Source organism: Lagenorhynchus albirostris, chromosome 2 (genome assembly GCF_949774975.1).
Source record: "Lagenorhynchus albirostris chromosome 2, mLagAlb1.1, whole genome shotgun sequence".
NCBI lineage: Eukaryota > Metazoa > Chordata > Mammalia > Artiodactyla > Delphinidae > Lagenorhynchus > Lagenorhynchus albirostris.
This window is the reverse complement of record NC_083096.1, coordinates 84287694-84431872: the sequence shown is the minus strand read 5'-3', so window position 1 is coordinate 84431872 and position 144179 is coordinate 84287694. Positions and strand designations below refer to the sequence as shown.

The following is a 144179-nucleotide window of genomic DNA, read 5'->3' as shown; positions in this document are numbered from 1 at the left end:
CATTTTGAGTTTATTTTTGTTATGGTGTTAGGGAGTGTTCTAATTTCATTCTTTTACATGTAGCTGTCCAGTTTTCCCAGCACCACTTATTGAAGAGACTGTCTTTTCTCTGTTGTATATACTTGCCTTCTTTGTTATAGATTGGTTGACCATAGGTGTGTGGGTTTATCTCTGGGCTTTCTATCCTATTCCATTGATCTATATTTCTGTTGTTGTGCCAGTACCATATTGTCTTGATTACTGTAGCTCTGTAGTATAGTCTGAAGTCAGGGAGTCTGATTCCTCCAGCTCCATTTTTTTCCCTCAAGACTGCTTTGGCTATTTGGGGTCTTTTGTGTCTCCATACAAATTTTAGATTTTTTGTTCTAGTTCCGTAAAAAATGCCACTGGTAATTTGATAGGGATTGCATTGAATCTGTAGATTGCTTTGGGTAGTATAGTCATTTTCACAATATTGATTCTTTCAAACCAAAAACATGGTATATCTCTCCATCTGTTGGTATCATTTTTAATTTCTTTCATCAGTGTCTTATAGTCTTCTGCATACAGAACTTTTGTCTCCCTAGGTAGGTTTATTCCTAGGTATTTTATTCTTTCTTGTTGCAATGGTAAATGGGAGTGTTTCCTTAATTTCTCTTTCAGATTTTTCATCATTAGTGTATAGGAATGCCAGAGATTTCTGTGCATTAATTTTGTATCCTGCAACTTTACCAAATTCAATGATTAGCTCTAGTAGTTTTCTGGTGGCATGTTTAGGATTCTCTAGGTATAGTATCATGTCATCTGCAAACAGTGACAGTTTTATTTCTTCTTTTCCAATTTGTATGCCTTTTATTTCTTTTTCTTCTCTGATTGCTGTGGCTAGGACTTCCAAAACTATGTTGAATAATAGTGGTGAGAATGGACATCCTTGTCTTTTTCCTGATCTTAGAGGAAATGCTTTCAGTTTTTCACCATTGAGAATGATATTTGCTGTGGGTTTGTCATATATGACCTTTATTATGTTGAAGTAGGTTCCCTCTATGCCTGCTTTCTGGAGAGTTTTTTTGTTTGTTTGTTTGTTTTGCGGTACGTGGGCCTCTCACTGTTGTGGCCTCTTCCATTGCGGAACACAGGCTCCGGACGCGCAGGCTCAGCGGCCATGGCTCATGGGCCCAGCTGCTCCGCGGCATGTGGGATCTTCCCAGACCGGGGCACGAACCCATGTCCCCTGCACTGGCAGGTGGACTCTCAACCACAGCGCCACCAGGGAAGCCCTCTGCAGAGTTTTTATCATAAATGGGTGTTGAATTGTGTCAAAAGCTTTTTCTGCATCTATTGAGATGATCATATGGTTTTTATCCTTCAGTTTGTTAATATGGTGTATCACATTGATTGATTTGTGTATATGAAAGAATCCTTGCATCTCTGGGATAAATTCCATTTGATCATGGTGTATGCTCCTTTTAATGTGTTGTTGGATTCTGTTTGCTAGTATTTTGTTGAGGATTTTTACATCTATATTCATCAGTGATATTGGTGTGTAATTTTCTGTTTTTGTAGTATCTTTGTCTGGTTTTGGTATCAGAGTGATGGTGGCCTCATAGAATGAATTTGAGAGTTTTCCTTCCTCTGCAGTTTTTTTTCCTCTGGTCTGTTGTGTCATTTAAAGCTTGTGTTTCCTTATTAATTTTCTGTTTGGATGATCTGTCCTTTGGTGTAAGTGAGGTGTTAAAGTCCCCCACTATTATTGTGTTACTGTCAATTCTTTCTTTTATAGTTGTTAGCAGTTGCCTTATGTATTGAGGTGCTCCTGTGTTGGGTGCGTATACATTTATAATTGTTATATCTTCTTCTTGGACTGATCCCTTGATCATTATGTAGTGTCCTTCCTTGTCTCTTGTAACATTCTTTATTTTAAAGTCTATTTTATCTGATATGAGTATTGCTACTCCAACTTTCTTTTGATTCCCATTTGCATGGAATATCTTTTTCTATCCCCTCACTTTCAGTCTGTATGTGTCCCTACATCTGAGGTGGGTCTCTTGTAGACAGCATATATATGAGTCTTGTTTTTGTATCCTTTCAGTGAGCCTGTGTCTTTTGGTTGGAGCATTTAATCCATTCACATTTAAGGTAATTATCGAAATGTATGTTCCTATTACCATTTTCTTAATTGCTTTGGGTTTGTTTTTGTAGATCCTTTTCTTCTCTTGTGGTTCCCACTTAGAGAAGTTCCTTCAGCATTTGTTGTAGAGCTGGTTTAGTGGTGCTGAATTCTCTTAGCTTTTGCTTGTCTGTAAAGCTTTTGATTTCTCCATGTAATCTGAATGAGATCCTTGCCAGGTAGAGTAGTCTTGGTTGTAGGTTCTTCCCTTTCATCACTTTAAGTATACCATGCCACTCCCTTCTGGCTTGTATAGTTTCTGCTGAGAAATCAGCTGTTAACCTTATGGGAGTTCCGTTGTATGTTTTTTGTCATTTTTCCCTTGCTGCTTTCAATAATTTTTCTTTGTCTTTAATTTTTGCCAATTTGATTACTATGTGTCTCAGCGTGTTTCTCCTTGGATTTATCCTGTATGGGACTCTCTATGCTTCCTGGACTTGGATGGCTATTTCCTTTCCCATGTTAGGGAAGTTTTTGACTATAATCTCTTCAAATATTTTCTCAGGTGCTTTCTCTCTCTCTTCTCCTTCTGGGACCCCAATAATGTGAATGTTGTTGAGTTTAATGTTGTCCCAGTGGTCTCTTAGGCTGTCTTCATTTCTTTTCATTCTTTTTTCTTTATTCTGTTCCTCAGCAGTGAATTCTACCATTCTGTCTTCCAGGTCACTTATCCGTTCTTCTGCCTCAGTTATTCTGATATTGATTCCTTCTAGTGTATTTTTCATTTCAGTTATTGTATTGTTCATCTCTGTCTGTTTGTTTTTTAGTTCTTCTAGATCTGTGTTAAACATTTCTTGCATCTTCTCCATCTTTGCCTCCATTCTTTTTCCGAGGTCCTGGATCATCTTCACTATCATTATTCTGAATTCTTTTTCTGGAAGGTTGCCTATATCCACTTCATTTACTTGTTTTTCTGGGGTTTTATCTTGTTCCTTCATCTGGTACATAGCCCTCTGCCTTTTCATCTTGTCTGTCTTTCTGTGAATGTGGTTTTTGTTCCACAGGCTGCAGGATTGTAGCTCTTCTTGCTTCTGCTGTCTGCCCTCTGGTGGGTGAGGCTATCTAAGAGGTTTGTGCCAGTTTCTTCAAGAATGATTTATGTTTATACTCTCTAGAGAGAAAATATTACAAGACCTCTGTCATATGAAGAGGTAATCCAAGAGCATGGAGCTCCCACAAATTAAGTAAAAATCTACAGGGTTATCAGACAGGTAGGTAACAAAAATATTGTGGATATTTTTGGATTTTGTGATGCTTGTGACGTTTAAATATTTTTTTTTAATTTTTAAAATTTATTTATTTATTTATTTGGCTGCACCAGGTGTTAGTTGCAGCACTTGGGATGTTTTAGTTGCGGCATGCAGGATCTTTAGTTGTGGCATGCGAACTCTTAGTTGCTGCATGTGGGATCAAGTTCCCTGACCAGGGATTGAACCTGGGCCCCCTACATTGGGAGCGTGGAGTCTTAGTCACTGGACCACAAGGGAAGTCCCTTTACATACTTTTAAATTGTGTAATTTATGGTGATTCCTCTTATCATTTTAAATAAGTACTCAGTCTTGAGCTTAATTTTGTGTTAGTAATCTTTTTCTTTTAAAAGCCCTGTTAAATGATAGAAGCTTCAGATCCCCAAACCAATAATGATGTTGAGAGGAAGAGATCCTGGATCCATCTATGCTTCTGTTCATTTCAACTCTGAATTGATTAAGCCATTACTCAGATTTTAAACACACACAAAACACACACAAATAAAAGAAAAATTTATAAAATGGGTGAAATGATCTAACATGAATGTTTCCATATCATCAGTCTTTCCTTAATAGCACAGCCATCCTGACCATCCTGGTGGTAGGATGGTATCTGTGTGTTGGTGATACAAGGAAATTAATAGGGTTCTGGAATTCAGGAGCCCTCTTAGGGTTTATAAAGTGAAGAAGAAAAAAGAAAGAGGATCACTGCCCTAGACAATTGTATCTAGAGAACACAGAAAAGAAAATTTACTTTGGACTTGAAGTGTCTTGGGTTTAAATCCCAGTCCCGCTGCTTAAATGGTTGTGTGACTGTGAGACTTGATTTCTACATTTGTAAAAATAGGCAGAATATTAAGTGCCTTTTAGAGCTTTTGTGAAAATTAAATGCTACTACTGAAATTAAATGAAGCTATAAGGATTAAGTGAATAGGGCTGTTCTAAAGAGTAAATGTGCTCAGTAATAGGTGTTCTGTAAATGTTAGCTTCCTTCTGAAATACATAGAGCAGGACGTCAGCTTATGCAAAGAATGTAAATTTGTTCTGGTCATAAATGTCAATGCATTTTCTGACAATGCCAGTAAATTTGTACAGACTATATGGATTATATTTCACCTTTTTGCTTTATCCTGAGGCTAATACCAAATAGGGCAACGACGTGTGGGCAATTTTTGAAAGAAGAAATAAGAATGTCTGGTGACACAGAAAGAATTGTCTAACATACCTGTTCATCAAACACGATGTAAACAATTAGATACCATTTCTTCTCTCAGACTGGCAAAGATAAAGAAGGATGAGATGCCCTCCTGCCATTGGTAAGGGTGTGAGGGAGGGGACAGGCTCCTAACATTGGATGGTGGGAGTTCAAATTGGAACACCTGTTTGGAAGCCAATTTAAAAGTGGACAAAAAAAAAACTTTTAAAAATGTTTACCCTGCATTTAAATATATGCCTCTCTATGGCCTAGTAATTCCACTTCTAGTTTACATTTTAAAAATGCGTAGTTACGTCCTCCAAAAAAATGTACAAGAATGTTCACAGCAGCCTTATTCATATAGTCTAAACGTCTGATAACAGTAAATGAATCGATAAATTGTATATTCAAAAAATAGAATACCACACAGTAATATAAAGAATGAATGACTGCAATACACTACAGCATGGATGAATCTCACAGATATTATGTTGAGTGGAAGGAGCCAGAAACAAAAAATTCCACACCCTGTGACTCCATGTATATGATGTTCAAGCACATGGGGTAGGTATTGACTGGGAAGGGGCATGAAGGAGCATTCTGGGGTGCTGTGAGTGTTTAACACGTGTTGTGGGTAGTGGTTACATAGTTGTACATATGTAGGTAAAATTCAGCTAGCTGTACACTTGATGTATATATGTTATACATGAACTAAAAAGTTTTAAGAAAGCATGTCCTTTGATTTAGCAGTTATGTTTTCATTCTAAAGGAAAAATCAGAGGAGGTTTACATACAAGAACCATCACCACAGGGTTATTTATTGTAGCAAAAATCTAGAAATAAATTAGTTCAATAATAAGGAAGGAGTTAAATTATAATACCTTCAAACAATAGAATGCTATATAGTCTTTAAATAAGATTAACTAGAATAGTTAAAAACATGGAAAGTTGTTCATAATGTATTGTTGAGAAAAGGCAAGTTAACCAAAGGGTTAATACTATATTTGGTAGGAATATGTGTGTGTAGATAGATAGATAAACAAATATATTTTAACCAAATATAGTATTATACATACTATATTTATATAGTATACATACTATATTTATGTGTGCATTCTAGGTGTGCTCTCCAAACGCAGTTTCTGGCTGTAAAATGGGGATAATAATAGCACCTATCTTATAGCAATGTTATCTGGATTAAATTAAATAATCTGTATAAATCTGTGTTTAACAGTGTCTGGCACAAAGCACTTTATAAATATTAGCTGTTACCTTACTCTGGGATGCTGGCTAAGACTCTTGTTACCAGCACTAACTTAACTGTTCTTCTTTTCACCTTGGGTATCCGCTAACCTGGTTATGACTTGTTCCTTTAAGGGGTAACTAGAACTTTGCTGGAGACAGGGTGGCAAGATTATCAGGTACTGACGCATCCCGTCATCTGAAGACCATGGGACAACCCCATCTGATCAGGGACATTCCTTCTGAAAGCCGGGTCTCAGGGTTCTTCTGCAGACACGTCCAGTTCCAAGTGATATGAGAGCCACAAGGACAGCCTTGTGAATACCCCTCAGAGAACCTTGGGGCGCAGGTTCTAGAGCATTCTGAGACCTACAAACCCAAGGAGAAAGTTAGGAAAGAGCTGGTTTGCTTTCTTTGTGCTTTTCCTCCTCCCACTCACTACAGAAGTGTTTTGCGCAGCTGGTTTTAGTTTCATTTTTGCATTGTCTCCTCTTTCCCGATTCCTGCCTGCCTTGTTTTCCGTTTCTATTTCCATGCTTTTCCAAAATGTTCGTTTTCAGAGCTGCTTCCGTGCTTTCTTCTCCCGGCACCAATCTGCCTGCCCCAGTGTCTCCTTTCTCCCCTCCTTCCTTCCTTTTCTCTCCCTTCCTTTGCATCTCTCTTGAGACAGGTCTAGTGGCCTGGTTGCCATCTGCTGCCTTTTTTTTTTTTTTTTTATGAGGTTGAGATCAGATGGCATCTAATCGATCGTCATGGTCTCCATGGTTACCAGGGTGACAGAGCACTTGGGAGAGACACATTCTCCAGCCTGGGGCTGTCAGACCACTCCTGAGAGGGAGAAAGAAAATAAAACCTCTTCCCTCATATTTACACATTTACATCTCTCTCAAATGCAGTAGAACATAGACCCTGTTTATGTTTTACATAGCCACCTAGTGGCTTGGGGCCAGGGAATGAAGAGTGACTTTTTTTCTATGAAAAAAAAAATGCACAAGAAGAAAAGTAAAGATTTTTTGTTTTGAACCTCCGAATACCCTCATCCTCACCCCATACACACAGACTATCACCTTTTAAAATTTTCTTTCCCCTTTTAATGTTTGGGCATTAATTTAGTAATTCTAATGAAGTGTTATCCTTCCAATAAATCACAGAGTAGTTCTAAAACTGACAATTGACAATTCTTCAGAAAAACAAAGAGCCACTCATAAAATTACCAACACTTTAACCTTTGATTAGGATCAGCGGTAACTTTAGTTGTAACTTGTTCTTTGGCCAAGAATTATTTGTAGTACAGGGAGCCATTCTTCCCACGAAGAGCAGTCACATATGATGAAATGTAAGTGAAATAACCCCTCTTAATGCAAAAAGGTGTCGGGGCATGACTGGTCTGTAACACTTTAATGCACAGGGGCTGGCCAATCCCGGTCTTATTATAATAGAATATGGTGACGTTGATGGCCCAGGTCTGGTTGAAAGAGACATGAGAAAGGTCTTGGTAATAAGGATGTGTAACTAATGGGACAAAGGCTAGAGTTTTGGAGAAACTCAGAAGAAAACAACCAATCTTCATATCATTAAATAATGTTAAAACTGCAAATGTAATGCTGTCTTTGATTTATTCACACACCTTTAATCCTAGGCACAGATGACTTGGGGCTATAGGCTGTTTTACTTCCTCTCCTGGTAATATTTTATGCTTTGTAACACTTATTAGAAATTCTGCTCTTTTTTACCTTTGTCAGAGAAAACTAAATTTAAAATTATGACACAGGTCCAAGGCCCGTAAGTAATTATTTTTCATTGAAAGTAAAAAATCACCTCGAACAATGGGCAGTGCCTCCTTTCTTCTTTCCTTTGTCTCTGATGTCACTTCAGACCTCCTCCATCCCCTCTGTACAGTATCTTAGTAAGATTCAGATATATTCATCTGCGGTGCCTTTGGCTGTTAAGCAAATATCACACTGATATTTGAAATAGAAATGATGCCATCAGTTGGAGGAGAGACTTTAATATAAAGGGAAAGTAATTTCTTGTGAACACAACCCCTCTTACTCACTTTGCACCTCTGCGTCCTTGCTAATACCTACCCCTCTTCCCTCTCCACAGTTCTTCCCACCCTCCACCTCTTTCTTGGTGACCTCTATAGGATGGCCAAGGGACCTGCTTGTACTTTAATTCCCACATCCTCAGAAAAGCCCTCCTGACATCCTATGGTCCAGAGACCTGAACTCCTCATTTCTTATGGTCTACACTTCTCATTCGGGACTTAGCCTGTGGTGACTTATATCAGTGGTCCCCAACATTTTTGGCACCAGGGCCCAGTTTTGTGGAAGACAATTTTTCCACAGTTGGGGGGCGGGGAGCAGGGAATGGTTCAGGTGGTAATGCGAGCCATGGGGAGCAGCAGATGAAGCTTCGCTCGCTCACGTCCTGCTGTGCAGCCCAATTCCTTTCAGGCCGCAGACCGGTACCAGTCCAATGCCTGGGGACTGGGGACCCCTGCCTTAGATTCTCCTTGATGTATTTGTTTTGTATGTTTCTGGTCTCTCAATTGTAAACTCCAGAGGGGAGAGACTATGTCCCCTGCTTCTGGGCTCTTCCCTTGCTTTCTACCTAGTTAGCCCTCACTAAGTTTTGATGAAGATGATCACAGCCTGTTGTGTCTACTACCATAGCTGGCTTTCCATTTTAAGGCCTTGGATCTTAGCATTCTTGATCTGCAGTGATTTGATTTTGTGTCAGCCAGGAAGCTATCCTTGCTTCCTTCCCTCCCATACTCTGGTGCACAAGCGTGCTGCTCAGAGAAGGTGGGTTCCACCTCAGAATGAAATGAGTCATTTGTTCCCATCAGGATGACTGCCACAGCATGGTGTCAACTCACTCCTGCCTTTGGTAAATTGAGTTTGTCAGTGCTCAGCCACACAGCTGAGTGAAATGTTGTGTGATGTGGGCTGTCTCCAGGGAGAGAGAAACTGGCATAAACCACATCCTAATGGGATCCAGAAACAAAGAAGCATGAATGAAGTGTTAATTGCATTCATAAAGACATTAACAAAGGAATTAAAAAGGCAGTGGCTTCCATCCCCCACTCAGGATCCACAGGAAAACATGTGACCCCAAAGAATGTTTTAACAATAATCATCAAAGTTTATTGCTCGCAGACTGCAGAGATGACTGTCAATAAATATTAGCTTTTCAAAGAACGAACAAACTTTTTTTTTTTTTTTTGCAGTACATGGGCCTCTCACTGTTGTGGCCTCTCCCGTTGTGGAGCACAGGCTCCGGACACGCAGGCTCAGCAGCCATGGCTCACGGGCCCAGCCGCTCCCCGGCATGTGGGATCCTCCCGGACCGGGGCACGAACCCGTGTCCCCTGCATCAGCAGGCGGACTCTCAATCACTGTGCCACCAGGGAAGCCCACGAACACACATTTTTTGTTCATTATCTTGAGTACATTAACCAGCAGACAGTGTAGTCTACCCCACCTCCAGTTCTCTTCTTGCTCCTTGCAGCCTTTGTATGATTTAAGTTCCCGAAGAATCAAGAGGCATTTTCAATGCTGCTTCATTAACCATAAGGATGTCTGCTAACAGTTTGAACCTAATCAATCCTACAGTTCTTATTAGAGCAAAATGCTTATTATCTGGGAGATTTTTTTGCTTTTTGAAGTAAAATGACAAGACTGGGGGTTTGTTTTACGGTCCTTCTTGAATATTCCTGAGATCATCTGCAGTGTGGGCAACCTGAGGCTCCCTCCCCCTGCCCTTTGGCAGGGCCCCCAGCTGCTGACAGCAGGGCTAAGCTGGCAAAAGGGCAGAAGGCTGCATTTGGCTGGAGATGGATCACACTGATGAATACTGTGCCTGGTTAATGAAGTCAGGGCCACAGATCTGGGGCCTTTTATGGTTCTTTTCACTCAATTTCACCCTCACAGACCACACCACTAATCCCAGCCGGTCATTCTGTGTATGTATGCAACTGGTGACTCAGGGACTAGATAAAAGTGAATGAATCTCATCTAGAAGATCAGAAATCTCTACAAAGGAAGCAGAACTAAAAAATGTGTTTACATAGAGCCGCAGGCAGCACATGCAGCAACTCTGGAAGATACCTACAGTAGGTATTCCCACCTTCATCATGCAGATAAGAAAACAAAAGCCCAGAGAAATTAAGTCAAGTCCTGGCATTAGAATTCAGGTATTTTTGATCATCTGACTGCTCTTTCTACCGCAGGATTCCAACTCTCTTGGGAGCTCATTTGATTCTCACAAGAATCCTGTGAAGTAAAGCAGGCGGTATAAACAAGGGAGTCGATTTGCCAGGAGCCATACTAATGCAACCAGAGGAGCAGGTGCTCTTAAGCCCATGCCTAGAATTTGAATGAACAACTGTATTTTTCAGTCTAGCCTAAATTGACCTCATTCATGGATGGTGGCAGATTTAAAAGTGACAATATTCTAGTCTGTTGTATGTGTCCAGGCTGATCAACATGGGTCAGTCAGAGGAAGCAGCCTCAGAAGTGCAGACAGCATCTTAGGAGAGCTCACCTTCCAGTCGTCAGAATCAGACCCACTGAGTCTCTTGTTCCTTCTAATTCTGCTGAAGATATTAGGGGCATTTCCTTTTGTATATGACCTGTACATTAAATAGGGATATCACAAAATTCCTAAACTAAAAAATTTTGGGTTATATGTTGTTTTGTATTAGTGGTTCTTAGTTTCATATCTATATTACCAAACACTCAAAAGATGACTGTCTTTATTTCTCATTAGAACACATCATTTATCATACTCGAGGCCATAATCTTCAAGCAAATTTAGCTCCATGTAGACATGCCATCAAGTTGTGCAGGAGTCTGATCAAACAGCACTTTGAATTAATTATCTAGAAGTTATTAATATTATTATTTGCACTTACTTGTATTTTTGTCTTGATTAGAGGGTCCTATTATACCTTTATGTTGCTCCTAAGATAAAAGACTAGCCAATTGTAATCTTATTTATCTGAGGCTAGGAGTAGGATGCAAAGATTTATACTAAATGGGGAAAAAAATCAAGGTGAGCAGTTGGTCAGTCATGTATTCAATTGAGGTTACAGCCTTAGTTTTTTACCAATAGCAGAAGGGCTGAATATTTTTCCTTGGAATTTCTTGTATCAGAATACATCACTTTCACTTGCCTAAAAATGTTGACTGAGGATATGAAGGAGTTTGACACTGTAATTATCTACTGATATTCAAAACACCCAGGGAATCATCTGGTAAAACATCTAGTTTTTATAAATTATTTTCTTTTCATCTTGTCCTTTGGATAGTGAGGAGACACACCCTGAGATGCCACCTAAATCCTGGAGGGGAGGGGGAGTTTCAGGCTTTCATTCATTCTATTTATGTCAAAATTAAGAGAATTAATTCATGCTCCTAAGCCAGAATTGTGTCATTATTGTAGAGTGATCATTCTGATCATTCATTCTTTCCCATTCACGGAAATCCAAATGGTTGAAGTCGTTTTACAGGGCTGTACTGTACATTATGGGTAGCTACTAGCCAAATGTGGCTATTTAAATTAAAATTAATTAAAATTAAAAATTAAGTTCCATGTTCTAAGTGCTCAATAGCCACATGTAGTTAGTGACAGTGCAGGATTATAGAACATTTTTGTCACCATAGAAAGTTCTATTAGACAAAGTTGTTCTAGAGCAAAAGATTGAAATCCACACAGGCTGCAGAAATACACCCTATATCCAATCATCTATTTGTAGAACCATATAGTTTCACTGAGAGTGACTTGTGGGACCCAGCTGCTGGGGCCTGGACATCAAGGAGGAGGTGGCCTGCAGCTTTCTTTCTCAGAGTGAGAACTGGCCCTGAGTGTCATGGGAGAGGATGAGTCAAATCTCTGCAGAAAGGGCGGGTGCGGACGAGCCATTTCCATTTTCCACTCCTGCAACTCCCAGAACCTTGAGTCCTGACCTGCCACCAAGTCGTGCTTGCACAGAAGCCCAAACCAAAGAGCATTTTGGATCAGTTTTCTGGCCGTTACTTCTTTGCAAAATCTATCTTGTGCCTTTGATTAAGGACTTTCTTTCTTTGTGCCATGAATTTAAATGAATCTGAACCTAGCAGGGTTTTCCACCAGCCATGACATTTAGCATGGGCATTGACCAAAAGAAAGAAGTCTTCAGACAAGCCAGGATTATGACAGAGACTGAACAGTATGGGCCGGTATTCCTGGACTGGACATCTTTAAGTGAATGCCATTCATTGGCTCCTCATCATTAAACCTATCCATAGACTGAAGTTCTTCCTCTAAGATGGAAAAGGTGGGAACAATTTCCAGTGCTTGCTGCATTAGCCACTTAAACTTGTAAAAACTTAAAAGTAATACATCACCAATCATATCCTTTTCTCCGATGTATCTCACTAGGACTATCTCTACTATATCAAGAAAGAGATTGAGGCGGGATGTTTTCGTCAGATAGTTCAGTCATTTGCAAAAAGCACGTGAGGTAGACAATTCTCATTACTTTTATCACATACTTCCAAGTGGGCTTATTGGGAACATGTTTTATATTCTTAGTAGACTGTAGGTTCTTTAAAACTGCTAATAATACATGTTTGCATCCCACAAGTATCTGATACAGCAGGAGGTGCTCAGCACCTTGGTTCAACTCCATCAGCAAATATTAATTGAACAAACTAATGAATGAATAAAGAGATTATGGATGACAAATTTGTCTAGCCTGGTCATTTTTAGCTGATAGCTATAGGAAGTTGGAGGACAGGGGGAAGAGGTTCAAATTTTGAGAAGAAACAGATTGTGAGCTAATTGAAAGTGTATCCCTTCAAAGCTTCCTTTGAATTTCCAGAGGTTTATAATGGGAGAGAAGACCTTTTTGAAGGGCAACTGTGTGTTTCAATTGATGGAATTGGTGATTGATTCGGTGATGTGCATCCAGCCTATTCTCTCCTTTACAGAATTTCCCTTCTGACATTCTTCCTGGAAGTAGGGAACCTAAAGTAATGTATGAATTTGTTTTGTATTGTTTTGTGTTGATGGCTGAATGGCAGAATAATGGAGTTAGCTGACAATGAAAATGATTTACACGGCTGAGCCCAAGCCCATACACTTTTTTACAAACTGAATGAAAACAAATCTAAAAATTAAAGCGACCACAGGAATACCTTGAAATTCATCCCCATACTTCCAATCATCCCTGATAAATCAAGGTCCAACCCCATCTTCAGTATTTGCAAGAAAAGAGAACCGTAGGTGTATGCTAAAGGCCATAGAAGGGACTTTAAAAAACGCAATAACCTCTTTCGGGTTTTAACAATGCCGGTCACCTACGTAAACACGTTCTGTGATGTAGCTTTCTAGGTCATGTATCTTTAAATAAGCGTGACTTATATTATTCTCTTGTTCCAACTGTTTTTCTAGTATCTCTCTTGCTGAAATGGTGTCAATTAGAGCCTGGAAAGGGTTGATACAGAACTCTTTCTCAGTGCTTGCCAACATGGGATTTGGTTTTAAACATGGCTGATTTTCATCCAAAAAAAAAAACCCCCCCTTCCTGCCCTGGAGTTAGAAGAGATTATTCTCAGACAGGCATTTAGCTGATTTTTAATGTCAAAGAAACTTAATTTGCAAACTCGTTAGAAACTCTTTAGTAAAAGCCGCCTAGTAAAACGAATGATTAATATTGGTAAACTTCTCATTTGCATATTAATTAGTCTCCATACTCAACTAATTAAAACTGCACTGCCTGTTTGAGGACATCTAGACTGCTAGTCTTGTTTCTGTGTACAAGCATGTACTTTAATGAAAATAAGGGTTAGTGATTATGTCTGTATTTTCCTAATGTACTAGTTTTTCCATCTGTGACACTTAGGACTTCTTGAGAGGTCATAGAACCATCTCTAAGAAGCCATTTCATTGGCCCAAAGATCACTTTTGTCCTAGGATTTGTGTGCTCCTTCAGGTTTTGATGGGAAGAAAATGGTTGGATTATTCATGACTGGTAGTAGTTGAAAATAAGTAAGAAAGGCATCAAATTGTATCTCAGTATTTGTTTTCCTCAAGTCTTGGTCTTGTATCCTGAAGTCTTGGTAAATGTATTTCTCCAGTACAGTATTTTTTGATATTTACGTAACTACTCTAATAATTTATTCTACTTTTTAACTTTGAATAAAGCATTATTGGGTGTGAAAGTAGGCTAATCTGTTTTAGAAAATTATGCTTTCAGAAAGCCTAGTTATTTGGACACAAGACCCTTGCTCTCATTGGTGAAAATGTATTTCCACTGTAGGCAAAACAAAACCAACTAGACAAACAAAAATACCTATGAAAATAAACAGCCTTTGAGTACAGTGCCCTCAAATGAGATTCATGAGAAGTTATATTAGTCCCAATAATCAAGTGACATTGGCCAAATTGCTGAACTTTTCTCTCATCTGCAAGAACTAAAACTAAATATGCAATGAGTGTTTGCTTCAGGCATTTTCTTATGACACCCAGTCCCCAAATTGAGTTAGGTGCCACTGCTAGGTTCTTCCATAGCACTCAGTGTTTACCCTTCTAAAAGACCACATCTTTTAGTACAGTAATCGTATCTTTATTTATTTATACTCTTTACTGGATGATTCTCCATAGCAAGGCCTCTGTCTTTTTCATTATTATATTCCCCCCTACTTATCACAGTGCCTGTGATAATAGTACAAGCTGATTAAATAACTGCCAAATAAATGGATAAACCAATGATAGACGGATACAACAATAAATACACTGTGTGTTTCGGTTATCTATTACTGCATAACTAATAGCCCCCAAACTTAGAAACAAAAACAATAATCATTTCTCATGATTCTGTGAGTTGGCTGGACAATTCTTCTGCTCTTTCACCTGGGCTTGCTCATGGTCCTGCATTAAGTTGGGGGTCTTCAGGAGTTGGACTCAGCTGGGACAGCTGAGGATCTGGAATTCTCTCTCTCTATGTCTTTCACCCTCAAGTTGGCTACTTGGACCTCCTATTATGGTAGTAGTAGTGTTTTAATGCATCCAGTGTATTATGCCTCCTTTACAGAATTTCCTTTCTGACATTCTTCCTGGAAGTAGGAAACCTAAAGGTATCATATGAATTTGCATTATATTTGTTGCAACCTCCTTCTAATATGACTTCCTATTCTGCAGAAGCTTAAAAAGATAAAAACTATTTATTAGACTCCCTTGCAGCTAAGGTTCATGATGACTTACCTTCAACAAATCAGATGAACACTGTGAGAACTGACTTTGAAACTAAATCAAATGGGAAAATAGGCAGTAGCTGGAAGGGCATCAGAGGATATCAACTTTTGTTGGTGTGGTTAATAGCAGCTATAGCATAGCTCCAGGGACAATAGTCCTGGTTGGAGTCATGTCCTGGATGCATGGCTTTGATGGTACGATCTCAGAGTCTGCAGTAGGTGTGTCATCTTCTGGACTCTTAGCATGTAATCTGTAGCAGAGGGAGCAGTGCCCTTGGCAGTGTCCTTTGAAGGTGAAGTTTGGGAGCCATTTTTCCTGAAGCTCTTATCTAATGCTTACCTATCTAGCCCTTTCAGTACTTTTGTAGGCACCAAATTCCTTTTCTTTTCCAGCATAGTTGCTGTTTTTTGCACTGAACCCTGATGGGTAGATTTCCTTCCTGGATTATTATGGAGTTTCTGTGAGACATTTTATGTAAAAGTGACTGGCACTTAATGAGTGCTTAGAAAGAAGTAATTTTCCTTCTCTTATAATTTGTATATACAAAGTCACAGATGAAACATCCAGGTGTTCTGAAAGATTCTGATAACTGACTGTCTCTCCCTCTGTCTCTTTCCCTTAGTTTTCAGTTGACCTGACCTGTAAACACAATCTTTAATCAAAAACTTAGAGTTACACCAATACACAAACATAGAAATATAGAGATGCAAAATACATCCTTCTCTTCTTCATTCTTTTAACAAAGGCTTATTGACTATGCATTAAGATTCAGCACCTGATCCTGAACTTGGCCAAATCATTTAATCTCCCTGAGCCTCGGTTTTCTCATTTAAAAAATGAAAGAGTTGGCCTACATCATTTCTAAGTTGTCTTTCTTACTTGCGTCAAAATTGTGTGTTCTTTATATCACTAAACAATTAACTCCCAATTTTGATCTATGAATATGCAGTCTCAGTTTGCCTCAGGGTTCCAGGCTTCTCTAGTGGTTTGGAATTGTGTGAGAAGAGTTGACCATGTGTTTTCATGTACTTGTTATTACTCAAATCAGCTAGGAGAACCACCCTTTTATCAATAATAATATATTTTCTTGACCCAATGAATCATATATCTAACACTCCTAAACATAATTCTTCCCTCCCTTTCACATTTAAGAAAGCACTGTCACCACCATTGCTAACATTTATTGAACAATTACTATTTATTGTATACTTTGTATTTTCTTATGCACATGACTTAGTGCCCATTTAACATCTACAATGCTCTATGTACTTTTTTTTTTTTTTTTTTTGCGGTACGCGGGCCTCTCACTGTTGTGGCCTCTCCCGTTGCAGAGCACAGGCTCCGGACGCACAGGCTCAATGGCCATGGCTCACGGGCCCAGCCACTCCGCGGCATGTGGGATCTTCCCGGACCGGGGCACGAACCCGTGTCCCCTGCATCGGCAGGCGGACTCTCAACCACTGCGCCACCAGGGAAGCCCTCTATGTACTTTTTTGATACGATGAAACCGAGGCTGAGAGAAGTACAGCAAGTTGCCTAAGATCACAGAACTAGTAAGGGGCGGAGCTAGATCTGGACTAGATTTATTTGAACCGAAATCCTCTTTCTTAACCACTACAGTAGACGGCCTCCCAATAATAATAATGATGATGATGATGATAATAATAATTAGTAGTAGTAGTTTTGAAAATACTGTTATTTTAGCTAACCATTATTGAGTACTTACCCTAAATGCCAAATACTCTGTTCTTTTATTCATATTCTGAATTCATTCTTATAATTTACAACCTAAATCCTATTATAACCTCCATTTTATAGATGAAGAAATGGAAGCTTATTGGTTTTAAGCATCTTGACCAAAGTTGTTCAGTTAATCACTGGTGGAGCTGGGCTGTGAGCTTAGGCACTATGGAACCAGAGTGGTCCTGCATGTCATGTGTTACGGTCTCCTGTTTCCTGTAGAGATGGGGTTGACTCTGCCTTAATTTATGGAAGAAGTAAATTGTTTGCATAATTAAAAGTCATGTAAGTAACAAGTACATATGGTGCTTCCCACAACTGATTCTGCCCATCAGTGTGCCCTGACCAGGACTGGGAACCACTAACAGAGCAAAGAGGGAATGGATCAAGTGGTCTGTGTGTGCAAGAAGAGTTGTGCTGTGAACACATGTTCCTTCTTCTCAAATGGGTGTGTGAGGACCTTAACAACCCTTTTTATTATCCTCCCAGAGCTACAGAGTTTCTGACCCTGTTTCTATCAAGGTGATGGTGATTATGGGAAACCACTTTATATTTCTGTATTAAACATCATTTTTAATGTTATGTAGACATGTGTTTAAAATGTATGTTTTTGGGGGGAGAAAGTATGGCCATTTAAAAATCTGAATCAGTCTTACAAGTGACCTAGATGCTGGCTAGAATTAATAAAGAGAAAAAATTGTAAGTCCAAGCAATTAATTATTAAACACCTAACAGCCAAGTATAGTACCTGTGGGCAGAAGGCCCTTTCCTTTGAGGAGGCAAAAACTAATTGCAAACACAGAGCTGCTGAGAAGTCACGCTGGGAAGCATGGGGTGTGCATAGCAGTTGTCATTTTCTGTTGGCTGAGCAACATTAAAAGAAAGGTGGAGATCTAAGAAAAAAAGTATTTAAAACCCCTTGGGAAATTTATTCAATAACTACTCATGAAAAAGAATAGGTGATAATGAGAGCCAGGGAGAAAGGTAGTCAGGGGATGTTTACTCTGGGTTGCAGGGAGCTCTGTGAGTCCCGAAGCTTCCGATCCCTGAAAGAGCACAGATCTAGCCATAGTAGGTGCTCAAAAATTATTAGAATAACTAGAGGAAACTTTATAAATACTATTGAAAAGAGTACCTATGATGGATTGAATGTTTATGCCCCCTCACCATTCATATGTTGAAGTCCTACCCCTCAACGTGTTGGTATTGAGAGATGTGGCCTTTGGGAGGTAATTAGGGTTAGATGACATCATAGGTGTGGAGCCCTGGTCCGATAGGATTAGTGCCCTTATAAGAAGAGACACTGGAGAGCTGGTCTGTCTCTCCCCAGCAAGATAAAGAAGACGTCATGTGAGGACACAGATAGAAGGGGGTCGTCTGCAAGCCAGGAAAAGAGTCCTTCCCAGGAACCAAAAAGGCTGGCACCTTGATTTGGGACTTCTCAGCCTCCAGGTCTGTTAGAAATAAATGTCTGTGGTATTTTGTTATGGCAACCTGAACAGACTAAGACAATACCTATACCCAAGCCCTTACATATCTTTAAATCTTGTCCTACTTGGGAACATGTATAATTATACAATAGTATATATGTTATACCTTATATATACATTTATGTGTATACATTGGTCATTTTAATGTTGTGTTTTTTAATAAGTAGTTAACTTTGAATGTGAAATAACTTCCCAATTGAATGAAAATCATACTATTTTCTATGACTCAGAGGTCCATGTCCAAGGAGAAATTGGTATTCAAATCTTAGGGCTATGACCAGGGCCCTACAGTCAATACAGTGGCACGACACCAACACATGGGCAGATACCAAAGAAGAAATTCTGGTTTCTACACTATGGGTAAGGCATAAACTCACAATTTGCAGTCACTTTCTCTTCTTTTCCCTCTCTTTCTTTCTTCCTTGTATCGGGCCTTTGGGACACATAATAGATAGAAAAGCAAACACAGGCCATGTGGCCTCTAGATGGGGTGTGCAGGATACACTATGGGACTGCCATAATAAGAGCTTTCAGAGGAGGTTCAAATCCCTCAGGGCCTACTTCCTGAGGTTGAGTTTCTGGGGCAGCAGACTGTCAGCAGACGTATTTCTCTGCCTCACAGTCCTCCTCACAGTGAATACAAACCATTCCTGAACATCAGATAGAGAAAGTACTAGCAAATCCCAGTTCCGAGAGCTCTTGCTTCACCTGTGAGAGCAGTCCCTTCCTTGGGTATACGTAGCCAAGAGCTGATAGCTTTTTATACAATTTGACATAAAGGTGAGTGTCTCCTTGGGAGAAAGGTATATTAAAAGAGTAGCTGAATTCTGGAGACTAGGGTTAGATCTGATCTCTATTTCTTATTAACTGTGATCCTTAGTACCTTGCTTACTCCTTCTGAGACCTTCCCCTTCTGTGTAAAATGGGGCTAATAGCTTCTTCCCTACTTGTTTCAGTGAGTTGATCTCAGAAACAAATGAGGCAAATTTGAACATACAAAATCCTTTTGTAAAATATGATATTCTACACCAGTGGTGGGGAAACTTTGGTCCACAGGCCAGATCTACCCCTCTGCTTGTTTTGTACTGCCCGCAAGCTAAGAATGGTTTTAACATTTTTAAATGGTTGAGAAGAAGGTTTCATGACATGAAAATGATATGAGATTCACATTTCAGTGTCCATATGAATGAGTGTAAATGATCATTTGTTTATGCATTATCGATGGCTACTGTAACACTTACCATGTCAAATTTGAGTATGACCCACAAAGCCCCAAATATTTACTATCTAGCCCTTTACAGGAAAAGTTTGCCAACACCTGCTCTACACAATTCAAGGGATTATTCTCTTTTTATTAAAGGGATGCACCTTATTTCCATGGTTTTGGCAAACAGCTGGGCCTGCCATTGAGGTTGAGAAGGCTGAGAGCTGCCCCTCCCCTAGCCATAGTGCTGGGAATGCCCAGCAGCTCTGTATCATCAGGGAGAAGTGGTGTAATACATAGGGCAGGCTGAACAGGCCCTAAAGATATAGAAGTCATATGAGCAGACCCTTCTCCATGGCTGATCTTCTTCAATCCATTCCTGTGATCTTGGATACAGAGGGGGAAAAAAAGCAAGGCTTGCTTAGAGATGGCTCTGCGTGATTCGGTGATACCAGTGGAAGTGGATGGCACCGCATTACAGCCCTGTTCAGGGTGGCCCTGAAGGACAGTCAGGAAAGAAAATGCCTCCAGAAGGCAGAACTTTAAGAGGAACACCAGTGTACTTTTCTCAGGAGAGATGGCCTGAGGTCAGAATCTATTCTGCTTCATAAACAGTAGCCAGTAATTTGGTTGGATGGGTAGGGACCAGAAAGGCACAGATTGGAGAACTGATGGCAAGGTTTGGAGAAGTAGGTGGTGGATCCCTGAGAATGGTCCAGAAATGTGAGACTATCAGTGTCTCAGGTAAATATTTACCCAGAAGTCCCCTCCAAAGAGAAAGATTTTAATCAGGTAAAGGAGATTACCTGCTCTGTGAGCTGTCACCCTCCTCCCAGGGCTTGCTCAACAGGCTCGTGAACAGCAATCACTGGCTGTAATGGTAGAGTTAGAACTTTTGCTAGGCTTAACATTATGGACTTCCCATCTGTCCTGCTGTTGGCTTTTGCCATTTCTGAGTGCCTGACTTGCTCTCAGTGTTAACCAACACAGGTTTCTAACGTGGTACCACCGTCCCCAGGGACCCAGCCAAACCCTGCTGACGCTGGACTCTTGCCTTCAAGTGGGAAGGCAGAAATTTGTCCTCCCTGGAGTAGATCCCTGCCCACCATGCTTCTACCCTCCTTGTTTTCTGTAGAAGGAATGGTGCCCGATACACTGCCATGGCATCCCACATGGCGTTGGTTCCGACCAAGGAACTCACTGTGCTCTGAAAGAAGGAAAGCAATGGGATTCACAGGACTTACTCCTTATCACACAGAAGCAGCTGGCTTTATAGAATAGTAATGACAACTGACATTTACATGCCAGACACTATTCTAAGAACCTCACATATGCCAGCTCATTTAACCCTTATAACAACCCTCTGATATAAGTATCATTATTATACCAATTTCTAACAAGAGGACACTGCAGCAAGAATGGTAAATAAACTGCCTCTGGTCACTTGGTTAGGAAGGGGGGACTGAGATTTGAATCCAGACAGTCCAGCTGCAGAGGCTATACTTGTAATCACCGATGTGCACTGCCTACGACAGAGGAGTAGAACAGTCCATCAAAGGCTCAGCATGGAGCCTCACTAGAAACAAAAGCAGGTGAGGTTGCAGCATGGTTCTAGGAAGTGAAGTTTATTTTCTGAACCAGAGGCCAACATATGGTGCCATTTCTGCCATAGCAAGAATCTACCTCAGGGAACTATGTTCAGTAGCTTGTGATAACCTATAATGGAAAAGAATCTGAAAAAGAAGATATATATATATATATATATATATATATATATATATATAACTGAATCACTTTGCTGTACACCTGAAACATTGTAAATCAATTATACTTCAATTTTTAAATTTTTTTTAAATTAAGAAAAGAAAGAATCTACCTATTTGGGAATCAAGAAGGTAGAAGTGGGTGGTATGCCTCACTCCCACTTGGAAAACTGCTTTTGTCCCCCATAACTCAGGGCGCTGCTGACATAGAGGATTTATAATCTAAAGGAGGAACCGTCCAGGGGGAGAAAGCAGTAGTCCAACTGAATTAAAAGCTGAGACTGTCACCTGGCCATTTTAAACTCCTAATGCCAAGGGAATAGGCAAAAGGGGGTGGGGAGGGGCTCTGATGTAGGTCAGGGCTTTTGAGCCCAACTGTTGAAGGGAATATATCAGTTAGGGTGCACTGCCTTTAAATATCTACTATAGCAATACATTTAAAAGTGACCTAAATCATGGGAAGTCTGGAGGAAGTCTGTCTAAGGGTGGATTCAGTGGCTCAACAACATCATGCAAGAACCGGGCTCTTCCAGCCTCTCATCCCTCCATACTCAGCTGCTTGGTAATGTCTCCCCTCATGGTGCCAAGCTGGCTGCCACAGAGCCTGGAGTGAGGGACTAAGTGAGGCAAAGAACCAGGGCTGAGTGGGCAGAGCACAGAGGATTCTTAGGGCAGTAAAAATACTCTGCATGATACTATAATGGGGTCATTTTACATTTGTCCAAACCCATAGAATGTACAGCGCAAGAATGACCCCTAAGGTGTAGGCAGTTCCATTGGTGTGATCTTGGTGTGGCTCTCTCATTCTCACCTCCGTTTGTTCCTGGTCATTTTCTGACCCTGATTTTCCAGTGAGTTGATAAGCTTCAGAATATCTCTTCAGTATATCTTTTTTCCACTTATATCTGCAAGAATTGATTTTTGTGGTTTGTAGCTAAGAAGCCTGGCTGATAACTTGGCTGTTGCGTTGGTTCTTTGAAAATGAGGTTTTCTGTCTTCCTGTTGTTGTTCTTTTTGGTGTTCTCAGAGGGTTTCAAAAGATGGCCAGTGAGTAAATATACCATCACTAGAATGTAGCTCATATTTATCAAGTCTCTATGTTATTTTAATACCCCTCCCCCCCACCTCAGTACAATTCAGGCCATACAAGTCCTGAAAGGTGTCCTGGGAAAGGGGATACAGCTGCTCACAAATACCATTTATCGAGAGCTTAACAGGTGCCAGGTGCTACAAAAGTACTTTAGTATGAGTTCAATTCTCACATCTTCCTATGAGGAAGATACTACTGGGTTGTCTATGTTTTGCAGATAAGGAAGCTGGTTTGAAGATTGGTCACACATGGTACAGGTGACAAATGACCCAAGTCTGCTTGACTGGATCTTCCCAGTGTACCAGGTCATTATTTTCATTTACTTATGCTATCAGAAATTAAAGTGACAGATCTGACCCAACCGAATCTCCATAATACAACTCAGCCGTTGTTGAAGTTAATATCAAAAACATCTATCTTGGGCTTTCCTGGTGGCGCAGTGGTTGAGAGTCCGCCTGCTGATGCAGGGGACACGGGTTCGTGCCCCGGTCCGGAAAGATCCCACATGCCGCGGAGCGGCTGGGCCCGTGAGCCATGGCAGCTGGGCCTGCGCGTCCAGAGCCTGTGCTCCGCAACGGGAGAGGCCACAGCAGTGAGAGGCCCGAGTACCACACACACACAAAAAAACATCTATCTTGGAGTCCACCCCAAGGATTTTGTTCTGAAGGACCATAAAGACGTTGATCACTTTTTAATGTAGAGTAAGGTCAGTGGCACAAAGGCTGAGATGACCTTTAAATTATGTCTCCAGGCAATGTACTCATTTTAACTGACCTTCACCTGCCTTGCACTGGACTCGTTTATGAAGCTTGTCCACCCACATGCCCTCGAAGAGAAAGTCCCACCTCCATCCAGTCCCTGAAGCAGATACTTATTATACTAATTGCCACTGCTGATGACCCATGGACAACTTGCCCAAGGCCACCATTTAGAACTAGCCTGTGGCTTCCACAGCCTGTCTTGAAAAGATGGCTCATTCAGATAGCTCTCACGGGAACCAGGAACTGGGAAACTGAGAGACTGAGCAAGTTAGCAATGGAGCTGAAGGGAGAGGGATGCTCTGATGTCAAACTGATTTTAAAAATCACACTAAAGCTAATGTTATGACGAGGTAAAGCCTATCCTCTGTAAAACAAAGGACAAGGAAGTTGGTTGGTGGGAAGAAGTGGACAGAGTATATGGATGGAGAGACACAGGTACTCAGAGAGAGAGGAAAATAAAGGGGAGGGGCTGAGGGGAGAGCCCCACGCCTTCCAGGGTTTTCTGAATTTCCCAGGAAACTTTGCTGGATCTCTGTTCCTTACAGTTACCTGATCCTGTTTGAAACTCTCCTTCTCATCAACCTTTAAAAAGGAAACTTGTGAACCAATTGGTCCTTCACCTTTTTAGTTTTATCCCATTCTTCCTCTTGTGACCTAACTAATCCAAATGCTGGAACTAAGAGAAAAGTGAAATGGAAAGCAAGAAGTCAGGATATTCCACAAACATAAGAACCAGACTCTGAATGGTAGAACTTGACTACATTGTGCTGAGACCTGGGCTTTTATCACCTCTCTGCTCCCCTCTCTGGATAAAGGCAGAATTGAGAGTATATTTCATCCTATAAACTGTAAAAACCAGAGGCAAAATGAAATTCTTTCTTTCCTCCTTCCATTTCATGACTATGAACCAAACACATCAATCCACTTCCTTACAAAAGATATATTTTTTCTGATTCAACAACCTGCTCTACTTAAGTCTAAGGTGTTCTAAACACCTGGATCCTTCCTGTAAAATGCCAGGCAGGTGGTTTGAGTGAGAAAAGCCAGAGGGGGCAGTCATTTTGCTATAGGTTACCTAAAAGACTACCACGTTTCTCCTTCACACTAATTTGCTTCAGGCCAGAGCAGTGTCAGTTAACAAAGACTGAGGGCCCCTTCTCCCTTTCTGAGCCCACGGTCATGAGCCCCTGGAACAGCACAGCTGATGGAGGCACTGAGGATAGTTTCACCTTAGGCTGTTTGGCTTTCAAAGCTCCTTCAACCGTCCACAGAGACGGGTCCCCAGGGCTCCTCCCTGAGTTCTCTTGCCTTCTATATGCTGTTGTTCTACTCTGCTTGGCAAAGCACGGAACGTGAATTAGCAAAGAAGGACCGTGGTGCAGAGCTTACGCCCCTGGACTCTAGACACAAACTTCTATGGTTCAAGTCTTGCCTGTGCCACTTACAAATAGATAGAACTCTCTGAACCTCAGTCTCCTCATCTGTAAGATGTGGATGGTATTATTAGTTTCAACTGTAGGACTGAGTTAATATCTACGAAAGGTCCAGGATAGTGCCTAGTACATAATGCACCACGTGTTTGCTAAATCAATAAACAAACGTGCTCCAAGCAAAGGGGACTCCTCCTCCTGACAGAACAGCCAGGCTGGTGGAAACAGAGCTTTGCTTGCAAAGAACTGAATTGCGTTTCAGGTTATAAAGTGGTATTTTTCCTTGCAGGAAATTTCCATTTGCTAATTCATCTCTACTAGACCACTGAATATTTTAAAGTAAGGGAGTGTTTCAAATTACAGGCAACTTATTTTTAGGAAAAAAAAAGGAAATTGAATACAGAAATGTACCATTTATGTAGAGGTTAATTAACTGGCAATTTAGAGCATGGAAATCAGCAACAACAACGAAAAAATAGAGGTAGTCGTGCCAAAAGACCTGGGCTGAATCCCAGCTCTGCAAGCTTTTAATTGTTTGACCCTTGGCAGGGCCCTTCCTCTCCCTGAACTTCAGTGTCTGCATGATGGGGATGTTTTTCCCCAGCTCACAGGGTGGTCATGAGGATGAAGTAAGAAACATAGCACAATGCGGGATATAGTGTGTGGCACTTAATGACTCAACAAATGTTTGAACTTGAACCTGAAAATAATTTCCGCAGAGCTCAGACACACAGCCCTTCAGTGTTTGGCTCAGGACCTAACGACCTCTTCTTTAGGCAAAATTCAAGCCGGGTCACCTGATCACCTACAAAGGGGGAAACTCACTGACAAGGGATAAAAGAGACAGGGCTAAAAGAGATGCTAAATACGTAAAGAAAAATAGAACATTTAATAAAAATAAGACAAAATTCCAAAGTTTGGTAGCCTAGGGTCCTTTTGTGTAGATAAAAACAGCTCTCGGACCTGAGTTGCCTCTGAGGGATTCCCTACCTCACAGCCGTGTGATGATTAACACTGACATGTCTAAAGCCTCTTGGCAATACAAAGATACACAAATAGTATCTCTGAAAGACACTGTTAGGACTGCATGGGCCTGCACCCCAGGGGAAAGGGACTTGGAGGAGGGAATCACCATATTGTCTCAGGTTATTTGAAAATGAACCACAAGACTAGGAAAGAGGCTGCCTGAGTTCCCAGCTCCTCGTGAAAGGGCTTAAAAGATTCGAAAGGCCTGGGAGGATACATTTTCACTAACCGTACAGGGGAAGAAGCATTCGGAGCTTAGTTATATACTGGACAGGAAACAGTCTCCCCTTAAAGAGGGACAGAGGGCCCGTGACAGAAAGGGCTGGTTGGGAAGGTGCGTCCCACCACAGGGCAGGTCTCCAGTAGAGACACCCAGGACAGAAGGCAGGCAGCCCTTGGTCACAGGTGGCTCAGTGCTTGGCTGCTAGGGCCAGATGTCTGGGTTCCAACCCAGGTCTTCCTCTTATTGTTTGCATGACCTCCTGCTTAATCTGACTTAATCTCTTCGGTGTGAAATAAATACCTGACAGCATTGTTATGAGGGCAATTATGTTAATACACATGGAGCACTTAAAAGACTGCCTGGCACACTGCAATAATTTGACCAATGTTAGCTACTGTATTGTCAAATGCATCTTTCGTATACATTTTACTTTCCTGTACTTCTAATAATGGATGATCGGGTTACCTCAACTCCACTTACCAAAGACAATGTTGTGATGAACACTTTCAGACTTTCACTCTATACATTTATTGAGTGCCGAATACATGCCGGGCAACGTTTTCCTTTAGTCTTGTGCAAGAGCTAGTTTCCCAGAGACATACAACCACGATGGGGTTACTTACCTAAATTCACTGAATGCTGGTCACCTGCTCACACGTTTACACGTCTGCTGGCAGCACACGAGGGCTCCTGTTTCCCCACACCTTTGCCAACACCCAGTGTCATCAGATTTTTAAAATTTTTGCCAATCTGATTGGCAAAAATAGTATTTAAATTTTCATTTCTGTGGAGAGTGAGAATGAGCATATACTTGTTAGCTGTTCCTATGTCTTTTCTGAGAATTATCTATATATATTTTTTAACTGTTTTTCTATTGGGCATCCTGTCTTTTTGTTGTTGGTGGTTTGAAGTTGTTTCTTATATATTTTAGATATGTAGCACTTGCTAATTTTGGGTATTGGAAATATCTTCTGTCAAGTCATCACTTTTTTATTACCTATGTTTAGATTTTCTTTTTAAAAATTTTATTTATTTTATTTATTTACTTTTGGCTGTGTTGGGTCTTCGTTGCTGCCCGTGGGCTTTCTCTAGTTGCGGCGAGCAGGGGCCCCTCTTTGTTGTGGAGCAGGGGCTGTAGGCACGTGGGCTTCAGTAGTTGCAGCACGTGTGCTCAGTAGTTGTGGCTCACGGGCTCTAGAGCACAGGCTCAGTAGTTGTGGTGCTCAGGCTTAGTTGCTCCGTGGCATGTGGGATCTTCCCGGACCAGGGCTCGAACCCATGTCCCCTGCATTGGCAGGCAGATTCTGAACCACTGCGCCACCAGGGAAGCCCCTAGATTTTCTTTATTGGACAGAAACCCTGTGGTACACTCAGCTCAACTCCTGACTGGACTGACTTAACCCTCTACATCTATGGCCTGTCACAAAAAGTTGTTTACCTATTTCTGGACATAAACACTATTTATCTCAGTCTCAACTTTCTTCCACACACAATGTCCAGCATTCAGTAAAATATTATAGGACATACATCAAACAGAGAAAGACAAATACTGTATGATATCACTGATATGTAAAATCTAACAAATACAACAAACTAGTGAATATTACATAAAAGAAGCAGACTCACAGATATAGAGAACAAACTAGTGGTTACCAGTAGGGAGGGAGGGGCAATATAGGGGTGGGGGAGTGAGACGTACAAACTGTTGGGTGTAAGATAGGCTCAAGGATGTATTGTACAACATGGAGAATATAGCCAATATTTTGTAATAACTGTAAATGGAAAGTAACTTTAAAAAACTGTCTTAAAATTTCTTTTTAATTTAAAAAAAGTCGTAGAACTAAAAAGAAAAAAACTTATAGGACATACAGAAATCAAGGGTAAGGAAAACAGTGCCAAGACATAAAGCAATCAAAGAATCAGATCCAGATATTCAAATTATCAGACAGGGACTTTAAATAACTATGATGCATATGCTGAAGGATCTAATGGAAAAGGAGGACAAGAAGCATGAGGGAATTTCAGCAGAGATGGAGAACATAATGAGTCCAAAAGTTACACATTCTATTTTTATTCTTCCAGTTATTTCCCTAAATTCTTAAGACGTTTGCTTATGATGATTTTTTTCTCTCAGTTATTTTGTTTTGTTTCTCTCTTGATTTTATTGTTTGTTTGTACAGTTTGGCCAGTTCATTAAGCTCTCTTTCACTTCTTTGGCATACCTAGAGCTGAGATTGAGGGACAAAACAAAGTTTGCCATCTTGTCAGGAAAAGGAAACTTCCTCCCATGCCTCACCTGTCATCATCAAGCAGTGACTGCTTTAAAGGAAGTGGCCTTCAGTAAAAATATCAAGAAAGCACTACAGGGCTTAGTTAAATTCAGGATCTATATGGGTTTAAGAAAAGGGTTAATTAAGCAAAAGGGTTAATTTGCTTTTTGTTCAAGTAGAGTACCTCATTCTCTGATAATGCCACAAAATAAAATGTTGCCTACACTTAAACAATAATATTTCTAACAGGCAGTCAGATTAGAAAAACAAAACAAGTTCATTGTCTAATAATTATATTATTTGTTCTAAAATTAGGTATTTTTTTCACTCAGTAATATCAAAGTCAGACATTATTTATTATGTCAATGGTCACATACCTTGAAATACTCAGGTTCAGATCAGATTTTTTTTTTTTTTTGCGGTACGCGGGCCTGTCACTGTTGTGGCCTCTCCCGTTGCAGAGCACAGGCTCCGGACGCGCAGGCTCAGCGGCCATGGCTCACGGGCCCAGCCGCTCCGCAGCATGTGGGATCTTCCCGGACCAGGGCACGAACCTGCGTCCCCTGCATCAGTAGGCGTACTCCCAACCACTGCGCCACCAGGGAAGCCCAGACTAACTCTTTTTTATATTTTAACTGCAAGATAGGAATTATTCGGGGTTAAAAAAAGAGTTGCTGAAGGAAATGGACAGTTTTGCACATTGGCCAGTTCTGCTCCATCACTTTCCATCACTGGAAATAAAGAAATTGGACCCGTGGAGACATGACACTGAGATACCTTCCCCTGGGCTATTTATCCATCAGGTACTGAGGCATGGTACCTTCAGACTCTGAGTCCCCCCCCCCCCCCCCCGGTACGCGGGCTTCTCACGGTTGTGGCCTCTTCCGTTGTGGAGCACCGTCTCCAGACGTGCAGGCTCAGTGACCATGGCTCATGGGCCCAGCCGCTCCGTGTCATGTGGGATCTTCCCGGACCAGGGCACAAACCCGTGTCCCCTGCATTGGCAGGCGGACTCTTAACCACTGCGCCACCAGGGAAGCCCCCGAGACTCTGAGTTTTTAAAGGACTTTCAGAAATGTTTGAGATCTGAAAAAAAATTGTCTCTCAAATACCAAAAGAAAATTAACATGTTTGATATGCTATGGAGTAGGGTAATGGGGTTCCAAGGGAAAAGTATTTAGAACATATGCAAGCTCTAAGCCAGCCTTGAACCTCCTGGGAATGATCTTCCACCTACTTTGTTCTTAGTCTATAGCTTGTTTATTGAGAGCACTGGCTGATAGAGTACAATGGAGAATAACAGAGAATTAGAACATTTAATGCTGAAAGCTACAGTGGAGACCATCTATTCAGGTTTTCAAACTGTGCCTCAGATACAGAAGGAAGGTTGAGGCACTGGGGCCCTGGTCTACCCTGCTCCTGTTTGTACCCCCATCTCCTACAACTCCCTGCCCTGACTGCTATTAGAACAGCTCCACTTGGCTCTGTTTAATGTATTGGGATTTGTAAAGTTTTGTTTGGAAAACGAGTTCACTGCTTAGTATTAGAAAACCGCTGATCTATTCTGACTTCATCATTTTACTAATGAGTGCCCTGAGGCACAGAGAATTTAAATAAGTTATCCAAGGTCTCCCAAGTAGCTAAGAAAGACAGGTGTTCTGAGTCTCAGTTCAAGACTCTTTCCTTAGGCAGAGACTGAGGAATCCCAGATACAAGAAAACAAGTTTATTCCAAAATCTGTCCCTGACCTTGTGCTGAGAAGGTGTTATTTCTGTCCTGGGAGGCATGTGGGCTTTGCTAGGGCAGCTGTGAATGGTTCCATCACCATCTCCCCATGTGCACCTTTCCAGCCATGGACTTGGAGGAGATCTTTTTGAAGGGCTCAGAGAGCATCTGTGAAGCTAACCAGGGGAATAAAAATCATTTTATCTCATTTTTAGTACATGGGTTATCCTCCAATTCTCATCCTTTAAGAGAAAGTTCTTGTTTCCCATTGAAGAAAAACAAAGATTTTAAAAATTCCTATAAAAACAAAGATTCACAGCTTACAAGAAAACTAATAAGCAAAAATACAACAAAACCAGAAAGTATATAAAGAAGTAAAAGTGTGCATCTGTGGTGGCGAAGAACCACCATTGACTAAGTTTTGTTAGTCATCCAAACAGGCTATGTAACCCACACAGTAGCTGCTAGCCACATTGGCTTCTGAGCACTCGAAATGGGGCTGGTCCAAACTGAGATGCGCCGGAGATGCAAAATATACACCAGAATCAAGATTTAATGAGCAAAAAAATTTAAAGGAATGTAAAATCTCTCAATAATTATTTATTTTATTGATTCGTGTTGAAATAATATTTTGGATATATTGGGCTAAGTAAAGAGTATCATTAACATTAATTTCACTTATTCTTTCTGCTGTTTTTAATGTGCCTACTAGAAAAATGTTAATTATGTATTTAAATATAATGCTTGTGTTATATTTCTATTTGGACAGCACTGGGCTGGAAGTAACTAATTCATGTCCATGGCAACTGAGCTGAGAAGGCTGGGGTTCTTTCCAGGAATAGCTTCCTCCCTGCATGGTCCTGGCCCGAAACTAAGGTCTCCATCAAAGAGCAGCTCCAGGCTCTTCACTCAGGCTCTCAAATTATGTGCCTTCAGGGAGTGGTCATTAAAATCATTTGCATCAGAAACCTGACTTAACCTGACGATATGTCATTTAGCAGGTTTTCAGGGTTATGAGATAACAGTCTAAAGGGCAAATTCCATTTAAGTTGATTTTCAAGTACTGCTTCTGTGGTGTCAAAGCAAAAACCTCCCTACAGTGAATTTCTACTTTCTAAGTAGGTGGTATTAGATCTGTTAAAAGCAGAAACATACTAAAACCTATGTTGCTCAGGACTTTGCCTAACAGAAATCTCTGGAAGTTTTATTTTTTGTCATCTCTAAAACAAACCTTTAATCAGATAAATATTTTAGTCTCACGGGAGATGCCTTTCAAAAGAAATGCCTGACATAAAACAAAACTGAAGTGTTTTGTTGGTTTAGGATATACTTTCTCTTTTTTATAAAAGCGAAGTTTTGGTCTGTGAGAAATGAGAGGCACTACATTTAGAGCTGAAGTTTGGTTAACACTGAAAATTGCTAGAGCTCTGAAGAAAAGAACAATTATGAAGAGCGTGTTAGAGTTCTAAAAATAAACCAAACCCAAAACAAACAAATAAAGCACTTGCTTTTTTTTTTTTTTTTTTTTTTGCGGTATGCGGGCCTCTCACTGTTGTGGCCTCTCCCGTTGCGGAACACAGGCTCCGGACGCGCAGGCTCAGCGGCCATGGCTTACGGGCCCAGCCGCTCCATGGCATGTGGGATCTTCCTGGACCGGGGCACGAACCCGTGTCCCCTGCACCGGCAGGTGGACTCTCAACCACTGTGCCTCCAGGGAAGCCCAGCACTTGCTTTTTTAAAAAGACAATATGATAGACATTCAAATTTGAAATGGACCCGTGATAGGCTGAGTAATGGCCCTCAAAGATACAAACATCCTAATCCTGGAGGCTGGAAATGTGACCTTATATTGCCAAAGGGACTTTGCAGGTGTGATTAAGGAAGGATCCTGACAGAGGGAGATTATCCTGGATTATCCAGGGAGGCCCTAAATGTAGTCACAAGTGTCCTTACAAGAGAGAAGTAGAGGGAGACTTGACTACAGAAGAGAAGGCACGAAGACTACAGACCACGAAGCAGAGACCTGAGTGATGTAACACAAGCCAGGGAATGTCAGCAGCCGCCAGAAGTTGGAAGGGGCAGGGAATAGATTCTCCCCTGGAGCCTCAAGAAGGAACAAGCCCTGCTGACACCTTGATTTTAGAACCATTAGACTCATTGCAGACTATGGCCTCCAGAACTGTAAGAGAGTAAACTTCTATTGTATTCAGTCACTACCTTTGTGGCAATGGGTAATGGCAGCAATAGGACCCTAATGCAGGACCCCAGTGACTTCACAAAATTAACCTAGAGGCTGAATTTTTTTCCCTTCAATCACATTAGTTTTTATAGGCTTAAAGCATGGAAAATAGAAATCTCTAAGATAAAGGTCTTGGGAGAACACAGATCAAAGGGTAAAGTGCTCTAAATGGCATTTGCCCTCTCATCTATCCTTAGCTTTTATCCCACTCTCTAGCCTTGGATTCTCCATCCCCTTGTCCTTTCTTGCCCTCCCTCTCCCAATATCCTCCACCCCAAGATTAGCAACCCATCCAGATGCAACTTCAGATGTACTTTTGTGTCTGACTTGCCAAACCTCTATAATGTTAACAGAAACATTCCAATTTTCCTTGTGAAATCATCTATGGTATAATAATAAATGTAACTATCAGCTCATGGTTTATAATAAATATTAATTCATTTATTCAGCAAATTCTTATTGAGTACCAACTATGCCCTAGGCACTATGTTAGATCCTGGCAGAACAGCAGGGAACAAGGTAGATGTGGTCCCTGCCTTCATTTACAGATTAGTAAAGGAGATGGACTACAGCAAGTAAACATATAAATACATAAAAGGACCAAGTGTGGTTAAATGCTGTGACAGAGACAAAGAGAGTACAGTGCCAGGGAATAACAGAGCTGGCCTGTCTTAGGAAATGGCATTTGTCTTGTAAAGAGCAGGGTTGGGGGAAGAGAGCATCCCACGTGGAGAGACAGCACCCAAGGACCCAGGTGGGGCATGAGCTTAGTGTGTGTCAGAGATGCAAACAAACCCATTTGGGCAGAGCACAGCAGGAAGGGAGGACAAGAGCACAAATGAAGTTAGGTAGGCAGGGGACAGATGACCTAGAGATTCAAGGGTAATGGCAGACATCGCTGGTCCCTTTTCTCCTGGTGAACAGCCTGGAAGTATCAGGAGCTGGAAAGCCTCTAGCTAAGAAATATGCCAGTAATTGAAGCCTTACCAGTAGAGATGCATTCCTTTAAGTTTGGAAATTTTATCTGAATATCTTCCACCCTCCAGGAAGCATTTTAAACCATTATCAGTTAACACTTTGGTGGGAATTAGTTTCCTGGACTCCTTTCTTTGATTCAACATTTACCGCATGTCCTCTTGTGCCAGACAGCCCCGTTTGGGGTACTACACGGATATGAAGGATAGGAGAGAGCCTGGCCCTGCTCTCACGGAGCACAGTGGTAGTAAAGTGCTATGAGGGAAAATCGTAGGGAGCAAATGAGAGTGGCTCACAGCAGGCCCCAGACTGATCTGGGCAAAGGAAGAGGGCTTCAGGGAGGAAGTGGCACTTAAACAGGAAACTGAAGGATGAATAGGAGTTGGCCAGGTCAGTGTGTGTGTAGCGAGGAACTGAAGAGGAGTACACCTGGTCTGTCTGGAGTCCTATGGAATTAGCACACTAGAAGAGCTGAGAGAAGTCCAGTGTGTAGAGATTGAAAGTGAGGATGGAAGAGAGAGGACTGCATGGGTAACCTTGGAGGCCCTGGTAAATGAATTTGGACTCTACTCTAAAAACAAAGAGAAGCTGTTAATGGGTGATAAGCAGAAGAGTTATAGGCTCAAGTTTGCATTTCAAAAAGATCACCCATGTTTTGGTGTAGAGAATGGGATTGGAGGTAAATAAGAGTGAAAGTGAAAGAACATTCAGAAGGCGATTGCTGGCTTTCAGGCAGGAAATGATGGTGGCTTGGATGAGGATGAAGATTTCCTAATTGCAGAGCCTACTTAATCTTTGCATTTACATTTATTTACAATTTAGATTAAATATCAAGTCTTTATCAATTATGTTGGTCAGATATTGAGTATGAGTTTTATGCCTTTGCAAAGAAGTAGAGTATTATTTTTTATATAAGTGAAATTAATTTCAGTCTCAAGCCACATTCTTCTGGAATTTGTAAATTTGACTTCGGTCAATTTGCGGGGCGGGGGGCGGGTGGTTTCTCCACTTCTTCCTTGGTATGTATCTGAATTTGGGGAAGAAGCTATGCTGAGATCTTGTACAAAGTGGGTGTTGGGGGAACCAATCTTGTCTCCTTGATTGTGTTCTACTCTGAAATCCACTGACACATCCTTGGTCACATATCTCTCTTCTGCTCTAGAATCATGCTTGGTATGTAGGACCAATAGTTTCTTGTTGGATCTCGGGGACAGGTTCAAGAATATTTAGAAGGAAAAAAAATGATTGTATTTAATGATTCATATACACTGAGAGCGAAGCTTCAAGAATGACTTGTAGATTTTTTTTGCATTAGAAACTGGATGGTGCCTTTCAACAAGACAGGAAACTTGGGAGAGGAGCAGGTGCAGGGCAGTGGGCTGGAATCACATGGTCACTTTAGAACATGATGTGTTTGAAATATTCAAGATGAGATATTGAAGAAGTGATTGGTAATGGGGGAGTCTGAGCTTGGAAGACATCTGGGGTTGAGAAAATACACACACACACACACACACACACACACACACACACACACGGTGTTTTCAGTGTAAAACAGAAGGTAGTGGAAGCTTTGGGACACCATGAGATCCCCTGGAGAAAGAGAAAGAGTGTGGAGTAAAATAAGAAGAGGGCTTTGGAAAAAGTCTGAGGAATATTCAAAGATTGGGCAGAAGGAGAACTGGCAAAATATCCATGGAGGTAAGAGGAAAACAAGAATGGCATGAAACAAAAGTCTCAAGAAGGAAGTCTTTAAAGGTGGGAGTGGTGAACAATATTAAATGCTACTGTTGTTCAGTCAAGTAAGATGAAAACTGAAAAGTATCCTCTGGACTAAAAAGTCCTTGGTGATCCCAGAAAGAGCGATTCTAGGGTATGGAAAAAGCAAAAGCCAATTGGTGTGAAGAGTCTACCATGAACATGTGGGGCAGTCACTAGACACTTCAGAAGAGTCATGCCCTTGCAGGAGGCCTAAATTAGCCCTGCAGTAGGGGCTGCTCCAAACCCACTCCAACAAAGCTTAAGAAAAAGCTTCAAAAGGTCAAGCTAATGCACAAATAAATAAACTGCCTGCTAGGACAAAGGCTAACAAGCTTTAACTAAGACAGCAACATCCAGTGGTCAATAACAAAACTTCACAATTTATAGAATCCAATAAAAAATCATTTACACGCACCCCAATGTTCACAGCAGCACTGTTTACAATTGCCAAGACGTGGAAGCAACTTAAGTGTCCATCAACAGATGACTGGATAAAGAAGAAGTGGTATATATATATATAATGGAATATATATATATATATAAATAAAATAGAATATATATATATAGTGGAATACTACTCAGCCATAAAAATGAATGAAATAATGCCATTTGCAGCAACATGCATGGACCTAGACATTATCATACTAAGTGAAGTAAATCAGACAAAGACAAATACCATATGATATCACTTATATGTGAAATCTAAAAAAAATGATACAAATGAACTTATTTACAAAACAGAAAGAGACTCACAGACATAGAAAACAAACTCATCATTACCAAAAGGGAAAGGGGTGGGGAGAGATAAACTGGGAATTTGGGATTAACAGATACACACTGCTACATATAAAATAGATAAACAACAAGGACCTACTGTATAGCACAGGGAACTATAGCCAGTATCTTATAATAACCTATAGTTGAAAATAATATGAAAAAGAGTATATATATATATATATATATATATATATATAACATATATACATATAACTGAATCACTTTGCTGTACACCTGAAACATTGTAAATCAACTATACTTCCATTTTTAAAACCTCCTCCCAAATTAAAAATCACTATATATAAGAAGCAAGGAATTGGGACTTATAACCAGGAGAAAAATCAATCAATAGAAACAAACCCAGAAAGGAAGAGATAAGAGAATGAGCAGATTAGCAGACAAAGACTTCAAAATAGTTATTAGAAATATGGCCATGTATTGGGGAAAATATGACTACAATGAGAAGTGAAGATATAAAAAAGAAAATATAAGCATATTTCTTTTTCAGTAAGCACCACCGCCCCACCAAAAAAACTATAACCTGCCCTGCAGCCTCTTTTTTGCAAAAGATTTTATTTTTCTATAACTTTGTACTTTTGTTTCCTTGTATGGAAGTATTTTAAAATTGCCTTGGGGACTATATCATATGTAATTTTAAAAGGAAGTTTAAAGTGACCTTGATAGGTGCTGGGGAAGGAGGGAGGGAGGTGTGATAGTGATAGAATTCCAGATGCACTTTTGCCCTGAATTGACATTGTTTGTAGAAAGTATAAGACTTCCTGGTCTCTGAGCACAGAGCAGATGAGCACAGAACAGACTAGAGCTGCAGGGATGACCAGGTTGTGTGTTCTCCTGAACAGGCTGGTTCTCGGGTCCACCTGCCTATTGGTCCCTCTGACCTAAGGTCTAACAGTCCTGAGCCTTATTGTGGCAGAACTCTCATAAATGCTGGCCACATTCTCTTTTAACCATCCTTTGGGAGCTTTAAGAGTACTTTTAAAGGTATACTTAAAGTTAAAAGAAATATTACTTAAAAGGAAAACATTAAAGTTCAGGAGCTCATCTGGTGTATTTGTGAGCATCTTTATCAGAGCTATGTTGAGTCTTGGGCACATCAGCAATTTAAGGTAACAGGAGAAAGACCAGATCTTCTCACCTAGCTCTGCATCCCCATTAAGGAGGTATAGGTTTCCCCTAAGGATATTCATCCCATAAACATTGATCTCAAAGCTGAATTTTCAAATTTGAAATCTCCCATATTATCAGCTTTTCCAAGATTGTTCATACGGTCAAGAACTCATGGGAGCTCACATTACTTTAGTTCATAGATCACTTTAGTTCTAAAGCACTACTAGAAACCTTAAACTTTAAAATTATAAATGATAGGACATATTTTTATTTACACTCATTTAACTGAAAACTTATTTATTTCTGCACAGCCCCATGCCAGTAAGGGAATTAGAAGTCGTGTTTTTAGCTATTCCCTGGATGAAGGAAAATAGAAATGTGGGTCTCAGTTGACTGCACCAAGCTGTCATGCTTATATTTGGTGCCGCTGGTCACATGTTGGCAGGGCCAGAAGAGAGCCCCAGGACTAAATCCATCCTTACCTTCTATATCCAGCTTCAAATAAAACATCTCCATCAGCACATCTTCTCCCTGTGCAAACCACTTCACTGAATAGAAAACTTCTCTGCTTAAGTGATTTCTCGTTATCAGCTTGTATTTTGACATCCAACAAACTAAAACTAAATTTTTAGTCTGAAGCAATAACTTTCCATTATATGTTATTTCAAGAAGCACCCATCTCCTTGCAACAGAGCATGTATTTATCTCATAAACACATACACAGCTGAAAAGAGCAATGACAAAAATAAAAACATAAACACAAAATGACTCAGGTATCTTTGATCGAATATCTTTATTATCAGTTATATTAATTTATTTTATGCCATAGACATTTTGCTCCTAAAATCTCATCTTCTTTCACTTACTTTAGTTCTTCATTTTATCCTCAATGGACCTGTCTCATGTCTTGACCATGGGAAGAAGATGCTGAGGAAAAGGCAAGCTGGTCACCAGGATGCTGTAAATGGCAATGACACATCATTAGGAACACCGTCATATAACAGACCAGGCCGAGAATACATCATTAAGAACCCAGACAGAAGATCATCATCTTCCACCATCATCTGAAATTAAAAAGCACCTCCAAAGGAACTGTTTACTGCTTTGTCTGCAAAAAGTGCTCTGAACGCTAAACCGAAGAGACAAAACATCCTTTAGCGGATTGTTGGAGCACTTAAGGAGGTGTAAATTGTAATTAGCCATATGTTAGACTTTCACAGCCCAATAAGAAAGAAGCCTGATGGTGCAAGATCTCTGTGGCCCAGTTTTTCAGGTCAAAAGCAGAATGGCTGTTGAGTAAGGAATAATCCACAAAGGAAAGCTACAATGCTATTCCATTCTCTGGCTTCAAACACAACAGATGAGAAAGCCTTCAGCACGTGTTTGCGATTGCAGTCATGTCGCTGAGTTATTAGGGAGGGAGGGCCCCTATTGAGCTAAAGTCCCAACCTTAAAATCGTGGATCTGGGGACATTTACTCTGTTTACAAAGGAATCAGAGTGTAAATGTGTTACAAAGATAATATTGTTCTATATTAATATTTCCAGATAAGAAAAAATGGTTCAGAGATGGGGCCTGTACCAGAGAGTGGAATCTGTTAGTAAAAACAAACAAACAAAACAAAACAAAAACAAAAAACAACTCACAAACTTTTGAGAACTTGGTTTTAGTTACTGCTGTGCTAACTAATTATGTGGCTTGCAGTATGTCCCTGAATCATCTTAAACCTATTATCTAACCTCCCATAGCCTAAATTTAACATTTTTATAATGTGGGGGGGTGGGCTCAGTGATTTCTAAAAAATGGCATTCAAAATGTGTGTGTGTGTATGAGTGCACCCTCTCCAGTACCCTCACTGTCCTGAGGAAAAACCATTAACTTCGGGCTTCCTGGTGGCGCAGTGGTTAAGAATCCGCCTGCCAATGCAGGGGACACAGGTTCGAGCCCTGGTCAGGGAAGATCCCACACGATGTGGAGCAACTAAGCCTGTGCTCCACAACTACTGAGCCTGTGCTCTAGAGCCCATGAGCCACAACTACTGAGCCTGCATGCCTAGAGCCCGTGCTCCGCAACAAGAGAAGCCACTGCAATGAGAAGCTTGCGCACTGCAATTAAGAGTAGCCCCCGCTTGCCGCAACTAGAGAAAGCCCACACGCAGCAATGAAGACCCACTGCAACCAAAAATAAATAAATGATTTTTTTAAAAAAACACATTAACTTCATTGGGTTTGCACAAGGTCCTGTGACAAAAAAAGGTGAAGGAAAATGAATGAAATACTGCCATTTGCAGCAACATGGATGGACCTATCATACTAAGAGAAGTCAGGCAGAGAAAGACAAATACCATATGATATTGCTTATATGTGGAATCTAAAATACGACACAAATGAACTTATTTACAAAACAGAATAAGACTCACAGACATAGAAAACAAATATATGGTTACCAAAGTAGAAAAGGAGTTGGGGAGGGATACATTGGGAGTTTGGGATTAGCTGATACAAACTACTAAATATAAAATAGATAAACAACAATGACCTACTGTATAGCCCAGGGAACTATATTCAATATCTTGTAATAACCTATAGTAGAAAATAATCTGAAAAAGTATACATATATATATACATATATATGTAAAGCTAAATCATTTTGCTGTATACCTGAAACTAACATAAGATTGTAAATCAACTATAATTCAATTAAAAATGTCTTTATTAGACAAAGGTGAAAGAAGAATCTCAGGCCTGGTAGGAGGGGCAAATAAAACTGAGACGATTCAAAATCTTGCACTGAAACAGATAATTGACAGGAGGATTTGATTTGCTGTTTGGCTGAGAATAAGATACTCTTCTCATTCATATGAAAACCGATGAAGATGAGTTTATATCATTTAAGATGCAATATGATCTTCAGGCTCAAATAGCTGGATGCCAGTAAATTAAGGATTAACTTGGTTCTGAAAATTCATGTGAATTTGTGCACTCATGTAACTTTCTACTAAGTGACTCTCACTACTATAGGGAGATAACAAGATCTGGCTAATTCTTCTTAAGGCAGATAAACATAGGGACAAGAGCCTTCAGACTGAAGAAGACATAATGGATACCATTCTTCTTTCTAATCTATTTAGCCACATTGTTATGTTTTAATTTGGAGCCTATTTCATGATCAGATAGTAGAGCAAGTGTGCAATTTCCAGAGTTGACAACTCCTCCTCCTCTTCCTCGCTCTCACCCCTACCACCCCATCCAGTACTGCAGCCAAGAAGAAAGTCTTCACTGGAAGGCAAGCGCCACTAGCGAGAGGAGAGGCTTTGCTGGTTTAACCCTGTATTCCTCACACCTAGAATAATATGCCCAGCACGCATTTGTTGAAAGAATTCTCATACATAATGATTTTCAGAATGGTTTCGGGATTGGTGACTTCTCCTTTCTGAGACTGAGTAGATCCAGTGGATCAAACTTGATTCTCTGAAATCTATTTTGGGTTCCTACTTTCTGAAGGCAATGTAAATTGCTGGTTTTAATTTAGAAAGCCCAGTTGGGGTTAAGACTCTTGATATGCAGGTTATCATCATGTTTGCGCAATACTTAACCAACTCAAGTGGTTCAGGCAATTCCAATAGCACCCAGATTTTAATCCTGGGGAACTTCGGGGCATTTGGCAAATTTTTATCCATTCTACTGAATTATATAGCCTCAAATGATAGACGTCCATGAGTATGGCAAATTCGTCATTTCAGTCTGTATTCCCTAGTTGTAAAACTTCCCTGCATAAGAAATAGCAGCAGCATAGCGGCAGTAACAGCAACAACCCTGACGTTTTCATTAAAGTTGGGCACTCAGGAATGAATCTGTTGAATTAAATGAATGTCCCATTCTCTAAGCTCAGTGCCTCTTGGGACAGCATGTAAAACTGGACTCTTAGCAAGCAAAACACTCTATGATCTAAATTCAAACATAAGTAATGGCTAATTTCCCTCATATTTCATCTCTTTCTGCTGTAACCTAAAAATAGAACTTTAGACCTAACTCTATTCATACTCTTTTATTGCTAAGGTTTGAGACATGGAAATGGCCAACTCCTCCATATCAGATTTAGATCTAATTTAGTATATGCTTTCACCCACTTACAGACGGTTTTTGAATGACAGTTGTTGGTTTGGAGGGCCAGAACACGGAGACACGTCCATCTCACCGCTAATTCCATTATCGTTTTGCTTTTCCTCCCTTTGTCTTCTTGCTCCTTCCTCCCAGACATCTGTCCTCAAAATCTGGCTTCCTTGTGATCTGGTCACTCCCATCACATTTGCTGTGTTTATATCAACTTAATGTTGACAGAGGTATTTGGACTTTGGCTGTCTTTATTAAGGCATGTTGCTGTAACATACTAACAGAGAGTTATCTCAGCATAAAGGTTTATGCAGAAGGAAAAATGTTCTTTAGATTTTTTAAAAAGACTTAACTCTGGGTACATTTAGGCTGGTATACAACACTGATTTCCAAGGATTTGAAACAACACTTAACACACATGAATTCTGTTACCTTGCATACCAAATTTCAGTAGCCTTCCGGGACACCAAATTACCAGTGAAGCAAAAGGCATGACACTGTGGTTAGGTGTGGAGGTTTTACAACAAAAGAAAGAAGATGACAAGAATTGAGTATATTTGCTTCAAGGCTTTATGTAATTTACCAGATAAAGTTAACCTTTCTTCCTCATATCCCAACAAGTGTATATTTGATAGACACACTATTTTAAACATTATTTTAATTGTTTATTATTTTAAAAAAAACCCAGATGTTCATTACTTCTGAGTTATTAAAAGAAATACAGGTACTATAAAATTATAGTAGGAAAGGACTTAAGAAAAAGAAAAATGAGTAAAGAATGGTCAGATGGGGAAAATATGCTCTCAAAATGGAACTCTTTGCTAAGAGCCACAGATGCAATACCTTGAGCCTCAGGAGAGCTTTAATTAGTCCTGCTCTTCCTTCAGCGCATGCTCAGAAGCTCTGGCACGGACTGTAAATGAGGGCAAGGAAATCCAGCAGGGGCCTGGGTGGGTTAAGGGGGGGGAAGGGCAGGATCTTAAAGGGGCAACGACCATTTAAAAGAGCAATGCCTCTAGGCCCCACCATTCCTATCTCAGGTCCTTCAACCTACCACCACCAACCTACTCTACCTTCCGTGTTCCCTACCTCAGTTAACAGTACTACCTCTGGGCTTCCCTGGTGGTGCAGTGGTTAGGAATCCGCCTGCCAATGCAGGGGACACGGGTTCGAGCCCTGGTCCGGGAAGATCCCACAAGCCACAAAGCAACTCAGGCCATGCGCCACAACTACTGAGCCTGTGCTCTAGAGCCCAAGAGCCACAACTACAAAGCCCGTGTGACACAACTACTGAAGCCCATGTGCCTAGAGCCCATGGTCTGCAACAAGAGAAGCCATCGCAATGAGAAGCCCGCACACCTCAACGAAGAGCAGCCCCCGCTCGCCGCAACTAGAGAAAGCCCGTGCACAGGCAACGAAGACCCAATGCAGCCAAAAATAAATAAAATAAATAAATTTATATATATAAAAAAATAGTACTACCTCCATTTTCCCAGTTGTTGAAGCCAGAAGCATAGGAATCATTGCTGATTTCTCTCTCATATGCTTCTGCAAAATGAATCACTGTCAATTTTTGCATATTTTACCTTAAATTTGACTTCACTTCTCAATCCCTATTACCACTGTCCTGGTTTAAGCTCTCAGACCCTCACTGGGTCCTGCCTGGGCCCTTACAACAGTGTCTCAACTGGTGTTATGTGCATTTTCCACTGCTGCCAAAGCATCTTTTAAAAATCACAACGCTCAACCTGAAAAAACACTTCAGTGGTCCCCATCACCTGCAGGAAAAAGTTGAAGCTCCTTAGCACTGCATACCTGGACTCTATCAATCCACAGACCTCATTTCTGACACTCCCAGGGTTGTATTTTCTGTTCTCACGATAACCAACTGCTTTTAGGATATATGTTCCAACACAATGTGAATTAACACAGAATATGTAGAAAAGTTTCTGACCCACTTAAAATACATAAACTTTTAGCGAGTAAGATGAAATAACCCAACTTCTACTTAACACTTCATTTATTTAGCTATATATCATAAAATATGGATGTATAATTTTTTCACTCTCATGCATCATAATATCAAAGGAAAATTTCAAAAGTTCAAAATATGACTCTCTTACCTATACAGAATGAACCCATGTCAATGATTTTATTTTAATTGATGAAGGAAGCAGTAGGATGGTAAAGCTGGTTCTAAGAGCATTTGAAGAACTGGTTATTTCTAGGAAAAAAAAAAGATTGCTCGCTTATATATAAAATGAATTAATGTTCTGCGGGGCAATGAAATAATAGATTATCATCTTTCCTATTAAACATAATCATTTACATCTCTACCAAAAAGAAAATCTACAAATTTACATGTAACTGCATAGTATCTAGACTCTAATTCATAGCAAATAGCCAGGTCAAACACTGGTAAATTTTCCTACTGAATTAAATAATCCTGGGGGTGGGCTTGTTGAATAATGCTTCATGATTACATTGAAAGGACATACAGTCCTCTTCTTGCTTTCTGATTATTTCCAAGTGCAGGACAATTATCCTTAACAGTGAAAGTTTTTTGTTAAAACACTTCACATTAGTCTTGTTCATCAGTGTTTTGGCACCACAATAGTCACTTCTTGAGTCACCTAACAAAGCTTTTCAGAACATAACATTTTATGTCCTCCTATGTTTTCTCTGATAAAGCATTCTGGAATCTCGTGTAGTTTGAAAAGAGAATAAATATATTAAGTAACTATCAACATTGTAGAACAGTGTACAGTTATGTGGATGTTAAAATGTTGAGTAACTACTAAAATAATAATAATGACAACAATAATAACAATAATAGTGCAATGTGTGGCTCCCAAAAATAGAAGAAAGAAAGAAGGACCATATAAAAATGGCTTTAAGACTTCAATAGATGGCCAGGAAGTAAAAAGAAAGAAGATGGTAAACATAAAACACAAAATAGTAGAAATGATTCTAAATATATCATTCACAATGAGTATAAGTGGGTTTAACTCACCTGTTAAAAGACAGAGACTACAAAATTGGATAGACAAATAAACCCTCCTTCCATAAACATGTCTAGAAGGTAACAAAGCTGAAAGGATGAAAACAAAGGGATTACAAGGAAAATAACAACAACAAAAAATTGACACAGCAATGTTAACATTAGACAAAATGAAAATTAAGACAAAAAGCATTAAGAGAAAAAAAGGTATTTTATCGCGATAAAAGGAGTGATACAATTGGTACTTTCATAAATTTTCACAAATAAAAAGAGAACTTGATAAAAACTCGAAAATGATAATCATTTTGTAAGATTTTGACACGTTTACTAAAAACTGATACATCCAGCAAAGTAAAATTTAGTAGTAATACAGACTACTTTGATAAAATTAACAAGGTTGATCTAATAGATAAAGAACCTTGCACCCAAACAAATGGAGAGTATTTTCAATACATTCAGTACACTTTTCTAAAATGACCACATACTAGGTCACAAGAAAATTCAATTTCCAAGATTGAATATCATCTATGTTCACAAAGCATTTAAATTAGTAATCAACAATAAAAAGATGGTTAAAAAATAGCAACAACCTTTAATTGAAAACTTAAAAAAAAAAGAACAAATAGCTCCTTGGGTAGAGAGGACATTACAATGTCATGGAATAGTTAAAACTAAAGACAATGTAAGTACCACATGACAAAACTTGTGGAATAGAGCAAAGTAGTACCTAGAGAGAAATGCATAGTCTTATGTATAATTATTCTTATAAAAGGAAGATTGAAAGCAAAAAGCTAAACTTTCAAGTCATGTAGGCAGTAAAAGAATTACATACTAGCAAAAATAAGTAAAGAAAGAAAATAGTTCATATATTCCATAAAATAGAAAACAAAGACATAAAGAAAAATCACAAAATAAAAACTGGTTTCTTCAAAAAATAATAAAGTAGACAAGCTTCTGGCAAGACTGATAAGAATGGGACAATAAAAATGAATAATATTCAGAATAAAAAAAGGGGCCTAAATACAGCTAGAGCATGATTTAAAAAACCCCAAGAGAACAAGATGAACAAGTTTATTCCGAAAACAACAGAAAAACTAAATAAAATAGTAACACTTCTAGGAAAAAAACTAAAAGTAATTCAAGAACAAAAAGCCGTAAAGGGCTTCCCTGGTGGTGCAGTGGTTGAGAGTCCGCCTGCCGATGCAGGGGATACGGGTTCGTGCCCCAGTCCGGGAAGATCCCACGTGCCGCGGAGCGGCTAGGCCTGTGAGCCATGGAAACTGAGCCTGTGCGTCCGGAGCCTGTTGCTCTGCAGCGGGAGAGGCCACAACAGTAAGAGGCCTGCGTACCAAAAAAAAAAAAAAAAAAAAAAGCCATAAAAATAAGTGACATAAATCTCTCTATGTCTCTATCTCTGTAATAAAGAGGCTTCCCCTGCAAAACAAACCAAGTCCAGATGGTTTAAAGAAGAGTTTTTACTAAATACGTCCAACTCATTTTACTAAGCTACTATAATCTCACAGCCAAATCCAGACAAGAACAGTAACAAGAAAATTATAGACCTATCTCACTCTCTTAGACGTAAAAGCTAGATAAAGCATTAACTGGTTACCTCTTCTGTTCAATATTGTATTGGGTGCCGTGGCCTCGACAATGGAATACTATGCAGCTGTTAAAATCAATCTAAGGAAGTGGAGAAATGAGGCTTAAGGCAAGTGACTAGCGTCCCTAGGTCCTGCTGCATATTTCTCCATTTCCAGCCCTTCAAACTGCTGTTTATCCTTCAAACACTTTGGCAGCCATCACGTCCTGTCCCACAAATTAATCTTTCATCTTTTGTATTTCCTTCGTACCTCATGGATATTTCTATAACCAAATGTATCTCACGGTTTTGCAGGAATTTGGTTGCCTGACCACGTCGCTAGCACAGAGCAGGATGGAAAGAAATGTTGAACAGCACTCTTCTCTGAAGGATCTAGAACCCATTCCCACTTACCGTATTTAACTGATTAGTACAAAAGTACAGATTATGCTAGCGGTCACCGGGTCTCCCAACAGTCATCACGTCCCCCGTCCCCGAAGCAGCGGCTGTGGCTTAGACGCCGCTGCCCTTCCCGTATTTCTCCATCAGAGAGGATGCCGACGCCCGAGCCCACTTCCTCTTTCCTCCTCTCGCTTTAAGCGGCGCAGAAACCCATCCCTCTTAGAAAAAAATCTTTAACAGGAAGCCCAGAGGCCCTGGTACCTGGCATCCTGCCCCGGACCCGCAAGCCCGCGCGGGCCCCCGGCCCCCGACCCCCGACCCCGCCCGCGTAGACGCAACTCCCGCCGCCCCGCCCACGCTCCCACGCCGCGCCCGGCTCCTCGCTGGCAGGGCCGAGCCGGTGCCGGGCGCCGTGGAGCTCGCGCGCCGGGCCGGCCGCGGAGGGCCGCGCCGGAGCGGGGGCGGCGGGAGGGCGGGTCGGGGCCGGGCTCCCGCTGGCGGCTAGGCCGGGGCCGAGCGCGCGGCCGGCCATGGAGGTGGAGGAGGCGTTCCAGGCGGTGGGCGAGATGGGCATCTACCAGATGTACCTGTGCTTCCTGCTGGCGGTGTTGCTGCAGGTGAGTCCCCCGCCGCTCGTGTGGCTCCCACGTCCCCGCTTCCTGGCTGTCCGGGGAGAGGCGTACCTCCCTCCCCACCCCCCAGCGCCCGGCCCGGATGCCGAGCCTCTGCAAACCCCGAGGTGTGGCGAGCCTCTCCCGCCTCCACCTTCACCCCGCGCGAGGGCGGCGCTGGGGTAGGCGCCGCGCGTTGGCCTGGGCCCCGGAAAGCCAAGGTCGCCGGCCGGCCTGTCAACCCAAGCCTCGGATCCTCATCCCTTAGGCGCCATGCTTCTCTCACCTCGAGTGGGGAGGGACTGCGTGGGGGGTACTTAAGCCAGCGAGCTGGTTAGTAAGAGATGAAAAATCCAGTTGTTACCTGGAATACGCTGTGAATAGGAAGGGAATTTTTAACCTGTGGCGCTGTCACTTTGGAATCTGGAACACAGAGAGGGAGGGCCCTGATCACCCGCTGACAGAAGGGCTGATTTAGAGGGCCTCCTTCAGCTCTGGTATCTACTTACCATCTTTTCCTGGATTTGAGGGGACTTCCTATCCAGGAGCTTTCAATGCATAGGGTTTATTTCTTTCTGGTTTAAGTTCTGCTGGGTCATTCTGCCCAGAGTCCCCTTGGGTTGAGACTTTTTAAAGTCCATAGTGCCATCTACAACGTGTGGTGTAAAATGGAATCACTTCTTCATTGTACAGAATTCTCAGAGACTGCTTTTTTGGTTTTCTCCAGATTTTAAGCATTTTGATTTATTTAAAAAGGGATTGTTCGTAGAAAACAATTACTTTGAACAGTATACAGGACTGATGGAGACTGGCTATGTCACAACATCAGACAGTACAGTCAGTATCTGCTGTATGGCTGGTCTCTGTAGACACGCGTTGCTGTCCTCGCTGAGGGTGCCTTGTGTCTTGAGTTAGTCCACTCTTCTGGCCCTTAGGAATCACACGTCTCTTCACTGAATCGGTGTCCATAAGCATAGTAATCAGCACCACTTTGGGCTGGGGCGCTATAGCTGTTATCATAGGAATCATAATGCTGTTCCTCGTAAGCAGTACCATATCCATCGTCATAGTCATAATCTCCACAGGTCTCTCGTGTTGGGGGCGGTGGTGGAGGTCTGTACCCAGTTGGGGGGACGACTCTTGCTCTGGGAGTGAGAAGTCCTCTTCCCCGACTCACTGGCCCTCACTGGGTGGAAAGGACTCCCCTGGCAGTCGGTGTCCCTCGCAGTACCCCGACTCCCACTGGCTGGGCTGTGACTGCTCCCCTTCCCCTGGTTATTGCTGGGGTTGGTACCCCTCTTGTACGCAAGGTAACAACTGGTACATCTGCATTTGCTGGACCACCATTCAAATATGTTAATTTCTGGAGCTGTGCTTGCCTGATTTCATCATTATACTCAGGAATGAGGAACTTTTTGATTTCCTCCAGAGCATGTCCCATCCGGGCATAGGCTTCTGCTGGGGGGCGGGGCAAACACTTCAGTCAGAGCATGGAGATCATCACTGAGGTGGAAGTACTTTGCTTCTCCACTTTTCCTCAACTCTTCTTCTTTTGCCTTGTCTCTCATGGAGCCTTTTCCAAGGATGGACATTTTTGTCAAGGTTTCTTCTTGTAAACACTTCACAGAATTGCCACGTGGCCCCAAAAGTTTTCCCACAAAGTTGAACTTAGGGAACTGTTTTACAGGAGTTAAAACTTTCTGTCCCAGCCTAAAAATGTAGGTTCCATATGCTCAAGGTCACTACAAATACACTTTGCCACGCAAGTTCCTCCTCCTTTGCCAGCTTAAATGGCCCATTTGATGTCAATTACTTCTTTTATTCTAAAGGCATTTTGTTCACAGATCCTTTATTAGTATGCCAGTCGGCCATTTTACTTATTCTTTCATTCAACGTATATTTAATGAGTGCCTACTATGTGCTTATCAGGGGCTATAATGTCAGATAAATCAAAGCCCCTTTCCTGTGAAGTTTACATTCTAGTGGGGGTGGGATGAAGCAGGCAGGCAGTTAAATAATTACAATTAACATGTGATGATAGTTATTCAGAGGGAAGGACAGGGTGGTCATGGGTATAAGCACCAGTCCACCAGTTGCTTAAACCTTGCATAAATCAACTGCTCAACAGGAAGACTGGGAGGGTTGGAGGTGAGGGTTGACTAAGCGATTCTGTTTTCCATTAAAATGTTTGAAAGTTCAGTTGATTTCATAACCAGCCAGAAGAACCATTTAAATGATGCACTGACAGATGAAGTCAGTTCTTTCTCTAGCAAAACAAGTTCTCAGTTCACAAATATGTGATATTCTGAGGTTCCTTTAAGTGTGTTTTAGCTTTAAATGCACTTTCCTGTGGGGAAAAAGTATTTGTGCTAAATCACAAAAGAGTATTTAATGCAGAGAGAATAGAATTGTGATCATGATGTCTGACATTCATTTATATTTTCTCTTTGAGAAAATTCTTTTCCTATTCTAACCAAGAATTTCAGGAACATAACTCCCTCTCTGAGTAATCTCACCTACACTCTATCTCCTGTATCATTATGTTCTCACCTGCCTAGCCAGGTATCCACTGACCTTGAATAAGTTTGTCTTGAGTGGAGTGTGGCACTAAAAAGGCCACCGTTCTGGGTTCGGGACCTGTTAAATTTCCATCATTTACTTTTTGTTATGGTTGACCCAGTTGGTTAGACCCAGTTGGTACCAAAGAGGTCTAAGCCCATGACCATGACTGTTCACTGAACCCTGCCTGATGTGTGGTCAGTATTCACCATAGAAGAACTAGCTCTTAGAGTGTTGGGGATGAGTGACTGACTTTACTTGTAGGTGTGGGCTGAGGAGGTGCCCTGTACCTGTGCGGATCCCAAAAGAGTATAGATGCCCAGGTCCAAGCAGAAGTGAATTCTTCACAGCTGTTACCCGTTTGTGAGGACTCAGCTACACCATTGAGATACATAATCCACATGGTCCTATGGTCACCCAAAGCTCTCCTGGATATGAGAGTGGAGTTCCCCAAAGGCTGCTCTATCAAGTCTGTTGTTGGAGATGATTTAGACTAGGGGAGCTGGCCTGCAGAGTGTGAGTACTAGAGGGTCCCGTCACACAGTTGTAACACGATGCTTTCATCATTCTTCTGGGGGTTGCTTCCTCTAACAGGAAGAAGTAAGAAGCCTTTTTCAGAGTTGGTTGACTTGAATGGAAGGAGCTTGATGTTTGCTTTTTAAAACCAAAGCACTTGTCTACCAGTGTCCAGTGAGTGTACAGACCAATGGTATAGCAGCCCTGCCAGAGAGGGGGGAGTCCTGCACATTGTAGATGGGACTGCCAGGGAGAGGGACCACCAGGGAGAGGGGGCTGCCTCAGCAGGAGCCTTATCTACATCTGTGGTTTGGTGATGACCAACTCCAGCTGAGAAACACAAAACTAGAGGGACAGAGATGGAAACCGTACAGATTCTTTTGTTTTCTTCCTTCTAGGATCATCATTATTTTTAAAATGATGTTAACTCCCTTTACTTCAAACACATCCAAGTTCAAACTAAGAGGACAAGACCACATTACAAGCCAACTCTAAAGGTCTTTAGGTTAACTTTTCTTGGATTATAGATATCATCAGGTAGCTCCTCAAACGTCTCAATATCGTTTCCTTTGCCTAGGAGACCTACCTTCACTTGCCTTGCAAACACAATCTTTGGAATCTCCATAGTGGTCAGCTTTCAGATACGTACAGAATAAATGCAGATTTTGTAGATTTCTCGTCAGCATGATAAGATGCAAGTGACCTGATAATAGTGATACTTGGTTTTACAGTACCTAAGAAGAAAGCTAGAGGAGAGAAATTGCCTTCTGTAAAACTGGTTGTCCTATGAACAAGCAGTAAGATTTATAATTTTGCAGTTAGAAAAATTCTTACCCACTCAAATATACATGCCCTCCTTTGGGTAAGAGTTATTTGTGGTATTTAAATATGAATAATTCTATTTACTTTATTACCATTTCTATTTTCCAATCGTGATTCAAAGTTGACGCCATTATCACTATTTTGTGTTTGTGTTTGCGTGTGCTTATTTGCCAGACTGTTTGGAGGAAGGTTTGAATACAATTCTTTGTTTCTTGATCCGTTTAGACATAAAGTGGAAATGGATCCTACTTCCTTGCTCTAAGTCAGAGACTCCGGCTCCTTCGTTTTCCTCAGGATCATGAATCATATGCTGTGGTATAATTTGCACAGAATTTAAAGCATCCATTAACCAACAGGAACATGTAACCTGAAATAAACATTCGTTTCACCAGCAGAATTGTGATGCTGCTGTGAATCTCAGCTTGAGATGCAGTACTCTGGTATTTCGGAATGCATTATTATTATGTAAACTCTTAATAAACCCAGCCTTACTTTTCAGATCCTTGAACTACCTGTGCATTCATATCATCTACGCAATAAATATCTTTTCACGGTGTTTTAGAAAGTGGAATGACTGAACAGGTATTTTGCAGAAGAGGGAACTATAATAGTCAACGCATGAAAAGATGTTTACCTTCAGTGGTCATCTGGGACAGGCATATAAAAATGACTATGAAATATCATTTCACACTTATTAGAATAGCAAACATTAAATAGTCTAACAGTACAAGTGTGATGAGAATGAGTAGAAAGTACCCCATTTACAGAACAATTTGGCACTGTCTAGTAAAATTACAACCAGCATTGGACTCCTAGGTGTATGTACGACAGTATCCCTTGTGCATAAGCAGATATGTATGTATAGGGTGTTTTTTGCAGCACTGTTTGTAATGACAAAAATTAGTAACCACCTAAATGACTCTCAAAAAGGGACTGGGGACTTCCCTGGTGGTCAGGTGGTTAAGACTCTGCCTTCCAATGCAGGGGGTGCGAGTTTGATCCCTGGTCAGGGAGCTAAGATCCCACATGCCTCTCTGCCAAAAAACCAAAACATAAAACAGAAGCAATACTGTAACAAATTCAATAAAGACTTTAAAAATGGTCCACATCAAAAAAAAATCTTTAAAAAAAAGGACTAGATAATTAAAATCTGACATAAATTTTATAGAATATAACAGTTAAAATGAAGAAACTAGGTCTACACACAGCCACATGGATGAATCTCTTTTTTTTAAAATAAATTTATATATTTATTATTTATTTTTGGCTGTGTTGGGTCTTCGTTGCTGCACATGGGCTTTCTCTAGTTGCGGCGAGCGGGGGCTACTCTTCGTTGCAGTGCGCGGGCTTCTCACTGCGGTGGCTCCTCTTGTTGTGGAGCACGGGCTCTAGGTGCACAGGCTTCAGTAGTTGCAGCACACAGGCTCAGTAGTTGTGGCTCGCGGGCTCTAGAGCGCAGGCTCAGTAGTTATGGCACACGGGCTTAGTTGCTCTGTGGCATGTGGGATCTTCCCAGATCAGGGCTTGAATCCGTGTTCCCCGCACTGGCAGGCAGATTCTTGTAGATCAAGAGGAAGATACATCTCTATCTTCTTCCCAGGTATATCCTCTCACTTTGTTCTTGATTCCGTATTACTCTATATCAGTTATTTCTGATCTTCTATCTTTCTGCATTTTCTGACCTCCCAAGGAGTGGCCCGCATGGTAGATTTAGGTGGTCTATGGAAATGTTATTAAATAACATTAACTCATAAAGTGAGAGGGTTATTCCCTTTTCAGTTCTTCTTTAATCCTTTTGTTTATCTAAGAAGAATGTCTCATTTGGTGCTAGTATTTCTCAAAACATTTGCAAATATTTCTGTTTTAACAAAGGGAATGAACCAGAATTAAGGAAAGTTCAGACTTTGGTGGAAAACATTACCTAGTTAGACTTGAATAACATTATTATGTTTTTATTGTACTTACTATTCATTTTCTTTTAAAACTTTTTAAAGTTATTAAACATTTCAGATGAAATACATAGAATAATGTCACAGACACACATGTACCTACTTCTAGGTTTAACAAATGCTGACATTTTGCCATGTTTGTTTAAGGTTGTGTCAGCATAGTTCAACCAGAGAAACAGGAGGCAGAACTTCTAGGCTGGAGATGTATGTGTTTGTATATATATGTGTATCTGTATCTGTATATATGTACGTGATTATATATGTAATCAGCGAATAATTTATTATGAGGATTTGACCATATATAATTGTGGGAACTAGTTCGGCAGTCCCTGTAAGGCTGTTGTCTCTGTGTCTGTTGTTGGAGCTTGAAGTCTGCAGGGAAGGCAGCCTGGAACACATCTGAATTGACTGGAATCTGTGTCATTCTCACTGCCTGCAACCTTGATGAAGCACATCTGTTTCATCATGGAACTAAACACACACTTGGCCCAGGAGTCAGAGCAGCCAAAGGAGGATCCCGGGGAGTGTAGATCAGTAACAGGTCCAGCTGCTGTGTTGCAGCGACAAGGTGAGGCAGCAGAAACATGACGGTGGATGTGAGGCACAAAATCACTGGCCCCAAAACCTGCCCGAAAATCTCTCTTGTGCCCCACCTTAAATAAAAATGTGCCAGCTAACACTTAGTACTGTAGAAGAACATTATATTTGTTTTAATTTTATTTATTTAATTTATTTATTTTTGGCTGCATTGGGTCTTCATTGCTGCGTGCGGGCTTTCTCTAGTTGCGGTGAGCCGGGGCTACTCTTCCTTGTGGTGCGCGGGCTTCTCATTGCGGTGGATTTTCTTATTGCAGAGCACGGGCTCCAGGCGAGCATGGGCTTCAGTAGTTGTGGCGCATGGGCTCAGTAGTTGTGGCTCTCGGACTCTAGAGCACAGGCTCAGTAGTTGTGGCTCACGGGCTCTAGAGCGCAGGCTCAGTAGCTGTGGCTCACGGGCTTAGTTGCTCCGCAGCATGTGGCATCTTACTGGACCAGGGCTCAAACCCATGTCCCCTGCATTGACAGGCAGATTCCTAACCAGTGAGCCACCAGGGAAGCCCCAGAACATTGTATTTTTATAGTTCCATCTGGCTGGTTATATTTGTATTGATATACAATTTTATTTCTTTGTAAATTTACAAGTTAAAAAATTTGAGTCCATTTAAAAGCAGGCCATTAAGTAAATAATAGAAAACAAATGGGCACGTAACACTCTTGCAGGGGGTACTCACATGACTGAAGTTTGGGAAAAGCTGAGCCTGTCCAGTAATACTTCTTCAAAGAACCCTAAAAATAGGTTCTTTACTCTCATGACTCTGATCAGACTCTTTCTTTGGCCTAAGAATTCCTTCCTTGATTTTTGTTTTGATTAAACCCCTAGCAGTCTTTCACTGCCTAGCTCAGGTGTCACATTTGCAAGCTTTTCCTTATTCCCCGAGTTGGAATTCACATCTGCTTTCTTTGTTGTCTCATTAACTTCATTTCTACTCTGGCTAATAGAGCATTTGTCCAAATCTGCCTTGTATTTATAGCTCTGGACATATTGTCCTCACTTGAGTGTATGTGCCTAAGAAGGAAACAACTGTTTCTTACCCATCATTGTTATCACCTGAGGCTCAGAATACACTGTGTTGCAGAGTGTTGGCACTCACTAAAATTTTTTAAAAATTAAACTGAAATAACAGAAGGAAGGTGGTCAGGTGGTGGCATTCCCATTTTATTTGGGAGATTGAGAGGGAAACTGATGCAGGTCAAATCATGTGTCCAAGGTCTTAATTAGTGGTTGGAACCAAGATTAGGTCCCATAATTACTGGTTTTTAATCCATCATCATTTTCTTTGCCACACCCTTATGCAAGGAATTAGTTAACCAAATATATTATAGCCTGTTATGTACACAGTAGTGTGTTGGGTTTCTTGAAAGGATATAGAAGTAGAAATTAGGGTTTTCTTTTCTTCAGGAGATGGCAAATCATTAGAAGAGAAAAAATTATATCTATACTGTTAAATAATGGTACAAAGTAATATTTCCCTAGTAAATAATACAACCACTGAATGCTTTAGACATTAAGAAAGAGACATCAGCATGGTCTAGAGTGGTTTGTTGAAACTTCAGAAAGAGGGTTGAGCTTGAGCTGAACTTTGAAGCTTGGGTTAAGAGAGAAGTGGGTAGGCCGTTTCAGGTGGAGAAACATAACATTGGAGAAAGTATAGAAGAGGGAATAACCTAGACCCTTGTTACACGAAGTGTGGCCCAGACCATCAGCCTTGACCTCACCAGAGCTTGTTAGAAAAGCAGGACCTCAGGTCTCATCCCGGCCTGCAGAATCACACTCTGAACGTTAAAATTGGGAGGCGCTGATAGATGCTATTTGGATGGTGCTGTGCGATTTACTGTGTGATGTTGGCTAAAGAAAAATCCCTTTGACCTTCAGATTAGGTTAGTTAGATATGAATGAACTGGATAAAGATGTACTGCCAGTGTCCAGTCTTACTGGAAGAAAACGTGAAGTTTAGAAAGGTTTTGATTTGCTGGACGTTTACTAGAGCTGGGATTCAGACTCAGGTGTACAGATCCCATATGCTTTTCACAGCACACAATGAAAAGTCCTGTTTGGGGAACTGAACAGGCTAGTACAGAAAGCCTGGATGCAGATAAGGTAGCCATCGGGTCATGTGGTAGATATCTGGGTGCCAGGACAGCTATCATTTATCCATTAGTATGTTTTGACCAGAAGAGTTTCACGAAGAATGTCTCAGGGAGACTGATCTGGTGGCATCATGTGGATAAATCAGAGTCAGGGAAGAAATGGGACTTAGAGGCATCTGTTATTCAGGGCGTAATTAAATTTTTTAAACACAAGAAATAGTATCAGTAAGTCACTCCACAGATATTTATTGAATACCCACTTTGTGCTGGGCCCTGGACATTGGGTGCTGCCTTCGTGATGTGGTCATACTCATGTAATACTTTTGACTGAGTCAATTAGATAACTGAGTGATGACAACAATGAAATCATCTTTGATCCCTCCCCCCAACTTTTTCTCTGAAAAAAGCTCTGGCCCCAAAGTTAGGTGGCTCCCAGTCTCATCCTGGCTTTGCCATTAGTGTTTTACGTTCCCTTGAACGTTCATTTAATCACTCTGTGGCTCATCTTTCCCACTTACAACATAAACATCATATTTACCATGACTTCACCAGCACAAGATATTGTGATGAGATAATTTATGGGAGACATTTTTGGTTTCCTGAGTATTATAAAGGCTTATAATGCTGTTAGTGTAAAATTACTTTTAAAGCATTCACTTTTGAAACTTTAAAAATTTCAATCCCCCAGTGCATCTTAGTCACTTTTCTAATTATAATTACATTGAAGGGGAAAAATCAGTCCCGCCATCTGTGGCACTCGTTCTCCTTCCCTGGAGGTAGCACTAGAGAAGATAATGATTTATTTGAGATGTTGTTGGTCCCACCCCAAAGGAGAATGGATGGTGGTTTCTCATTGTGGCTTTAAGACCCATCTGCTGATGGGTGCAATTCTCTAGACAAGGCTACGTAGTGAATGTGTGCAGAGAGTCACAGCAGAGGGAAGAGAGGGAGAGTGTTTGTACTCTGGGGGAAGAAGCAAGATGAGAGCTCCGTGACATTGTCGCAGACGCAAACCGAGGAAAACCGCTCCATGTGCCTTGTATAGGTGGTGCATCCCCTGGACTAGCTAAGGGCTAAACCATCTTTGACTTCATAGGACCATGTGACCCATGTACGTGGCCCTGGTGTGAAGTACCTAACAGTAATCTGTATGCAGAGTTTAAGCATCTCCTCTTTTACCTAATCCTCACGATGTCCCTTTCACTTTTCATAGTTAGCATGTATTATAGATGCCTGCCTACTCTCTCTTTTACCTTTAGCAAAACCAGGCATGGCCATTTGTGTCAAAGACAGAAAGGCTGACGCCATGTTATGGAGGCTGGCTCAGCGAGGAAGAGCTGCATGTTTCCGACCCCTCTGGTGACACAAAGCCATGGCCCTGTGTATTCTGTGAGGTCCGTGTGTGTGTGTCTGTGTGTGTGTGTGTGTGTGTGTGTGTGTGCGCTCACATGGGGTGGGTAATGGAAACATTGTGAGGGGTAGGAAGAGAGCAGAGAAAGTGAGAAAGGAGGAAAGTGCTTCTTCAACCTACTGACTGCTAAGGATAATACTGATTAATACAGATAATACTGATTAGCTAGGTTTCACTGCTCCCTGCGTTATAAATAAGGGTATATATCAGCACCACCTCTTTGTTTTTTAACTTTTTTTCTGCACATTGTAGTTTCTTCCAAGATTGGTAGCCTCCACAATGAAATACGCCTCAGATTAGAGGACCCTTTGGAGCATTTCCTGTTTTACACAGAACATTGCTTATTCTAGAATAATACAGATAAAAATAAGATGCATTAACATATTTTCACCAAGCACTTAGAATGGTACCTGGCATATAGTTAGCATTAGAGAAGTGTTTGCTGTTATTATTAGTATTCTGTTATGGTCATTCATTCATCCATGGACTTGTTGAATGTGTGATATCATCTATCTAGGCCCCGAGTTATTTGCTTTGGGAGCCTAAAGGTGAATCAGACACAGATCCTGCCCTCAGAGAGGGTAGATTTCAATAGAAAAAATAAGACAAGCAGATACATATAGTGCAGTGAAGAAAATGATATGGGTTCTAAGAAAGGTCTAAATGGAACTTTTGGAGGTGAGCAGAAGCAGGAGAGGGCTTCTGGAGGGGTTGGAGGGAAGGCGAGGTGGTAAGGAGGAGGGGGCATCTGAGTTACATCTTGGAGGATGGGAAAGGTTCAGACATTCACAGCAGAAGAAAGTGCTTTCTAGGTGAAGTGAATGGTACGAACAAAAGCAGAAAAGAGCACGCTTAGAGAAAAAAATATAACTAGTTAGGTTTGCCAGATTGAAGGCTGTGCGTTTACTGGAACATGTGTTTTGCATCATCTCCTGAGTTCCCTTTTCCCCATTTTTTGTTTTTCATTTCTTTACCCATGAATTAAATTTCAGCAGATTGTAATCAGGAAGGGCAGTTACTAAAATGGGTGCAAGTGGCTTTGTAATTATAGCTAAATGTGTAATCTACCTCTTGTAATTATTAAGGTTTTCATTTTTGTAAGCTGATTGCCTCCTGTCCTGAAAACTTCCTTAATAGTATGCAAATAGGGGCCAGGAAGCAATATAAACCGAGAAACGTGTTTTCCTTTGCGTTTTACCGTAAATCACACACGCAGACTGACCTGTGGCAGCTTTGTGCATCTCCAGAGGCCCACAGTCGTCCGACTCACAATAGATTGGGGCTGCCTTACAGCCCTGCAGCCTTGGCAGAGAGGGGAAGAATCACATCTTGGGTTTTACATTAGCTGTTATGACACACACAACGTCATGACTTCTTTTCTCTTTCCTTGTCAGTAATTCCATCATCTACTTGTGATAAATTACTCTTCTTTTGGTGCTTTAGCTTATCCCCTTAACAGCTGAACATGGCCCTCCAGAAGGGTGTGGAAGGCGCTGGGAGTTCCCTGACAGTGGAGATAATGCTGTGGGCAGGTCTCTCCATCCTTTCATGCAGCAGTCAGCTTGTCCATCCAGTGGGAGTGTTACCACATGCTGTACCGAAATCACATGCTTTGTGTTTTTCAAACACTTACTCTGTTTAAAGCTATTTTAAGACATTAAGTTCTAAGTTAATAGTGATAATTTTTTTTAATTAAAAAAATTTTTTGGAATAGCGATTGCTTCAAATAAGATTGTCTCACTATGGAACAGACTATTTCTGTGTTTTCCTAATAAATTTTAAGCTTGAAACAATCATCCAAGGAGAGTTATATGAATGGATCTATAGCATTAAAACGCTGTACAGGGCCCAACAGCTTGTAAACCCAATTGTGAATTGCCAGAAAGCCCAAAACAGTCAGTGACAAATGTCGTATGTGCTCAATAAATATTCCTTGAATGAATGAATGAAATAATTTTTTCTTTAGGGGGAAACTATGTTTAGACTAAACAATGATTACTACAGCTAAAGGTTATAAAGTGGGTACCTATCCCTGGGATTTTGAATTTTTTACATCTTATAAGTTGTATACTATACTTTAGTACCTACTCAAGTGCATATAATGCTTCCCTGATTTAATAGAGCATCTGTCCTCCCCGTGTATGTGCGTGTGTGTGTGTATACAAACACATACTTTTTTGGAAACATTTAACTATGCCACAACATGTTTTCTTGTTTAGATCGTGAATTCAAGACCAAGATACTCCTGGGCCCTGGTGACTGCTTATTTGAACTGAGGTGTAGTGGTCAGGAGAAAAGAGCTGGAATGTTAGTCTTCTAAATCAGAGCCAGTAATATCACCCCCTCCCCAACTCCCTGCCACTGCGGAACCATTTATGTGCCGTGTCCTCAGCATCAGATGTATCTCAAATGTAGAAGAAAACCCTCGGAGGAAGTAGAAGGTGCTTTACAGATGGGATTGCTGATGGCTCCGTTAGTAGTAGATCAGGAAGCTTCCTTTTGTTTTTTTCCTTTGTTTCTGAAGCGTCTCGTTTCTGTAGCTCCTACAGACATAAAAGCGAGACCTGCTCTTTCAAGGTTTGTGAGCTTACTAATTGTGTTTCCTCTTTTCAGCTCTATGTGGCCACGGAGGCCATTCTCATTGCGCTGGTTGGGGCCACACCATCGTACTACTGGGACCTGGCGGAGCTCCTGCCGAACCAGAGCCACAGCAACCGGTCGGCTGGTGAGGACCAGGCGCTCGGGGCCTGGCTCCTGACGGCCAACGGCAGTGAGATGCACAAGCACGTGCACTTCAGCAGCAGTTTCACCTCCATCGCCTCCGAGGTAATGGCAGGAGCAGGGGACAGGCCCTTCTGACCACTGAATGAGCCCCCTGGAGCCATTGTTTGGTCTTGTTGATTTAAATCTCAGCTCACCTTCCAATCACTTTCTAGTAAATTTGAGAGTTAAAGGAGAATATCCTAGGGAAATACATTGTTCTTCCTTCTTACTGCAAATGGGAGAAGCATGAGTCCTACCAAACTAGTTATAGATGAAGTAAGACATAAACTCCAGAAGAGCCCCATTTTGATTAGAGTATCCTTTTAAAAAGTGAATTAGGGCTTCCCTGGTGGCGCAGTGGTTGAGAGTCCGTCTGCCGATGCAGGGGACGCGGGTTCGTGCCCCGGTCCGGGAGGATCCTACATGCCGCGGAGCGGCTGGGCCCGTGAGCCACGGCCCCTGAGCCTGCGCGTCCGGAGCCTGTGCTCCGCAACGGGAGAGGCCACAGCAGTGAGAGGCACGCGTACCGCAAAAAAAAAAAAATGTGAATTAAAACTTTCATGTCTTTTTCTTTTTCTTTTTTTAAAAAATTAATTAATTTATTTATTCATTAATTTTTGGCTGCGTTGGGTTTTCGTTGCTGCATGCGGGCTTTCTCTAGTTGCCGCAAGTGGGGGCTACTCTTCATTGTGGGGGCTTCTCTTGCTGTGGATCACGGGTTCTAGGTGTGCGGGCTTCAGTAGTTGTGGCATGCAGGCTCAGTAGTTGTGGCTCACGGGCTCTAGATTGCAGGCTCAGTAGTTGTGGTGCACGGGCTTAGTTGCTCCGTGGTGTGTGGGATCTTCCCAGACCAGGGCTTGAACCTGTGTCCCCCGCATTAGCAGGGGGATTCTTAACCACTGGCCACCAGGGAAGTCCCCATGTCTTTCTCTTATATCCCCCAAAATTAACAAAGTAAAGAGAGGGAAATGTAATGGCTCATCTATAACATCCACAGTTGATGTTTAAGTCCAGTCCTGTGTGTAGACTGCATGGGGCACCTTGACTGTACAACATAAAATACAAATGGTACTGCCCAGTGTGGGCAGAAACCCTTACCTTCAAGGGGACTTTCCTGGCCAAGAAGGTTCTGGTAAGGAGAGCACCGTCTGGGCCAGCCTGAGTTATATAAGCTGAGGATAGATAGTCTGGTTAAGAGAAACCCTGGGATAAGAGGTGCAGGGCCCAAGCACAGCTGGAAAGCACAGGTCTTGGTTGTTAAAGTGTTGAAATACCGCGTGTCCTTTGCCTGCTCTCCACAAGCTATCCGTTTGCACACTGACACCCTAGCCCAGTGGCATTTTCATGACAACAATCCAGTCCTGTCATCCCTCACCCAAAAACCTCCAGTGGTTCTCCCACCACACCCAGAAAACAGTGAAACCCTACATGTTACATTCAAAGCCCTTCACCCTCCCCAGCTTGGTTCTGGGTGTACTTTCCAGCCCCATTCTACACTTCTCTCTGCCTCCCCTGCTTCCCACATGTGCCCTGAGCCCTCAGCCCATACCTGTTACCTGCATCAGGATGGCCCCAAACACTCACCCTCGCCTCTGCCTGGTGAAATCCTAACCTACCCTCTACTGCTCACTTGACCATTACCTTCCCTGAGAAGTCTTTCCTGACCCACTCCCCAGAAGAAGTAAATACACTTTTGTTTCTGCTCCAGCAACAGTTTGTTTGCACTTATGTGACACACTGTAGTTTGTGGTTCAGCTCTATTTTTTTAAGTCCTTGAGGTCAGGAATCATATTTTGGTCGTCTTTGTATTTCCATGGCTTTCTGGCCACCACCACAATAACTACCATCACAAGTATCACCACTAGTCAGCTATAAAAATAATAAATAGCATTGTGGAATGATGACTATATGCCAGACATTGTAATATTTTACAGCCCTTATTTCATTTAATCCTCAAAATAATTTTATGAGGTAAGCATTATTTTCTGCATTTTATAGATGAAGAAATTGAGACTTCTTGAGGTCAGCTAATAAGGGCAGAGCTAGGATTTGAACCCAAATTTGTCTTAACTCAGAAGCCTATGCTCTTATTATTGTACTTTTTAGGGACCTATCCCATCTAAATTGGTATGCACATCTCTTAGTTCTTTTTTTTTTTTTTTTTTTTTTTTTTTTTTTTTTTTTTTTTTTTTGCGGTACACGGGCCTCCCACTGCTGTGACCTCTCCCGTTGCAGAGCACAGGCTCCAGACGCGCAGGATCAGCGGCCATGGCTCACGGGCCCAGCCGCTTCGCGGCATGTGGGATCCTCCCGGACCGGGGCACAAACCTGTGTCACCTGCATCGGCAGGCGGACTCTCAACCACTGCGCCACCAGGGAAGCCCTCTTAGTTCTTTTTGATAGGTTAACAAAAGCCAAAGAACTTTAAAAGTTATTTTATTTGGAAATAATTTCAAACTGACAGAAATTTCAAGAATAGTTCAAAGAATACCCTTATATCCTTTAGTTTCATCTGTTGGTAGTATTTTTCCTCACTGGTGTTACTGTCCTTCTCAATTTTTTAAAGCCATCTGAAAGTTGCACATACTGCTGTTCTTTTATACCCAAATACTTCAGTGTGTATTTCCTAAAAATAAGAACATTCTCTTACATAAACACAGTACAATTATCAACTTCAAGAAATTTAACATCGATGCTGCAGTTTTATCAGATCTACTCTCCACACCCAGTTTTGCCACTTGACCCAGTAATGTCCTTGATAGCGGTGGTTTTCCCCTCTTGCATTGAATTCAGTTTAGGATCACACATTGCATATAGTTGTCGTGGCTTTTTAGTATCTTTTCACTTTCAGCCTTTCTGTTTCTTTTATGATATTATACTTTTGAAGAATGTATAATCTCTCCCTTTTTAAAAATAACAGTGTTCTCCATTTTGGGTCTGTCTGATGATTCCTCATTCAGGTTATGCATCCACAGTCAGACTAGTACACAAGTAATGTTGTGTCCCTGGAGGATCACACAGGAGACACACAATATTCATCTGCCCTTTTTGGGTGATGTTAATTTGACCATCCAGGTATTGCCTGATTTCTCCCCTGTACAGTTTTTTTTTCTTTTCATTTCAAGAAATAAGTAATCTATGTGGAGTCGAGTCACTTTAAGATTATGCTAAATTACTGTTCCTTATCAGAAACCCCTCCCTCCAATTTAGCATCCTTTGATGATTTTTTCATAAACCAAGCTAGACTATGATGGTTACAAAATGATGAATTCTTAACTCTAGTGCTTCCTCTATATTTGCCAGTTGGGCTTTTTAATTTTAATTTAGGTATAATTGACATATAACATTATAGTAGTTTCAGTTGTACAACATAATGATTTGCTATTTCTATCACGAAAAAATCACCATAACAAGTCTAGTTAACATTCCTCACCATACGTGGTTACAAAATTTTTTTTTCCTTCTGATGAGGACTTTTAAGATCTATTCTCTTTGGAACTTTCAGATGTGCAATACAGTATTAACTGTGGTCACCTTGCTGTACATAACATCCCTGTGACTTATTTATTTTATAACTGGAAGTTTGTACCTTTTGACCCCCTTCACTCATTTCAGCTACCCCCTCACCTCTTGCCTCTGGCAACTACAGTCTGTTCTTTATATGTCAGAGCTTGGGTTCATTTTTTGTTTTTTGTCTTTTTAGATTTTGCTGTAAGCAACAGCCCTTTCTTCCTCCTTGTCCATCTGTCTGCCTGTCTGTCTCTATCTCTTCCTCTTCATCTCCCTCTTCTTTTCTCTCTCTCTCTCTCTCTCTCTCTCTCTCCATCTCTCTATCTCTCTGTCATTAGTATGTACTAGTGGATTCCTAGTCTTTTCAATTATTTATAATTTATTACAGCTTTTAATTATTTTGGTGCTCAAATTATCCCCAATTTACCAATGGGAACCTCTTCAAGCTGGCTCTTGTCTCCTTTTTTTATAATTAAAGTTTTTATTTTGAGATAATTGTAGATTTACATGCAGTTGCAAGAAATAATACAGTAAATTCTGTGAATGCTTTGCCCAGTTTTTCCCAATGGTAGCAGCTTGTAAAATCATAGTATACTATCACAGCCAGGATAGCGACATTGATACGGCTAAGACACAGAACATTTCCATCACCACAAGGATCTGTTACCATATATATTTATATATAGCCACACCCACTTTCCTCCCTCCCCAGCACTGTCTAATTTCCTTGGTAACCACTAATCTTTTCTCCTATACTTTAATTTCATCATTTCAAGAATATTATAAAAATGGAATCATACATGTAGCCTTTTGGGATCAGCACTTTTTTTTTCACTCAGCATAATTCTCTACAGACTCATCTAGGTTTAATTATATTACTTTAGTTATACAATAAGTCTTATGTACAGGTAGATTGGTTCCTCTCACTTTATTCCTTTTCAAGATTGTTTTAGTTCCTTTGGCTTTTCATATAGAATTGGTGTTAGTCCTTTAAACATTTGGGAGAATTCTCCAATAAAATCATCTGGGTCTTTAGTTTTCTTTTTTGGGGGTTTTAAAATTATGAATTCAATTTCCTCAAAAGTTGTAAGACTATTTAAATGAGCTCTATTGTGTTGTGAGTTGGGGCAGTTTGTGATTTTCAGAGAATTGGTCCATTTCATCTAAGTTTTCAAAAATATGTGTGTAGCGTTGTTCATTGTATTACTTTATTATCCTTTTGATGTCTGCAGAGTCTGAAATGATATCCCCTTTTATTACCTGATATTGGTGATTTGTGTCCTTTCATATTTAGTTACCCATCTGTCCTGATAGAGTTTTGTCAATTTTACGGCTCTTTTTAAAGAACCAACATTGTGTTTCATTGAACGATCAAGCATAATTTAGAAAACTCAAGAGGAGAAGGAAAGTCTGTTGTATTTACATTGTTCTTTCTTCCTTCCTGATATTCCAAAGTCCCTTCTTTTATGTTTTCTTTCTTTTTAGAGAATTTTCATTAGCCATTGTTTTAGGGTAGTTCTGATGGCGACAAATTCTTTTAGTTTACCTTTATCTGAGAATATCCTGGTTTCCCCTTCATCTCTTGTTTTCACTAGTTATAAAATTCTTGGTTGACAGTTCTTTTCTTTCAGCATTTAAAAACTCCTGTGCTACTTCCTTCTGGCCTTTATGATTTGTGATGAAAAATATGGTATTTGAATTTTTTTTTCCCCTATAGGGAAGGTGTCATTTCTCTCTTGCTACTTTTAAGGTTTTTTCAGTCTTTAGTTTTTAAAAGTTAGATTGTGATGTTTCTTGGTATGGATTTCTTCAGGTTTATCTTATTTGGAGTTTTCTGAGCTTCTTGGATCTTCAGGATTATATCTCTTAAATTGGGAGATACTCAGCTGTTATTTGTTCATGTACTTTTTTTTTTTTAGTACTTCCCTCTTTCTCCTTTCCCTCTAGAACTCCAGTGACAAAAATGTTAATTCTTTTGTTCCAGCCCCACAGATCCCTGAAGGTTTGTTCTTTTTTTCTTTTCAGTCTATTTTGTCTTTGTTTTCAGATTGGGTATTTCCTGTTGTTGTATTTTCACGTTTACTGATTCTTTCCTCTATTCTGCTGTTGAATCCGTTCATTGTATCTTTTAGTTTAAAATTTCCTATTTTTTTTTTTTTTTTATATATCCTCTTTCTTTGCTGAGACTTTATCTTCGTTGAGTCTTTTTATTTTGTCATCTATTTCAAGCATGTTTACAAGTGCTTATGATGGCAGCTCTAAGATCTTTGTCAGTTATTTCTATAATCTCTGTCATCTCAGTGGTCGTCTTTTTTCATTCTACTTTGAGATTCTTCTGACTCTTGGTGTGACAGATTATTTTTGTTTGAAGCCTGAAGTTTGGGGGTTAGGCTAAGGGATACTGTGTCTTATTGAAGCCTTCTATTTTAGCTGGCTTTCTGTGACACTGCTCTGGTACAGGAAGAAGGGAAGCGTGTCTCACTACTACCGGCAGTGAAATCCAGTCTCCCCACGTGGTCTCCACTGACACTGGTGGTGGTGGCGGTGGTGGTACTGGGGCAGGAGGGAGGGGAGCTTTGGCAGGAATGAATGCGCTGGCTCCTGCTTGTCTTTCGTGACACCACCTGGGTGGGGTGGGGTGGAGCGACTCATCACTGCCTGACCAGGCGGAAGCCTCGGTTCCCCACTTAGACTTTGCTGGTGTAGATGGGGTTGGAGCCCCAGTTGGTAGGTTTATTCGTTTATTTTTGGGGGGGGTGGTAATTGGCCAGAATAAAGCAGTGATGGCCCAAAAGTCTTTTGTCTTGCTGGGCTGCCCCTCTCCTGGGCCTTTTGCTAGAGAGCAGACCTCACTGGGACTTCTTTTGTGTCTCCTCTTAGCATTTCTGAGTCTCTGGCTTCTCCAGTACCCAGTCTGGGTGTGTGAGGTAAAGGGAAACCCAGGGAACTCACCACTGCACCATTCCTTGAGTCCCAAGGTCCTTAGCTGGTTTTCTCTCCACCTTTCAGAGTTGTCTTAATGTTTATTTTATGTATAATGTCCAGGATTTTTAGTAGTACACAGTAGGGGAAACAAGGAAAAGTACATGCGAAAGAGTTCCTGGACCCAATTCCAACAAGCAGTTCTCGGATGCCAGCAGTATGTGCGAGAATTCAGCTCAATTCTGATACTATCTACCCAGAGACAGAATGGAATTCCACAGGTAAAGGGCTCAGCTCCACGAGACTGCCCTCTACTTCAGATGCCAGTCGCAAACACAGGTTACCGGTGCTTCTGACCATCTGACTATAAATCAGAAGTTCCCGTGACCTCCTCTTCAGGCTCAATTAATTTGCTAGAATGGATCACAGAACTCAGGAAGAAACCGTTTACTTACTAGATTACTGGTTTATTATGAAAGGATATTAAAGGATACGGAACGACAGCCAGATGAAGAGCTGCATAGGACAGAGCATGGGGAAACAGTGCAGAGCTTCCATGCTCTCTGAGCGCCACTCTCCCCGATCTCCACGTGTTCACCAGCCCAGAAGCTCTCCGAACACCCTCCATTTGGGTTTTTATGGAGGCTTCATTACATAGGCATGATTGATTAAATCATTGGCAGTTGGTGATTGGTTTAAATTCCAGCCCCTCTCCTCTCCCTAGAGTTTGGGGGGAGGGATGGGGGTTGAGAGTAAAAGATCTAACCCTCTAATCACATGGTTGGTTCCCCTGGGCAACCAGCCTCCACCCTTGGGTGGGACCCAAAGTCACATTCCCTGAAGCAGTTTTCAGGAACTAAGAACAAGAGACAATTAACCCATTGCTCTTAACCTAAGCTCAGGAATTCCAAGGGTTTTGGGAGCTGTGAGCCAGCAACTATGAATGGAGACCAAATATACATGACAGATATATCTGCATTTGGTCATCTGAATGACCAAATATATATTTCTGCTATAAATCACAGTATCACAGTATGTTTGCTCCTATGTTTAGCCTAATTTTTATATTCATGTTTACTCCGTCTTCCTGGAGCTGAAAGTCCTGTGTCCTTTTGATGTGTCCATCTTTTATTTTTTTAGTTTTTTTGAGCACTTCGAAAATTTTTGACATAACAAAATAGTCCAGGTTTATCTTGCATCTCCCTGCTCCAACTGTGGGATTAGGTATTTCTCCAAAAAACCCTGGTTCTATTTATTGCCCCCATAGGATTTTGAAATGGGTGAGAGCCATCGGTCAGCTTTCCAACAAATCCATTAAACACATTATAATGAAAGTGGATCTCAAACCAAATTCTGCCACATGTATAAATGAACTTATTAACTTATTAACTCAATTCTTATTCTCAAGGAAGCTCAAAATAAACTATCTTGCAGGCTTTAGAAGTCTCAGCTCTGCTTTTATAGGTGTTCTGTACACTGCTTGTATGGCAGGTCGCTACAGGAAAACCCCAGTTTTCCATAGTCAGGGTACGATGGAAAATAGTACTTCCCATCAGCTTCAAGCACACGGAAACTTCCAGAGTTCATATTGGCTCAGGACCAAGGAGGGGTTTTAACCTAGGGCATCACCCCTATAGATAGAGTACAGAACACATTGGATTATCTCTAAAATTCATGGAAAGGTAGTGAGTGTCTCTAAAATATGTTGAGCTAATCTGTGTATCTTGAATGTCTTTAATTTCACTAGGGATAGCCTATGTTTTATATTCATCGTTGCTAGTCAACAGGCCACTATTTTAATCAAGAATAAGCAAAGCACCCATTGTTGATAGAGACAATGATTACAGAAGCCCTTGTAGTAGCTCCCTGTGAAGAATGGGCTTTCTGAAGGGAAGGCCAGCTGACCACCAGTGGACAATGCAACCTTAATGAGAGTGCTCGTAGTACCAGGGTGAAAGCTTGACCTAACATTGGTACAGAATGTCCCACTGAACGTGCTTAATACTTTAAAGTAAATTAGATAACATAGCAGCACTATGCTTCAGCATCACAGACACTCAACAAATTTCAGTAGAATTGAATTAAATGAATACTTAGGAAATCTGTGATTAGGAGCCCTTTTATGTTTATGTTGTTTTTTTTTTTTTTTTGCAGTACGCGGGCCTCTCACCATTGTGGCCTCTCCCGTTGCGGAGCACAGGCTCCGGACGCGCAGGCTCAGCGGCCATGGCTCATGGGCCCAGCCGCTCCGCGGCATGTGGGATCTTCCCGGACCGGGGCACAAACCCGTGTCCCCTGCATCGGCAGGTGGACTCTCAACCACTGTGCCACCAGGGAAGCCCAGGAGCCCTTTTAGATATCACTGGAGGGACACAATTCTTAGCAAATGTCATTGAGCAATGACTACTTGCCCAATGCCAGAGAAACCCTTGATACAGAGAAGGAGAGTGCTATCAGACCCTATGCTCTGGGACGGCAGGAATGGGCACCCTGGTCACCAGCTCCTCTGCTGTGCTGGTACCTGGGAGGCTCACCCTTAACACTGCTTGACTGGAGGCTGAATATGGAGGGAAGGGAGCCCTGAGGGCTACTACTTCCAGGACAAAGAGTTGGTAGATGCAGGAGAAATGGAATTAGATAGCTTCCCCAGCAAGTGCTGAAGGTCTGTAAGGCAGCTCAGAGAAAGAGGAGATAAAGGGCTAAGATGGCCCTTACCTGACCTACCCGTGATAGTAGCCTCAGGTCCCTCTTCTTATTACCACTGCGTGTGTCTGTGAGTGACTGTCCCTCCTGCAATCTGTCTTTGTCAGACTGTAACTCTGTGTCTGCCTGCCTGCTTTCCTTCCTTCCCTCCTCCTTTTCTCCCTCCTTGTTTCCTGTATCCCTCTGTCTCTGTCATTTCGTCTTTCTGAATCTGTTTCTCTCTATCCCTAGCTCTCTCCATCTCAGTTTCTGTCTCTCTGTATTTATCCCATTTCTTCATCTCTGCCTTTCTCTGTCTCACTGGCTGTCTCTGAATTGCCTTTCCGTCTCTTTCTCTGATGTTTCTGTCTCTGTCTCTCTGTGTATATCTCCATGTGTCTTTCTCTTTTACATTTTCTTCCCTGCCTTCTCTCCGTCTTCCTGGTTACTCGCCTGTCCTCTTTCTCATTCCCACCTATGTCGCTCCACTGAGATACATATACTTGCATATACAGTTATCCATATTGATTATACATATACCACTATAGATTTATAAATACACGATACTTCCCCCCCACGGTATAGAAGCACACATTATGTTCCCATGCCATCAGAAGGTCAGACAGTTCTCCACCTCCGAGGTGTGTCTCAAGGCGCAAACATCCCCTGCGCAGAAAGTGACCTTCAGTCTCCAGCAGGTGCTCCAGAGCTATACGTGGGGGGTAGGGGGCCTGCCCAGCTGCCCAGCTGGTTGATATCAATGTGCCGCTCCATGGGATCTCCAGGGGATGTTCCGTGGAGAGTCTGGGGGTCACGGTTTAGGGTGAATTCTCTTGGAGCATCCCAGATTCTCAACCGGCTGCTCCCAGCCTGTGTGGGTTCATGCTTGCAAGGGTGGCTGTGGCCTGTCTGCCCTGGTGATGGAGGAGCACGGGTGGCATCGCTGGCTGCACAGTGGGACAGAAGTCCACAGTCCCCACAGGCTCCTCAACTGCAACGAGACTGTTGCATACTTGGCAGAGAGTTTGTGGGTGAGATGATGAGTCTTGTAAGCGTTATTAGGTAGAGGCACGTGAAGAGGCAGATAACCGTGACTACTTCCCAACGCCCTCTCGTGTGAGAGGCCCCCTCCCAGGGGCCTTCCATGTGTGCTGCTTATTTACTCCTGCCAGCAGCCCTACCCTGTAGATTAAACAACTGACATGTAGAGAATTTTTTAAATTGCCCTAAATCACATATTTAATAAGCCACTGACCTGGGACTCAATGGGCCAGCCCATATTCTTCCCATTACACCAGTGATTTTCAAACTCTTTTTATTTTCCTCTTAACAAACAGAAGCCTTTAGTTTTGAACGGCGCCTCAGTTGGCATTTCAGGTATGAGAAGAGCTGGGCGCTGTGCTGCTATCACTGAAGAGGAACAGAGGCCAGGGCCCAGCACTCTGCCGCCAACAGCCCTGCGCGAGCCCTTCCATGGGGAACAGGGCAAGAGCTGAGCTCTGCCTGGGAGGAGCGGATGGGAGCGTGGGTGCATGGATCGGTGAGAGTGAAGGTTAGCAGGGTGACTGTGGGTGATAGCACATGGTGCACACACGTTGGGTTGAAAGCTAAGCAAAGTAGATGCTCACCTCCCCCGGCTGCCAGTTGCCTGCTTGAAATTGCCTCTGACAGAGCGAATTCTAAGGGAGAAGGGCAAACAATCGTAATGTTTGTATCGCGGCTTGCAAATGAAAAATATATGACTGTCCGGGTTCAGAGTAGCTGGGTGAGTTAGTGTCACGGTTGGTAAATGGAGGAGCGTGGCCACTGATTTCTGTGGCCTTTCTACAGTGGCATGTGACAGAGTCAGGGAGGGGGGCAGGGAGTCAGGCTATTTGTATCCAGCTCACAAGGATCCTGGCTAGCGGACCCACACAAACAAATCACACAAGTACTACAGAAGTAGTAACGATTCAGTTCAGCTTTCATAATTGTCAAGCCCAAATAAACTTACGCGTGTCCTGATCTACCCAAAAATAACAGAGAATCAAACAAAACAAGCAACAACTCCCATGCCCCTCAGTGGTTCGCCTGCATGTTCAGAACTCAGCAGCCTGCCGCCCTGGTGTTCATAGCATCACCACATCTCTTTGCATATGTCCACACAGAGCCAGCGCGAGGCTTGTCTGCTTTGCATTTTCAGTGCAGAATCTCATGTCTTCCCTGAAGTCATTTTATTTCAAGGTACAAATAAAGTGTCCCCCCTGTGTGCCCTCACCTCCAGCGCTCAGAGTGTGTGAGTTCCACGCAGGTTCACACACTCCACTTCTACCTGGGACATCAGAGCCCTAGTCGGGTGGTGTTCCAAGTCCGGGAGTGGTTTGGCGCCGGTGGTATGGGTGGCGTCCAGGTTTCCTGCTGCCGCTACCAGAATGACAAGAGTTAGCAGGGAAACAGCAGCAGAGGGCAGAATAATGAGGTGATGATCGAGGGGCAGCGGTGCCCGGAGGGATGGCAGCGTCAGCCACTCTTCCGCCAGTGTCCTTGAGGAGCTGCTGCTCTCTCTACGCTCGCTCCCAGTCGTATTCCCCCTTACTATGGTGGAGTGCAGCCCCAGCCAAACCCTCCACTTTGTTGCTTAGCATTACTTTACTTTTGCTTACTGCTCTAGTTTTTCAATTGTTCCTTCAAATTTCCAAAGTGGTGATATTAAAAGTAGCACTCAAACTTTGCCGGTAAGTTGGTAAATATCCTTAGTATACAGTCTGTGTATGTAGATAACACATGTTTCATATTGAAATTATTCGGTATAAAATGAGAGTTAAAAAAAATTATAAAGTCTTGTTGACTTCTCATATTAAATTCCTGAAAATAAATATCAAGATAGAGTCTACAGAACTCTATAGTGTAAGGAGATTGTCTTAAAAATACACATTTGAAAACTCCTACCCTCTACCTTATTACATTCAGGTCAGGCCTCGCAGAAGTTATTCATGGAGGGTTTTGGGGAAGGGTGAATAAAAGGTTATGTAGATGTGATTAACTTGGTATTAATGCAAAAAAAAAACCCCTCTAATCTATGAGTCTTGACTACTTTAAAATGAGCTAATAGCCATCGGGGTGAATTTATGTAGCAAATTGCTGTCTGCTGTATTCAGATTGTTCCCTGAGCTCTGACTCATTCAGAAAGCACCAAATATCATGGAGACACAATTATCATGCTCAATTCATGTTTGCAACCAAAAAGAGTAAGGTTGGAATCTTTAATATCATTGTGGATATTGAAGAACTGAAATTGACTGATGATTATCTTGAGATTAATATATTTTCCCCAAGCCATACCCTGGGGTCAAAAGACAGAGTATTAAAACTATTTGAAAAATTCACTGCAATAATTGCTTTAGGGGCTAATTTTTTTTAATGTCTTGCTTCCTTACGCCTGTACTACTGATTGTTATAGGCTGCACACTTCACCCATTAAGTGGTAATTCAGAGTGACAACTACATTGAAATGAAGCAAGTTAGTTAATCACCGTGAAACTGTTCCTGAACTACCCTGTCCAAGTACTCCCTAATCACAGGAGGCTTCTGACGTAGAAGGGAGATTTTCCTGTACGAAGCCGTAAATATTTTTATGGGACATAGGGAACAGCGGAGGGCTGAAGTTTGGCTGGAATTGTTACCAGAACCATTCAGAATTTTTCTCAGAACAGTTGTGCACCGGTTGTGCAGAGCCCTGGGGGATGCACTGCAGGGGTGTGGGGAAAGCTTACTGTCTGATCCAGTCCTGCAGCCTTGAAATACTGACAGGCGGGGAGTCAGTCTGGTTCGGGCTCTGGTGCTGGTGATCTGACTTAGAGTTCATCAAAGCAGGACTTGGGGCGAAAAGGAGCTTGATCAATAACACGTGCCCAGTCTTCTTTGCCCATTTTCATTGGCCCACCGGTCAGCCCGCGGAGGCTGCTTTAGTCTTTTTTCTTTATGGTCAGGCAGGCTACACCCCTGAGTAGCCATGGGTTCTGTCCCCCCTTCCAGGGGAGGCTGAGTTGGGACTAGTGACTTCCTCTGGGCTCGTGAGTGAGTGTGTCTTTGGAAGAGACACAGCAGCCAGATGCGGGGCTTGGGTGCCCCTCTCCGACCTGCTAGAGCCACTGCCTGGCTTGCGGGCTCACTGGTACTCTGTGTATCGTCTGTGGCAAAGTTCTTACCCCTGCGAGATCCCAGTGCTTCTAGTGGGGTATCTGTGGACCAGTGAAATTGCTTTCAGGGCCACACCGCTTCGATCACTCGGGCATTGGGAAGTAGATGTTTCAATGGCACAGAGTTTGCCTTTACAGCTTTTTCAGCCACGTTTGCAGAAAACTGCCGTAGTTATGTTTCTCCTTATCTTTCTTTCTCATTAATGTAGGGCTAAAGATGACACTGAAGTGTTCCGTTTGTCAGTTTGGCTCTAGGAGGACGGAAAACCCCTCAAATTCCAAATCTCCCTCACATTCCCTTTTACGAGAAAGCCATTCAGTGGCTCCCAGGAAAAGATGACGAGCTAGATAGTTTCCCAGGTGTATGTAAACTTACAACTTGATGCTTGAAGTCGTGACATTGAGATAGTGTATATGAAGATGCCTGTAAGACTCTAGCATTCACTCTTATTGCATAGATAGTTCGGCAAATATTTAATTAGTGCAGGCACTGCCAGGTAAGCACTTGGGATGTAAATATGCCCTTAGGAAACTCAGCATCATAGGGGAAGAGACAAGTAAACATATAATTCACCATACATCACAGCAGAAGCAAAAATAGGAGAGAAGGCAGAAAAGACAGAGTGGTCAGCCCTGCTCCCTGAGTCAGGCAGGGCTTCACAGGAGGAGGAAGGGTGAATAGGAGCTCATTAGGGGTTGAGGCGGGGTTGGGGACAGGCGTGGGGGGCAGGGGCACAGCCCACAGGAAGAGTAGTCAGTTTCTGTAAGGTAGCAGGCTTCTCGGAAAAAGTGGAGTGAGTAATGTTTGTTTTCCTTTGGGGAGTGGTGCCCTCCCTGGGCGGCTGCAAGGCATGGTCCTACATTATTCATGTGTGGCTAATGCAGAATCATTCACCTACTGATGGCCAAAGCAAGGAAGACGGGAAGGGCACAACCTCCTTGGGGGAGGGAAATGACCCACGCTTGAGAAACCTCAGGGGAAAGGGCTTTTATTTACCATGCACCTCCCCTTCCATTAGAGAGGTCTCTGGTTATAGCATGTTTCTCAACCCCTGTTCCATGAAATGTCACCATACATTAGTGGGGGGGGGGCACGGCGGGGGGGGGCAGAAATGGGCAGCTCAGGTCACAAGGGAAAACTGAAGCAGAGACAGACAAATTCATGACATTGACTGCCAATGAGAAGTTGCTCAGAGCAGAGGCTGGATGTGTGTCTAAGGGTCCTTCTTGCTCCAAAGAAGTCTTCCTAATATTCATGACCAACTTAAGAAACATCTCTTATAATCTGCGTTCTAGGCCAGTGGGGAAGGATAAGGCAGCGCAGGACTATTCAGCAGAGGAAAGAAAAGAAAGCAACCTGGGGATGGTTTGTTTGTGTCCATGTGGCTACACCAGGGTGTCAGATAGACAGTAAGTAAAGGATAAAAGTTCAATTAACACACCATTGTAAAGCAATTATACTCCAATAAAGATGTTAAAAAAAAAGTTCAATTAAAAGTTAGAAATTTTATTAAGTGTTTGTATTTAAAGCATACGCTGTAGAACGAACTAAATCTACTCCAAAAAATGAGTAAACAAATAAACAAAACCAACTTGGAAGTTGATTTTAAAATTAATTATTCACATCTCCTCATGGCCAGCCTTTTCCTTGTCATTTCCCAAGCACCCAGGCCATGGAACCTTCACTTCATATCTGACATGCCATCTTCCTTTTCTCTTTTCCCTCTCCTTTCTGCCTACCCCTGGTTCTGTTACCCTAAGCCATAAGGATCTTCTTATTTCTAGTATTTCTTCTAATATTCATTTGATTTTTTCCATAGCTTCCTGAATGGAACACATGCTAAAAAATAGAAAGTTGGTTTTTTTGCGGTATGCGGGCCTCTCACTGTTGCGGCCTCTCCCGTTGCGGAGCATAGGCTCCGGACGCGCAGGCTCAGCAACCATGGCTCACGGGCCCAGCCGCTCTGCGGCATGTGGGATCTTCCCGGACCGGGGCACGAACCCGCGTCCCCTGCATCGGCAGGTGGACTCTCAACCACTGCGCCACCAGGGAAGCCCAAAAATAGAAGGTTTTTACCCAGCATATTGTAATTTCTGTGCTTGTGGTTTAACATGCTCAAATATACTGTTATATCATTAGTTAGCTCCAGAATTCTAAGACTTAACTAATTCAAACATATGGTGCTCAAAGAAGATTTTGAGGCAGATGTCTTGGCGTTAGGGCCAGAATCCACTGCTTGTGTGGTTGTGTCTGAGCTGCAGTTTGTATCATCTATAAAATGGGAATAATAAATATCTATTTTAAAAGGTGGTTGTTTTGGATTAGAGGAGAATATTATATGAAAGTTGGATGGTTATTTATTATTTGGTTCGAAGTGGCATACTCCCATTTGACATATCTTTTTTGAATTGAAATATAATTGATGTTCAACATTATACTCGTTTCAGGTGTACAACATAACGATTCAATATTTTTAATATTGTGAAAAGACCGCAATAAGTCTAGCTTGCATCCCTCACCATACATAGTTACAAAATTTTTTTTCTTGTGATGAGCACTTTTAAGATCTACTCTCCTACCAACTTTCAAATGTGCAATATGGTATTAACTATAGGCACCATGCTGTACATGGTCTCCCCATGGCTTACCTATTTTATAACTGGAAGTTTGAACTTTTTGACTACCTTCACCCATTTTGTGCCCCTTCCCCTGCCCCTCCCTGCAACCACCAGTTTGTTCTCTGTATCTGTGAGCTTTTTTTTTCTTTTTTAGAGTCCACATATAAATGAGATCATACAGTATTTGTTTATCTTTCTCTGTCTGACTTATTTCGCTTAGCGTAATGCTCTCAAGTCCATTCATATTGTTGCACATATCAGAATTTCCTTCTTTCTCATAGCTGAATAATATTCACATGTATATATCAGATTTTCTTTATCCACTTATCTATTGATGAATATGAGGTTGTTTCCATATCTTGGTTATTGTAAATAATGCTGCAATGAATATGGGGGTGCGTATGTCTTTCCTAGTTAGTGTTTTTATTTCCTTTGGATAAATACTCAGAAGTAGAACTGCCGGATCATATGGTAGTTCTATTTTTTAATTTTTTGAGGAACCACCATACTGTTCTCCACGGTGGTTGAACCAATTTATATTCCCACCGACAGTGCTCATGGGTTCCCTTTTCTCCACATCCTCACCAGCCTTGTTTCTTATCTTTTTGATAATAGCCATTCTAGCAGGTATATCTCATTGTGGCTTTGATATGCATTTCCCTGATGATTAGTGATGTTGAGCACCTTTTCATGTACCTATTGGCCATCTGTATATCTTCTTTGGAAAAATGTCTAATCAGATCCTCTGCCCAATTTTTAAGCGGATTGTTTGGGGGTTTTGCTATTGGATTATATGAGTTCTTCATATATTTTGGGTATTAACCCTTTATTGGATATATGATTTGCAAATATTTTCTCCTGTTCACTAGGTTGCTTTTTCATTTTGTTGATGGTTTCCTTTGCTGTGCAGAAGCTTTTCAGTTTGATATAGTCCCACTTGTTTATTTTTACTTTGGTTGCCTTTACTTTTGGTGTCAAAATCCAAAAACTTACCTCCAAAACTGATGTCCAGGAACTTATTACCACCTATGTTTTCTTCTAGGAGTTTTATGGTTTCAGGTCTTACCCTTAAGTCTTTAATCCACTTGGATTTTTTTTTTTAATCTTTGTGTATGGTGTAAGATAGGGGTCCAGTTTTATTCTTTTGCATCTGGTTTTCTCAATACCATTTATTGAAGAGACCGTCCTTTCCCCATTGTATATTCTTGGTTCCTTTTTTGTAAATTAATTGACCATATATGCATGGGTTTATTTCTGGGCTCTCTATTCTGTTCCATTGATCTACATGTCTGTGACACATCTTGGATATATATTTTTATTACTCAGATGTTAATTTTATTTTTAGGATTATATAAGCATGCAATCCATTTTAAAGCAATAATTAATTTTTTCAAATTATATTTCTGCCATGTCAGAAAAATGATTTGTGACAGTTCCTTAAAGCTTAAGGTTTGATGATTTCAAGGGAGATGCTTAAAACATATTTTGTTACCACCTTATCTCAAGCTTCACTCAGTCTGTGGTTGATCTAGTCCATACTAGTGGTGTCAGATAATACCTGCTCATGGATGAGTCAGCCTTAGTATATCCGGCTTGAATCTGTTCTGTTCTCTGAGGTCTCCACCTTGTCCAGCTGGCCTGGATCACTGTAATGACCTTGACAGGTCTTCCCACACCCATGCTTACAGTTACTCTTCCGTTCTCTGAATTGCACCTAGAGCAACTTTTCTTTTTTTTTTTAAAATTTATTTTCTTGAAGTATAGTTGATTTACAGTGTTGTGTTAATTTCTGCTGTACAGCAAAGTGAGTCAATTATATATATATATATATACACCTCCTTTTTCATATTCTTTTCCATTATGGTTTATCACAGGATATTGAATATAGTTCCCTGTGCTATACAGTAGGAGCTTGCTGTTTATCCCTTCTGTATATTCTAGTTAGAGCAACTTTTCTGGACATACACCAATACTTTATCCCTTTTTGAGAGATGCCATTTATTCTTAGCCTCTAAGCAGTAACTATCCTAATATTAAACAAAAACCTCCCAGATGCTTCCTTAATGTCCGATCAGTAGTTACTGTCTCAACTGTCTGCTTCTGCTTGCCTGCTTTTTTTCCCTCTTTAAGAGCTGGAAGGCCTGGCATGGCACCTGGCTCTGTACTCAAACCCATATTTGCCATATTTATGTTCCTTTCGTCTTTTCTTTTCAAGGCACCTGCTCTTGGTGTCTATCCCCAGTTGTGCCCGATTTTCTCTCAGGTCTGCTTTCTTTAGGTGAGTGAATGATTGTACCAGTGCTTTTAATGCTAGGCTCCTTATATCGTTTTTGAAAATACAGTATGATAAATGAACTTAAGAACTCAATATAGTGATTGTGGTAAGCATATGAACAAAAATACAGATGTTGGTTATGAAACAAATAGATTAACTATAGCTAGGTCAGACTGAGGCACTGAAAATATTTTGTCTTTATATTCTTCCTTTTCTGTTAATGTATGGGAAAAGAAAAGTAGATTTTTCTATTTGCAAGTGATTTTTCAATTTGAAGTGAACTAATATAAAAAGGAACATTCTGCAGCTTTAGAATTTGGCTTATCGTTAAAAATAATAGGAGAGGGCTTCCCCTGGTGGCGCAGTGGTTGAGAGTCCGCCTGCCGATGTAGGGGACGCGGGTTCGTGCCCCGGTCCGGGAAGATCCCACATGCCATGGAGCGGCTGGGCCCGTGAGCCATGGCCGCTAGGCCTGCGCTTCCGGAGCCTGTGCTCTGCAACAGGAGAGGCCACAACAGTGAGAGGCCCGCGTACCGCAAAAAAAAAGAAAAAAAGAAAAAACAAGAAAAAGAATAGGAGAGTCATCACTTTAATCTCTAGCCAATTAAGGGTTTGAGTGACTTATAAATTTATGATTTTTAAAATGTAAAGCCTCATAAAGAACACATGTTTCGGGGCTTCTCTGGTGGCGCAGTGGTTGAGAGTCCACCTGCTGATGCGGGGGACACGGGTTCATGCCCCGGTCCAGGAGGATCCCACATGCCACATAGCGGCTGGGCCCGTGAGCCATGGCCACTGAGGCTGTGCGTCCGGAGCCTGTGTCCCGCAACGGGAGAGGCCACAGCAGTGAGAGGCCTGCGTACCACAAAAAAAAAAAAAGAACACATGTTTCAAGAATGTCACAGTCATCGTATTTAGGTTTCTTATAGTTTAATTTCTGGTATCCTGGTGGTATCCTGGTTTGGGTTTTACCTTGTTACTAAGTATTGACCAAAGGGACAAGAAAATAACCTAGTAATTGAGTCTAGCCTGGTGGGTGACCTCTTTCTAAAACTGTAAAAATAGGTCATCCCCCAATATGTTTTCTCAAATACTGTAGGGATCACTCTCCTAATGTATTATTGATATATTTTGTCTGAGCTTTGACGAAATGAAACTCTTTAGATCATATAGTAGGTATGTGATAAGTATGTAAACTATATTTGGAAAGTTTTTAATATTGAAAACAAGACAAAACATTTAAACCAAAATTGCACAATATTAGGGCACGGGGAATGTGGAAAGTGGATTGTAAACACATTGTCATAAGTGCTTGACTTGGCATTCCTGATTCAGCCATCCCCAGTTCACCTACATCTGTCAGTGAGATCTCCTGGGTTCCATTTTTCACATTCTCTAATTTGCTTTTTTAAAACCTGGCAGTGCTTTTCAATTTTTCTATCAGTTCCTGCATGTATTCCAGAAGAAGTAGGAAGATGCATTAGCCCAGCCAGCATTGACCTGAAGAAAAACTACTAGAAATTACTTTGACACTTAGAACTGGCAGCCTAAGAATTAGAATTTGAAATTTGCTGGTCAAACATTCCTTCCTAAATTTGCCATCCAAGTTGATAGTTATCCAATTGCTAGAAGGATAGTATTACAGCCATTTTGATGAGTTTGAGAAGTTCTCCAAATGGTTCACGGGGTAGTTGATGATGGAGCAGCCACGTTGACCTCTCCTTATTGATTAAACACAAAACCAATCAGTGTGAGCCTGAACCTCTTGGCCATGTAAACAGACCAGCAGAATTGCGGTGCAGGATAGTCAAAGCTAAACGTGCAGGCCAGATTTTAAAGGCATGAAAGCACCAAAGCAAACACTAAGAATATGAAAGACATAAAAGCAAGTATTTGAATTCCAGGGCGTTAACAAGGCCTAATTGTACTTGTTTTTTATTGGCCATTGTAAGAGAAGGGATATAGCCCTGGGACGAATGCAGCCCTGTCTTTCTCTAGGCCAACCTAATATTTAATTCATTTTTCAACCTGGAAAACTATCCTCATATGCATTCTTTGTAAGTTGAAAATTCTGTCACAGAACTATCCATACATCCAAAATAAGTTGATTTTTCACAAAACAGAATTTCTCCTTCAAATTCCAAACCTCTTTTAATCATTTTGTGTGAAACTTTAAAATGTATTTTACCATTTCCTTTACAGATCCTCAAATCAGGGCTTCTTAACATGACTTAAGCTTTTTTGATGACTCAGGCCATACTTCCTATAGTGTTTGGTAACTGGAGGCCTTGAAGAGGTTGAAGAATGTTTGGAGCAGGGGTAGTAGAGGAAGTGGATGGAAGTCTAGGGAATGGTGAGTGGGCTGTCCAAAATCAAGATTTTAGAGGTGATGCTGTTGTTGAGGGTGACAAGGTCCAGGGCAGGAATTCTTAACCTGATTGCCTATGAGAATCATCTGGAGAACTTAAAAACATATGCAGTGCCTGGGCTCTACTGCAGTGTTGTCAGGGACCCAGCCTTTGACTTCACTATCACTAACAAGTGACCCTCTTCATCATGGCCTCAGGTAGAGCTCCAGCTTTTTTTCTTTTCTTTTCCATACACACATTATCTTTTTATTTTTTACTTTTTAAAAATTGTAGTTGATTTACAATGTCGTGTTATTTTCATGTGTACAGCAGAGTGATTCAGCTTTACATATACATATATATATATTCTTTTTCAGATTCTTTTCCCTTACAGTTATAACAAAATATTGAGTAGAGTTCCCTGTGCTATACAGTAGGTCCTTTAATGTTGAAAACAAGACAAAACATTTAAATCTTATCCTCCTAATTTATCCCCCGCCTTCCCCCTTGGTAACGAGAAGTTTGTTTTCTATGTCTGTGGGTCTATTTCTGTTTCGTAAGTAAGTTCATTTGTATCTTTTCTTTTTCAGATTACGCATATAAGTGATATATCGTATTTGTCTTTGTCTGTTTGACTTACTTCACTTAGTATTATAATCTCTAGGTCCATCCACGTTGCTACAAGTGGCATTATTTCATCTTTTTTATGGTTGAGTAGTATTCCATTGTATTTATATACCACATCTTCTTTATCCATTCATCTATTGATGGATATTTAGGTTGCTTCCATGTCTTGGCTATTGTAAATAGTGCTGCTGTGCACATAGGGGTGCATGTGTCTTTTCAACTTATGGTTTTCTCTGGATATATGCCCAGGAGTGGGACTGCAGGATCATATGGTAACTCTGCTTTTATTTTTTTAGAGCTCCAGTTTTCAAATGGGCGTTCTAAGCAGTAGGGTAGTAGAAATAAAGAAGGGGAAAAGGGCTGATCAGCCATCTATTAAGACCTGTTCCTGGAAGTTGCCACATGATGCTTCTGCTTACATTCATTGTGCAGAACTTGATAACGTGGCTGTCCTAATTGTCAGGGATATTGGGAAATTTATGCCCAGCTAAATATTCTCTTCCTATGGAAGAAAGGAAGAGTGGCCATTTCCAAATGGGCTAGATTCTCTGCCCCAGAAAGGTAGTAGGTTACACAGTCTAAAGATGTGATCTTCACACGAGCTGACAACTTTGAAGTTTGGCTATCTGCTCCCATCTCAGGTTCTCAGGTCCATGGGTGTGAAAGGAAAAACAGCCTCCAGTTGAGAGGGATCTGGTTCAGTGAGTGATTTCCTCTGGGGACAACCAAATTTCAATAAGGGCAAGAATGGAAAGTACAGAGTTAAAGAAATAGGGGGATTTCCTGATGGTGACATTATTTCACTACCTACCATCCTCCTATGTCTTCCTTTTCTCCTTAACCAGCATGTATTTTGTTATTATAATAAACACTCCTTTGCAAATCCCTGCAGCTTCCTGATACCTCTCTCCCTGTGGAATACTCCTGGGAACCCCCCAACTCCCCACCTTCTCCTCACAAAATGGATAAGTACAAAACTCAAGTGTGCATTCGGTATGGCAGTCGTGTGACATTTCCTATGAATGGGCCATGTCCCATTCTGAGAAGGGCCTGTCTTCTTCCTACTTAGACTTCTGGCTCCCCCTCCACTTACACTCCCTTCAGCAGTCGACCTCACTTGATATTTCAGTGAAAAAGCAATGATGCGGTCCAGCAAGGGTTCCTTTACTACCTGCTTCTGAACCCACATTCTGCCTTCCTCCCACTTACAGTGGAACCTCCCTGCTTCTACGAAAGGCTACCTCCTCTACTTGGTACACTCAAGCCCCTTCCTTCTTGCTTTTCCAAGTACTTTTCTCCTGCAAGGATGGCTTCTCTGCCTGCAGTTCCTCAAGCTTGTCCAATTCTTCAACCTTCTCCAATCCGGCTGCCATTCGCACTCTACTGAAATTGCTATTTTTTTTTTTTTTTATGCGGTACGCGGGCCTCTCATTGTTGCGGCCTCTCCCGTTGCGGAGCACAGCCTCCGACGCGCAGCCTCAGCGGCCATGGCTCACAAGCCCAGCCACTCCGCGGCATGTGGGATCTTCCCGGACTGGGGCACGAACCCATGTCCCCTGCATCGGCAGGCGGACTCTCAACCACTGCGCCACTAGGGAAGCCTGAAATTGCTATTTTTTAAGTGTCCATTTTGTTTCCAAATATAACTGCACATCTCTGTCCTCATGTTAACTTGACCTGTAAAGCAGCATTCGACATAACCTGACCACCCCTTTCTCCCTGAATCACATCTCCTCTTGTAGTATTTGTGACACCACCCTCCCACCTGTTTTCTTGCTCTCTCTTTGACTCCTGCTTGTGAGTTTTCTGTGGCAGTTCTCTTCTACTCAGCCTCTGAATGTGGAAGTGTCCTGGGCCTCTGTCCCGAGCCTTCTTCCTTATCTCTAAGTTCATAACCCCTCACGTCCTCTCCCTCGAGCTCAAGACCCACATCCAAATGCTAGCTTGGCATTTCCACTTGGGTGTTTTTAGGCATCTCAACCTCCACATGTCTAAAGAGAACTCTTAAATTTACCACCACATACCTGAAATCCCTTTGCAGCCTCCTCCAACTCAGTAAATGTCATCACCATTCACTGAATGGCTAAAGTTAAAAACTTAGGTTAAATCCTGACTCTCCCTTTCTCTCTTCCCCGCTGCACATCTCATTCATCAGCAAGTCCTGCTAGTTCTACCTTCAAGATCCATCCCACATTCATGTAATTCATGTAATCCTATCACCATTGCTTTCATCCTAGTCCAAGCCCCTGTTATCTCCTGAACTATTGCAGTAGCCTCCCTTCTCCCACTTTTCCCTGTTGTAATGCATTCTCTTAGTGTGGCCCAGGCTGATCTTTAGAGACACAAATACAGTAATTCAATGTTTTCCCTTTGCACTGGAATAACATCCTAGCTCCTTACCGTGGCTCAGGGCCCTGCATGACCTGATGCCTGCCCATCTCTCTGACCTCATTTAATGCCACCCCCATGAGAGGCGCTCTGATGTGTCTTCGCCTTAGGGCCGTTGCAGTTATCCTCATGTTCCCCAAACAGCTTTTCAGGGTTGGTCACTTTCTCATCATTCAGGTCACAAGTGTCACCTCCCCAGAGAAGGCTTCCCCGAGTACCTTATTTAAAGAGGTTTCCTCCCAGTCTCTCCCTCTGTGTTTGCTTGTTTAATGTCTAGCTTACGCTACTGGAACTTATATTCCATAAGGGCAGGAACCAAATCTAGATCGTTCGCATCTGTATTCCCAGTGTTTAGAATAGTTACCAACCTCTAGTAGAAACTAATCAACTATTTATTGAATACCGGAATGAAAAAAGCCTGGAATGTAGTTCAGTTTTTTTAGTCATATTGCTTCCATCACTCTCTTATTTAAATTATGACTGCCGCCAAGAGCGGTAACTGCCTGATTACTATTTCTAAGGGCAATGTCACACTAGACTACTATTTCTAATCCGTGAAGAGCTAGGAAAACCAGTTAGTTAATCTTGTTAAAAACCGCATGTGAAGGACAGAAGAACTTAGAAGTAAAGCACAGCATTAGTGAGGGGCATTTTTCTTGTTTCCAGTGCCTAAATTTTTGTGTGGTGTTGTTGCATAAAGATGTACAGAAGCTGTCTTGTCAGGATCTTTATCGATCTTGTCTTACAGGAAATATAAGAGAAGGAGAGAAGTTAGATGTGCTTTGGGCCATAATGACTGGTTGTCAAAGTGTGGGACAGGAGTGGTCTGAAAGACAGAGAAGGGACAACTAAGGGGTGTCTCCATGTGAGTTTTCGAGAAGGGGTTTTCTTAAACCTGTCTTTGCTGAGCCTAGGAAGGGGGCTGTGGAGGGGAGAGATGAGCATTCTCTTGGTTCTCTGAGGTCACCTCTGAGACACAGGTTGCTTTATAATCAAAGATCACAGTAGCACATCACTAGGCAGGGCTTTAGATAATGACATTTTAAGCAGAGGATGACTACTTCCTCTTTGAGTTTATAAGTTTTCCTAAAATAGAAGGTAATAGTGCTCAAGGGATTATTTTTTATTGTGGTAAAATATACATAAAATGTATCATTTTAAAGTATACAGTACAGGGGCATGAAGTACATTTGCATCTTTGTGCAACCATCACCCCTGTCCATCTCTACAACTTTGTCGCTATCCCAAACTGAAACTCTATCTTCATTAACCAGTAACTCCTCACTCTAACAGCCCCTGGTAACCACTATGCTACTTTCTGTGTCTGTGGATGTGACTACTCCAGGTAAAGGAAAAACACTCCTCTGGTTTCTCCTCTACCGGCAACTACTTCCCTTCAGACACTTCTGCTGCCAAATGTGGGTGGGTGGGAGTGTGTGTGTGTGGAGGGGGAGGTTCCCACCTCAAGCCGTTCTGCCACACCGGCTGGGTGTCCCTGCAGTTCAGTTCAGTTCTGACACCATCTACCTGGACTTAGCGTCAGATCCCACAGGTTAGGGTTCAGTCCCACAGGACTGCCCCTGCCACCCCCTTCAGACACCAGTCACAAGTTCAGGCTGCTTCCTGTGCTTCTGATCAACTGACTATAAATCAGAGGGTCCTAGGACCTCCTCCTTCAGTTAGATTAATTTGCTAGGGCAGCTCACAGAACTCAAGAAAACATTTTACTTACTAGATCACTGGTTTATTATAAAAAGATATAACTTAGGATGACCAGGTGGAAGAGATGCACAGGGCAAGGTATGGAAGGATGGAAGGGACACAGAACTTCCACGCCCTCTCTGAGCTGACCACCCTCCCAGCATCTGCACATGTTCACTAACCCAGAAGCTCTCCAAACCCCTTCCCTTTGAATTTTTATGGCGGCTTCATTACGAAGGCATGATTTATTAACCCACTGGCCGTAGGCAGTTGATTCAACCTCTAGTCTCTCTCCTCTACCCAGAGGCCTAGAGGGTAGGACTGAAATCCCAGCCCTCTATTCACATGGTTGGTTCCCCTGACAACCAGCCCCCATCTAAGGGCTTTCCAAAAGTCACCTCATTAACATAAGCAAGGGGCTTGTTACAAATAACGAAAGACACCCATTTTACCTTTATTGCTCTGAAGCTTTTCCAGGACCTGGGAAAAAATCTAAATATTATTAAAAAAAGATATCCCTGTGGTTCTTACATAGGAAATTACGAGGATTTCAGGAGCTGTGTTCCAGGAACAATGGATAAAACCCAAATATATGTTGCTTACTGTAAATTACAATATCACACTCATAATTGGAATCATAAATTATTTTCCCTTTTTGTCTGCTATTTCACTTAGTGTAAGGTCAAGGTTCATTCATGTTGTAGCTTTCCAGAATTTCATTCCTTTTTAAGGCTGTATAATATTCCATTTGATGTATATACCACATTTTGTTTATCCATTCATCAATGAATGGACATTTGGGTTCCTTACACCTTTTGGGTATTGTGACTAATGCTGCTATGAACCTTAGTGTACAAAATCTGTGAATCCCTGCTTTCAGTTCTTTTGTGTATATACTCTGAAGTGGAATCACTGGATCATAAGGTAATTGTATGTTCAATTTTTCAAGGAAAGTACTCAAGAGATTTTAAACCCATTAATTTATTGGAGAAAAGGACCGTTCATTTTTTGCCTCATATATGTCGTGTAAAACGTTAGGTGTCAGAGAAATGGAAATTAATGGGATACGGCTCCTCCTGTCTAGAAACACAGGAACTTAGGTTCAAAGACGTGACCAACAGATGAGTAAGTAATTAGCTGTTACATACTGTGCTCAGTGCTGGCACAAGATGTGTATGGACTATTGTGGGAGCACTTTATAATAATGATTTCTGGGGTTCCTGAAGACAGAATCTCCTTGGGTGTTGTCCTGGATGGATGTTCTGCTGAATTCCGGTTAATAGTGGTAATGCAGTGGCGAAGTTCCAATATTCAAGTTTTTGTTGTACATTTGTTTTTTTTAATAGCTAACTCCATCCATCCATCTTTTCTGTGACCTAAGTGTCTGCCTTTTGTTTTTTTCTTTCTCTAGTGGTTTTTAATTGCCAACAGATCTTACAAAGTGAGTGCAGCAAGCTCTTTTTTCTTCAGTGGTGTGTTTGTGGGAGTTATCTCATTTGGTCAGCTCTCAGATCGGTTCGGAAGGAAAAAAGTCTATCTCACAGGTAATCTCTTAGTGTTCATGGACTGAATAAGAGGAGTTATTTCCCTAAGGTTCCCAGGGAAATAATAAGGGGACCATTTCCTTAAGGTTCTCAGGGAATTGCCATGTAGACCCAGAACTGATTTTTATTTCACTGGCAAGAGGCTGAGTTGATTCTGGCCAAGCATTTTAAAGTGACCAGCATACCCGAGGAAGGCCAGATATTTGCACTGTAAGCTTTTCGTGGTGGTGAATTCTACAATCCCTGGATTCTAATTCATGCCATGTTTCTAAGGAGAACAAAGATTGAGGCAGTCTACTGGATCCATTTCCTTATACCTTGTGTGCCGATTCATTGCAGATGAGCTCTGTAGGTCTCAGCATAGTCGTCTTGACAAGCTGAGTACGGGCTAAGATTTATCAGTTTCCAGCATTATTGTTAATAATTGAAAACTGCGCATGACAGAAATCAACTTGTAACAAAGAAAACCTCAGTTTTTCCTGATAGTCTTTAAGAGAAACTATTTTTAAAAAATAACATAGCTCAGAAAATTTAAATTCACAAAGATTTTTCTTTACAAACTAATGAATATAATACATTACGTTCATCAAATGCTGTTTTGCCTATGCATTATTGAATAGTGTTCTTCTCTTTCTAGGTTGTGCTCTTGACATCTTATTTGCTATCGCAAATGGGTTTTCCCCCTCATATGAGTTCTTTGCAGTAACTCGCTTCCTGGTGGGCGTGATGAATGGAGGGATGTCGCTGGTGGCCTTTGTCCTGCTGAACGAATGTGTGGGCACCGCCTACTGGGCACTCGCAGGTACTGCTTCAATCCATGCAGACATGGAGATGGGGAGCTGCTCCAGACAACTTGATAGGAACCAGTTCAACCATCGAGTCTAAAAATGCACTCGGACTTGAGGTGCTCTATCCAGCTGTTAGATTTTTTCCTGAGTTTGTTCTATATGACCTTGAACGAGTCATTAGTCATTTTATGTGTATTCCTCTCTAGATAGTCTCCCATGGGGCCTGCCTCACAGCTGGTGACCTTGCCCCTATCCTCACAGATTGCCTAAGGGCATTCGTTAACTGCTTTTTACCGGTAAAGTGAAAAATAGTGCAGAGGAAATACTAGAAACTCCTTTCTCAGTGCCTTCGTATTGTATTGTATTAAATCCTTGTCGCATAGGCCTTTCTGATTTTTACTGGTCTCTTCAAGTTAGTAGTACTCTTGTATTTCTTTAATGATGTTTAAGTTCCAAAATAGAGGCCATATTCTGTATTATTTTTAACTATCCCATCATCTTCTTAAGAACTACACTATAGTAAAATAAATGATTTTAAAAGCTCCTTGACTTAAAATAATGTCTTAGGAGAACAACTGCACTAAGACTCGACTTTGTGGACTGTAGGTTTGCAGTGAGAACTTTGTTTCGCTTTCCGTTCATTTGACAATTACTGAGTGCTATTGATGTTCTTGTACTAATGCGGGAACAAGTTGACTGTGGGACTGTAGGAACTTGCCTGCATGAGGATGTGGATGAGCGCGTGCCAGCTACCATTTGCTGAGCATCTGTTATGTGCCAGGTACCATGCTAGGCATCTGACTCATCTGTCATATTCCCAGAGCCTACAAGCTAAGAATTTCTACCTTCATTTTACAGGTGAGGACACTTCACCTCTGAAAGGAGGGGTGATATGCCCATTTTCACACAGCTCGTGACTGACAGGGCTAGGATGACGCCAGGCTCATGTTGTCCCACTGTTCCCTGAGTACTCCCCTCTTAGATCTTCAGTGGGTCACCTCATACGAATACTGGTCTGCTTAGCCTATTTTTTTCTCGCTTGGTGGTGTTTTCAAAGTTGGTGAGGGCTAATGTATTGAGCTGGAAGACAAAGCTAAATAAAATAAATTTTGCTCTGCTTGTATGTCGACCAAACTGCTGTCCAAGCTGAAGGACACAGAGGGTTGGACAAATTAGAATTAAGGTGGGGAGCAAGAGACACCTGCTCCGTCCTAGCAGGACAGGCTTCCTGCCTGTCTCTTACACGTGGTGCTTTTTTATGACTCACTTTATCTATAGCAGCTTTCAAAGCCTTTAGAGATGGGCTTCTTTTTTCCCTAGCCCAGCTCCTAAGTCAGGATCAGTGAGAAAATGTCCTCTGAGTCTTCAGTTTGCATTGAGACTTTTAAGGTCACTTTTTCAAGTAGTGGGTTCAGACTTGCTGGGACTTCCCAAGAAATGAGTAATGATGGTGATCACGACCACTCACATTGTCCGGGGAGGACACAAAGGCACCCTCTCCTGGGGTTTTGGTTTTCCTGAGTCTAAAATCTGGCTCAGGAACTTCCCTGGTGGTGCAGTAGTTAAGAATCTGCCTGCCAATGCAGGGGACATGGGTTCAATCCCTGGTCCGGGAAGATCCCACATGCCACAGAGCAACTAAGCCTGTGCACCACAACTACTGAGCCTGGGCTCTAGGACCTGTGAGCCACAACTACTGAAGCCCGTGTACCTAGAGCTCCTGCTTTGCAACAAGAGAAACCACCGCAATGAGACGCCCGCGCAACCCAACAAAGAGCAGCCCCGCTCGCTGCAAGTAGAGAAAGCCTGCAGGCAGCAGCAAAGGCGCAGTGCAGCCAAAAATAAATAAATAAATTTATTTAAAAAAATAATTAAAAAATTAGAAAACTGAAATCTTGCTCATGTAGAGCATCATGAGTACATATTTTTCATGTACCCAGCACATTTCTCTATTAAAATGTTCACATTTGACTCTAGTTGTTCCATGAAGAAGGTGCTCTCTTACAAAACACATATACTGCCCCCACCCTACCCAATTCTCTAGGACTATTCCTGTCCTGTTGCATATTTTGGGCAAAAAGAAAGACCTCCTGGTCTCTTGCTTCCTTGCCATTTGGCCTAAAGCCAGTGAAAAGATGGCTCTTAAAGCGCATTTACTTTCCATTCTTGTCCTTGAAGCTGAGTTAAGATGGGGCTATTAAAATTTCTATAGCGAAGGGAAAAGGGAGAAAGGAAAAAAACCTGCAACAGTGGTATCAGATGGTTGCCAAGTTCAATGTGAAATTCAGAAGGAGCTTGAGAGAGTTCCCTGAAGGCCAGTGCACTTGACCTGCACCAGGACAGAAGATTCTGATGCCCCTGGAACTCTTGTGAGGAGCTTCCTTCGTCCCTCTCCCATGAGCCGAGTCTTCCCCAGAATTTTGTCCTTGGCCTTTCTTTCTAAGCTGTTTTCTCTCCAGCACAATTTTATACACTCCAGTGGCTTCAGATACACTCATGAACTGCAAGAAACTGAGAAAAAAACCTAAAAGGTTAGCAATAGGGGATTAGTTGGAAGTAGCCTAATTGTTTAGCAGTTAAAAAAGATTTTGAAAAATTGTGCTTGATTACCAAGTATTTGCAGTATGTATAAAATACTATGTAAAGTACATATAAAAAGTATAAATACAAACTGAAAACATCCATTTTTGACCAATTTGCAGTGTATTGCTTAACAAGAATGAGGATAATTGATTGAAAATTATTGAGTAGAAAAAATAAAATACTAAAGCTATGAAAAATGTCATATTAATATATTTATTATTAATTTTTCTTATATAAATATCTTATAACAAAAGGAATTGATGTTCATTGTAAAAAAATCAAGAGCATATAGAAGTGAAATATAAATAATACATATAGTCCTACCCACGTGAACATCACCACTATAAACATATTGCTGTGTGTCCTAGAGCTTCTTCTTTGCATATCTGTTCTACAACATTCATTTATTAAATAGACCCTGCCATGTACCAGACACTGCCTTTATAGACACTTGTGATAAAAGGGCACTGAACAGGCCAGGCAGGCCAGGGTGGGGGAAGGTCCTTGTTCTTATGGAGCTTATGTTTTAATCAGGAGAGACATAACCAATATGAGGTAATTTCAGAAAATTTTAAGTGCAGTGAAGAAAATTAAACAGGGTAATAGACTAGGCAGTAAGTGCAATGGACAGATGGTTAGAGAAAACCGAGATGTAGATGTTTGATCAAAGATGTGAATGATGAGGGAGACCTAGGCATGTGAGATTCTGAGAGAACATTCCAGTCAGATGGAATGGCAAGGACCAAGGCCCTGAGGTAGGAATGAGCTTCTCTGAGGACCTGAAAAGATGCAGTGTGGAGAGGCATGGGGAGGTTGGGATGAGATCAGATTGGAGGGGCAGAATGATATAGGGCCCATGATAGGCAAATGAGGAATTTTGGGTTTTTTTTCACTCACAGTGCAGTGAGTAGCCAGTGAGTGAATTAAAGAGAGGAACAAAGGGATCTTGTGTACAGAAAGATTACTCTGGTAGGCATGTGAAGAATGGATTATAGAGGAGCAAGAGTAGAAATTGAGGGGTCATTCAGGAGGCTGGTGTGGTTGGCCCCATGCAACCCAGAGGCAGCTTAGACCAGGTGGGAGTAGTGGAGGAGGAAAGAGGGTGCGTTTGAGCTGGATTTGGTGGGAACGTGACCTGTTAAAGAACCAGCAGAAAAGGCAAGACCAAGAGGAATCAAGGGGACTTCATGGCTTGTGCTTGAAAACTGGAGGGATCACTGGAGACATTTACAAAAACGAAGTCATCACTATACACTATTTTCTAACCTGCTGAAATTTGGCTTTTACTAGTGCGAACTGAGTGGGAATAGCAGACATGAAATTAATTTAAAATAAACAGAAAAGAAATCTGAAAAATAGGCATAAATACCCAAACGCCCATAAACAGTTACACAACCACCTATGGTTCTCCAGAATTACAATGTGCAAAAGTGGTGATTTGAAGTGTTCTTTTTTTTCTAATTAAATTTTTTAACCAAATGACCTAGAGCCTTACCACACCTGTATCCTCACCTTATCCCTGTTGTCATTTCGGGGCATACATGTGCAGCTTCTTGCTGTATATTAGATATGAATGTCTCTTGGCACCTCAAATTAAACATGTTGCTTTCTTTTACCTAAAATCTCCATCCTCTTCTGGGACCTCTCTCTATAGTAATGTAATCCTTTTATTTAAAGCCATTAAACTAGAACCTTTGAATCATTTCCTCCCATCCATTATATCCAGTTGATCCCAGGTCTTTCTGAGACAGAGTTTCAACTGTGATGAGCTTAGGTATACAGGGAAATCATTTGGTTAACACAACCAAACCACAGAAGAGCCAGGCCCTTGTGATACCTGGAACCCGGAAGTCAGATGCATCTCATTTCTGTTTCCCATCATCTCTGAGAAGCTTCCTCTGCTCAGTCAGGGATGGGGCCCAGCAGCTCTCAGGTTTCACCACCACGTCCAGTATTTAAAATCCTTGGTAGGAGCTCTGATGGTCCCAGCAAGAGGCCCATGACTGGCAGCCCTGACTTGAACCACAGGGGCAGAGTATGGGGAGGTCATCTCTCGGAAAAAGGGAAAGCGTTCTTGGAATTAGAAAGGAGTGCTAGGTAGACAGTATTTTATAATTATTGGTAGAGGAGGCTAGGTAGAGGCGGCTTCCAGATGGCCTTTTGGGGGAGGTTAATAGATATAAGGGGCTATACCCATTTTAACAGTAGGACGATAATAACGTCCTCACATTTGTACCACATGCATTGTTTCATTTGAAACCAATAACTACCCTTTGGAGTAGATATTATTATTTCTCTCGATAAGGAAACTGAGGCTCAGAGACATTTATGGATTTGCCTAAAGTCACCCAGCAGCATGTGGCAGAACTGGGGTCTGAACTTGGTCCCTCTGAAGTGGTCCCATCCTGTGGTCTCTGGACTTTTTGCCTACATTGTTGTCAGTGGGCACTGAGTACTCAGGACTGTTCTGAGCAATGACAGAAACCCTTGTTCTTGGAAACCAGGTGCTATTCGGTGCACTGTAATGAACCTGTAATAGCTATTGATTATCTTAAGTTTCCAGGGAAATCACAGGGAATGGAAGTCTGCATTCCCTTACTTAGTGGACCACATGCTCTGACTGGTTTTCTGAGCACACTGAACTTGCTGTCACAGCAGCTTTCCCTTCTGTGTCTCCCTTTTCCTCACTAGGGCAGACAGCATACAAGGCATTGTTTTTGTTATAGGTTAATAATCTACGGACAAGAATAAGAGAAACATTTGTCCTACAGGATTGTTGTAGAAAGTTCTTGTAACAAGTCCTATTGCTGTGGGATGCCCACAGGAGCCCGCCTTTCCCCAGAAGGGTGGTGATGGGGAGGGGAACGGTACAGAGTGCAGGCTCTCCAGTCAGACAGACCAGGGGACAATGCCTCCTGTCTGGGCCACACGCAGCCCTGTGTCTTTAGGCAGTGGCACCTAACTTCTCTGAGCTATATGGCTGTGTATGGCTAATAATGGTACCTGCATTATAGGACAATGTATGGATAAGGCTTAGTACTCGATAAATAGTAGCTATGATATAAATAAATAGCGATAGATTTAACTACTACTAATAGTAGCAGGTACAGAAAGTATGTCAGAGGTATAGAATTTGCCAGTATATTGGGCAAGGCAGTGGGTTTGTACCCATTCAGCATTTATTTCAAAAACCATAGGATCCTTAACAACCCCATAGATGATGTTTTTTCTGTCAGTGTGCTGACAAAAATTCACGCTTCATAGAACTTATATTCTACTTGGGATAGACAGACAAGAAACAAATATAACTGATGGTGATATATACGATGGTGATAAATTAAGTGGAGAAGGACAGTAGGGAGAACTGGGGAGTAGGTTGTGATTTAAGATAAGGATTTCAGGGACAGCCCCTGTGCTAAAGATGCAGTCCCAGCATTTTCATAGTCTCATGACCTAGAAACCTTCCCACCACGTAGCAAACGATATTTCCAAGCCTCAGCCACAAGTTCAGGTGGATGTCAGCACAACATCAATGCAGAAAGCACTTGGGCAGGCCCTTAAAATTCATCTTGACCACATGTGGTTTGTATTTTTCATCTGTCCGTCCTTCTTTTCCACTAATTTCCTGGCCTCTCTTCTAGTTTTATCATCTGATCCTGCATATTTGTGTAGGTTTTTCTTTCTGCTGACATCTCACAAGGAAGGGATTGACTCCGTGACCTGGGTTGGAAATGGGGCTGCAGATGGTCCTTTCCCCAGTAACAGGTCTCTTTTCCTGAATTAGGGTCGATCGGTGGCCTCTTCTTCGCAGTCGGCATCGCCCAGTATGCCCTGTTGGGATACTTCGTCCGCTCCTGGAGAACCCTAGCCATTCTGGTTAACCTGCAGGGAACAGTGGTCTTTCTCTTATCTTTGTAAGTAGTTTTTCCTCTTAGACTTTTAATTTAATAAGCAGAAGGAATGTCTTAAGAGGATGCGGGTCAATGAGCGGCGTTATTCCCTTTCAGGAGTTTGCCTGAACTGACTTTGGTGAAGAACTAAATTCCGCAAGCGCTCCAATGCTTGGCAGCTCCTGGGAAGAGAGATGCTTAATTAATTCAGAATGCAGGTATCCCTTGTTTAAAGTAACCTCTCAGTAGAGTGCATTTTAACCTTCATATTGCCAATGGAGGGTACCAATTTCTTTTTTAACCTAATGCTTCAAGCTGAAAGATCTTCAGGCTTGATCAGATCACGTGCTAGGGGTGCGACTGAGGTATGATATTATAGAGCAATCTGTGCATATTAAATATATAGTGACACCTCTTCATCCCACGGATGAGTATAATTTCAGGGCCTCTTCATGTGGACATGGGAAGATACTCAGATATGGGAGAAATCCTTAGAGTGCATGGACTCAAAGCAGTAAAAGGTTGATTCCCTGGTCAGGGCAGGGTTCTACAAAAAACTCATCCAGAGTATCACACCATGGTCCTCTAAAGGCTGTAAGATGAGCCACCAACTTAGGCCTATTTCACCAGAAGTTTTATTGTGCTTCTGAAAGGTTTTCTCCCCTCAGGTATCAGACCTCTAATTTTAATCATTAAAATCTTTGAGATAAATACAGTTTTCAGCCAATGGTACCACCTTTCTTCTGTGAAGTGAGAGATATCCGTAATAGAATTTTCACTCAGATAGCGATTTGATATAGTAATCCTTTATTCAAGTTCTACTAACTGAGATTTGGTGGGAATTGGCCTGAAATCTGTTTTCATCCTCTCTTTGAAAGTAAGAGGATTGTTAAGTACAAAAATGAATATAGTAGAAATAGTTAATGTATATTTAGAAAGGCAAAATTTATGAAATGAATTTAGTTATGTGAAATAGAGTGACATAATTTTATTAGAAAGGAAAATTAACCATATTTTATTAGCTTGTGTATTGTAAATTTTTGGAATAAATGGGTTCCTAGTATAGTTCCTTGAATTAATAAGCATTCATATAAATATCAGTAGATCAACGAATTTTCATTTTTTTTTTACATCTTTATTGGAGTATAATTGCTTTACAATGGTGTGTTAGTTTCTGCTTTGTAACAAAGTGAATCAGTTATACATATACATATGTTCCCATATCTCTTCCCTCTTGCATCTCCCTCCCTCCCACCCTCCCTATCCCACCCCTCGAGGTGGTCACAAAGCACTGAGCTGATCTCCCTGTGCTATGTGGCTGCTTCCCACTAGCTATCTATTTTATGTTTGGTAGTGTATATACGTCCATGCCACTCTCTCACTTGTCCCAGCTTACCCTTCCCCCTCCCCGTATCCTCAAGTCCATTCTCTGGTAGGTCTGTGTCTTTATTCCCATCTTACCCTAGGTTCTTCATGACCTTTTTTTTTCTTTTCTTAAATTCCATATATATGTGTTAGCATACGGTATTTGTCTTTCTCTTTCTGACTTACTTCACTCTGTAAGACAGACTCTAGGTCTATGCACCTCATTACAGATAGCTCAATTTCGTTTCTTTTTATGGCTGAGTAATAGTCCATTGTATATATGTGCCACATCTTCTTTATCCATTCATCCGATGGTGGACACTTAGGTTGTTTCCATCTCCGGGCTATTGTAAATAGAGCTGCAATGAACATTTTGGTACATGACTCTTTCTGAATTATAGTTTTCTCAGGGTATATGCCCAGTAGTGGGATTACTGGGTCATATGGTAGTTCTATTTGTAGTTTTTTAAGGAACCTCCATACTGTTCTCTATAGTGACTGTACCAATTCACATTCCCACCAGCAGTGCAAGAGTGTTCCCACGGGGCTTCCCTGGTGGCGCAGTGGTTGAGAGTCCGCCTGCCGATGCAGGGGACACAGGTTCGTGCCCTGGTCCGGGAAGATCCCACATGCCGTGGAGCGGCTGGGCCCGTGAGCCATGGCTGCTGAGCCTGTGCATCCGGAGCCTGTGCTCCACAATGGGAGAGGCCACAACAGTGAGAGGCCCGCGTACCGCAAAAAAAAAAAAAAAAAAGAGTGTTCCCACGAATTTTCTTTTTAAATATTTAATAAGTCGCATACTTCTTAATCAGGCTGGCTTTCATCTCTCCTTCAGTAGCAGAGTGACTTCACTGGATGATCCGAGCCATTCCGCTTTTCAATTTCAGAATGTGTCGTCTGTCTGTTACTGCTTAGTGCTAGGTGGGGACATTGACTCGCTGGGAAATTAATTCAGGTCATGAAAAACAGAAAGCCGAGAAAAGAGCATGTGAAATCACAATGTATGTGTGTTCCATCAGGCCTAGAAAGTAAGGCTTGCTGTGGTCGGCCTCCAGGTTCCCTCCCACCCCACCTCACACACGCTGCTCCAGGCGCACTAAGCTGCTCTCTGTTCCAGTTTACAGCTTAGGCTTGTCGGCCTCCGTGTGTCCTACTCAGTGCTTTTGCCGGCTCCTTCAACGCCCTCCTCCCCATCTCTCTTCTTTATTAGTTAATAGCGTTCCCAGTTTGCTCAAATGCCACCCCCTCCGCACTTTTCCAGGTCAGACCTCCAGTCATTCGCTTTCTTTTCTTAATTCTGCAGCACTAAACTGGCACCCTTCAAGTGGCCCCTTATCTCTGCCTCACCCAGAGCCTGTCCTCTTTATAAAGCAGGAGCTCTCTGATAGCACAGGCTCTTTGCTCAGCTGCATTTCCCCCAGCTCCAGAGCTCTGGGCCTTCCTCCACACAGGAGACGCCTCGTATCCACTGGGCAGATGTTGGCACGAAAAGCCTTTGGAATTAGCCTGCGTTAGCCATCAGCAACATCAGAAAAAGGCATGTTATTTTAGAGACATACCTTGTTTGTTTTACTAGAGACATTATGACTTAGCTTAAAAATTCCTTATTTTCACAGTACTTGAATTTGGATAGTTTTACTTTAGAAACCAGTGCCCCCTTAATTTACAAAGGTTTTCCACCTTTAAAGAAATTCTCAGGACATTTTCGAGCAGAGGCCTCATTGTTAAATTGGCACTGCAGCTTCTAAAGGTGAGTACAGCACTATGTAGCAGGCAGCATGTTCAAGGGCCTGCTTTTTCTTTTAAAAACATGTCTTACTGTTTTGCACGTGCAGTCAGCGTGTGTTAGAACTCATATTCCCAAATCTGTCCACTGGCAACTAGGTGAGGCTTCGTTACTGAGAAGCTTATAGGCTTCTCAAAATGTGGAGAAATATCAGGTCCTAAGTTTACATAATCCAGATAAACCCTTTCCCAAGTAGAAATCGTTTTATTAACTCAGAGTCAGATTTCCAAACCTGAATATCTCTCACATATCATCGTTAAACATGATTTATATAGTTTTAAAAGTAATTTTTATTGCTATAAACAATTCTGAAAACACAGAGAAGCTTAATAGGAAGGGGAAAAATGACTTAAATTATCCAAAGATAATAATGACTTCCTATATTTTGACTCTTTCCTTGTTGGTCCTTTTTCACTCCTCTTCGGGCTCCTCAACTTTCACTTTTACTATCATAGACTTTCTAGCATTTCACTTATATTTCTATCCCAAGTATACTCTCTCTATTCACCCCACTAGTCTTATATTCTTTTTATTTGTATTTAGACTTGATCAGGTAGTCTTACATAGGTACCTCACATATGGGCTGGTGGACAGGGCCGGTGGATCCAGTGATGATCGGCAGACATAACTTCCAACAAAACAATATTTTACTTGATTATTCACTTGTGTATTAGTAACAATCATCAGATAGCAGTGAAAAAGTAAATAAAAGAATTTTTCAGGATGTTGTAGAGGCCTTTGTTCCTGCTTTTGTTGACAACCAAATGTTGTACATGAATAATCTCTCCCCAGTAGCAGGACTCCTGGGAAAATGCCTGCTTTTTTGTTTCCGTGTCTTTCCTCTCAGCACCTATTACATTGCTCCATACAGAATGAAAGTGTTCAGTAAATGGTTATTGATGAACTGGCTGTCCATGAAGTTCCAAATCCTGTGGTGTTTGTTGCCAACACTATCCTTACTGAAAGGCATGGGGAGTTCTGAAAGGCACCTTAAATAGCCTTTTTTAGTATTATTCATGCAAGTTTCATTTTAGGAAAATAATATCAGATTAGATCAAAAGGTACTTGATGTTGTGTTTTGTAAACAAGGCTTCCATGTTCCTGCCACCCTTTGGTTTTTGAAAAGTCCTCTAAGAGTATGCAGAACTGTGAAGAGGAGAAAAGATACGTAATATCTAAGTCTTGAAACTGTTGAAAGGTATCAGTGGCAATAGAAATGTTCAGTACTTTGTAGCTATAGTAAGAAGTAACTGTTGTTTTGGAACTGGAGTGGTTAACCAGAAAATAAACTTTTATTCTTTTTTTTTTTTTGCGGTATGCGGGCCTCTCACTGCTGTGGTCTCTCCCATTGCGGAGCACAGCCTCCGGATGCGCAGGCTCAGTGGCCATGGCTCACGGGCCCAGCCACTCCGTGGCACGTGGGATCTTCCCGGACCAGGGCACGAACCTGTGTCCCCTGCATCGGCAGGCGGACTCTGAACCACTGCGCCACCAGGGAAGCCCCTGATTGGAGTATTTTAAAGCTTTAAAGCTCAAAAGTAGTTAAGATGTGATAAACCCTTTTTCATTTTTATGTGTAGCCTTAAAATAACTCTACCTTTTTAATAACATATCACTGTGTTGAAACACTTAAAAATTCTTTTCTGATGGATAAGAGAGATTTTAATCTTCTTTGTGAGGCTTTTTCAGAACTTTAAAAACCCACTCTGCAGTATTATTCTAACAACACTTGGCTATGATTTAGAGCCATATCTCTGACACATGCTTTCTGAAGAATTACTCAGTACTGTAAACTTAACTTGCCATTCATATATTAACATTTACCTAAAAGTAAATGCATACTGTTTACTTTTTTACTGCAATTTTGGGAGTGTGTTTTTGGTTTCCATTCGTAAAGGAGGCCATCATTTAATGATGGCAGCTGTTGACAGCAGCCCTCTCTCTCTTCCACGTGTCATTGGGAGAGTCAAGCCTTAGACCTAACGTGGAATCCGGTTGTCGTTTGGGGACCACGTACGGCGTGGGTGATTTGTCTCCTTCTGGTGCACGTGTACCTATACGAATATACAGCCTTTGATGACATCTCTTTCAGATTCATTCCTGAATCACCTCGTTGGTTATACTCCCAGGGTCGACTGCGTGAGGCTGAAGCCGCGCTGCACCTCATCGCCAAGAGGAACCGCCAGCTCAAGTGTACCTTCTCACTAACACACCCGGACAGCAGGAGCTGCAGGGAGACGGGAAGTGTCCTGGACCTGTTCCGCTACCGGGTCCTCTTGGGGCATACTCTGACCCTGATGTTCATCTGGTAATTCTCTCTAAGGGCTCTTCTGTTGACCTGCAGCTCAGGTTATTGATAGTCAGTTATTTCTTCAGGGTTACAGAAAATTTCACTCTTTTCTTCAGCCTGAAGTTGTTTTCAGAGAAATAAGCCTCCCCTGATCCCCCAGCTTAGGTGTTGTGCTCACCTGTGCTTTCTCAGCATCCTCCCCTTCCAGGAGGAAATGATGGTGCCTGGCGGCAGGTTTACTGAACTTGTAGAAGTAGGTGTCAGAAGCACATCTTTGCTTATGAGGTATTTAATGTAAATTTTTAGGTCCCCCTTCCCCACTCCAAAAAAAGGAAAGCAAGGAAGCACACCAGAGACAGAAGACTTTCTAAGGGGGACTTGGAGGCACCTGCCCTTGGTTTTGGCCTCAGGCACTTAGATAGCACGTTCTAATGGCAACCCCACTCACTCAGTCAACAGGTGGGCTGAACGTTTGCCTCGTGGGAGTGAGATCCTTGGAGTGTGAGGTGACAGCCTCAAAGCCATATGTGCAAGTCAGTGAATGAACAGATTAGTCCTCTCTGAACCCGAGTTTCTAGTTTGGCTAATTCTGACCTGCCCTCAAAATGTTCTCTGCATTAATGTAAATCGCACTGAATGGTTCAAGATTGTGCCATTTAAAGAATTAAATTGTGGAAAGGGGAGGAATGGATGGTTCATACATAGAATTTGTGGAGTACCATAGGTTTTAATATTATTCATTCTGTTAAAGTGCCGTAAATGTAACTTGGTCCAGGATTGGACACGAACATCATATTTACTGGCCTAGAGGACTGTTGTGCTATGGTTTGCCTGTATTTGGCAAGAAGCCTGCATAGAATCCTGTATTTTTCACTTGGGAAAAGAGGAGAGTCATTTTATATCAAATTAATTGTATATATAAAGCTAAAAGGAACAGTATATTGAGAATAAGAAACTGCCAAGATAGTTTTCTGTATCTTGATTCTCTTTTCCCACCCGACCAAACCCTGGCTACCACCTGTATGGTTAGGGGCCAGGTCACATCAGCTGCCACCGTCCCCACTGAGCCAGCCTAGTGCTGGAATATCACAGATGCATAAGAAATGTTGAATGAAGGACACAAGTTCGGAGGCATGGAGATTAAGGGAGCCTTTATTAATTTATTTAAAATTTTTATTGGAGTATAGTTGATCTACAATGTTGTGTTAATTTCAGGTGTACAGCAAAGTGAATCAGTCATACGTATACATATATCCACTCTTTTTTAGATTTTTTTCCCATATAGGCCATTACAGAGTATTGAGTAGAGTTCCCTGTGCTATACAGTTAGGTCCTTATTAGTTATCTGTTTTATATATAGTAATGTGTATGTGTCAATAACAATCTCCAATTTATCCCTCTCCCCGCCTTGCCCCCAGTAACCGTAAGTTTATTTTCCATATTTGTAACTCTTTTTCTGTTTTGTAGATAAGTTCATTTGTACCCTTTTTTTTTAGATTCCACATATAAGCGACATCATATGATATTTATCTTTCTCTGTCTGACTCAGTTCACTCAGTATGACAATCTCTAGGTCCATCCATGTTGCTGCAAATGGCATTATTTCATGTTTTTTTAAAGCCAAACCTGACAATGCAGCGTAGGAGATACTAAGGAAATCCTTACAAAGTATGTTCAGGTACTTAAGGCTCCATAAAACTGCATTTGCATGTCAAGTAGACAGTCAAACCCTCTGCCTTGAAGGAAGTATCTACTTTCTTAGGGGTTATTTACTTCTTGTTTTTAAGTTTTTGTTTTTTCCAGGAATATTAACTTTGGGGTTCTGGCCTTCAGGGGATAAAAAACAGAGACAGAAAAACAAACTAGACTTAGAGCTAGGGAGAATGTTTATGTTTATTTTATGTCTTACACGGCCAAAGGAGCTGTTCTCAAATAAACTTCTTCCCCCGGGCTCAGAATGTTAAAATACATGATAACTGAGACAGTGTCATTCCACATACTGCCGTTCTTTTTGAAGATGCTATAAAATTCTAAAATCTTTTCTGTGGATCTGTCATTGAAGAAAACCTTAACTGGGGAGTAAAATTATACCTCTGTGCTTAACATCTGTTCCTTTGGTTATTTCCCACAGTAGTGCCTTTTTAAATAGTTCTTTGATGCCCTAAATATACTGCTAAATATTACGCAAGCATTTTAAATTTTGTTTGGGGCCCATAAACAGGATTGAAATGATTTGAATAGCTGTAATTATGCATCCCAACGACCAACTCTACCAGCAAAGAAATCTGCAAACGGAGTCTGAGACCATAGGCCTTCCTTGCCCATGTTCTCCCCATTTTCTCTCACCACCAGCTGGTAACTCAATTCCTCTAGTGTCTTGAACTGGCTCTGTTTATTTGTGCCCTACTTGCTACCTTCACAACTTAGTTTAAATATGTGTGTGTGTTTCCATTGCTGGACTACTTCACTGGGATTTCTATTTTAAATGCAGAATAGATACACACTAACACATACAGCACATTAGGAATAGCGTTATGTAAGGCGGGGGGGTCTCTACTGCAGATGGAAAGGATTTTTTAAGTATTTCAGGAAAATATTTTAAGTTGTCTAGCCTGCTGCTTACAGGCAAAGTGCTCGGGGACAGGGAAAACAGAAAATTCAGTGTCACCTTGCATCGTTACCCGTGACATCCCAGCTATGACTCTGCTCATCATCCTCAGTATATGAATGACAGCTCCACCCAGGGAGAAGTAATGGGAAGTAGCTGCTGCCTGGGCTAATTTGCCAGAGAGGGATGAGTCACTAAGCAGGCCAGCTCCAGGAGTCCGTCATCCCTCCCCATCCCTCTCCTTGGTTCCTGTGGTCCATTCTTACTAGCCCAGAGCATTTGGCCCATTTTGCTGTTTTGTCAGAGACGGAAAGAAAGCTTTCCCTTTCCTGTTGGTCTCATCATAGCTGCAGCTCGTTGGACTTTTTCTAAGGAAAAGAGAAGGAAATGGGAATTTCCTCATAATAAACACTTGTCAAAGTGAATTGTAAAAACATAAAAACTAATGAACTTCCGAAGCCCAGGTCTTTTACTATTTGTATAGAAATTTATGGTTTACAAAGGGGGGAAAGGAGGGGGTGTGGGATGAATTGGGAGATTGGGATTGACATATATACACTATTGATCTATGTATAAAATAGATAATTGATGGGAACCTACTGTATAGCACGGGGAACTCTACTCAATGCTCTGTGGCGACCTAAATGGGAAGGAAATCCAAATAAGAGGGGATATATGTATATGTATAGTTGATTCCCTTTGCTGTACAGCAGAAACTAATACAACATTGTAAAGCAACTATACTGCAATAAAAACTAATTTAAAAAATTTATGGTTTACAAAATGTATTTGTATATTAACAAAGCCTAGTCAGGGTTTATTTTCGTTCTATTCTAGTTTGTTTTATTTTTAATACTGCAATTTCCTAGGCACAAAAGGTTTTGCTTTCTTTCTGTGGTTTCAGTTACCCAAGGTCAATTGCAGTCTGAAAATATTACACGGAAAATTCCAGAAAGAAACAACTCATAAGTTTTAAATTGCAGGCCATTCTGAGTAGCGTGATGAACTCTCGCACCCTCCCGCTCCATCCCACGTGGGACCTGAATCATCCCTTTGTCCAGCATATCCTGCCCATTAGCCACTTAGTCACAGTCTTTCTTATCAGATCGACTATCCGGTATCACAGTGCTTGTGTTCAAGTCACTCTTATTTTACTTAATAATGGCCCCAAAGCACGAGAGTAGTCATGCTAGCAATTCGGATGTTCTCTTACTGGGCCTAATTTATAAATTAAACCTTATCATAGGTGTATGGCTAGGAAAAAACATAGTATATATAGGGTTCGGTACTATCTGAGGTTTCAGGCATCCACTGGGAGTCTTGGAACGTATCCCCAGCGGATAAGCAGGGGCTACTGTAGTCCCTTCACTCTGGAAGAAGTTCCTATTATTCCGGATGGCCCTTGCTCCAGCGTAGCTCCTGGGCTGCGGGACGTGGGCTCTGTGCCTGGCACAATGCCTGCCTCCTAGGAGGCGCCCCCTCAGTGTTTCGGCGGTGGCGTACAGAAATAGATGCAGGTCTTTGATCATCCTAGAGGAGCCTGCCTCTACCATGGCCCTCGTCCTCTCTTTCCTGTTCTGGGCGTCTATAGCATATGCACTTGCTGAGTGCCAGGAGGGGTTGAGAACCTGGTCAGGGGTTAGAGTCCCTGTCACCCTGGCCTGCAGGCCACCCGCTGGTAACCCAGGCACTAATCAGCATCTGTTCTCAACACCATCCTCTGTTGGCTTTCTCTCTGGGAGTTCTTTATTCTAGAGTCATTTCGATAATATCACAATTGCCTAGGGCAAGTGTTCTATAAGTTGTTGAATTAAATACAGTAAGAATAGAGTCACTGTCTTCATTTAAATGCAGAAAAGTGTGACGAAAGCACAAGCGATGTCTCCTCTGTCAGGAGCTGGCCACACATTTGCTTTATAGAGCATCTGGATATAGCTCAAATCATTTCCAAGGCCCCTTTACTTTTATTTTGTCCTAGTATAGAAATTATATTAGGATAGAAAGCTTAGTGGGAGAGTCAGGCTTACTGCTTGAGCCGGATGGCATTATTGAACCAGGATTTGAATCGTCTCTGGTAGATCGTTATCGGCTTTTTCATTGTCTTTCTTGTTTTTCACCCCCAATTGCAGGTTTGTGTGCAGCTTGGTGTATTATGGCCTAACTCTCAGTGCAGGTGATCTAGGTGGAAATATTTATGCCAACTTGGCCCTGTCTGGCCTCATAGAGATTCCATCTTACCCTATCTGCATCTACTTGATTAACCAAAAATGGTGAGTATGGGTGGATATGAAGTGCACCATGTAGAGGACACACACACACTAACATACATAAATATCTTTGTCCATATGCAGAATCCGCTAAGTACTCCATGGTGATTAGAATTCTTTTCAGACCAAACACAGTGAGAATTCATTTTTTAGTGTTATTTCTTGGGCTTCAAGTTTATGAGTTATTATGTAGGTTTTTTTTAATTGAAGCATAGTTGATTCACCATGTGTTAGTTTCTGGTATACAGCAAAATGATTCAGTTATACATATACATATTCTTTTTCATAATGTCTTCCATTATAGTTTATTGCAAGATACTGAATGTAGTTCCCTGTGCTGTACAGTAGGACCTTGTTGTTTATCTATTTTATCTACAGTAGTTTATATCTGCTAATCCCAAACTCCTAATTTATCCCTCCCTGCCCTTCCCCTTTGGTAACCATAAGTTTGTTTTCTATGTCTGTGAGTCTGTTTCTGTTTTGTAGATAAGTTCATTTGTGTCATATTTTAGATTCCATGTATAAGTGATATGATATTTGTATTTCTCTGTCTGACTTACTCAGTGCGATAGTCCATTCATGTTGCTGCAAATGGCATCATTTCATTCTTTTTTATGACTGAGTAATACTCCATCATATATATATATATACCACATCTTCTTTATCCATTCATCTGTTGATGGGCATCTAGGTTGCTTCCATGTCTTGGCTATTGTAAATAGTGTTGCTATGAACATTGAGGGGTGTGTGTCTTTTCGAATTAGAGTTTTCTCCAGATATATGTTGAGGAGTCAGATTACTGGGTCATATTGTAGCTCTATTTTTAGTTTTTTTAAGGAACCTCCATACTGTTTTCCATAGTGGTTGCACCAATATACATTCCCACCAACAGCGTAGGAGGGTTCCCTTTTCCTCACACCCTCTCCAGCATATATTGTTTGTAGACTTTTTGATGATGGCCATTCTGACCAGTATGAGGTGATGCCTCATTGTTGTTTTGATTTGCATTTCTCTAATAATTAGTGATGTTGAACATCTTTTCACGTGCTTATTGGCCATCTGTACGTCATCTTTGGAGAAATGTCTATTTAGGTCTTCATAGGTTTTTAACCCAATATTAAGACATTACCACCCAACTGTTTTTGAGCAGCCTGTGTGTGATTTGTTCGTCCCAACATGTGGGAATATTGACTCGATGTAGGTAGAGCTCCATGACCCAATCACTATCATTTAGAAGCTCTCACACAAGACAAAGAGCTGGAGGAACGAAAAAGACTTTTCTTTCCTCTTAAGATCCCCTGGACTTTGTTGAGAGGAAGAAGAGATCCTGCTTTTGCTGTTCATTGTCAGTGGGCCCAGTTTTGAAATATTTTTTTTAAGATCTTTTATAGAGCACCCTTTCCTCAGCTTTCTCAGATTCCTTCTGTTATTGAACCCCTGACCAGGGCAACTGAAAATTGTGAGCTAGGAATCAGTTGGATTTTGCCATTTCTCATTCTCCAGAAATCATCATTTTTACCAAAAACAGCATTCCTTTAGCGTTGCACTGGCTGCTGTCGTCATGGATATTGCGGTCAGCGCATTTTAAAGGGCAGTTTTGGATTCTGTTCAGTTGAAGGGCTTTTCTCTGGGGGGTGGCCCCAGTTGCCTCTGCTGACCCCTCTGTTAGTGACTGAGTGTGCTCTCATCATGGTCCAAGGGCTGAGCCAGGCAGAGTATTCAGAAATCTGTTCCCACCATCCCCGGTGTACTTCCTGTTACAGCTTCCTGTGCCCCCCTCTGATGACCATGGACAGTGTTACAAGGACACAGTCGATGGGGGGGTGTGTCCTAGGTGTCTTTGCATCCCTAGTGTCTGCCTAGAATGATGCCTGTCACTTGAAAGGCATTCAATACTGACTGTTAAATTAAGCACAATAACCTGGAGACGTGAGTCCTTCCCTGTCTCCCAGCCATCCGCACCAGAGTCAGGATTAAAATCTGAAGCAGAGGGAAGGAACACCACCTTGGGGATCAGGCAGCCTCGTGTTAGTTTTATAACTTTGAGAAGCTACCTTGCTAAACCTCCATGTAGTTATCCTTAAACCAGGGATTATAAAATTGCCCTGGAAAAATTGTTATAAAAATTACAATAACATTGAAGCTCCTAACAGAGGACCTAGCACATTGCCAGCTCCTAGTAAAGGAAGACTTATTAATGTTCATATCTTTCTTCTAAGTCTCGAGCTCTTATTTGAAAATTATTTCTCCCAAGAAAGTGTGCAATAAATTTCACTTAATTCTGACATACTAACTAGAGTTTCTTTCTGTTTGTCTTTTTAAGAGAGAGAGAGGTGTGTTTAAAATTTTAACTGCTTAAGATACAAGTAACCAGAAAATGAAATGAGCTGGAAGTCTCCATTCTCCATGTCTCAGTGTTATTCTCTAGAAGATGGAGAATATAACAGCATATGCCTTACAGGTTTATTATTAGCATTAAGTAAGATAACATAGACAGAAAGCATTTCGGCACAGAAAGTGCCTGAAACATAGTAAGCACTCACAGAAATAGATGGAATGATTCCCTATTCTTTTCCTGCACACATGATTTAAACCCGCCGTCCAGCAAGTTTTCCTTGGCTTTGTGATGGTTACTTATTTTATGTCCTGGTCAGTCATATGTGCCACCCACTCCTTAAGAAAAGATGAACATATAATGAAAGTGAGGACATTTAAAAAGGAAGGTTAGGGGGATGAAGCAGATGAATGTATAAGATTCTCAAGGGAAATGTGAATTTCTTTGTATTGTTTAGGTTTGGTCGGAAGCGGACATTAGCAACATTTCTGTGCCTAGGAGGACTGGCTTGTCTTATTGTCATGTTTCTTCCAGAAAAGAAAGGTATGCCTTTCCAATTTCTACATGAGGGTTTTGAATAGCACTTGTATTACAATGAACCTCAATATAGTGGAGCGATCACCATATGCCGTGCTTCATTTCTGTGATTGCATATTATTTAGCAATGGTGTGGGGTATAATGGGCCAGATTCTTTCCATTGCCTAAACTATTCTCCGGGTGAATAATGTGCTTAGAGGTGCACTATTAGTTCTTTCAGGCGATTAAGCTACCATCTGGGGTGTCTGGACTGCAGTACTGGTGATGTTGGAGTTGTTTATTTGATGATGATGTGGACCATTTAGTTCTGCACAGAAGGAGCCTCTGTCCAAGGCTGCAGATTGCCCTCCTCATTCCAGCCAGTTACGAGACTGGAGATGAGAGGCACTGGTTCTCCACGGTGGCTTCGGCACCCCTCATTGTCTCCATCAATACTCCCAAGGCACCCTGATAATAACAACAGCACAATAAGAATAATAGTCACTGTTGGTGACAATTGACCTTCTCTCATTCTTATAGAAAGTGTGAATGAAACATCCTTAGGAAACTTGCTATTTTTATATTTGTAGCTTTGCTATGTAAACACAGCTTTAAAAACAGGTCCCTTTGGCATCCATATCTAACATGACTTCTGCCCCTCTCTAGGGATTCTATACATAGTGCTGGTCCTCAACCTCTTTTCCGCACTAGCACACCTGAGACATGCCCTCTATTACATCAAAAACTGTGGTTTTAGCAGTGATTTTCGACCATAAGAAGTGGGTCATAACAAACTCTCACTGCTAGGGAATAGGGTACAATGAAAGCCCTGTTTTGGGGACTTTGGGATTTTAACAGGGTTCCACCATGGAGCTTGTTCTTCAGGTGGGAATCATTGTGAAATGGTTTAACATAAGTTTTTCTTTTTTGGCCGCACCGTGCGGCCTGTGGGATCTTAGTTCCCCGACCTGGGATTGAACCCGGGCCCCGGCAGTGAGAGCTCCGAGTCCTAACCACTGGACCACCAGGGAACTCCCTAACAAAGTTTCGATAACGACTAGAAATGCAGCTGATGAATTCATTTCCCGTCGGAGCATACATGTATTAAGTGCTCCTTTGGTGATCCCTTCTCCTTAAGGGTCAGGTGTACCAGTGTCTCACTGAAGACTCCAAGACTCATTTCCCGTCGGAGCATACATGTATTAAGTGCTCCTTTGGTGATCCCTTCTCCTTAAGGGTCAGGTGTACCAGTGTCTCACTGAAGACTCCAAGGCCACGTGTCCTAGTTATGCAGCCCTCCAGTATATCTGCTGTGCTGCTAGCTGCCACCTGGAGTTCTGTGCCTTAAATTCAGAGCACTGTTGGTTCACTAGTTAGGATTTTACTCAATATTTAGAACAGCCTTGGGGACTCCCCTGGTGGTGCAGTGGTTAAGAATCCGCCTGCCAATTCAGGGGACATGGGTCCGAGCCCTGGTCCGGGAAGATCCCACATGCCGTGGAGCAACTAAGCCTGTGAGCCACAACTGTTGAGCCCACGTGCCACAACTACTGAAGCCTGCGCACCTAGAGCCTGTGCTGCACAACAAGAGAAGCCACCACAATGAGAAGGCCGTGCACCACAACGAAGAGTAGCCCCCGCTCACCGCAACTAGAGAAAGCCTGCACGCAGCAACGAAGACCCAATGCAGCCAAAAATAAATTAATTAATTAATTTAAAAAAAAGAACAGCCTTACACTGATTTTCACAGAATCCTGGAAACTAAAGAATTCAGTAAGTTTGCCATCGAGGCTTCCCTGGTGCTGCAGTGCTTGTAAACCACACACACAGCCCCTCTCCTTGGACACGCGTGGGCACAGTGGCATTCAGTATTGGTAGCCTAGCATGGTGGGTACTGCCCAATGAAGAGTGTACTATATGTTTTCTTTACTATAGGCCATACTTGTACAGACATGTATATATATTTATATAAGATCTACCTATCCTAGGATGGAACGTTTGAGGGAAAATAAAATGGGAGGCCAAAAAAAAAAGGTAACACTTCCAGTTGAGAGCCAAGATTGTAACCTGAGAGTAGCCAGGAGCTTCCTGTCAGTAACCATGTTTTCAATAAATACTCTTTCTTGTACCAAAAAAAAAAAGTCTTAGTTTTAAGAAAGTTGTTACCTGTGCTAGTGCCAGCAAAAGGAGAAACTCCTCAGCTGTTGCCCTGCCGTGGGCTTGTAGAACTAAGCGCCCAGTTCTGTTTGTCTGGGACAAGACATTAATGGGCTTCAAATCACTGCAACTTTTAGTTCAGCAGATTCTGTTTCTCATAGACAACCTAGAAATTCATTTGTTTTCTACCTGTAATATCCAGTGGTCTATTTATTACTCTATAGAGAGAAACTTTTCCTTGTTACTCTAAATGCCCCTGTAAGCTGTCACACCTCGGCAAGCCAGGCCGATTCATGCCTTTCCTCGCTCCCACGTATCTGTACTCCAGGTAACCCACACCCTGGGCCTCTGCACACAGCCCTTTCTACACAAACCCAAAGGGAAAGCAGATTCATGGTCTCCCGTCTAGACCGGTCACCACACTGTGCTCACTTCCAGTCTGTCCTAAGCGAGCAGCTGAGCCCCTCGTGGATCACGCCCTTGGTGCACACTGACTCACAAACACAGCACATCTGTCTTACACACCCACAGATGCGCCCTGGGAACAGGATTCCTGTCATACTTAGAAAAGTGGATGTAGTCTAATTTTGAAGATTTCCAGAGAAAGAAGTTCCATAATGTTCCTTAGCAAGTAGTTTCTATTTTTAATAGCCACGCAAAGGTTAGAATGAGCCTCTTCCACTACAGCTGAGCCCATTTCCTTTCATTTTATTCATCACTAGAGATAGAGAACAGATGGTCACCCCTCTTTTGCATAATCCTTTCTCTCTTTGCAGGGAGTCATGTAGCTATTCCTGAATCTTCGCTACTTTGAGCTAAAAGTATTTATTCTTTAAACTTTCTTTGAACCTTTCATATTTACTCTTCAAAATATTTTGATAGCTTTCTTTTAAATCTCAATTTTTTCAAAGTGCCGAGGTTTAGGCTACCTGTTGTGAAAGTTCTGATAAATATATATTAAGAAAGAGGCCTAGCAGTTTGAAAACATCTGTTACCATCTTATGTGAGCTTGGTGACCACTCATTTTCTCACTGCTTTTTATGCTCATTTGCCCTCACTTTTTCCCACCAAACATTCATTTGCTCTCTCTGTCAACTTAGGTTGCCCTCTACATACCAACTCTTTTTTCACATCTACGTATGACTGTGATGCTCAGTGTCTGAAGCACAGACATAGGTTTACCTCTATAAGAGACAGCCAGTAAGCTAGAAAATAGATTGTTTGGCATTCCTTAGCCTATGGTTGATAATTATTGGACAAAAGTGTCCTATGCAATACATATTTGCACCCTGGTTGGCCTCCAAGTAAATGTTCTCCCCTGGGGGCAATGTTACCAAGTGGCCACTAATTTCTTCCACAGATTGGTCCTCATACATTTTACCTGATCTCTATCCTTGCTTAAAGGGTTCTAATTAAGCTGTAATACTGGCGACCATTTATTTTTTTAATATTTATTTTATTTATTATTTATTTGGTTGTGCCGGGTCTTAGTTGTGGCAGGCGGGCTCTTTAGTTGTGGCATGAGAACTCTTAGTTGTGGCCTGCATGTGGGATCTAGTTCCCTGACCAGGGATCGAACCCAGGCCCCCTGCATTGGGAGTGAAGAGTCTTAGCCACAGTGCCACCAGGGAAGTCCCCTGGCGACCACTTATTAAGTGTTAACTATGTGCTGGTTTCTCTTCATACATAGAGGTATTACCTCTTATCCCCATTTCCTAAGGAAACTAAAGCTCAGGTAGGTCAAGCAACTTGTCCAAGGTTGCACAGCAAGTAAGCAGCACACCTGGGATTCAGATCCCACGTCTCTCTGACTTTAAAATCAGTGCTCTTTTGGGAATGCTTATTTGTCCTCTTAGAGTTTTAAGACCAAAGTATTCATTGCACATGGTAAAGCCATAGCCTTAGAGAATTAATGCTGCCTGACTAGGACCCATTCTTAACTCTTCAATGGGCAGGCCTGTTGGGAATTGGCCAGAGTTTAAGAACCTGGCTTGTCAGGGTGGCACTGGGTAAGGAGGTTGGCAAGGAGGTTTCTGGCAGTTGTGATCCTGCCAGAGAATCTGAATACTGGGAAGTCACAGCACGTGACTAGATAAACAGTTTCACAGTTGAAGGGAGTGTCCTCAGACTCAGCTCTAGCAGAACCTTTATCTCTCATTGCTTTGTTCAGCCTCAGCCCACCCATTCTTTATTCATTTGACTTCTCTAGGGCCTGCTATGTACAGGGTACTATTTATAAATATGACCTGGTTCCTGGCCTCAAAGAGCTTATAATCTAGTGAGGAAAAGGAATGATTCATAAAAACAGAAGGTACCATATGAGAATTGACAACAGAATGCTATAGGAACTTTAACAGGCTATGATAGTAATGCAGACCAGCTAACCCCCTGTTTCACCAGACAAAATATAAGAAATACTGATTTTCAGACATTGGACAACAGGCTGCGGAAGACAGAAGTGATCCCTGAGAGAAATGAAACAAGATGTGCCCTAAGAGTGCCCTAGCTCAGGTCTTCAGGCCTCAGTGCACAAAGGGACACCCAGCAAATCCTGGTGCTCTTACCAAATTGATAAGACAGATAGTAAAGCCTGGAAAGGCCAATATGGCTAGAATTTCCTGGGCAAAATACCGGAGAGGAGTAAGATATATAGAGGAATATGTGGAGGAAGAATTCGAGAGATCTGCAGAAGATCTCTGAGCCCTTGGCTGCTGACTGATCTGGGCATGCATTTGAGGAAGCTACGGAGGCTGGGGAGGTGGCCACCAGAAAGGAACAAGTGGAACAATTCTTGGAACCTAGGGCCATGTCTAGTTCGTGTTGCCTTTAGCCAGACGTGGAGCACTGGGTAAAGACCTCCTGGGTCAAAGTAGCCCAACACTATAGGCTATTCTGCTATAGCAGAGCTTGCTCTAAAAGTGCTTAAAAAATTCAGAGGATCAAGTGATTCCCAGTAACTTAACTGCATTCCAGGAAAAAGAGCAACAATATGTAAAGGAATACAATAAAATCCAGCACCTAACGGTGTAACATTCACAACCTCTGGCATCCAGTCAGTATTACCAGGCATGCAGATGAGCGGGAAAATACCTCCCACAACCAGGAGAAATGTCAATAGAAACAGAACCAAAAATGACACAGATAATAGAATGAGGAGGCGGGGACATTAAAACAGCTATTATAAATGTACTGCATATGTTTACGAAGGTAGAAGAAAGCAAGATAATAATGAGCAGAGAAAGAGAAGATAGAAAAAGAGGCACATGTTACATCTAGGGATGAAACATACATTATATGAAAAAAAAACAGGCAGTAGATGAGATGAACCACAGAAGAGATCAGTGACAAAGATATAACAAAAGAAGCTGCAGAATGAAACAAACAAAAGTTGTAGGACAACACCAAGCCCAACAGTTATGCAACTGGAACCTGAGAAGGAGGAAGTAAAAAACAAAGATACTTGCAGAAATGATGGTCTACTACTTTCCAGATTTGGTGAAAACTATAAACACATTATGAGACAGTGGTCAGTTCATCAAGAAGATGTTACAATCCCGATTATGTGTGTGTCTGATAACATTCGAAGCACAGGAAGCAAAATGGACAGAACTGTAAGGAGAAATAGACAGACTCAACACTACAGTTGGATATTTCAGTACTCTCTCTCAATGACTGACAGAAAAACTGACAGAAAAGAATTAGGATATGGAGACTTAAGCAGCCTACCTGACCTAATTGTCATTTGTCAGACACTACCTAAAACGGCAGAATACGCATTCTGTGTGAAGTGCACACCCAGGACATGTGCCAAGAGAGACCATGTTCTGGACCATAAGACAAGTTTCAGTAAATTTAAAAGGATTGAAATCTTACAAAAATAAGTTCTTTGACCATAATGGAATTAAAGTAGAAATCAATAACAGAAAGCTATCAGGAAATCCTCAAATATTTGGATTTCAAAAAAAACATTCTTCTAAAAACACATGGGTCAAAGAAGAAAGCACAAAGGAAATCAGAAAAATTTTAATTAAACAATAATTAAAGTACAACATAGTGAGTTTGTGAGATGCAGTAAAGCAGCGCTTAGAGGGAAATTTGTATAATTAAAAAATGTTGTATCGGGCTTCCCTGGTGGCACACTGGTTAAGAATCTGCCTGCCAGTGCAGGTGACACAGGTTCGATCCCTGGTTCGGGAAGATCCCACATGCTGCAGAGTAGCTAAGCCTCTGTGCCACAGCTACTGAGCCTGTGGTCTAGAGCCTGTGAGCCACAACTACTGAGCTGCACCACAACTACTGAAGATCGCACGCTCTAGGGCTAGTGTGCCGCAACTGCTGAGCCCATGTGCTGCAACTACTGAAGCCCACGTGCCTAGAGCCCATGCTCCGCAACAAGAGAAGCCACCACAATGAGAAGCCCACACACTGCAATGAAGAGTAGCCCCTGCTCGCCACAACTAGAGAAAGCCCACGCGCAGCAACGAAGACCCAACGCAGCCAAAAATAAATTAAAAAAAAAAAAGTATCAGGGGCTTCCCTGGTGGCGCAGTGGTTGGGAGTCCGCCTGCCGATGCAGGGGACACGGGTTCGTGCCCCGGTCCGGGAAGATCCCACATGCCATGGAGCGGCTGGGCCCGTGAGCCATGGCCACTGAACCTGCACATCCAGAGCCTGTGCTCCGCAACGGGAGAGGCCACACAGTGAGAGGCCTGCGTACCGCAAAACAAACAAACAAACAAAAACAAAAAAAAGTATCAGAAAAAAGGAAATTTTCAAATCAGTCATCTAAGCATCTCCCCTAAGAAAATAGAAGTCAAATTAAAAAAAAAAAAGACTGACAAACACAAAGTAAGCAAAAGGAAGGAAATAATAAATATAAGTAAAAATCAATAAAATAAAAACATGAAAATAATAGAGAAAAGTCAATGAAACCAAAAGCTGGTTGTTTGAGATCAATAAAATCAATAAGCCACTAGCCACACTAATAAAGGAAAAGAAAGAAGAAACCGATTACCAGTATCAGGAATGAAAGAGGGACATCACTATAGAAACTGTAGACATTTATAAGGGAATATTATAAACATTTTTATGCCAATAAATTCAACTTAGGTAAAATGGATAAATTCCTTGAAAGGTACAAACTACCAAAGTGTACAAAACCATAGATAACCTGAATAACCCTTTATCCAGTAAAGATATCTAATTTGTAGTTTAAAACATTCCCACAAAGAGAATTCCAGACCCAGATGGCTTCACTGGTAAATTATGAAACACATAAGGAAGAAATAATATAATTCTACACATTCTTCCAGAAAATAAAAAAAAGAGCGAATACTCTTCCAACCCAGTGTTTGAGGTCAGCAATTACCCTGATATTAAAACCAAACAAAGACATTATGAGAAAACTAAAGACCAATATCTCATTAATATAGACGCAAAAATCTATTAACTAAACATTAGCAAATTCAACAATGAATAAAAAAGGTATAATACATCATGACCAAGCAGGATTTATCCCACAAACACCCAGTTGGTTTAACATTCAAAAGCTAATCAGTGTTATTCACCATATTAAAAGACCAAAAAGAAAAAAAAAAAATCATATGGTCATTTCAATACAAGTAGCAAAAGCACTTGTCTGGTTTCAACACCCATTCTTTACAAAAACTAGCAGCAAGTAGAAGTTTCCTTAGCCTGATAATGGAAAACCTACAGCTAACATCACGTTTAATGGTGAAAAACTAAATGCTTGTTCCCTAAGATTGGGAAAAAGGCAAGGATATCCATTCTTGCCACTTCTTTGGAGCATTGTACTGAAATTATTAGTGAATACAACAAGGCAATAAAAAGAAATTAGGGGGATCCAAAATGAAAAGGAAGAACTAAAACTGTCTTTATTCACAAGACTTCATGATTGTCTCCATAGAAAATCCTAAAAAAAAAAATCTGTTAGAATTAAGAAATGAATTTAGCAGAGTCTTTTGACACATAATTTTAGTTCCATATGTTAACAACAAACAATTTAAAATTGAAGTAAAACAATGCCATTTATAAAAAATTAAAAATATGAAATATTAGGAATGAAAACTGAAAAATATGTATGAGACCTGTAGAAAACTGTAAAATATAAAACATTGATGAGAGAAGTTAAAGAAGACTAAATAAATGAATTGGTGGTAATGGTAATAATAAAATAAATGAAGAGCTTACCATGCTCAAGGATCAGAAAATACTAAGACATCAGTTCTCCCCAAATCAATCTATCTTCAGCACAATCCCAATAAAATTTCCACCAGGCTTCTTTTTGCTGATAGATACTGACAAGTTAATACTAAAATTTCTATGGAACTGCAAATTATATCCAAAATAATTTTTATCAAGAAAAATTAAGTTGGAGGACTTTATCCCAACTGATTTTAAAACTTACTACAAAATTATGTTAAGACAGTAGGGGAATTCCCTGGACTCAGCACTTTCACTGCTGTGGCCTGGGTTCGATACCTGATTGAGGAACTAAGATCCCACAAGCCATGAGACATGGCCTGAAAATTAAAAAAAAAAAAGTGTGATATTGGCATAATGGTGGATGCATAGATAATAGAATTGAATATGAAATAGACCTATATATATGGTCATTTGATTTTTATTTTATTTTTGAGGGGGCTGAGATTTTATTCATCTTATAAAAATGTTTCCTTCAGTCATAACACACATAGAGAAAAATACACATGGTCAATTGATTTTTGATGACAAGTCAACTCAATGAGAAAAAGAATCTTTTCAGTAAACCGTGCTGGAATAATTGGATATCCATATGTAAAAAATTTACCTTCAACCTGCACATCCCATCATATGCAGTAATTAACTTGAAATGAATGGTATGTCTAAACGTTGTGGACAAAGAATCACCAGCCATATCATACAAAGGATGTTGCAGCCATCAAACCATCAGCCACCGTATCAGTTCCCCCTATGATGCACCCTGAGGTGATTCAGAATGGAGAAAACAGGATATTGGCCCTAGATAGTTAAAGTGCATATCAAAAGAATGATTTCAGTGAGCCCAGATTCTTGCATTTTCCCATGCATAGAAAAGTGCTAAATTCGTTAACCTGAGATATCTGGTTTTTTCTTTAACTGGCAGTAATCTTCTGATGTTCTGACTACCTGATTTTTTTGCAAAAACTCCTATATATCCTGGGTCCTTTCTTACTCTCCAGAACAGTCCCTCAGAGCTATCTGAGAGGCTGTCTCCCAGGTGTAAGTTCTCAGCGTGTCCCTGGAATAAAACATAATTGTCAACTTTTAGGTTGTGTTTTTTTTTTCAGTCGACAGTATAAAGGGTAAGACTACACAACTTCTAAAAGAGAACATGGAAGAAAATCTCAGTGCCTTTGGGCAAAGATTTCTTAAATATGACACAAAAAGCACACAAAAAAATTCATAACTTAGACTCCATCAAAATTAAAACTTTTGCTTTTTAAAAGACGTTATTAAGGAAATGAAAAGCAAGGCACAGACTGGGAAAAATATTTGTAAAACGTATACCTGATAAAGAACTTGTACCCAGAAGATAGAATGGACTCTTACAGTTCAGTAATGAAAGAACAATGGGAAAAACGTTTAAACAGACACTTCTGCAAAAGGATATAAATATGGAAAATAAGCATAGGAAAAGATGTTGAACATCATTAGACATTAGGGAAATGGAAATTAAAACCACAATGAGATACCACTACACACGTATTAGAATGGCTAAAATTAAAAAGACTGACCATACCAAATGTCAGCAGTGATAAGAAAGAACTGGAACTCTTATACACTGCTGATAGAAATGTAAAATAGTACAGAGACTTTGGATAACATTAGCAGCTTATTTTAAAGAGAAACATAAATTTACTGTCTGATTAAACTTTACCCAAAAGAAGCAGAAACATAGATCCACAAAAGGACTTTGATGTTCATGGTAGCTTTATTAATAATAGCCCCAAACTGGAAGGAACGCAAATGCCCCTCAGCTGAGGAATGGATAAACAAATTGTGTTATATCCATACAGTGAATTACTCACCAACAACAAAGCAATGAGCTATGACCTACTGATGCAGGGAGCAATGTGGATGAATTTCAAAAGCATTATGCTTACTAAAAGAAGCCAGACACAAAAGCCTACAAACTGAATTATTTCATTCATGTGAAATTCTAGAAATGGCAAAACTATAGTGACAGAATTTTCGGCATATGTGGTATTTTTCTTTAGAAAAAAAAGCCAAAGGAAAGCAAAATGAATGTGGTTCTTGGCTCAACTTCTGTATCATAGTACAGGACCTACAGCTGTCTTAAACATTTTTAACATATTCGTAAACAATAAAAATTTACCCAGTGAATGAAGTGGATGATTAAGTTTAACTTTTCTTATTTGGGTCAGTGAAATGTGACTGTAACATACTGAGGTATTTTGTTCTGGTGACCCTAGAGGACTCTGAGAAAACTTCAGATAACTAGTTCTGAAAATGATGTCTGTAGTATCTTCATCATTGGAATCAACTTAAAACCTCTGAAGTTCAGTACTTTGAAGAATACAAGTGTTTTGAAAATTCCCTTTTTTTTCTCCCAAAAATAATTGAGCTTAATTTTTCCTTTTAAATCACTCTTTTTCCCTAAACAGTCACTTTGAACATTCATTGATAATAGCCAATAATATCTAATTTCATTTTCAGATAAAAACCAAGGTCAGAAATCCAGGGAACCAGCCCAGTGGCCACAAAGCCTTCCTAAATATTAACTCATGATGACTGATAGACCGGCAGCTCCACAGGCAGGCTAAGAAGTCATTTTCTAATAAACAGAGCTGTCTGAAATTGACATGGGCTATCTTGGGAGAGAGTTGAGTTCCCCCAGGTTCCGATGGCCACTGCAGACTCCACTGGCAGGAACAAGGGGAGAAGTTTCAAGCATCAGATGAGGTGTCGGGCTGATGGGAGCACTTGTGGGTATGCGGCTGGAGCCAGGCTCCCCAGATGGGCCACTGGGGAGTGTCCTGAGCCTCACAGGGGAGAAATCTTCCAGCCTTGGATCTTGTGGGTGTTTAGATGGTAAGCCTTCTGTGACATGTTATTTGAATTTAATTTTCAGGATGGCAATCCCCTCACCTGTTTTAAAGATGTAGAGAGTATTTCCAACACAGTTCTGGAAGGTGCCATCCTGTATGGGTTGAAAACAGTCCCAAAGATCATTTGCAGTCACGCAAATGTGCACATTTCTGTTTGCTTCAGTGCCACCCAAGACCTCTTCCTGACTCACTCAGTTTTCTGGAAAATCATTGATGAATTTAATTTGCCCTCATTATTGGTTTACTTGAAGTTGTTAGATATCGAAAGTCCAGACCTATACCTTGAGCATGCTTCTTTTTCCAGAAGCACCTCATGGCTTAAAATAATATATTCAGTACTTAAAATTGCTGACATATTCTTCCAAATAGCCTGGCAGAAGAGAAGAAGGCCCCAGATGGTTGAGTTTGGCAGTGCCTGGGCCACTGCGTTCAGAACGCCATCTTTAAAGGAGTTGAAGTTTTATTTCATAGTCAAGCTGGGAATGTGAAACTTTTATTTTGGAATGGGATATATTATGTGCCTCCCTCCTCAGACATTGAAAGAACATGAGCACAGATTCTTTTCACTTAAATTAATCCCTGTTATAGTCCTTATACTTACTCTTTCAATAAATATTTAGTGAGCACCACTGTGATCAGACTATGGGAGGTGCCGTGAGGGAAACAGATACAAACAAGGCCTTAGCCTGAGACAACTCAAAATATATTTGGGGGGCTTCCCTGGTGGCTCAGTGGTTGAGAGTCCACCTGCTGATGCAGGGGACATGGGTTCGTGCCCCGGTCCGGGAAGATCCCACATGCCGCAGAGCGGCAAGGTCTGTGAGCCATGGCCGCTGAGCCTGCGTGTCCGGAGCCTGTGCTCCGCAACGGGAGAGGCCACAACAGTGAGAGGCCCGCGTACCGCAAAAAAAAAAAAAAAAAAAAAAAGATATATATATATATATATTTGGGGGCAGACAAGATGGAAAAGTAAGCAACTACAGGAGAGTGTCTAAAGCATGCCATTTGCATGGATTGGGAAATGGGCGCCGTGGAGGTCAAGGGCAGGAAAGAATATTGCAGTTGAGTTATTTAAGTGGTTTGGATGAGCCAGGTATGCAGTCCCAAGGAAGGGACAGGCATGTTCTATTAGTCAGAAATGTCAGAGAGAATGAGAGGCAATTACTTTGATGATCAGGACATTGCTGCTGACCTTCAAGAATAGGAGTTTCAGGAGAGGACGGTATTGGAGGCCACATTGTAGTGATGTACAGGGCAGATGCGTTTGAGGAAATGGAGGGTCAGTCACTCACTGGAGATGTTTGATTGTGAAGGGGAGAAAGTGCAATGGAGCCAATGAGAATTTTTGCTTTTTCCTAAGGAGAAGAAAACTTATTTTGAAGGTTACGGCCTAGTGGGTTGCTGAAGGGGAGAGGTTAAATATGTTTGAAAGGGAATAATTAAATTGTAAGATCCCAGAGAAGGTAGTATTAATAAAGGAAAGGACCACTGGAAAATTGATAGCATTTTTGATAGGGACGTGAACTAGCATAAACTGTATTTTTGCACTTTATGTAAAAAACGTTACATTAAGAAACTGAAATATCATTATTGATTAGTAATCTTCAAGTAAGAAATTGGGGAGGAGGAAGGATGAAAAGTAGTTCCACATTTAGAGTCTTGTTCTTTAAAGAACGTGTAGTAGTTTAGTGGGATTATTCCTTATCTTTACAATGGAATACTAAGGAATGCAAACTGAAGATAGGAGTTTTTTGAGACTCACTCCTCTCCTGTGTCAGGGCTTGTCATGCTGATCAACCTTTTACATCATTGATTGTTGAACGAGGCTGGGAAGAAAGGAGAGGCAAGTAATACCCTTAGATAGGTGGAACTTAAGACTTCTGTGAAGCTTACTTGACCCCAGTACAGAAGTTTTCAGGGAGCTCTGTCATTCAGGAGTGAGTGCAGGTTTTTTTTTGTTTGTTTGTTTGTTTTTAATTTTATTGAAGTATAGTTGATTTACAATGTGTTAATTTCTGCTGTACAGCAAAGTGATTTAGTTATACATATATTCTTTTTCATATTCTTTTCCATATGGCTTTTACAGGATATTGAATATAGTTCCCTGTGCTAAACAGTAGGACCTCGTTGTTTATCCATTCTCTATATAATAGTTTGCATCTGCTAATCCCAAACTCCCAATCTTTCCCTCCCCACCCCTCCTCCTTGGCGACCACAAGTCTCTTCTCTATATCTGTTGAGTCTGTTTTTGTTTCACAGACATGTTCATTTGTGTCATATTTTAGATTCCACATATAAGTGATATCATATGGTATTTGTCTTTCTCTGTGTGACTTACTTCGCTTAGTATGATAATCTCTAGGTCCATCCATGTTGCTGCAAATGGCATTATTTCATTCTTTTTTCTGGCTGAGTAGTATTCCATTGTGTGTGTGTATGTATATATATATATCACATCTCCTTTATCCATTCATCTGTTGATGGACATTTAGGTTGTGCAGGTTTAATCACACATCACGACAGCCACTGTGTAAGATTTCCTGGGGATGGCCAAAATGCTGAGAAATATTTGCTGTGTGCTGTGTGTGATGACTAAACCTTCTGAATGTATGTCTGGTTATATGATCTCTTCACTGTTTGAGATCACCACAAATGTCTCTCGCTCCTTCAGAATTAAGTGTGTCACTTAGACGAATTTTTCTCCACCGAGGACCTCACAGATGTGGCACTTGTCCCCCTCAGACACAGGTATGTTCGCAGTGGTGAACAGCCATTCCTTGTCCCTGCTGGGGAAGCTGACCATCAGTGCTGCCTTCAATGTCGTGTATATCTACACCTCGGAGCTGTACCCCACAGTCATCAGGTATGCCTCACACACAGGCTTCTCCTTCCCATGTCCTGAATTCTGTTGTAGATGTTTGCCTTGACAGAGGCGTGGTCCTCACTTCACCTGGAGCACAGCGAGTGTGGGCTAGCAGCAGCTCAGCAAGCAGCTGTGAGCCCAGAACCTGTGGAGACTGCTCTTGCCCGCTTGGCTGAGGAAAACGTAACTTGATCTTGGGCTGAATTCCCCGTCAGTCGTGAGAAGTACTCTACATTAAACGTATCCCAGCACCCAAATAGTGCTCGGATGTCATTTTTATTTCAGTGCATGTGAGTTATTCAGTCAACCCTTCTGTGTCAGGTACACGATGGAGCAGGAGACAAGGTCCCTGTTATCACAGAGCCTATATTTTAGCACAAAATATACACATTTAAAAAAAGATGAGACTTCCCTGGTGGCGCACTGGTTAAGAATCCGCCTGCCAATGCAGGGGGCACAGGTACAATCCCTGGTCCACAAAGTTCCCACATGCTGCGAAGCAACTAAGCCTGTGCGCCACAACTCCTGAGCCCACATGGCACAACTACTGAAGCCCCCGTGCCTAGAGCCTGTGCTCCACAACAAGAGAAGCCACTGCAGTGAGAAGCCCACGCATCGCAACGAAGAGTAGCCCTCACTCGCCACAACTGGAGAAAGCCTGCGGGCAGCAACAAAGACCCAGTGCAGCCAAAAATAAATAAATAAAGATAATTCCCTATAGTTATAAGTGAATATTGTATTTACATATTAGTTGTTAAAGGTGATTTTCAATGAGTAGGACTTGCTTATATCAAAAATAACATATTCAGAAACAAAACCAAAAAACCCAACATATTCCATCCTAAGTTTCCCCTCATAAAATAAGTCTGAAAACAAAAAAACAAACCTAAATTTGAAGGGCAGGGATGCAGCTCAGTCTTTACAGAACGGCCTCTGTGTACTGGACCGTAGTCCCCCCGTCGGCATTTTCCTGGTCTTTTTTTGAGGACATTCCAAACAGATCCTTCTTTTTCCCTTATCCATGCAAGAAGCGTAATGGTTCTGTCTGCCTTTTTCCCAGTAAGAGATCAGGTTGTCTGTGATTGGCTTGTCATTCCCTGATTATTCCCAGAACCTGCTTTCTCTGGCTGTTGCCTATAAAACTAGGGTGACCGTTTAGTTCCAAACTGGGACACTTTTGAGAGTGAATGTGGGCATTATTAACAATTCGGCTGGGATAACAGGGTGCTGTACGGTCACCCTACCTATAATCATTATCATTCTCATTTCCTCCCCCTCCTTGCTACCCACATTCCCCAAGAAGGTAATGTTCTTGGTTTCCTGAGAATATATGTCCAATCACTTCCTATTTATATGCCTGATCCTTTCATAGTTAATTAGTTGAGTTTAAAGAAATGGGCAGACTTTTCAGATCATTAAACCCTGGCTCTTCTATGGATGTTTTAACTGATAGGAGACCTAAGACACAAGAACCCAGGAGAACATTTAACAAGAAATATTCACGTGCTCATTTCTGCACCAGCTTCTATACTGCACTGTCCAATATCACATGTGGCTATTTAAGTTTAAATTAATTAAAAGGAAATGAATTAAAAATTATGTTCCTCATTCTTAGTTGCATTGAGCTCTCGGTAGCTGCCTGTGTCTGGGGGCTTCCGTATTGGACAGGGCGAGTACAGAACATTTGCAGCATCACAGAAAGTTCTAGTGGGCAGTACTGCTCTGTAGCATCCTGCACTTCCACTTTGGGATTTGTTATTCTGAGCCCACTATCCCTTAGAGCCTTTAAATTGTCCCCCTAGAACTTACTGACTTTTTTTTTTTCCTTTTCCTTTTGCCTTTCAGGAATGTTGGGCTTGGAACTTGTTCCATGTTCTCCCGAGTTGGTGGGATTATTGCTCCCTTCATCCCCTCACTGGTTGGTTTGTACCTCCTAGTTTGTTTTTCTTGATTCTCTGCTTTGGAAATGTTTGTGCTTTTGAGTAGAAAGAGGTAACAAACAGCTGCGGTTTTAAGATCAGCCTGACACAAATGTGCACCTTGTGCCTTTTAGATTAAGGATCCATGAGGGCAGATGGACCCTTCCCAGGGATTGGCTGTATTCATTGGAGAGTTAGCTAATGCCTGCCTGCCCCTTCCTGTCCCCATTTGTACGTTAGTTGATTAGTGAACATTTCCTAAGTTTCTGCTGTGTGCTGAGCTCTGTGCTAAGCCCTTTACATACATCATATCATGCAGTCTTCACCACAGCCGTATGCTGTAGGCATTGGTACCCTGTATTAAATAACAGAGAACACAGCACACCACTCGGAAAAGAAAATTAGAAGAGAAGAAGGTGAAAGGGAGATAAAGTAAACTCCATCCAATCTCAAAATGTTCATGTTCTGAGAAAGATCCCATGGAGCCCCTGTGCACGTCTCTGCTTGGTCTCCTCTAGGACTTTCCCAGCCAAGACTTGTTGAAGCGTGATTAGGTTTGATCAAGTGGGGCGTTGTGCCTGTTCTGGAGACAATTGCTCATCACTCAGGCAACTACTCGCCTCATCCTAGTACAGGACGTCTCTGAAATGCCACTGTAGCCTTTTCTTTTCTTGAGGAAGTGGGATATACTTCCTTTTTCTGAGTATTTCTCTGTGTTTCGTGCTCAATTTTATTTTTTTTCCTTTTTTTCCCACATCTTTATTGGAGTATAATTGCTTTACAATGGAGTGTTAGTTTCTGCTTTATAACAAAGTGAATCAGTCACACACACACACACATATGTTCCCATATCTCTTCCCTCTTGCGTCTCCCTCCCTCCCACCCTCCCTATCCCACCCCTCTAGGTGGTCACAAAGCACGGAGCTGATCTCCCTGTGCTATGCGGCTGCTTCCCACTATCATGCTCAATTTTAGATCACAAGACCCTTCTTATGAAGGAGTCATATTAGTTCCATTTTGCAAAATGTGTCCAACGCTAGGTGTTTATCATTAATGATGCCCGACTTTGGACCGCTGTCCTAGAACATTATAACACCCAGCGTTGTGTCTTCCCTGAGTCCCACTAAGTTGAGAAGAGGTGAAGAGCCCCTTGATTCAACAACAGGCCCACAGTTCCGGGCATGTGTTTGCACGCAGGGGGCCGGAGGTCAGAGTTTTTCGTCCCCCTCCTGTCCCCTCCCCATGCCTCCCTCTCCTCCTCCATCATCTCTTCATCTTTGAAAAATCAGGAAAAGATGATCAGAAGGGACATCCTAACTAGCCACCGAATTTGGAAGCCCAAACCAGAAGGTGATAAAGCTGGGTGGCTCCTTTGCAGGAACTCAGGAATGGTAATCAGCTCAGAAATCCCCCAGAGCCCCGTCCTGCAAGAACCTTGGTGTTATCTTTGAAATTGTATGTTTGTATTTAAATTTTCCTGAGAACGTCTTTTGGACCGGCCCGCTACCATGTCCAAACCATGTGTACAGGTTTCTCTAGGCCTTTCTCTTCCTTTTCAGGGTGTTTACACCTTTAAGCCCCATGCCTCTCAGTTCTGGTGCTTAGTGAATCAGAACACATATGTGGGACTGTTTGGCCCATTCCAGGGTTGAGAACGTTAAAGTTCGTCGTTGTCAGCAAATATGCAGGGTGTCACCTGCGTGTGGAGATCACTGTGCTGCAGGCCACTCAACCTGGAGTGGGAGCTGAGTGTCCGACTCACCACACACTCTGGCAGTGTGTCTGCCCTGCTCAGACAGCCAAGCCCCTTCCCCACAGTCCCCAGCCTGTGCATGAACATTCTGCTGCGTCTGCTCCACAGGCCAGCTCTGTCCTTTTGATTTACTCACTCCTGTCTCTGTGCCCGAGGACTGGCTCTGGTTTCCTGGGGTAATTCTCTAAGGGGAAAGAAGACGGGCTTTCTGGTGTATTCTAGTGAGGAGGCAGGACCTGGACAGTAAACATGGCAGGTCCTGGGTCATAAGACTGCTGATGTCATCTGCTAGGAAACTAACACTGAATTTTTGTTTGTTTTCATTCCACTCCCTGCCCCAATAGAAGTACGTGCAGTGGTCTTTACCCTTCATTGTCTTTGGAGCCACGGGGCTGACCTCAGGCCTCCTGAGTTTATTATTGCCAGAAACCCTTAACAGTCCATTGCTAGAGACGTTTTCTGACCTTCAGGTGTACTCATATCGGAGGCTGGGGGAGGAGGCGTTATCTTTACAGACCTTGGATCCCCCTCAGGTATGGTGGAATTTTTCTTAATCATTCAGATTTACCATTTGGATAATGATAGTTTTGGGGGAAAAGAAAAAAAAAAGAATATCTGATTATATTAAATAGAACTGAGCAAAACTGCTGGAAAAAAGTGGGATCTGATAGCAGCTGATTGTCAGAGAAATAAAGATGATTCATTAGCTTTCTTAGAACACTTTAGGGGCTAATTCTTAGGGGAATAAATGTCATCAGAGTACATTTGTCAGTTGAATGCTAGACAGTAATTTAACTTTAGAAATGTCATGACATCATTTCCCTGCCCTTTTCTCCTTTCCTGCTTTAGTCTGTGGACAAGCAGAGCCCTTTAGGGAGTGAGAGTGAGGAAGAGGAAGAGTTTTACGATGCGGATGAAGAGACACAGATGATCAAGTGACGTGCCCCAGATTCCTCCTCAGACGCAGAGGGTCATCTTCTCTGCCTCCAACGAGGGCAGGTTCTCCCAGGAAACTGAAGGGAGCTGTGGAAAGATAGGCCTGAACAAACATCGAAGGTACTCAGTGTGGCCTGATGTTTTTTAGGCACGAAGGAAGTTGGAGAAGAGATTTCAAGAAACAGGACATCACTGCATCAAGGGAATAGTTGTTAACTGCCCACAGTTCGGGTTTAGCTCAAAATCATGACCTCTGGCCAGATTGCTGAAGTCCACATGCCAGAGTGGTAAGCTCATTTGTTTCTAGAAGTTTGATTACGTTGCCTTGCAACTTCATTGTGGCCTAAAGGCAAATACGTAAAATTTCTTCTCACCATTAACACGTAATCTGTCCACCAAATTTGACATCCGCCCCTCTCAGTTGCTCCTCACCAGGAATCTTTTGAGGCAGGTTGGTGTTAGCATTTCATTCACTTTTATGCCAGAAGAAAAGCACTGAGAGGTCATTTGTGTGGCCTGAGGCCCTCCACCTTCATCCCAACGGATGAAATTTGGGCCCCCAGCTTGGTTCCTGGCCCAGTGATTGGCTTGAGCTCCCTGTGCTTTCAGTCAGTCCCACAGATGACCTGCTAGGAAGAGCCAGCTGCACCAGAGTAATGTTCAGAGTCTGAGGTGTGGCTGCCTCTCCCTGGCAGCTCCCTTTGATACTCGAATTGTGTAATTTCTTCAGTTCCCACTTGTGTGCACCTGGAGAAAAATTTCCATCTCAGATTCTAGTACCAGCAATAACTGCCAAACCATGCCCAGTAAACGACGAAGTTTTATAAAGGGGGAGGGCAGCTAAAAAGTGACATGTCAAGACTCTGGATGTTAAAAAGGAAGAAAAATGCTGTTTTTAATAAGGAAGAAAAGAAAATTATCTTTCACAATTTTCTGTTTGTTTTGTTTTCAGTGTTGTACAAGGAGGGACTTGGGCAACATTTAAGAACTTGAACTCTTCTAGTCCTAGATCAGCTCCAGCCTGTTTGGTTAGCTAGAATGGAAGGCTCAGTAATTTCCTAGTAAATGTTGGTTTTCATTAAGTACTGCCAGCTTTCAAATAAATCAAAGTCGTACTGTTTCCTAAAAGCATGTGCTGAAAGTGTTTCCCATGAAACCTGGGTATTATCTCAAATAGGAGTGTTAACCTGGAGTCAACAAGCTTGGGCAGTGTTACTTTAGGTCACTTTCCCAACTGGGAAAATTTCTGTGTTTTCAGAATTTCCATTTCTATTAATCCCTTGGAGAAAAAGAAATTTCACTGGAGATAAAGAGAAGTCATCACTGAGTCTGTTTCTGGAAATCTTGGAGGACTCACCTCGCATTGGCTCCAACCCTGTCCTGTCCTCTTCCACTGACCTCTTGGTTTGCACTATACCAGCTTGTACCTTTGTTAAAGTATTTTTATGTCCTTCATGCCCTTGATTATGTATTGGGCTCTTTATAAACAGGGGCCATCTCTAATACTGTTTATTTCTCGCTGCTGTGCCCAGAACACAGTAAGTATTACTGTTTCTAGCCATCAGGGAAATTGTAGAACTCCTCCCAGTATCATTTTTGTAAATCACAGGCAAATCTGACCCAAACCCCCAAATTGTGGAATCTCGCTGTCTTTCTCTGGGAAATGGAGACCCTGCCCACCATCAAGAGAGGAAGAAAGGAAGAACTTACAAGGACACTTAGAAGCTCTTCATTGTGAAGTTAAACGTAAAACAAGAAACCAACACATAGGTGATTCTTGGTTGGTTGGAGCCCTCTTTGCATTGTAAGAGTAATAATCCCATTATAAAAACATGTGGAAACTAGAAGTTTAAAAATGTATTAGTCATAGGCCCAACACCCAGAGACAACCAGTGTCATGGCTTTGGTCTCTTTGAAGACCAACTGGGAATCCATCTTTCTATTGGCACTGGGGTTCCCTCTGCCTCTGGCTAGATAATTGAGGATTCCATTAGTTCTGCCCCTGGGTATTCTCTTTTCCCAGCTCCAGGGTAGAAGAAGGGAGGGAAGGGTACACAGTTTGAACACATGTTGCTAAGGCTGGGCTATCAGCTGCTCACGTCAGATGTGTCACTAAATTTTGTTTCTTCCTAGATGGTCTTTTGGCAAAGTTTAATAATTACTGTTTTGGGGACTTCCCTGGTGGCACAGTGGTTAAGAATCCACCTGCCAATGCAGGGGACATGGGTTTGAGCCCCTGGTCCAGGAAGATCCCACATGCCGTGGAGCAACTAAGCTCATACGCCACAACTACTGAGCCTGCGCTCTAGAGTCCGTGAGCCACAACTACTGAGCCTGTGTGCCACAACTCCTGAAGCCTGTGTGCCTAGAGCCCGTGCTCCACAACAAGAGAAGCCACTGCAATGAGAAGCCCGCGCACTGCAACAAGGAGTAGCCCCCGGTCACCGTAACTAGAGAAAGCCTGTGCGCAACAACAAAGACCCAACGCAGCCAAAAATAAATAAATTAATTAAAAAAAATAATAATTACTGTCTTTTTATCCCTTTGCCTTTTATAAAAACAGATTTTTTCCTTTTGCTATTAACTGTTGAAAAATAGTGATTGTGGAGATGGTGCACATGAGCATATTTGTATTGATTAAATTATTGGAAAACTCTTAATTTATAGGTAACATATTTTGTTTGTTCAGATGAGTTGTAAAAGGTATCCTTTTACATTTTTTATTGTATTCAAAATTAAATTTCTTTTCTCCTAAAAGGCAGCAAGAAAACCATAAGACACATAAGAAATCCCAGGGCTTCTAGGGTCAAAGGTCTTGTCCAGCTTGTCCAGAACCCTGGTACCACACAGATACGTTGAGAGAAACTGTTTTGTAGTTTCCTGATTGTTGAGTTAAAACCACTGCCCATTGAAAATGCAGTATTTGTCATTTGGCTGATTTCAAGCAATGTAGACATTCTTTAGTACTTAAAAATGAACAAATGAAATACAACAAATAACAAGCAAATGAAAGTTTCTGGGACACTACTTAAGTAAATGTAATCTGGGCAAGTATTTTTATGGAGGTCAAATTGATAAAGGTACTTTTAATAGATTCATATTCCTAATGAAAACATATTGAAATAATGATCTCTACTAATTAAACTGAATTAAACTGCAGCTTTCTAATAGGACTTACTCTTCCATTACTAATTCTTATTAGATTATTCTTAAATTGGATACATATAAAGGATTTTTTTAACAAAATAAAATGCAGGTATTTTGGTTTCTTGTGAATATGATAAAGAATTGTAAAATGTAGACCTTTTGTTCTTACAGAACGTATGAGGATGTACACAGTAGCATCTTTGACAAATTGAGCAAATATAGAATCTGCTAGAAATTATGGGTGGTATGTGGGTCAGGGGCTGTAGCAAAGTTAGGGAGTCAGTGGGTACAAAAGATAACCATAAAAGTATTTCTGGAAAGAGAAAAATGCAAAGATACTGCATTGTTAGAAAATGCATCTGTGTAGTATGTTAAAGGGAAAGATCTTATGATTATCTCAATAGATGCATGAAGATTATTTGACAAAATTCAACACCTATTTAAAATAAAAGCTACTAGCAGACAAGGAGTAAAAGGAAACTTCCTTAGCAGTATAAGGGGTATTGTAGCACTAAGGTGAATTGACCTAAGGCATCTCTTCACCTTCCCGGGACCTTCAGACTTTCTTGATAATGACCACAATAAGAAATGTATTTTACATATTCTTTCTCTTCCCTGTTCCTCCACCTCTTTCTAATCTCTGTCTCTGTCTCTGTCTCTTTCTCCCCACCTTACAATACTTACTATATATATATTTAAAATAAAATATATACATAAAACTTTCATGAAACATGCTTATTCTTGCTTGGTACCCTGATAGCTTATATTCTGTCCCATTTTGTTTTTTAAAATGCCACTTGTGACCCACTAAACTGATTTCATGACCTATTGTAGTTTAAAAGCCCTTGGTTCTTCTCTGTCTTCTTGTACTGCAGAGGCTTTAAAGCTAAGATGTACATTTCCCAAACACCCTTTGCAGCTAGGCTTCTAGGTGCAATTAAGTTTCCACCAGTCAGATTCAGATGGAATTTGGAAGGTGGGAGTGAGGTGGAGGTCGTATTTGTGATGCATCGTTTTTTCCTACTCTGTTCTCCAGGAATGGAGGCATTTGGTCTTGCTGAGGCAGTTTCAGCAGAGATGTTGACAGGGGCAATATTGATTAAAATCTTAACAAGATTTTTTGCATAGAACCTGGCAAAATAATTCTATTAAAGAAAAGTAATGATTTGGGGCTTCCCTAGTAGCACAGTGGTTAAGAATCTGCCTGCCAATGCAGGGGACATGGGTTCAAGCTCTGGTCCGGGAAGATCCCACATGCCGCAGAGCAACTAAGCCTGTGCACCGCAACTGCTGAGCCGGCGCTCTAGAGTCTGCAAGCCACAACTGCTGAGCCTGTGTGCCACAACTACTGAAGCCCACGCACCTAGAGCCTGTGCTTCACAACAAGGGAAGCCACTGCAATGAGAAGTCCGCGCACTGCAGCAAAGAGTAGCCCCTGCTCGCCGCAACTAGAGAAAGCCCGCGCACAACAACGAAGACCCAACGCAGCCAAAAATAAATTAATTAAATTTAAAAAAAAAGTAATTATTTGAAACTATTTAACAATCCTAAAAAAATAAGAGCAAGCAGAAGGGACTCAACTTCCTAGATACTGAAACTTTTGAAGGTGTGGTGTCAGTGTAGCAATAGATAAGCAGATCAATAGAACATAATAGATCCCAGAACAAGACCAAACATATATAACAATTTGGCATTTTTTGAAGATGGCATAACAAATCGGAAAAGAATGAACTATTCAATTATTGATGTGGGAACTAATGGGTTTCCATATCAAAGAAAACTAAATTAGGACCTTTCTTTTCACCATAACAAAAATTCCAAATAAGTTGAAGACCTAAATGGAAAAAGTCAAAACTTTAAAACAGCTATAAAGTAGTATAGGAGAATGTTCTTATGACCTTGGGGGATTGAGGGATTTTTCAGACAAGAAGTAAAAATCACAAATCATTTTTAAAGAGATTGATATGTTTCACTGCATCTAAATTTAAAACTTCTTTCTGTATGACTAGACACACCACAAAGTTAAAAGAAAAGCAATAGATAGGAAGAAAATATTTGCAACTGCTGTAAAAAAACAAGGATCAATATCCAGAATATAGGAAGAATTAGTGCAGATAAGAAGAGAAACAATAAGAAAGTTTACAAAAAATATTTTTAGGCAGTTCACAGATAATAGATGCTCAGCCTCAGTAGAGGATCAGAGAAATGCAAATTGAACAAATTAAGTTATATAAAATCCATTAGATTGGAGAAAAAAAGAGGCTAATACCAAATTTTGAAGATATGAAGAAAAAGGAATTTACTTACATCCTGATATTATAAATTTATTCATCAACTAGATTGTCAGTAGCAAGTGAGGTTGAAAAATGTAAATGTTCTATGACAGGAATTTTACTTCTATATCTATGTCGTGGAAGAGTTTTCAGATATTTTGACTGTAAAATTTTACGAAAACTTTCACACTGCAACACACAGTACACACACCTACATATACATATCCACACATATATATCACCAAAAAAAGTTTTATAAAATAATACTAGATACATTGCATTGTATTTTCTCTGGTATTATATTTTACTTTAAAATGAAAAGAATGTTGGTGAAGACACACAAAAGTGATTTCGCAATTCATAAGCAAATCAAGCAGTTGGAAAAAGTGAAACATAAAATTTTTGCTAGATCAAAGTTATTTCATGGTTAAATTCTTAAGTGAGTGACAGGAGTATTTGCCAGTTAAAGAGATTCAAATGCTTTTTAGGCCATACTTTACAGTCAAGACTGTTGATACTCTGTTGCAGAATTCTCACTGTTATTCCCACCCAAATGAAGAGTTATCCCTCTTCCTATAGGTCTAAATTTCTCTTGGGAAAGAGCTTTGCATCTGTGGAAACATTTGGACTTCTCAGCTGAGACCCTAGAACCCTGTAATACAAAGCTTAGAAGAGATTACTTATTTACTGAAAAATGTCAAGGGCAGATGTAGTCAAAGTAGTATTAAAATAACTTCAGTCTAGACCTTGCAGAACAATTGATTTTGAATAGAAGAGATGTTGATGGAATTTCTTTGCTTCAAAATATAACTTCAAGAAATTGAGTGAAATGATTGTGTAAGATAGGCAAAAATGCACACTCAGTTTGGAAGTGAGTTTAATCAATGAATGATTTACCAATATGTAGGCAGAGCTTCCAGAAACCACAGAGCAGAAGGCAGTATGCAGAAGGAAGCCCACTGATGCAGTCCACACAGCATAGGTCAAGGAGTGGATCCGGAGAGGTAAACTGTCCAGCACTGGGAAGCACTTGAAAGATGGTAAATATGTGTCATGTCAGATTAGGGTTTTAAAATTGTAGAAGCTACAATATGCTTGCTGGTGATAATATAATAGATTCATTTGTTTCCTAGAGCCACTTTAATTGTTAGAGATGCATTTCACCCTATATAGGATGTTTGCTTTCCTATTGGCTATTGCAGATGGCATGCATCCATTTAATTGTGTAGCAGGATCAAGTTATATGTATATGGATATAAGAGGGACTATATAACATGTTTTACATTGCCTGCAACTAGAGTGTGATCTGCCAAACGACCTCCCTCAACCGCTCTGATTCTTTCAGTGGGTTCTGAGGAAATACTAGTAACATCAAGGGCAGCGTTTCACCATATTGATGATCTTTCTTAAGGAGACAGGTTGACGATGATCCCCAAATATTTTAAAGTCTCACATCTCCCCCCACTAATTTCCTGGAAAATACAGAATAGAAGAATGGTGAACTGAAGTGAATTGTTAGGTCTATGATCTGCTTGCCTCTAATGCAGCATAGTTAGATTGGAAAACTTAATTCTGAAGTTAACAGGGAAGAAAATTGGTAGAGAGCAGCAGTTCACTTTCAAATAATATCCTTCCCGTACTATTTATTGTCATTAAGTTTTCCATTATAGTTTCCTCTGAGTAGATACTATAACCAAGAGAGAGGAGGAAGAAGAGGATTTTGCTTTTACTGGCAGAATGGCAGCAGAATAGATGGGTGGTTAAGAAATGCCAATCAAACTAACTTTTCCATAAAGACTCCCAAGACCCTTTTTAGTTTACAGAAGTAATCGGGCGTTATAATAGTTTCCTATTGCTGCTATAACAAAATACCACAAACTTTAGACAGCACAGATTTATCCTATTACAGTTGTGGAGGTTAGACAACGAAGTGAATCGTAAGGGGTTAGAATGAAGATGTCAGCAGGGCTGTTTTATCCTGAGTTCTTGTGGGGGGGCGGTGTTGGGCAATATCCATTCCTTTGTCTCTTGCAGCTTCTCTCGCAGCTTCTAGAGGCTGCAGCATTCCTCGCTCCTGGCCACATCACTCCAGTCTTGTTGTCTAACGCGGCCTTCTACTGGCTCTGACCTTCTGCCTCCCTCTTATAAGGACCTTTGTGACTACATCAGGCCTACCCAGATGATTCAGGCTCATCTCCCCACTTCAAGATCCTTAATCACATCTGCGAAGTCCCTTTTGCCATAAAAGGTAACATTCACAGGTTCTGGTGATTAGCATGTGGATATCTTTGGGGGCCAGTATTCAGCTTATCACAGGTGTCTTAAGTGTGTGTCATTCAAGTTTTCTGAGTAGATGAGACCTGCTGGAGTCATCAGTGTATAATTGTAAGTTTTATGGGAAAACCTAGTCATTATCAAGAGGGGCTGGACCCAGACCACAGGTAACAGCCTCAAATCTACTTTTATTATTGAGTTTATAGACCCAGTTGGCTAAGCCTGAAGTCTTCCAGTTACTGTTTGAAAGAATGAACTGCTTACAAAAGAATTTGGACCTACTAAGACTTTATTTCTGAGTTTTATTTGTTGCTTTATCTTAACAATTTCCAGTAGTTTTCTTATCAAAATCAATTGTTATTATCTCTACCTTTGTTACATACTCTTAAGCATCCTATACTTTTCCATAATTATAGTACTTACTGTGTAATTTAATAAACGATGATGTCTTCCCTACTAAGCCATAAGGTCTATATGAAAATGGGGTACATGTCTGTCTTTTTTCCTACTACATTCCTGCCCATAACACTGGACCCAGTGTTTATTAGGCATTCAGATATTTTTAAAGAAATGCATGAATCCCTCACCTCTCTTTCCTATGAGCTCAGTCAGTACATTGAACTCAAAAGCAACCAAGGGGGCTGTATCTTACTCATCTTAGTAATTCTAAGAACTAGCACAGTATTGGGGACATGGTAGGCATTTATTAAATTTTTAAATGAGTGAATACCTGGACACAAGGTAGTCAAGATTGGCTTAACTGACCTATCAAGTAATATTCTCAAACGGGATACTCTTCCCCAAGATCAATTTGAAAAGAAGGTCTATGGATTATTTAGCTCTGAGAAAACTACTCATAGGAAACTAGAAAAACCTTCATTCCACATTAACCTTCCTATTACGTAAATCACCATTTTGAGCAAAGTTAAGAGTTAGGATTAGAATATGTTCAAGAGAGAAATGATCCCTTTTAAATGTCTACCTTGGTCTAAAATACCTACCTTGAAAATAGAAGTAAGCAAAAGAAGGGTTGATAATTAAATAACAATCTTGTCCATGTATTTACAGACTTATTACTAAAATACGATTCTTCCCACTGAGTTGTAGAATAATTTTAATTTGGTGATTCTTTTCTTTTCACTGAGGCATCTCCCTCTCCCCATAGAGAGACATTCTACCCTATGAGGGTATTCTTTGGAGGAATTTTTGGTATAACCTTCAATGTTGTAATATTCAGATCTCCTAAAATAATTCATCTAGTGGAAACAACATGTAAAAAGTTCAGAAACGCTGTCAATTTGATTCCAGGCGCTTGAGGGATCAGCCCAGGAAGAAAAAAAGTTTTTAGGAGTTGGATCAATGTCTAGATTTTCCTGTTTGCTAGGTGATTCAGAAGCTGGCTCTAATGTTGACTAAAATATAAGTTTTCCTTGATTTATCAGAGGAATGCTTTGTCAGAGGAATGAATAAATACCTGAAAACAACTCAGAGTAAAGCCTAAGGGGAATGCTGGACAGTTATGCTAGTTGTACTTACTTCTCCGTCCTGCCATATCCAGAAACTATTTATTATTGATAAGTAGGTTCCAAAGCATCTTCAAGGCCAGAAAATGCATTCAGATGCTGTTGAGCTATAGAATTCTATAATGATTGATTTGCCAATATCAAAGCAGAGTCAGAGCATAGCAGATGCATTTCTCACAGGGAAAGAATTTATTATCTTCCCAATCCAGTCCATCAGGAGAGAGATGAGGCTTGATAAGGATTTAACTGATAAAGGAAAGAATGACTTGGTGAAAAGTTGAAGACCTGGACAGCTGCAGAGAATTTGGGGAAAAAATCAGAGAGCAAAGGTAGTGTTGTTTTGTCTTGTGGAACAAAGTATTTGAGTTAAGCAGAGGTATAGAATCATTAACAAGTTTTGTTGACAAAAGTGTCATAAAATGACATCCAATGAGAAGTGGAGTGACCACCTAGGCTTTGTATGTCTTTAAATTTTTTCAAACCACCCAGATAGCTTCAAGTTTATCCTAGGAAGATGTGCACAAAAGATCAAAAGATTTCCTTAATTAGTTTCTTTGTATTCAAAAGATTATTTCAGGGAAAAAAATCATTTACTTATTCATAAAATATTTAGAGTACCTACTATGTGCTGTGTCCTATTCGTGGTGCTGGGTTAAAAGAAAGAACATGTATTGAGCATCACTCTAAACAGCTTCTATTTCTTGGTACATCCAATCCTCAGAAGAAAACTATGAAACGTATACGATGGATTCCATTTTTTGGTTGAGAAAAGTGAGGCCCTAGTTAAGTCACCTCCTCAAGTCAGGCAACTAATAGTTGGCAAAGCCTGGATTATCTGACTTCAGAGGTCATTTCTTTCTTTTTCTTTTTCTTTTTTTTTAACATCTTTATTGGAGTATAATTGCTTTACAATGGTGTGTTAGTTTCTGCTTTATAACAAAGTGAATCAGTTATACATATACATATATCCCCATATCTCTTCTCTCTTGCGTCTCCCTCCCTCCCACCCTCACTATCCCACCCCCTAGGTGGTCACAAAGCACCGAGCTGATCTCCCTGTGCTATGCGGCTGCTTCCCACTATCTATCTATTTTACATTTGGTAGTATATACATATCCATGCCACTCTCTCACTTCATCTCAGCATACCCTTCCCCCTCCCCGTGTCCTCAAGTCCATTCTGTACGTCTGCATCTTTATTCCTGTCCTGCCCCTAGGTTCTTCATAACCATTTTTTTTTTTTTTAGATTCCATATATATGTGTTAGCATAAGCTATTTGTTTTTCTCTTTCTGACTCACTTCACTCAGTATGACAGACTCTAGGTCCATCCACCTCACTACAAATAACTCAATTTCGTTTCTTTTTATGGCTGAGTAATATTCCATTGTATATATGTGCCACATCTTGTTTATCCATTCATCTGTCGATGGACACTTAGGTTGCTTCCATGTCCTGGCTGTTGTAAATAGAGCTTCAATGAACATTGTGGTACATGACTCTTTTTGAATTATGGTTTTCTCAGGGTATATGCCCAGTAGTGGGATTGCTGGGTCGTATGGTAGTTCTATTTGTAGTTTTTTAAGGAACCTCCATACTGTTCTCCATAGTGGCTGTATCAATTTACATTCCCACCAACCAGAGGTCATTTCTTAAGTGACTAAGCTATACCGCTACAATTCTAGAGGGGCTCTTAAATTTTAGCCAGGCCTTATATTTTCCATAGGCTGTTTGATGATACTGATGATGGTAATTATAACTACTATGCATTGAGTACCATGTACCATGTCACCATGTCAATACATTCTGTGGTTATGTCTTAAAATTCTCACAACAATTCTATTAGGTAGTGTATAATTCTTGCTCTGCTGATGAAAACAACGAAGCTTAGGGGCATTACATAAGTTTTTCAAGGTCACAGCTAATAAGAGGCAGTGTTAGGTCTAGATCCCATTATGTCTTATGCCAAGGCCCAGACATTTTGATTAGGCTCTTTCTGGAGGCAGAGCATTTTAAGGATTCTAATTAGTTAATGATTCTCCCTGTATTTTAGAACCATTGAGGTTTTTTTTTTTTTTCTCTCCACAATTAAATCAGTAAAGGAATACATTTGTCAGTCAAAAATGTGGATTCAGAAGCCCATCAAGATTCAGACTCCTCACTAATGGGCGAAATCCAGCTATGATCTCCTAGAGAAGGTGGAAAAATTCTCCATATCTATGGAGTACCCTTTGAGGTTACTTTCATTATTCACTTTAGGGCAACTATTAACCTACCATTTCACCAAATATATTCAAGAAAAATTCACTGAGCGCCTACTGTGTCCTAGGCATTGTCGTTGGCTTGGAGTCGTCAAGGATCAGTGAGGTGGGTTTCTCAAGCTGTGAGCCTTCCCAGAGGGATTTAAGTACTACAAAGATGAAAAGGCCTTGGTGAAATTGAGACAGCCTCTGGGATCCAAGTTTGGGAAACTTGCTAGTGTCAGAAATGGATTTCTTTTTCAATGAAAAATTTCTTGAGCAGTGAGGTCGCAGGCTGAGACTTTTGATAGTGATTTCAAGGAAGTCTAAGTTACGGAACTTTTGAGCTGTCCCTCACCCTATGCTTTTAATTATGCCAACAATTAAAATTAATTAACAGGCTAAAAGCCTGTTATCTGGGGACAGTAAGCGTGCTGCTATCAGCAAAGGGACACCTAAACATTTCCTCTTGTAAATACTCTTTCCCTTTATCAGTTAAAAGTCCAGTGTAAAGACCAGGCCTTCCCGTCTGCCACCATTTTTTTCCCCACATTCCTCATTAAACTTTATTTGATTCTTACTAACTTTTAGCTTTGGAGTAGTTCAGAATATTCCCCAAAGATATTTTCAGTACCCTCTGAAATCGTCACAGTATTGCAGGAATACGGTTTTAGAATCAAGAGAGATTTTTTTCCTCATTCTCATTTTCCTTTTCTTTAACATGAAATATTAATAATATCATTTTATTATAAGTCCTTGTGCTGATTACTAAGTAATGTGTATGTAAAACTCCAGCTGCCAAGTAGGAGGGCTTCAATAAATTCTACTACCTAGAAACTGCCGAAGATGTTAAAACAAGGATTTAATACACACATTTTTTAAAATGTTTAAAAATAAAGTGAACTCTCATGGTGCCATATATTTTTCCAAAAATGAAATTGATGAGGAAAGTTTCAAGGAAACATTTTCAGTCTGGTCCAGTTCATCTGCCACCTAATCATGTAACTGAGGAAAGAAGACTTTTGTAAGACCACTTCCTTCTTATCTTCCTTGAAGATCTGTAAGCTCCCTTCCCCCTTTCCCCTCCCTCTTTCCTGAGGAATCCTGGTTTGGGGAGGAGACGGTAGCCTCCTGGTGGGAGGAGAGGAAGGACTATAAAATCAATTTCCTGTAGCCCTGGACGGCAGATCTTCTCTCTTTCCCTTTTGGAACCAGCTTGGAAAGGTAAGTGTGGGAGAGAGGCAGTTAGGGTGTGTGTGTGTGTGTGTGTGTGTGTTTGTGTGTGTTTCCCATCTAGATCTCTGTAAGGGAACTGGGGAGAGGAAGCCATGAACACCGGTTGCACCATTCCCTGGGCTGTAGGGAGAGGGGATGACTCTTGAGGATTCTTTCTGGCTGTAGGTGTGCTCAGGAAGACTGTGCTCTGGCCAGAGTGTCATCTGTGTTTAAATCATTGAAACTCAAGGGAGCCTTAGGTGAAGGAACAGGAAGCAAATTCAGTTACAATATGTGGACCACCCTTAAGGTTGATGGACAGGTCTTACTGTTTTGAGAACAAACAAACCACTCATTTGTATCTAGTTGTTCACATGGGTTCTATCCCTTGCCCTTTTCCCTTTCCACTTTATATACTCACCCTGAGCAATCTCAACGCCATCCACTCTGAATATTGAATTTTATTATTTGTATATCTTTTCTCTGATTATAAAAATATCAGTACGTTAACTTTAAAAAAAAATCAATGGAAAGAAAGGTAACATGGAAAGTAAAAATTGGATGCACTCCCACCACCCAGTGAAGACCATTTTAACTTTTTCTACATGTATGGGTAATGTTTTATGACCTACTTTTTTCTATCTATCAATAATATCACAAACATTTTTCTGTTATTAAATATTCTTTTACTGTATAACTGTTAAAGGCTACAAAGTATTCCATCATATAGATGAATTGTAACTTATTTGCCAGCATCCAATTGTTGTTTAGTTTATGTCCATTGTTTCCTATTATAAATGAGGCATACAGAGAGTTGGCATACCCCTTATGTTTCCTTCATATACATTTTAAGATGCAGACTCATTGGGTCAATGGGCAGGATTCTTTAAAGTTTTGATGAAAATTGTCCTGTCAGTTTACATTGCCCTTGTTAATACATGAGGGCCACATTTCCAACAGGCTTCTAAGCAGTATTACCTTTTTCTAATTTTTGCCAGATTATCAAATTGGGGGATGGGCCAGATGAAGGAGTGTCTCATCGTTAGAATTTAATTTGCATGTTTTTGTAATTAGACATGTAATCGGTTTTTTTTTTTAATTAATTAATCTATCTTTGGCTGCATTCGGTCTTCGTTGCTGAGCGCGGGCTTTCTCTGGTTGCTGTGAGCAGGGCTACTCTTCATTGTGGTGTGCAGGCTTCTCATTGCGGTGGCTTCTCTTGCTGCGGAGCACTGGCTCTAGGTGCGCGGGCTTCAGTAGTTGTGGCTCGTGGGCTTTAGAGCACAGGTTCAGTAGTTGTGGCGCACAGGCTTAGTTGCTCCGCGGCATGTGGGATCTCCCCGGACCAGGGCTCGAACCCATGTCCCCTGCATTGGCAGGCGGGTTCTTAACCACTGCGCCACCAGGGAAGTCCCGGGTTTTTTTTTTTAATGTTTATTAACCATTTGTATTTATTCTTCTATGGATTGCCTACTCGGATACTCTGCTTATTCTATATTGTGGAATTATGTTTTCTAATTTTGAAGTTTTTAATTTTTATTTAAAGTTTTCAGGACCTTCAGCATATGTTCTTCATATACACAAGTTTAGATAAATGTTGATCTCCTTTTTCTTCTGGTTTCTTTTGTGATTTGTTTTTATATGTAACTCCTTCATTTACTTGGAATTTATTTTGATGTATGAAAGGATATAGGAGCCTGGCTTTTTTTTTTTTTTTAATTCCTGAATAGCTGAGCATTTTTCTTTCATCTCAGTGGTTCATATTATCCCCACAGATTAAAAATGCCACCTTTATCTCAGAGCCCGTAAGGATCCAGAGCTCATGCATGGTCAGGGTTGTTCAGGCAGAAGAAGGGAGGTGGGTGGGAGGGAGTGGGGCTTGGGAAAGGCAGAAAGTAAGGAGACTTCAACTTTATGAGTAGTATTACATCAATTATACTTTTTAAAAAAAATCAGTAGCAAAAAATGACAAATGTTTTCATTTGTAAAGTCTAGATGTATGGGTCTAGAATTATTTTCTATATTTTTCTGGTGCTCTGTAAAAAAATTTATGAGAACTGTATATTCCCTGGAAGTTTAAGAGAGTCACCAGTAAGTTGAGCCTGGCACCTTCTTAACAGTTTTATCATTTCTTCTATAGCGGTTGCCCTTAAAATGTTCTTACTTCTTTTGAGTCGATTTTCCTCATTAATTTTTTTCTAGGACATCATCCACTTTATTCAGGTATTGAATTAATTGGTATGTGGTTTAACAGAGTAATCTCTTTATGTCTGTGACTATATCTTTCTGATTCCTATTTTGTATATTGTAATTGTCTTCTTTTTACTTGATGAGATTAACTAAAGTGTCTTTGTGTTTCTGTTGTTTTTAATTATTTTTTAAAAATTTCCAGGTAGTTGGAATTATTTTGTATATAATCATTATTACTTTTTGTTGTTGTTTTGCACTGTTCAAAATATGTAGTCAGTACAGTTTCTTTTTAGAATATTTAAGATTCTCTTTGCCATGATTTTTCCGTATTTTTTACAAGCACTTGATAAGACTGTTCATGTTTCTGTTTTAACTTTTGCCTACTTGATCTGCCAGGGACTGAAAGAGGAGTGTTAAAACTTCCTACCACAACTGTGTTTATGCCAAATTCTTTTTGGACTTTTAGTATTTTATGCTTTATATGATTATTCTTAATGTTAGTAATGGTACATGAAGATTCTTACTTGATTACTACATAGTCACAATGCCTATTAAAAATAGCAGAAAATTGAAATGATTGTGTTCCATATGCGAGTCTATAAGGGAGTTTAACCCACTGATATTTATTGTCATAATTGATATTTTGGGCTTCTGTCATCTTATGTTTTCTGGCTTGTGTGTTTTCTTGCTATCTTATATATTTTCTATCTTTTTCTATATGAATTGTGTTTTTTTATTGTGATAAAATATACATAACATAAAATCTACCATTTTAATCATTTTTAAGTGTACAGTTCTGTGGCATTAAGCACATTCACACTGTTGTACAACAATCACCAGCATCCATCTCGAGAATTTTTTCATCTTCCCAAACTGAAACTCTGTTCAATAAGCACAAAATCCCCCTTCTTTCTCTCCCCAGCCCCTGGGAACCACTTTTCTACCTCCTGACTCTATGGATTTGACTACTTTAGGTACCTCACGCAAGTGGGATGGTACAATATTTGTCCTTTTGTGATTGGCTTATTTCATTCAGTAAAATGTCTTCAAGATTCACCCATGTTGTTGCGTGTTGTCAGAATTTCCCTCCTTTCTAACGTCATGTACCATTCCATTGTTTGTATGTACCGTATTTTGTTTATCCATTCATCTATTGATGGGCACTTGGATTGCTTCTACCTTTTGGCTGTTGTGAATAATACTGCCGTGAACATGGGCGTGCAATATCTGTCCAAGTCCCTGATTTGATTTCTTTTGAGTACAATACCCGGAAGTGAAATTTCTGGATCAGGTAGTAACTGTATGTTTAATTCTTTGAGGAATTGCCATGCTATTTTTCACAGCAGCTACACGATTTTACATTCCCAGCAGCAATGTACAAGAGTTCCAGTTTCTCCACATCCTCGCCAACATTTATTATTTTCTGATTTTTTAAATTACAGTTTTCCTAAAGCGTGTGAAGTGGTACTTCATTGTGGTTTTGTTTTGCATTTCCCTAATGATTAGTGATGTTGAGTGTCTTTTCATGTACTTATTGGCTATTTGTAGATCTTCTTTAGAGAAATGATATTCACGTCCTTTGCCCGTTTTTTAATTGTTTTGTTGTTGCTGAGTGTAGAAGTTCTTTATATATCCTGTATATCATTCCCCTATCAGATATATGATTTGCAAATATTTTCTCTCATTATGTGGATTGTGTTTTCACTTTCTTGACAATGATTTTTGATGCACAAGTTTTTTTGTTTTTTACGTCTTTATTGGAATATAATTGCTTTGCAATCTTGTGTTAGTTTCTGCTGTACAACAAAGTGAATCAGCTATATATATACATATATCCCCATATCCCTCCCTCTTGAGCCTTCTTCCCACCCCTCTAGGTTTTCACAAAGCATGGAGCTGATCTCCCTGTGATGCACAAGTTTTAAATTTTGATATAGTCCAATTTCTTTTTACTTTTGTCACCTATGCTTTTGGTGTCATATCCAAGAAACTGTTGCCAAATCCAGTGTCATAAAGCTTTTCCCTTATGTTTTCTGCTAAGAGTTTTATGGTTACTGTGCTTATGTTTAGGTCGTTGATCTATTTTGAGTTAAATTTTGTGTGTTGTTTAAGATAGGGATCCAACTTCCTTCTTTTGCATGTGGAAATCCAGTTGTCCTCATGAATTTGAGTAAATTTTTCACGATAGCTACATAGTGGTATACTTTCTCAATTCGTATATGTCTGAGGATATTTTTGCTGTCTTCATGACGAATGAAAATATTTTCTCCAAGGGCTTCCCTGGTGGCACAGTGATTAAGAGTCCGCCTGCTGATGCAGGGGACACGGGTTCGTGCCCCGGTCCGGGAAGATCCCACATGCCGCGGAGCGGCTAGGCCAGTGAGCCATGGCCGCTGAACCTGCGCGTCCGGAGCCTGTGCTCCGCAACGGGAGAGGCCATAACAGTGAGAGGCCCGCGTACCGCAAAAAAAAAATAAAATAAAATTTTCCCCCAAAACTTTGTCAGTTTGCTTGATTGCAGTCTGTCACTCATTGTTGTAGAGAAGTCTGAGGCTATCATTTTTTGCTCCTTTTAAGGTTATTTTTCTCCATCCTGCATACAGTAGAATTCTTTACTTATCATTTATTTATTTATTTATTGTAAATTTTATTTATTTACTTGTTTGTTTATTTATTTTTGGCTATGTTGGGTCTTCGTTGCTGCGTGTGGGCTTTTCTCTAGTTGTGGCGAGCAGGGGCTACTCTTCGTTGCAGTGTGCAGGCTTCTCATTGTGGTGGCTTCTCTTGTTGTGGAGCACGGGCTCTAGGCACATGGACTTCAGTAGTTGTGGTACGCGGGCTCAGTAGTTTTGCCTTTTGGTCTCTAGAGCGCAGGCTCAGTAGTTGTGGCACACAGGCTTAGTTGCTCCGCGGCATGTGGGATCTTCCCAGACCAGGGCTTGAACCCATGTCTCCTGCATTGGCAGGCGGATTCTTAACCACTGCGCCACCAGGGAAGCCCCCTACTTATCATTTAAATTGTAAAGATTTGCCTGGACACATCTAACTAATCTTGTCTCTTCATTTATGTTGTATAGAACATGTGAGTCCTTTATCCTCTGGATTCAGGTCTTTTTTCATTGGAAGAAGCTGCCTTCTATTTTTTAATTTAATTATTGCTTCTATTTTATTTCTTCTCTCTTCTTAAGGTGCACCATCTGTAGGAGTTCCATTTTCTTTTCTTTATATCCATCATCTTCCCATTATGTTAATATTTTTGTCCTTTTTCTTTGCATTCGAGGAGGTTTCTCAACTTTGTTCACATGGTTAATTTGACTCAGAGTGATGCAGATTCTTCTCTTTCTGTTTTTAATTGTTTTAAATTCATTTTGATTATTGTTATATTTCGCACAATCTTTATTTAACTCAGTCTAGCCAGCTCCCTCTTGCCTTAGAGTTTTATCTTTTGCCTTTGATTTAATCAGTTCCATGTGGTTTTTTTTAAATTTTATATACAACATGAAAACAGAAACCCCCCTAAATCTTCTCTCTTATAGTACTTTCACAAATATCCTCATGCCCCGTGTCTTGAATGACGCTCTTCCTCCATGTTTTTAGGTTATATAATATTTTCACAATCCCACGTTAATTATTAAGTGTTTATGAACCAAAAGGACAAATCCAGTCCTGATGCTTGCCAGCAAATTTGTTGGATTCTTACTGGAGAATCGCCTCACCTGAATACTATTAGAATTTTGCTCCCTGGATTTTATCTTTGGGAAATGGTTGATCAAAGTTTACCTAAGTAATTCAATGTCCCAGGACCCGAATGGAGGGGAGACAGAGCTGGGGCTGCAGGCTGTTGCAGCAGAGGAAATTTGTCTCCTTCAGGCTGGGCAAAACCTGTGAACGAGGGTCTGGTTTACTGAATTTAATTTTCTCTTTGGCTTAGCTGCCACCCCAGGGGGTCAACGTGCATGCATCCCGGTTCTTACTAGTTTATCCCTCAGGTCTAGCAGGCTTATAATCTGGTTGGGCTTCTTCTCACCTAGAGACTTCCAATACAATAGCCTCTGAGACTGGTGCCTCACAACTGGGAAGTGGGAGAGGTGAAGCACATCTCCTCTAGCTAGTATCCTACCCTCACTTTCCAAGTTAGGGCGATTAATGGGTTTCGGCAGAACCCGTACCTACCTACTATAACATATATCCTATCCTCACTATCATTACAGGGAATTGGCTCTCGGTGTCTTCCAATTTGTATCCCTCTGCAGGTTGTGACAGACCG

General features: G+C 41.1%; 1 protein-coding gene, 1 long non-coding RNA gene and 1 pseudogene across 10 annotated transcripts; 1 reads left to right on the top strand and 2 right to left on the bottom strand.

The window, feature by feature from the left end:
- Nucleotides 1-37451: 37451 nt before the first annotated feature.
- Nucleotides 37452-46470, bottom strand: LOC132514480 (uncharacterized). Of its 2 annotated transcripts, none has more exons than XR_009538825.1 (5): nucleotides 46360-46470; nucleotides 43801-43878; nucleotides 42911-43011; nucleotides 42270-42335; nucleotides 37452-37633 (listed from the first exon to the last, which is right to left on the bottom strand). It is a non-coding gene; the product is annotated as an uncharacterized LOC132514480 (long non-coding RNA). The 2 variants fall into 2 exon arrangements; XR_009538824.1 differs by lacking the exon at nucleotides 46360-46470 and adding an exon at nucleotides 45785-46075.
- Nucleotides 46257-128868, top strand: SLC22A15 (solute carrier family 22 member 15). Of its 8 annotated transcripts, none has more exons than XR_009538819.1 (13): nucleotides 46257-46389; nucleotides 58942-59154; nucleotides 85753-85885; nucleotides 86523-86687; nucleotides 93041-93170; nucleotides 98390-98605; nucleotides 103325-103465; nucleotides 106255-106340; nucleotides 120324-120444; nucleotides 122290-122362; nucleotides 124461-124649; nucleotides 124966-125339; nucleotides 127186-128868. XR_009538819.1 is itself a non-coding variant. In XM_060139247.1 (12 exons), exons 1-12 carry the CDS (start codon nucleotides 46303-46305, stop codon nucleotides 125053-125055), a joined length of 1518 nt encoding a protein of 505 aa, XP_059995230.1. In that variant the 5' UTR covers nucleotides 46257-46302; the 3' UTR covers nucleotides 125056-128868. The 8 variants fall into 8 exon arrangements, 3 of the variants coding, with proteins under 3 accessions (XP_059995230.1, XP_059995228.1, XP_059995231.1); XR_009538818.1 differs by having other exon boundaries at nucleotides 126662-128868; XR_009538816.1 differs by having other exon boundaries at nucleotides 126311-128868.
- On the bottom strand, nucleotides 47127-50083 carry LOC132516441 (KH domain-containing, RNA-binding, signal transduction-associated protein 3-like; annotated as a pseudogene).
- Nucleotides 128869-144179: the final 15311 nt, after the last annotated feature.

Bases quoted from the DNA above. Each gene is read 5' to 3' on its own strand.
- SLC22A15 (XM_060139245.1), top strand. From the start codon at position 46,303: ATGGAGGTGGAGGAGGCGTTCCAGGCGGTGGGCGAGATGGGCATCTAC. The intron at 46,390-58,941 runs GTGAGTCCCCCG...TCCTCTTTTCAG, and splicing joins TGCTGGCGGTGTTGCTGCAG to CTCTATGTGGCCACGGAGGC. The intron at 120,445-122,289 runs GTATGCCTCACA...TTTGCCTTTCAG, and splicing joins CTGTACCCCACAGTCATCAG to GAATGTTGGGCTTGGAACTT.